This window comes from Apteryx mantelli, chromosome 9 (assembly GCF_036417845.1).
Source record: "Apteryx mantelli isolate bAptMan1 chromosome 9, bAptMan1.hap1, whole genome shotgun sequence".
Lineage (NCBI taxonomy): Eukaryota > Metazoa > Chordata > Aves > Apterygiformes > Apterygidae > Apteryx > Apteryx mantelli.
Window position 1 is genome coordinate 31857580 of NC_089986.1, and position 126551 is coordinate 31984130.

The window sequence follows — 126551 nt, forward strand, 5'->3', positions numbered from 1 at the left end:
CCAGGACTGAATGGCTGTGGTGGGAGAATGAGGATGAACCAGTCCTGGATTGGTGGGCATGCAGCAGATTGGGGGAGCATGACTGCAATCTGCCATACAGACTTTGGAGACATGAGCTGTCTCCTTGTTCTGTGTTTTGACAGGGGCATCCAGACCCAAGATGTGGGCTCTTACGTGCTACTACCATATGCATCAAGTGCTCAGGAACAGTGGGCCTTCCACATTGCAAACAAAAAGGATTTGCTGGGTAACCCTGGATGCTCCCATAGCTGCTGTACTTTAAGAGCATGACTAGAAAGTGTTGGCTTGCTCAAACACGTCTAGGCGAGCGCTGCCTTTCCTTTCAGGTTCTGCAACAAACTGCTGGTACTTTTCTTTGTGCAGCATCTGGAGACTTTCCAGAAGCTGAAGCAGGTATGGAAGGCATTTACCTGCATAGCTGAGCCTCCCGAGAATACTGAATTAGCTTGCTGTCTCCCTTGGGATATTTGGTGCTCTCCACTTGTAACAACATAGTGGGTTGGGATGGTGTTGCCACATTCACCATCTCCCTGGGTGCAGAACCAGAGGTGCTTCACACTGCTGGGTGAAATGGTTGTGAGCTCCTGGCCAGTTGCTCTCTGTGAAAGATGCTGACTTTTGGCCCATGCTTGGCCCTCTTTTCCTGAGGAGCTGAGCCTGAAGAGGGTATGGAATTAATTGGTGGGAAGGGGTCTAGGTGAGGGGCCTGCTCAAAGAGGAACCCTAGCTTTGTGGTTCATAGAGGAGCTCTTCTAAGGAAAAAAAAAAATCTTCTGACCAGAGGGGCTTTTTGCGATACCTTTTTTTATCCATCTGTTTTCAAATCACAAGTTCCCAGAGACTGGGAATAACCCACAGGCATTTTGTTGTTAAAAAATCTGAATTCTACAAATTCTTTTGAAACTCCCAACTTTCTCAGTTTCTTTGCAATCTCTGGGCTTCATCCTCCTTTAAAACCAGTGGAATGAGCAGCATTTCCCTGGCATAGTAATGCTGATGTAATGGGATGGTGAATCAGTGGTGATCTTTCTGTCTCAACCATGTTGTATTATTGTTATTGCCTGATGCTGAAGTTTTGCTATTTTAAGTCACAAAGCCCTGTACAATCTAGTCTAAATAAATGGCTAACTGGTGAGTAAATCTGTTGTATCTGATTTCAAATCTATGAACTAGTGAAAATTGTACTAATGCAAAACTATACTGGTTCACAAGACCCTGTTCCAAACAAACTGGATGCCATGTGGTAATCCAAGTTGTGTGTAACATTATGAAATGTATAAATAGCATTTGCCAGCCTTTGTCTGGGTGTGTCGGAGGGGCAGGGTGAATTATAATGCTTGCATTTGCCTTAGAAAGGTATCTGGCTTTGTGAGCTGAAAGCTAGTGATGGTTTTAGAGCTTGAATTTAGATTCAAGTTTGGTTTCTGCCACAGTACAGACACCAAAGCAAGTCAGCTTTGGCCATGTAGAAACCTTATGAGACCTTCAACCATACCCTGCCTTTTCCAGGTCTCTAAGTGACACCCATTGAACTGGGCTGACCTGTCCCTAAATGGTGGTCCCTGGTTTGCTGCTTGGCCACAGCATTCCTGCTGCTGGCCTGCAGAGAACTAGTTTGCTGCATTGTCCTGCTGTCCTCATATTTATAGCTGCCTGTTGCATTCAAACGAACCCACCAAGCAACTTAAAATTCACTTAATTCTGTTCTGTTTTTTTTCCAGGAAGGGGTTGATCTAGAGACACTATATAACTGCAGATTGACAGGCAGTGGCCACAGAGCCACCAACACAATGAGAAGTGGTTCCTCTAACAATCTCTCCAGGGAGATGTGGCCTACACTGGGAGCTCGTTTGAGTGCCTAGAGCTCGGTGGGGAACACACCAATACCTGGATTACAGGAGGCTTCTCACTGAGGGGCAGAGAACTGCTTGAATCCTGATGTCCCATTGCCTCTCGCCTGGAGTGCAGGGTGAATGAACTCCAGCGCTGGAGTTTGGAGTGAACACTGTGTCCACATTCTTCAGCTTGGGCCTGGAATGTCAGCTCCTGTCCTGACGCCAGGGGCTGCATTCCTCCGAGAAGCTGCTCCCAAAAATGCCAGCCCCAAACGGTTTTAGGGAGAAGACGAGAGGTGCCGCTTGTTCTCGGGGACAGGAGAAGACCTGCTAAGCCTGCAGGAAAAGTTTACTGTACTGGCATTTGTGTGCCAGGGCTGGGCAGGGAGTGCAGAGGGTTAGCATGTATGTGCTCGTGTGTGTTTACTAAACACTGCTCATGGCGAGAGGGAATGGCTGGAATTCCCCCCCCCCCCCCCGCTCCCTGCCAAACCCCAAGGACGTGCAGTTGGACCCAGGGAATTCTCTCATCCATCCTGTTGCTATGGCTGCATATTTTAGAAGAAAAAGTAAAAGACTTAAGCAGAAAAAAAAAAACAAATTAATTGGGAGGGAAGAAAAATAGCAGCAAAAAATGCAGAAGAGTAATGAGAAGGAATAGCAAGTCCAAGAAATGTATTAGATCATCCTTAGAAACTGGTATCTGAGGACTTCTCTCTAGCTCAGGCTATTCTAATATTTATTGTGTGTTATTTAAACCATGACTCCTGGCACCAGCTGAGGCTCAACTGCACTTTATGCTGTTCAGAAACAATATTAAAAGCTAGTCCTAGGCTCCAGGACTGTTTAAGGCATGTCGGATAGAAACCCACCCATGTTAGCTACAGAGGGCAGTCTGCTTCCACATAAACTGTAGGCATGATGGCAGCTGCCCTCATTTCAGATATTGCAGCCCAGGTTTTCAATATTAAAGAGGCTACTATGGGTATGTCTAGTAGGCATGATGTGATGAGGAACTGGAAAGCAGAGTAGTGTTGGGATATAAAATATGAGGAAGATAATATCCTCGGAGAGGCTGAGCAAGGACAGGCCAGTGGTTTGCTGTAGCATGCAAATATATCTAAACCAGGGCTGAACTGAGGGCAGTACTTAGGATGTACTCCTTTCAGTCATTGATCAAGCTAAGGCAAGATACAAACCTGTAGGAAAGCAGGTAGCCCTAGTTCTCTGCTCGTGAAGGGACTTGTTTATATCAGTGCACTGGGTATTTAACATTACTCCGTGGGCAGTTTTTACGAGCAGGTTTCGGCATGTGGATTGCAAAGCATTGCTCTCTGCACTTGGTGTCCGTGACTCTCAGGCAAAGAATTCCTTCCTCATGTAGAGGCAATGTAAGGCATCAGGAGCTCTGAAGTTCCCACTCAGACACCAAGAGTGAAGCCAAGATGATGCAAGTCTGGCTCATTTGCCCCTGTGGTATCCAATTTGGGATTGCATGGGAGTTAGAAGCTCACCAGAAAACAACTGGTTTTAAAACCCCTGCAATGTTATGGCACCCTTAAGTCTATCTATAGCTGCTGAGAGGAATCTGGATCTGAAGCAATGTTTATTTTCTCATGGGATTCTCCATCCTTGGTGTTAATTATAAGAGACAGGCATGGAACGCGCTAGCCATGGACTTTGCTTAGTACCAGAAGTGCTAAGGCCGGTTGATTACAATCCTATAACCCATGTGGGGCTGGATGACCACAGGAGTGTTTTTTCTAGAGATTAAATCAGAGAAAGGATGGCTTTCCCAGGCAGAGCAGAGGCTGTGCCCTGCTCAAGATCTAATTGCACAGGAAGACACCATAACACCACCCTGCCCCAGTGCAAGGGGCGAGGACAGACTCCACATGCCACGTACAGGGGATTCCCATGGGACAGCGGGATCCAAGTCAATGGGGAAGCAGTCCTCCTACATCTGCATTCAGCCTGTGTGACAAAGACACTGTTATGCAGCCCCAGTCAGCATGAAAGCGGTGGCCATCGCTCACTGCTCTTGTAAGCATCCCAGCAAGGGGAGCACTGGGGGTAGCAGTGAACGGAGCAATTGCGAGAGGCAGCTCAGGAGAGACCACACGTGGTTCGAGCGCAAGGCTGAGCAGAGAGCGCTGAAGAGCGTTTGCCGCTTGGTGAGGAACGGAGGAGGACGGAGCGAGGGCTCCCGAAGGCTGCCAAGGAGGGGAGCATGGCTGAGGCAAGAGACCAGGAAGGCCGCCTTCCCAGAGACACCGCAGGTGGCTGCTCGGCAGAGCCGCCGGCGTTACTGCGGGCTGGGGAGCAGGCGCCTGCAGCAGCCGTGCTGCAGCACCGGCGCCCTGGGGACGAAAGGCTGATGCTTTCCAGCCTTCCTAACGACATGTAGCGGGCCTGGACGGGAGCGAGAGCGGCCGGCCCGGGGAAGGGGGACAGGCCACGAGCGGCCACTGGCAGAGGAGGGGCCGCGCCGCCAGGCTGAGGGGCAGCTCCCAGGCCGCCGGCCCCCTGCCCCTGCTCCTCGGCGGCTCCCTGCGGGCACCGCCACCGGGGCTACCCGCGCCTCTGCCCCCCTGGCTCCCGCCGGCCCCCAAGGCCGCCGCCGAGGGCGCCCTCCCCGCCGCCAGCCGCCCGCCCCTGCGCGCCCCGTAGCGGCCCCGGCCCCGGCCCGGCCGCCGCCCAGCCTGGGCCTGCAGCGACACCTCCCGGCCCCGCAGCGCAGCGCCGCGCCGGCCAGGCCGCGCCAGGCCTGCCCGGGGCCTGCCCGGGGCCTGCCAGGTCCCTGGCCCCCGCGGCTCTACCCGGGCGGGCAGAGCCTGCGACTCCGCCGTGGCTCAGCCGCGACACCGCCGCGGGAAAGCTCCGGCCTCGCCGAACCCGCCCCAGTCCCTCTTGGCAGCTCAACCCTGAAGACGGCGGTGCCTCGCGTATGGCCAAGGTCCCCCTCTTCCTTACCGCCTCCCTCAATGTCAGCTATGGGATACAGCGCCCACTTTTTTCAGGAGATACAAGGACTCCGGCTGGCCGCTAGCCTGCGCCCGGGCACCACAGTCAGGCACAGCCGGTGGAAGGGCTGTCCCCGAGCGCTGGAGATGTCCTCCTCCAGCAGACCCATCACCTCGTGTGCTGGCACTGCATTCCTGCAGCAGGGCGGCTCGCACGCCCCTGTGGCTGGGAGCTATGAGAAGCAAAATTTAACTGCAATTAGGGGTCACCCTGGCCAGCCAAGGACAGGGACAGAAGACAAGAGAAGAAACCCAAGTTTAGCCTGTTTCACCCAGCAGGGCACCCCTCCTCTTCTTAGGCTTGTGCCCCTTGTGTCATTTGGTACTGTGGCTCTGTTTCAGAGAGCGACTGGTGGTACATGTTCTGCAAAACTACTGTCTCCCCAGAGGTCTGGAGGGGTCTGATGTCTTCAAATCACAGCTCACACTTGTAGATGATGAATGCAGCCTCCAGCCACGGGCTTGGTGGAGGACAGAGCAATAGGCCGTTGCTGAGGGTTAGCTCTGCAGGGCAAGAGCCCTTTACCCTTCTCATGCAATGCCTGCACAAGGCTCCTCTGCCGGCACAGCTCCTAGCTCACAGAGCATGGAGAAGCCTGTGTGTGGTTATCGCGTCCAAAAAAAGCCGCTGGATTCCGAAGACTCTGTCCCTGAGCCCTTAAAACACACACACACACATTTTCTGCTCATATATGGAACTGTGGATATGTTTTTCTCCTTGCTGCAAATATTAATTAAATGTCAGGAGGGTTCTTTAAAAATAGTATTTAGTCAACAATTTCACATGTCCTAGTGTGGCAATGATCATTTCCAGCTGAGGGTTTTTTGCATGATTCATTAAGAAGCATTTTTTTCATGTCTGGTTTCATTCTGAACACAATAATGCTTCTTTAATGCAGTCCTTGCTGTTCTCTGTGTATGCGTGAAAAAAAAAAAAATTTAAATTAAGGATAGGAAATCTTTTGCCCTCTCCAGGAGGGATTATTAACATGAGCTGTGAGATGCCAATATTAACAAAATAAATGCAGTTTTGAAACTGAACTGTAAACTTTCTATATGAATTTCACCCAATAAAAAAGGCCTGTAGATGGTATTCCAAGAACATTCTTTTGATTTTAGTGAAGTTCGAGAGAAGTTAAGTACCACACACATAGCAGAAAGTTAGGTCCCACCTGACCCTAACCCTAACCCCTAACCACAGAGGGAAACATAGAGAGATGTCTCAAGTAGGAAATGGGAGATCGAATTAATTTGTGTGAACTGTCACTGGATGCTGTGCCCAGTTCTGTCACCACCATTCAAAAAAAGAGACTGAATACATGGAAAATGTTGAGATAAGACCTGTGAAAATGATTCAAGGTTTGGTTTCTGCTTTACAGAGAAATGCCAAGGAAATGTACCTTATTTGGCTTATGCAAGAGAAATAGCTGATTACAATGATTGCAAAGCAAGACAGTTCCTGGTAGTCAGTGACTCTTTAAAGACAACAAATTCTGGTAAGGAGGGGAAACCAAAGCAAAATGTGTCAGGGTCAGAGGTAGCCTGGCTCTCTCCGGGCTTGGCCAAGCCCACAGCCACACGTCTATGCTCCCATCAGTAGCAAGATACAGCCCCTTTGGGTCCCCTTTCTCCTTTCTCCAATAAATCTCTACCTGATAACTGAAGGTAAGTGCTTGACAAGGAGGAGTGAAAATAGCCTCTGAAGACTAGAACAAGGGATGATTTTCACAACTGAAGTAAAATCCAGTCTTCCAGGAGACTGGAGACACAGAGCAGAAGAAACTCCTGTCATTTATGCATTGCAACAGGTAAGTGACTGGCTGCTAAAACACCTGGCCTAGAAGATGCCTTGCCTAGAACTTTAGCTGAGCTCTACATCAGTGAAGAAGTTTTAACTGACAGAAGAACGAGCTGGTGAAAATGTGTGAGGGTCCTGCAGACTTCTTCTCTGGTCTTGAAAGCTGTAATGCCAAGATGGGGCAGACCTGGCCCAAGCAAATGCCTACTTACATGATCCCTCTTCTCTGACACTGGGGCCTTAAGAGGCTCTTTTCAGTGCTGAAATCTTTGTGGGGACACTTAACATTTTAGATTTCATGAAAAACATGATTTTTGTGTGTGTGAAGGAAGGAGTTTTCATTGAATTCAATGGCTTGTGGTGAAAAATGAGCATTTCCAGAACTGGGGTATTTTTTCTTCTACATTTTCAGCACTTCTCTGCAAAAAAAAACAGAGGAAAGACAAATGTATTTAAAAGCCATTACTTAGTCAAAAAAAAAAAAAAAAAAGCCTATTCACTGCTGTTTTAGTGGTGCTAGGGTCCATACTACCAGACTTTGCCCCTTTTCCCATGTCCTCGTTCCTACCTTCTGACAGTGGAGGGCAGCACGCTAAAGTCGTAGTTGTCCTTGTGAAGTTGTGCAGCTTTGCAGGTAGGATCTTTAAAGGGCACAAAGAAGCCACTTTAGTGGTGATCCAGAGTGCCTCTTTTGTACATTTTGATTTTGTGCAGAAAAGCTGCAACCTATGAAAGGATCAAAGAAATTTCAACTCAAAAGCAGCTGAAAAAACACTTAGGGTCAGTCCCACAAAGGTACTTAGGTGCTTGTCAAAGTAACTGGGATGGTGTCCAGATTGGAGTGAGGTGTCTACTTTCCCTTCCTGAGGCATTCCCCAAACTCATGGAGGGTGGAGGCATGTATACAGCACTCCTTTTTCCCTTGGTATCCATCCACACTTGCAATTCTCTGTGCCACAGCCAGCAAGGAGTAGCCATGATAATGCTAAGCTCATCACAGAGAAGCTTGTAGAAGAAAAACTGTGCTCCCCAAAACTGCTCCAGGACATCCCATGTCACATAGTAGGCCTGCCTTTTCACTTCAGACAGACTTTTTCTGGGCCCTGGCACTAGCAATAGGGTACAGGACAGAACCAGTGCCGATGCTGCATGTTGTTGAGATGGGGGTAGAGGGGTCATGGAAGGGTAACTCTGTCCTGTAGCAGGCATTTCTTAGGATGTGTCAAATCTGTAAACAGGATGGATGCCCAGAGAAACCCACTGCACAGTGGTCTCCTATTCAGGTGTGGAGCCATGGTCTAGCACAGTTTGCTCACCCCTGCATTCAACAAGGTATGTATGTCCAACCAGCATCATCACAACCTTTTGACTGTATCCCAGTGAACCAGACTGAGGCAGCTTGGTTTTGTACAGCTGGGGCATCCTGTCCTGTACAAGCCAGGGCTCCATTTCTCCTACAGTGCCAATGGTGGCATGAGTAATTTTGGTTGAGTGGCTGAACCAGAAAAGGCAGCTGCAGTTCAGTTGGAGTCATCCTGACTTTTTGTGCGGAATTTTCAGCTAATTAAAAAAAAGAAAAAAGTTTTGTTTTCAGGAATCTTAGACAAGGGCGAAAATTTTGATACTGCTCTCACTCTTGCAAGGAGGCAAGAACGCTGCTGGAGTATTGAAGTTAGAACTGGAAGCAAGAGATCTTGTATCACAGGTGAGTGCCTTAGCTATGCCTTGTATTTCTGGACAAGTCCCCCTCCTGTAAAGTGTTAAGAGTGTGAACAGACAGGACTGGGAGAAATGACTGCCCCTAGCCAGAGAGGGGAGCTGAATCTTGTCACTGCATCTGAAGAGGTTAGGAAGTATCCCCATGGGCTCTGTGAATGTTTTGAAGTCCTGCTATGAATCTAGCAGAAAGCAAGGAAAGAAATTTTAGTATTTCTTCCCTTTCTTTTTCTTTTTTGTTCAAAACTGTTCCCCAATTTGATTTACAAATAACTCCAGAGAAATGGAAACTGTATTTGTGTTAATATTGCTATGTTCAGCCTCTAAACCAAGAAAGAAGAGCAAATACAAATCTAATATCAAATCCCCAGGACTTGGTAGTCATTTATGCTTCTCCAAAACATTAAGCTACTACTAAATCAGAATCATCCTTTTTTTACACTCAAATGTTGGGTGTACATGACTTAATGTGGTGTGAGTCACTGGAGAATCAGGCTTTTAATGAATGGTCTGGCAATGACTCTGAAAGCACCAAGGAACAGATCTATGGAAGGAAGCAAGACTGTCTTTCACAGTCTCTTTCTTGACCCTTACCTCATTTTAAAGATCAGAATCAACAAAAACACAGCAGCCCAGAAAGAACAGAATAGAGTCCAAAGCATTTTAATGAGGTGAAACATCCTGCTAAGTCTTTAGGTTTATTGGTATTGAGTATGTTCCAAGCCCAAAGAAAGGAACACAGAAAGAAGCCATTAAAATAGTTGGCTTATGGGATCTGCAATGTAAGCATGAATAAAATTAACTGTAGGCATGAGGAATAGATCTGACTGTACTTTTACCTACATAAGAGCTTATCAGCTACAGGAATTGGTTTTTCAGCAGTAAAATATCTTTGTTTTCAGTAAAAGGTGTCCAGCTGAGCGTAGGGTGTAACAGAATTGCCCAGTACTGGGAAGAGAAGCAGATACCTTCGTTGGCCATAATATAATAATGATTTGGATCCTGCATCCAGCTGGGGAATTCAACACTGGTAATCTCCTTGGTCCATGTGGGCAGGTTCTGGTAAAGTTTGAACACCCTCTGGTTCTGATCCAAAGGCCACTAGAAGGCATGGAGTTTCCTGTTGCCCACAAGGAGTTCATGAGCACCATCTAGCATTCCCCATAGTTTAGTACATTCAGTTACTGTAATAACTTAAGCACCTCCAAGTCTGCAGTATCTAACGATAGATGCCCAGCTTGCAGACTGGACCTGGAGCCCAGGTATCTCTCCAGTGCATGTGCACAAAACTCCCAACTACTCCTCCTGCTGCATAGCAATCCACACAGGAATTGCTTATCTAGAGTGTGCAGGAGAGTTTGGGGCATCTGAGCCTGAACTGCAGGCAAAAGATTTCATACATGCAGGATCCAGAGCCCCGAATGGAGCTAGTGGGAAGATCTGTTCATCCTCTGGGTGTAAGGAAGTGAGCAGGGCTTACTCTTTTCCAAACACATTGTTGACTGGTAAAGGTAACACTGCAAGAATTGTAATGCTACAGCACTTGGCCAGAAAATGGTAGATCAACATTAGGCCTCTGCAGCCTAAAGAAATTCAGACTTCATCCTTCAGTGACCTCACTGGGATCACAGAGATGTGGTGGGATAGCTCACATGCTGGAATGCTGCAATGGATGGATACAGGCTCTTTAGGAAGGACAGGCCAGGAAGGAGAGCAGGGGGAGTCACCCTTTATGGGAGGCGGCAGCAGGAATGTATGGAGCTCTTCCTGGGGGTGGGTGATGGGCTGACTGAGAGCTTATGGGTAAGGATGAAGGGGCTGACCAATATGGGTGACACTGTTGTGGGTGTTTGCTACAGGCCACCTGATCAGGAAGAAGTAGATGAGGCCTTCTAAAGCCAGCTAGAAGTAACCTCACATCCACAGGCCCGGGTCCTCATGGGGGACTTTAAGCACCCCAATATCTGCTGGAGGGACAACACAGCAGGGCACAAGCAATCCAGGAGGTTCCTGAAGAATATCAATGACAGCTTCCTGGCAGAGGTGACAGAGGAGCCAATGAGGAGAGGTGCTCTGCTGTACGTCATACTTATGAACAAGGAAGGGTTGGCTGGGGATGTGAGGGTTGGGGGCAGCCTTGGCTGCAGTGACCAGGAGATGGTGGAGTTGAGGATTCTGAGAGGCAGGAGCAGGGCTAAAAGCAGGATCATGACCCTGGACTTCAGTCTTCACTGGTAAGACTCACCCTCAGCCATCCCAGGCCCTGGAGACCAGGGAGAAAGTCTGGAGAAAGGAAGACTTGCCTTTGGTGGAGGAGGATTGGGTTAGGGATCACTTAAGCAAACTGGACACGCACAAGTTCATGGGCCCTAATGGGATGGAACCACAGTGCTGAGGGAGCTGGCTGATGCCATTGCAAGGCGACTCTCAATCATCATTAAAAGGTTGTGGAGATCAGGAGAGGTGGCTGAGTACTGGAAGAAAGCAAATGTCACTCCAGTCTTCAAAAAAGGCAAGGAGGAGAACCCAGGTCAGCCTATCCTCAAAGTGTGATGGAGCAGCTAATCCTGGAAAACACTTCTGGACACATAAAAGACAAGAAGGGGATGAGGAGTAATCAGCATGGATTCACCAAGGGGAAATCAAGCTTAACCAAACTAACATCTCCTGGGACAAGAGAGACAGGGTCGAAGGGCAGCGAGTGCAGCCAAGGGCCACACAGCTGAGGAAGGGCCTGGAGCCTCGGTCGCCTGAGGAGACCCTGAGGGAGCTGGGCCAGTTCAGGCTGGAGAAGAGCAGGCTCAGGGGCATCTTCTCCAGGTGTATAAATACGTGCTGGGGGCTGGGGGTTTGGAAGACAGAGCCAGACTCTTCCCAGCAGGGCCAGTGACAGCACAAGAGGCAAGGGGCACACGATGAAACACAGGCAATTCCTCTGAAGCATAAGGAAAACCCTTTTTACTCAGCGGCACTAGCACCACCATCTCAAGGTCCTTTTCTTTCCTGGGGCTCGCTGCGCTGCGCTGCGCTGCCCTGGAGTGCGCTGGCAAGGGCCGAGCTTTGGGCTTGCTCCTTTTGCACGCTGTGCTACCAGGGCCTGCGCCTGGGACGGCTGCGGGACCTCCGCCGGGATGGGCCCTGTGCTCCGCGCCTTTCCCCGGAGGAATCCCAGCTCTGCTGGAGTCGTCCCTGTTGACGGCGCTCAGTCGTCCCCGAGGGGGCCTGCTCGTCGCCTCGCCTGGGCGACCTGCTGCGGTGGCTCTCTCGGGCAGGGGAAGGCTCCGGGCGCCTGCTGCGCCGCCTTCTGCTGCTGCGCCTCCTTCGCTGCTCCTGCCGTGCTTGGCCCCGTGCCGGGGGCCAGGTGTGCGCTGCGGGGGCAGAGCTGGCCGACTCATGGGCAGAGCTCTCCGAGGTCTCCCCGCGAGAAGCTGTTGGCGCAGGAGCCCATGCAGCGCTGGCGTAGGAGGGCCCCGGAGCGTCCTCCCGCCCAGGGGCCTGGTGGCGCCACGACGGGGAGGCGTGCTGGTGCCAGCCTGGAGAAGCTGCTTCCCGTCTCCTGCTGCCGCCAGCGCTGCGCGACCTGTGCCGCAATCGGCCGCTGCCTGGGGGTCTTTCCCAAAGGCCAGCAGGAGCAGTGGCGTGAGCCCCGCTCCGTCGCCGCCTGCTCCTCCCTGCGGAGTCGTAGCCCCTCGCTACGTGCCGAAGGTGGCGGTGGCCATCCTGCTCGCGCCTTGGCGGGGACCTGCTTCGGGACCTCTCGGAGGTCGCAGCGTGGGCACTGTCGCTGCTGGAGGAGCTGCTGTGCTGGTGCGCTGACGAACGGTGCCGCCTCCTTGCCGCAGAGCTGGAACGAAATCTCCCTCCTCCACGGCCAGCGGAGGAGCTGCTGTGGCCAGTGTCACTGGTGGAGGAGCTGCTGTGCCGGTGTGCTGATGAATGGTGCCGCCTCCTTGCTGCAGAGCGGGAATGAAATCTCCCTCCTCCATGGCCAGCGGATGAGCTGCTGTGGGCACTGTTGCTGCTGGAGGAGCTGCTGTGCTGGTGCACTGATGAACGGTGCCGCCTCCTTGCCGCAGAGCGGGAACGAAATCTCCCTCCTCGAAGGTCAGCGGATGAGCTGCTGTGGCCACTGTCACTGGTGGAGGAGCTGCTGTGCTGGTGCACTGACGAACGGTGCCTCCTCCTTGCCGCAGAGCGGGAACGAAATCTCCCTCCTGCATGGCCAGCGGACGAGCTGCTGTGGGAGCGCCCCAGGCGGTACTCCTCAAAGTCGTTGTCAGCTCGCACCGTGTGCAGGATGGAGGTGAAAGGCCGCTGGCAGAGCGGGCACTCGGCTCTGGTGGCTGACCACTGCCGGATGCAGCCAAAGCAGAAGCGGTGCATGCAGAAGGCCACGTAGGCGGCGTTGTCCGCTGTGTCCAGGCAGATGGGGCACAGCAGGTCTTCAGAGGCATCCGGCGCTGTTGCCTGAGGCAGCCGACTCGTGCTGGCGCCCGGGGAAGAGACACCGTTGCCTCGAAAGTCTTCTGACGATGTCATGTTCTGCAAAGGAAAGAGACCTAGAGCTCGTGACCTGTCCTCGAGACGAAGGCAGGAGAAAGCAGCAAAGCTGTGGAAGGGGAGAGCCAAAGAGCTGCGCAGGCTTCTTGAGGGCTGCCATGAAGCAGCACAAGCCCCGTTTGCAAGGCAGCCTAAAGACCCCCCCCAGAAAGACCCCCCCACCAGCTCTGGCTTTCCCCAGCAACGCTTCCCCTCAAGCAGGGGAGGTCCCAGCAGAAGGTTGTCCCCACCCAGAGAGGGCAAGGAAGGCTGTGGCAAAGGGACCGGCTGGGCTACGGGCTATGGGCTACGGGCTACGGGCTACGGTGTGGGGGTGACATCTTCCCCCCCATCCTCACCCTGCAGTGTTGCATCGAGGCAGTGCCAAGCAGCGCCCGCACCCGCCACTGCCGGCCACGCTGCCTGCCTGCCTTGCAGCAGCACAACTCACCTGCACACGTCAGTCCCTCCGTGCACAACGGGGAACCCCCTGTGCACCTGCAGGGCTGCCCAAAGCGCCGGCACCCTCTGGGCGCCCCCGGCCGCAGCACAGCAGCCGCGCGGGGTCCACAGCCCCCGAGTCAGCCAGGCAGAGCTGCTGCTGGCCGCAGAGCAAAGCCCCAAACGCAAAGCCGTCGGTCGCCCTGCCGGGCCCTGGACGCCTCGCGTGCCGCCCAGCGGGGAGCTCGGGGCAAAGTGAGGGCATCCCGCCCGTGCGGCTGCCTCCAACAGTGATGTCACGGCAGTCACAGGAGCTCTCTGCTGCCGTCACAGGGCTCTCGGCGCCACACCCAGAAGGCCCCCAGCCTCCGGCAGCAGCCCTGGCCTTGCACAGTGCCGTGCAGAGCAGGCTTCAGCCCGCGCCTTTGCTTGGACTCCTTCTGCGTGGGGCCGTGGCTGCTTGCGACTGTGCCCGGCTTTGCCTCGGCTTGACTGGCAGTGGGGGGCTGGATGTTAGTGCAGAGCTCAGCCTTGCCGAGTTATTCCTCCTGCTCTCCTCTTTCGGCAGAGTTCAAGGTGAAGGTTGCCAACCCTCCGGGTGGCCAAATGTGGTCAGAGTTGTGCTGGTGAAGTGGACAGCTTTTTGTGCCAAAGAGTCCAGCACAACCTTCCCTCTCTTTCCTCCACCCGCCACCCTGGCACCCTAAAGATGCCTGTTCTGCATTGAGGAGTTGGGGTTTCCTGCTTGTTGTCAAAAAGCACAACTTAGCTAGTGTCTGCAGCTGTATTGGACACAAGAGGGGCAAAGCCAAAGCCTCCCTAGGCAAGGTCAGAAGTGGGCAGACGGGGAGGGCAGGGCAGATGTCAAGTGGCCTCCAGCAGCATTGCGTGGCGCAGGCTGCTGATGCGGGTGCCTGGCCCATGTCCTGGGAACGACGGGGCAGGGCAGGATGAAAGGGGCAGGGTGCTGGGGGGCCCCAAGCTGCCCGGCAGCACTTGGCCTCACCTCCAGAAGCTCACGGCTCCCTGGGCTGCTCCAGCAGTGACTGCGCTACGGAGACCTCTGGCACCACCTGTGTGTTTTCCTCCTGGCAGGTGCAACCCGTTTGGGGCATCCTGTGCCCGTGTCCCCCTCCAAGGCTGACACCAGCCTCGGCCTCCTGTGCATAGGAAGAGGCCTGGGGAAAAGGCAGAGGACTCTCCAGGAGGTCCTGCCAAGGTTTTCTTGTCCACGCTGCCTTTTCTCCCTCCTTCCAAGCATCCTTGGCCCAAGGCCTTTGTGGTGCCCTGCCCCAAGCCCCCTGGCACCCTCCCACCTCAGAGCCTTCTGTGCTGAAATGACTGTGTCGGTTGATGAGGCCAGAGCACTGTCTCTTGGTCCTGTCAACTTCTGCAAGGCTTTTGGCCCTTCTCCTCCACCATCCTCACAGGCAAGACAGGCAGGTGGATTGAAAGCTGCCTGAATGGCAGAGCTCAGAGGGTTGGCATCCGCGGCGCAAAGTCTAGCTGGAGGCATGTAGCTCACAGTGTACCCCGGGGTCACTCCTGGCTCCAGTGCTGTTCAACTCATTCCTCAGTGACCTGCCTGAAGGCACAGAGGGCACCCTCAGCAAGTCAGAGAAAGCTGGGAGGAACGGCTGATGCAGCAGAGGGCTGTGCTGCCATTCAGAGGGACCTCGCCAGGTTGGAGAAATGGGCAGAGAGGAACCTGCTGAAGTTCACTCAAGGGAAGTGCCGAGTCCTGCACCTAGGGAGGACTAACCCCATGCACCAGGACATGCTGGGCCCGACCTGCTGGAAAGCAGCTCTGCCGAGAAGGACCTGGGAGTCCTGGTGGACAACAAGTTGACCATGAGCCAGCAAGGTGCCCTTGTGGCAAAGGCGGCCAATGGCATCCTGGGCTGCATGAGGAAGAGCAGAGCCTTGCCAGCAGGTCGAGGGAGGTGATCTGCTCTCCTCAGCCCTGCTGAAGCCAGCCCTGGCGTACTGTGTCCAGTTTGGAGGTCCACAATACAAGACAGACAGGGAGCTAGTGGAGTGAGTGCAGCGAAGGGCTCCGAAGATGAGGAGGGGACTGGAGCATCTCTCCTGTGAGGAAGGGCTGCGAGAGCTGGGCCTCTTGAGCCTGGAGAAGCGAAGACTGATGGGGAGGAATCCTATCAATGCCGATAAGCATCTGAGGGGAGGGTGCAAAGAGGATGGCGGCAGACTCTTTTCAGTGGTGCCCAGTGATAGGATGAGAGGCAATGGGCACCAACCGAAACACAGGAAGTTGCATCTGAACAGAAGGAACAACTGTTCTCATGTGAGGGTGACAGAGCACTGCAACAGGTTGCCCAGAGTGGTTGTGGAGTCTCCATCCTTGGAGTTATTGCAAAGCCGTGTGGACAGGGTGCTGGGTAAGCTGTTCTAGGTGAGCGTGCTTGAGGAGGAAGGTTGCACTAGAGGATCTCCAGAGGTCCCTTCCAACCCCAACCATTCTGTGATTTGGTGATCCAATTGGAAATATTACTGGAATGCAAACATTTTAGTTTAAGAAAATTTCCTTTTTCTGGTAATTTTTAAAACTTCTTTTACTAAAGTTAAAATTTAATTTAGCATTTTGTTTAAACCATTTTTCACTTGCATCTTCTGCTTACACTACTTTCAGAGCTAAGAAGTGTTTCATTTCACTACAACAAAGGAGATTCTTTGATATACCAAAGATGGCTATGTTAATCTCAGCCAAGGAATTTCTCCCCATCATGACTGTAAAGTCTAATTCAAACTGTAAACTTGTCTGCTGTTCTGTTATATTATGAAATGCTAGCAGCAGCACTGCCTGCCAGCTGATATATTTTGAAAGAATGCAATAATAATCAAAAAAAATCAAGTGATGAAAACAACATTAAATCCCATTACGAAGTTTGAATCTCCAAACATTTCTCACCTTTTCCTAAAATCCTCTTCTGTGCACAATTTCAAATGTACTTATTTTTGCTACACTTTGGAGCAAAACCACATTTCAAGATGTCCACCTTTTGCCTGAAACACAAACCCTTTATTGTGATCCACTCTGTGAGTGAATCTTGTTATTCTTAATTGAAATCTGACCTGAATGCCCAGAGGCAGCACTGTAAGCATCTGCTCAGTCTCCCAGGCAAGAACATGGAACAGCTGCTTCCATCATCACCTTCCTACCTGCCTTCAGACCTGTTTGCTTTCCAGCTTCACTTGACTCCCCAAAGTGCAGTAACAGCTTTATTCTTAACAAAGTCATCACTAAGTAGATGCCTGCTTGACTGACCTTTTCAGCAGATGTGTCACTATGTTCATTTACAACCATTAAATCAGTTAATAGCTTTGACTTATTTGCTTCCTGCTGACCTGCCAGAAGAATTTCATAGCTACATAGGACACCATAACAGGAGGACATTGTGATATTTTAGTGTTCAGGAGGCTAATTGGCCACTGAGGGTTTTTAATCAGCAAGTCCTTCAGCCCATAACCATAACAATGGAAAGTGTTTAGGAAGTTCTGCTCTTATAATTGTTACAGTGAAAGAGGACTTACCCACACACCTCCCCACATCAAACATCACTTACTTAGCAGTGTGAGACATAGGGGGGAAAAAAAAACCAGAAAACTGAAAATGGAGCTGAAAATTACATGCAAGCTTTTACTTGGTGGATGTAGACCAGCCTGAGCAACACCAGTTACTGATGCACTCAGAGCACATAGCCAGTCTGTAAAAGAGCCTTGGATACCACAAGTTCCCCACAGACAATTTCCTCATCCTCTAAACCCAGAATCTGTGTGTGTGTATTTATTTTCAGTTCAGACATGGTCTAAAAAAGAAATTTCAGACACTAGGAATTTTCTAATGCACCTCACTAGAGGCTCGTGGGCAGACAGGCAACTTGCATGCCTAAAGTGATCAAAAATGAAACTGTGGTTCATCTTTCTGCTTAGATTTCATAAATTTCATTGTAAAAATTATCCCCAAAGCATTCACAAAACTAATGCACTAAATGAGCCTGAATTTGCACCAAGCTGTGTTTTAGAATAATTCAGATAATACAAAATCAGCCTGTTTCCACAACATTCTTATTTATTCTCTTAAAATAAAATGTCTTTTGACAGTAGCAATGACAAGCCATCATTCAGCCTGCTAAGAGTAAAAGACTGTTACTACGCTAATAGTGTATTAGTATATTAGTAATAGTATATTAGTAACACACAAGCGGTGTGTTGCTCAAAGATAAGTAGTGAAGTGTTCTTTCTTGCAGTTATGCTATTTTCCCAGGCAGAGTCATCAGAGCAGCAGCTTCATACAGGATTATACCCCTCACCTAGGTTTCAACAATGCACACCTTGAAATGCTTACCCGGTTACCAAGTGAAATTTTGATAGCCTTCTCTTGTGGGGTTACCAGGCAGCTTAAATGCTGAGATGTTGCCACAGCCACCTGAAAATAGCTGATGCAGAGCAGCCTCACCCATCACTTGTTATCCCCAGGATATCAGGCCGGATCAGCTTTGCCCTGGGGACGGTAGCTGCTGCTACATTCTGAAATCAAAGCCAATGGATTTGTTCACCACTTTGAGAGAAGCCAGTTTGGGTTGTCATCTTTTTGGTCATCCCTGCCTTTGACATTGCTAACATGGTGGAGGAGACAGAAGAATCTGTCTTGTAGCATCCGACTGGTTCTGTTTAGCCTGCCTTAAAATGCTGTGGCCCAGCAGTGTCCTTGGCATATCCTGGGTCTCTTACACACCTGTTAGCCGGCACAACAACCATTGCTAGAGCCTTGGTTTTGTTTTGTTTTGTTTTGTTTTTATTTGGGGGGTGGGGGGGAGAGACCTACAAGGAAAATAATGTAATATTCAGCAAAAAAGACTCATGCTAGATTATTTTACTGCATTTCTCTTTAGCAAGCATGTTACTTGCCTCCTGTAAGTCACTGGCTAATTTTAAAGAAGGATCACCAAAACCACACAAACCAAATGCAAAAAAACCCCCACATTCTTATGACACATATGCCAGCCTGCACACAGACACTTTCAGGCCCAAAGTCGTTGCTGATGTATCTTCTCTAATATACCCATGAAGGCTAGATAGCAAGATAAGTGCAGGTTGAATGCCTGCTGAGCCCTGTTACTGAAGTTATAATTAAAATTCTGTCTACTAAACTTGAAAGAATAATAGGTGGTGTTAGAGAGAAGTCAAATGAAGGTTTCTTAGATGTCAAGCAACATATCATTTTAAAAAGGTGAAAAATGTAATGCACAGGCCAGCTCAAATGCCAAAGATCTGTTGATTTTTTGAGTATTTTTGGCAGGATCAAGTTCATGGTCTTCTTTCAAAACCATTCCGGGTAAAAGCATATTGCAAGAGGATACACAAAGTCTCTTCACGGGAAGCTGCTAGAAATAGCTGTGAATTCACAACACTTATGGAAAAGTTTTGCTTGGCTAGGCAGGGGGATGCATCACTACTAATGCTCTGAGCATAACACTATCAGCACTCACCACTGTTATGTCCTGAGAGGCATGGAGGAGCTGGGGTTCATTTCTGGATGTAAAAAAAATTTGCAAAAGCAAATAGCTCACAATTAATGGCACTGATGAGAATTTGCTATCTTAGGGCTTCATGCAAGATATATATATTATAGGGATATTTACTGGGTGTTGGAAAATGGGAGAAATAGGACCTTGGTCACCATTGCTCCATCTCTAGACTATCTAACACACACTGCTGTGATAAAGGGTGGCTTTTCCCACCTCCTCTTTATGATTGTAAATGACTGTAGCATTCCCTATAATGGAGAATTGGTCCCTTCATGTAGACACCAGAATGAGGTCCCTCTGCCTCTTTCAACCAGTCTTCTGACATTTTTGTCTTCAAACAGTTTCTCTTCTTTATGATTATCCATTGACCTGAGCACTTGGATGTTTTCCAGCAAAACTGCACATTGTTACATGGCCCAAGGAGCCATGTATATGACCTCATGTGTGACCAGGATATGAGCCAGCCCAGATGGTTCACTTTTTCAGTTCTACATCTCACTAAAATGACAGCACTTTAGTTACACAGTGCCCTGGCTGGGTCCAGGTTTGGGACAGACTTAGAAGAAAACATATAGCATTGTGAAATACCAACATGAAATCTTGTGCTACATGGCCTTGAGTGTCTCTGATTTAGTTCCTGACCTAGCAGACATCTGCATACTTCTCTTGATTAGGGTAGTTCAGGCACAGGCCTCCAGAAAAAGTGTTGGCTAAGACACTTACGTTGTTCTATAATTTCATGGGTAGTGAAGTTAGATATCCCAGGCCCTGCACTATGAAGGTGGGGAGTCTAGAAGGAAGGAGACTTGGGCTTGACTGCAGGTGTGGTCTGCATTTTGTTGCTTGCAAAAAGACCTCTGCTAGCTATGCCATGCCACTGAAGTGCTGTGGACCTTTGACTTTGCTCACCGACAGTCATTAGAGATGGGCAAAAGTGATTTCAAATTAAGGAGACCTAGGAGAAATGTCGCAGCTGAGCCTGTGTGAACACTAGACTCTGTAAACTATTTAGTACTATACTTCTTCCCAGGTAACTTCTAAAGGGCTCTGTAATGCCAACAAGAACTCCTTTCCATGGCTGAGGACACATGCATATACTTCTGAGTAGGGATAAAATCCATTCATTTGCTCTGCTTTCCTACTGCCTTTTACTCTGGGAGGGTCCCATTTCTTTCTTTCAAGGAGCCAGGTGTCCTAGGGACTCCAGTTCAACTCTCTTGATTCGGGTGGAAGAAACTATGGGCTTATTACTTTTTCTGTGTTTCTTCCCACGTCTCTAAATTTGCCTTCCCTTTTCTCACAGCCCAAAGAGGAGAACTGAGGGTGAGGGAATGGACTACATGTCTAAACACATAAACAGGCAGATGGCTTCACTCAGATCAGCAGTCACCCATGGAATCTTCAAGGGTAGAGAAGAGCTGAAATTTCAGAGTTAAAAACATGCAGAAAAACTCCACAAACTCTTTCCCTCTGCCCCTCCCGTCATCAACCACAAGCAGAAGGCACAAGCTGGGAAGGCTGGTGTTCCCTGTTTCTATAATAGCAGAGAGTCAGCATTAAGGTAAAGAAAAAAAGCCTCAGGCTTCCAGCCTGCTCCCCTTTGCAACAGATACCTACCTCTTTTTTCCCCCTAATTGTGTATTTAGGTCCATATAGCTGCCCTTGAGAAGCAAGGGTAAACGGTCAGTCATTGCAAAATCTGCCATGTCAGGGTGGAATATAGAGAGAGAAGGAAATGTAGCACATAGCTGCAGAAGGAAATGTTGTATATGAGTTCCTGGAAATGTAGCATTTAATGGAAAAAACATCCTAGGAACATTAAGCTAACAAGCTAACTAAAAACTACTATGGCATTAAACAAGCAGAGGCTGGAAGAAAGCAGAGCATCTGAGTATTATTTCAGCTTGTGGTTGATAGGAGACATGCTATTCTTTTATTTGCCTTATAAGGGGACTGTTGCCTGCTGTGATATTGCTAAATATGAAATAAATTGCTTGGTTTTGGGGCTGTCTGTCTCACCTCTTCCCTCCTCTGGATACTTGTGAGATGCTGGCTGGGCTGTGTATCATCTGAGGATTCACCAACTCTGCTTCTCTGAAGCATTTTCATTGCCAAGAGATGCCAGGATTTTTGGCCATTCTATAAGTGCGGGTTGCACAGTGAGCCTTTAATTACATGCCGTTACATTTTGTTCTGCACTCAGACAATCAGAGATTAATGCTCAGGTGAGATTTAGTATAGGGAGAAGCCAAAAAATAAAAAACATTTTGATGACAAAACTGAGTGGAAATCCATGTGATCAGATTCTAGCATTATCACACTGCTATTGCTGTTCTAGCATTATTCCTGAAGGGACTGAGGCAGAACATAGAGGCTGGATTCAGCTGCCTAAACACATCTAGTGTTTAAGAAACTCTGGGGTATCCCGCAGGTTCCGACTGCTGCTCCAGAAAGTCCAGTGTCATATCTGCCAGCCTGATGCAACTGTTTCAGATACCTTCAGGCATCACAAATGGACACCTATGTTCAGGCAACTGGATTAGTGCCTAAATCCAAACCTGAAATTCCCCTTTCCAGAGCAGTTAGAGCTAAGCTTAGAAGACTTGCGGATGGTTAGGGACTATGAGGGAGGAGGTTAGGGCTTAGGGTTCAGGCATCAGGTGAGGTTTTTCTCTTTGTGGTTAGTGTGATTAGGGAAAGGTTTCGGGTGATGATTCAGTGCTCTGCTTACGGTTTAGGGTCAGTGTTTCAGGTATGGGCTAGATTTTTGGCACAGAGGGGTTGGGTTTGGGTAGGGATAAGGGCTAGAGTCTGGGCTAGCACTTTAAGGAAAGGGTTCAGGGCTAGGGATTAGCTTCAGGGACAGGGTAAGAGTTAGGGTAAAGGAGTAGAGATTTAGGCTTCAGCTAAGCAGTTTGGGTTTGGGGTTAGTGATTAGAGGTGGGGAATGAGGCAAGGCAGAGGGGTAGGGCTTAATGTTAGTTGTTAGACTTAGGGTACAGGCCTACCAGAAGTGCTCGCACAATCTCTGTCCCAGCCACATCATTGTTACCTGAAGTCCCCTTACCTCCCCAAAACATGTCATCTCTTCAGGCTCTGCAAACCCTTGAAGGTATCCAGTTTCCCTGGAGCCTCCTTTTCTGATCTAAAAGCTCACTAGAGCCTGTTCTCCTGCTCCTACGCAGGCATGCAACTGCCCCGGGTGGCTGGCCTCTCCACTCAGCTGCCTCAGACTGGGACCCAGAAACAAAGTGCAATGACATCCAAGTTCCCCATGGACTCAGTCCAACAGACAGGATCTAGAGCATGGCTAACAGTAATTCCTGCAGTACAGACATATCTACTATGTTTTGGAAAAATGTCGGCTGGAGAAAGCAGAAAAGGCAACCAAGGGAGGCACCTGAGACAGTGAGCTACCTCTTGGTAGAGGGATGCCAGATAGACTTTTCATGAGCTGGCAATGGATACTACCAGCCCCAGCTTGGTGGGAAACACTTCCCAACTTATAGGATGCCCAGTTTCATCTTGGGTCAAAGAGTTTGTATTCAGTACAGCTTTGTACAGATTTATGCCTGTTGGAGAAACAGTGCAGGCTGTCAGAACCAGCTTGCTCTGGGCGAGACTGTAAAACACTGTTTTATTCTAGCTCATCAAAGAGCTACTGCTGTTAAAACCAACTGCTGACCAACCCGGCACAAATATCCTGAGAATCACTCAATGGCAGCAGCCGGCCTAAGACCAGCTCAACAATGCTGCACCCCAGAAAGCTGTCTTCAGGGCGGCCTGGTGTTCTTGGGTTTCTGTCTCCCATTTATACTCAATGGCCTTTTGTTTGCTCTTCAGTGCAAATGAACCTTCAAAGCATGTCTCAGGGGTTTTTTTATTTCTCAACTGAAAAGAGGGACCTTGTGCTGTAGTTCAGGATATAACTCCTGAAGCAGCACCAGCTTGCACATGCAGAGATCCTCACTGAGTTCATTCCACTATGTGCCTTTCCCTTTTCTCTTAGAAAGTCAGCTGAACTGCAGTTATAGACCTACATGGTTGTGTTTTACATATGATTTATATAAGTTTTTCCCTGTGTTCTGCCAGCTTAAGTTGTTTTATGGTTTACTGGATTTTTTCAGAGTCCACACATGATATAGTAATGGAGTAATAGTAATTCTGTTTAGTTACAGGAGTCACGGTATCCCACCCTTCTTTATAAAAGCACACAGTTGGAGACTTTGCCTAGAAAGTTGAAAGTATCTATTTAAACTTCCATTTCAGGAAAGGGATTCAAATCCCCATTTTCACTAGGATAAAAGTTATAGCATATAAGAACAAGAAAAAGGAATGGACTGAATCATCCACTTTCACTGAATTCAACTCCCTGTACAGAAAAGCTTGTGAAACATCATTGTAGGATCACAGAATGGTTGAGGCTGGAGAGAGAGATGATCTGGTCCAAGCCCACCACCACTTAAGCAGGGTCCCCTAGAGCAGCTTACCCAGCACCCTGTCCAAATGGCTTTGCAATAGCTCCAATGATGGAGACACTGCGAGCCGTGGGAAAGAAAAGGACCTTGAGATGCTGGTGCTACTGCTGCTGAGTAAAATGCTGCGTATCACCCATCTGTGCCCAGTGCTGGGAACGCTTTGTCTGCAGTGGGTCGGAGCTGCGGTCAGCAGCGCGGCGGCAGTGAGGGCTGTGCCGCCGAGGGCTGGAGGCCCCGCATCTCCCCAGGGCCAGGCCGCACTGCGCCATGCAGTGCAGTGCCGGGGGGAGATGTTTGGCGGCTGTTACGCCAAGTGCTGGTCCACGACTGCTCTTGTGCCCTTCGACTCCTGTGGCGGGGGCAGCTGGGAAGGAGCTTTTAGCGCTTGTGCATGTCAAGGCAGAAATGTCCGGGCCTGGGGACGCCTGTGCCCGTCGCTGGGGCTCCCCGACCACCCGCAGCTCCCCAGGGCTTTGTTCTGGGGGCAACGCTGTGCTTGGTGCACAAGGGCGGCTCTGCTTGTTAGCGATCTCGGCGTGGCGCTCAGCGTGGGGCTGGGTGCCCTGCTGCTGCCTTTGGGGTGCTGCCAGGCAGGTTATTGCGGGGAGCTGCTGGGATCCTTGGCCCCTCCACGGCAGAGAGCCGGGTCGCCGCCAGCTTTTGTCACGTTGGAGTTGGCAGGGCTGGAGCCTGACCTGGGAGCTGGGGCGCCGGCAAGAGCCGTCTCAGTCCTGCCCCAGGTCTGCTCGCATTCACCCACAAATTGCTTTTTTCTCCAGCACAGGTGCCGCCGTGTGGTTGCAAGGAAGCGTTAGGAGCCCTCGGCGAGGAGCCCAGCCCTGCCAATGCGGGGAGCACGGGAGGCTGCAGGCGACGGGAGGAGCTGTGGGGTGAGTGCCCCAAAGCAGCGAGTGAGCAAAGCTGAAGCCCGAGGTGGCACTGGGGGGCCTGAGCACCCTGTTCGCAGGGCCTCGGTTGTGCCTGCGGTGTGCACAGCCAGGGGGTCCTGCAGCGGTGCCTTGCTGCCTTCTGGAGGCATGGTGGCTCTGGGAGCGACTGCAAAGCCCCACGACCGAGGTTGGAGGGGGGCTCTTTGTGGGGCCGTGCAATGGGTGCAGGGTGCTGCACTGCAGAGGCAGCAGCTGGTGCATGCTGCACCCCCAGGAAAGGCCCGCAGGCTCAAAGAAGCAGTGGTATCTCAATGAGAAAAAGCTGTCCACTTCACCAGCACAACTCTGACCACATTTGGCCACCCGGAGGGTTGGCAACCTTCGCCTTGAACTCTGCCGAAAGAGGAGAGCAGGAGGAATAACTCGGCAAGGCTGAGCTCTGCACTAACATCCAGCCCCCCACTGCCAGTCAAGCCGAGGCAAAGCCGGGCACAGTCGCAAGCAGCCACGGCCCCACGCAGAAGGAGTCCAAGCAAAGGCGCGGGCTGAAGCCTGCTCTGCACGGCACTGTGCAAGGCCAGGGCTGCTGCCGGAGGCTGGGGGCCTTCTGGGTGTGGCGCCGAGAGCCCTGTGACGGCAGCAGAGAGCTCCTGTGACTGCCGTGACATCACTGTTGGAGGCAGCCGCACGGGCGGGATGCCCTCACTTTGCCCCGAGCTCCCCGCTGGGCGGCACGCAAGGCGTCCAGGGCCCGGCAGGGCGACCGACGGCTTTGCGTTTGGGGCTTTGCTCTGCGGCCAGCAGCAGCTCTGCCTGGCTGACTCGGGGGCTGTGGACCCCGCGCGGCTGCTGTGCTGCGGCCGGGGGCGCCCAGAGGGTGCCGGCGCTTTGGGCAGCCCTGCAGGTGCACAGGGGGTTCCCCGTTGTGCACGGAGGGACTGACGTGTGCAGGTGAGTTGTGCTGCTGCAAGGCAGGCAGGCAGCGTGGCCGGCAGTGGCGGGTGCGGGCGCTGCTTGGCACTGCCTCGATGCAACACTGCAGGGTGAGGATGGGGGGGAAGATGTCACCCCCACACCGTAGCCCGTAGCCCGTAGCCCATAGCCCGTAGCCCAGCCGGTCCCTTTGCCACAGCCTTCCTTGCCCTCTCTGGGTGGGGACAACCTTCTGCTGGGACCTCCCCTGCTTGAGGGGAAGCGTTGCTGGGGAAAGCCAGAGCTGGTGGGGGGGTCTTTCTGGGGGGGGTCTTTAGGCTGCCTTGCAAACGGGGCTTGTGCTGCTTCATGGCAGCCCTCAAGAAGCCTGCGCAGCTCTTTGGCTCTCCCCTTCCACAGCTTTGCTGCTTTCTCCTGCCTTCGTCTCGAGGACAGGTCACGAGCTCTAGGTCTCTTTCCTTTGCAGAACATGACATCGTCAGAAGACTTTCGAGGCAACGGTGTCTCTTCCCCGGGCGCCAGCACGAGTCGGCTGCCTCAGGCAACAGCGCCGGATGCCTCTGAAGACCTGCTGTGCCCCATCTGCCTGGACACAGCGGACAACGCCGCCTACGTGGCCTTCTGCATGCACCGCTTCTGCTTTGGCTGCATCCGGCAGTGGTCAGCCACCAGAGCCGAGTGCCCGCTCTGCCAGCGGCCTTTCACCTCCATCCTGCACACGGTGCGAGCTGACAACGACTTTGAGGAGTACCGCCTGGGGCGCTCCCACAGCAGCTCGTCCGCTGGCCATGCAGGAGGGAGATTTCGTTCCCGCTCTGCGGCAAGGAGGAGGCACCGTTCGTCAGTGCACCAGCACAGCAGCTCCTCCACCAGTGACAGTGGCCACAGCAGCTCATCCGCTGACCTTCGAGGAGGGAGATTTCGTTCCCGCTCTGCGGCAAGGAGGCGGCACCGTTCATCAGTGCACCAGCACAGCAGCTCCTCCAGCAGCAACAGTGCCCACAGCAGCTCATCCGCTGGCCATGGAGGAGGGAGATTTCATTCCCGCTCTGCAGCAAGGAGGCGGCACCATTCATCAGCACACCGGCACAGCAGCTCCTCCACCAGTGACACTGGCCACAGCAGCTCCTCCGCTGGCCGTGGAGGAGGGAGATTTCGTTCCAGCTCTGCGGCAAGGAGGCGGCACCGTTCGTCAGCGCACCAGCACAGCAGCTCCTCCAGCAGCGACAGTGCCCACGCTGCGACCTCCGAGAGGTCCCGAAGCAGGTCCCCGCCAAGGCGCGAGCAGGATGGCCACCGCCACCTTCGGCACGTAGCGAGGGGCTACGACTCCGCAGGGAGGAGCAGGCGGCGACGGAGCGGGGCTCACGCCACTGCTCCTGCTGGCCTTTGGGAAAGACCCCCAGGCAGCGGCCGATTGCGGCACAGGTCGCGCAGCGCTGGCGGCAGCAGGAGACGGGAAGCAGCTTCTCCAGGCTGGCACCAGCACGCCTCCCCGTCGTGGCGCCACCAGGCCCCTGGGCGGGAGGACGCTCCGGGGCCCTCCTACGCCAGCGCTGCATGGGCTCCTGCGCCAACAGCTTCTCGCGGGGAGACCTCGGAGAGCTCTGCCCATGAGTCGGCCAGCTCTGCCCCCGCAGCGCACACCTGGCCCCCGGCACGGGGCCAAGCACGGCAGGAGCAGCGAAGGAGGCGCAGCAGCAGAAGGCGGCGCAGCAGGCGCCCGGAGCCTTCCCCTGCCCGAGAGAGCCACCGCAGCAGGTCGCCCAGGCGAGGCGACGAGCAGGCCCCCTCGGGGACGACTGAGCGCCGTCAACAGGGACGACTCCAGCAGAGCTGGGATTCCTCCGGGGAAAGGCGCGGAGCACAGGGCCCATCCCGGCGGAGGTCCCGCAGCCGTCCCAGGCGCAGGCCCTGGTAGCACAGCGTGCAAAAGGAGCAAGCCCAAAGCTCGGCCCTTGCCAGCGCACTCCAGGGCAGCGCAGCGCAGCGCAGCGAGCCCCAGGAAAGAAAAGGACCTTGAGATGGTGGTGCTAGTGCCGCTGAGTAAAAAGGGTTTTCCTTATGCTTCAGAGGAATTGCCTGTGTTTCATCGTGTGCCCCTTGCCTCTTGTGCTGTCACTGGCCCTGCTGGGAAGAGTCTGGCTCTGTCTTCCAAACCCCCAGCCCCCAGCACGTATTTATACACCTGGAGAAGATGCCCCTGAGCCTGCTCTTCTCCAGCCTGAACTGGCCCAGCTCCCTCAGGGTCTCCTCAGGCGACCGAGGCTCCAGGCCCTTCCTCAGCTGTGTGGCCCTTGGCTGCACTCGCTGCCCTTCGACCCTGTCTCTCTTGTCCCAGGAGATGTTAGTTTGGTTAAGCTTGATTTCCCCTTGGTGAATCCATGCTGATTACTCCTCATCCCCTTCTTGTCTTTTATGTGTCCAGAAGTGTTTTCCAGGATTAGCTGCTCCATCACACTTTGAGGATAGGCTGACCTGGGTTCTCCTCCTTGCCTTTTTTGAAGACTGGAGTGACATTTGCTTTCTTCCAGTACTCAGCCACCTCTCCTGATCTCCACAACCTTTTAATGATGATTGAGAGTCGCCTTGCAATGGCATCAGCCAGCTCCCTCAGCACTGTGGTTCCATCCCATTAGGGCCCATGAACTTGTGCGTGTCCAGTTTGCTTAAGTGATCCCTAACCCAATCCTCCTCCACCAAAGGCAAGTCTTCCTTTCTCCAGACTTTCTCCCTGGTCTCCAGGGCCTGGGATGGCTGAGGGTGAGTCTTACCAGTGAAGACTGAAGTCCAGGGTCATGATCCTGCTTTTAGCCCTGCTCCTGCCTCTCAGAATCCTCAACTCCACCATCTCCTGGTCACTGCAGCCAAGGCTGCCCCCAACCCTCACATCCCCAGCCAACCCTTCCTTGTTCATAAGTATGACGTACAGCAGAGCACCTCTCCTCATTGGCTCCTCTGTCACCTCTGCCAGGAAGCTGTCATTGATATTCTTCAGGAACCTCCTGGATTGCTTGTGCCCTGCTGTGTTGTCCCTCCAGCAGATATTGGGGTGCTTAAAGTCCCCCATGAGGACCCGGGCCTGTGGATGTGAGGTTACTTCTAGCTGGCTTTAGAAGGCCTCATCTACTTCTTCCTGATCAGGTGGCCTGTAGCAAACACCCACAACAGTGTCACCCATATTGGTCAGCCCCTTCATCCTTACCCATAAGCTCTCAGTCAGCCCATCACCCACCCCCAGGAAGAGCTCCATACATTCCTGCTGCCGCCTCCCATAAAGGGTGACTCCCCCTGCTCTCCTTCCTGGCCTGTCCTTCCTAAAGAGCCTGTATCCATCCATTGCAGCATTCCAGCATGTGAGCTATCCCACCACATCTCTGTGATCCCAGTGAGATCACAGCCCTGCAACTGCACATAGATCTCTAATTCCTCATGTTTATTCCCCATGCTGCCATGCATTAGTGTGCAGGCACTTCAGAGAGGCACCCAGGAAAAGCTTTATGGATAACCTAGGACAGCTTTATGGACATTGATTCAGTTTTCTGATCAGTATGAGCCTTTTCAAAATCTCTTTTTCTAGGAATGGTTGCTTTGGCAAAGTATTTTCAGTCACGTCTAGTAGACCATATAAATGGAGTGCAGCTCAACTGATTGCACTGAGCAGTGAGCATCAGTGGCAGCCTGGGTATCTTTCGGGCTCCGTGTTTGGCTGGAAAGATGGTAGACAGGACGTGTGGTTGAAAAGATAGTGGACTGAAGAGAAGACAGCAGAGAAGGACAATAGGGCTGTGTAGGAGTATGGGGCTAAAGGCGAGCATGATGCAATCTGGCAGACTGCCTTAGGAGCTTGTGAGGCTGCCTGGGGCATGTGTGGTATTTACACCCTTCCCACCCAGGTATCTATCCATGATTTCATCTTGATATATGGGGTGATGTAACCTGATGCTTGAATGTCTGTTAGCACTTGGGTAAATGTAGAGGTCTGTCAGGTATGGGCAATGCAGCCATCAGGTGATGCTGGAGACAAGCTGAGAAATGGTATTGCTGATGAAGCACAAAGGAAGCAGAAGCGCTTCCAAAAATTAAAGCAGCCTGGATGCAACAAGAACCATCCAGAAAGCATTGAACCAGAACCTTCTCAGAAAGGCCTGCAAAATCATCCAAAAGCAGACACCAGAAGGTCCTAATTTATCAACAACCACAGAAGTGGGCAGAGGAACATCCAGAAGCTTTTGACACCCGGTCAGGGGCCAGGACCGCACAGCAGTTAAGGGGGTCGGCTGAGAAGGCCTTGGCTCCCGCACACGACACACAGGCCACAGCCCTGCCGTGACGCAGGACCCCGGGCCCAGTAACGCCCTGAGCCAGGCTGCTGCCAGCATCTCCCGCAGCGAGGGCAGGCTGCTACCCTCGGGCGGCAGCTCCCCCTCCGGAGGGGCGGAAGCCCAGGCCCAGGTGGGGGCTGGGAGCCGCGGGCGGGGGCACCGGGCGAGCGGGGCCACGGCGTGGCTCTGAGGCGGCCGCTAACGGCAGCTACGGGGGGGGGGGGGGGGGCGGGGCGTGAGCGGCGGCGCGTGGGCGGGCTCTGCGCCTGCGCGCCGTCGTCGGCCGAGTGCCGCGTGGGGGAGGGGCGGGTGCCGCCGCCGCCGCCGCCGCCGCCGCCGCCTGCGGGCCGCGGGGGGCGGGTCCTGCCGCGGAGGAAGCGGCGCGAGCGCGGAGTCATGAGCGGCGGGGCGGGGACGGGGGGCCGCGGCGTGTGAGGGGTCGGCGGGGCGGGGGGGCCCCTCCCCGCGGAGCGATGGTGCCGGAGCGCCGGGGCGGGGGCCGAGAGCCTGGCGGGGGGCGGCGGCGGCGGGGCCGGCCCCCTTCACCGCCGGCGGAGGCGGGCGCCGGGCGGCGGCGGCCGCCGCGGCGGGTGCGGGCCCCGCATCGCCATCTCCTCCGTCTCCTGCCGCTGCTGCTCCTGCTGCCCGCCGGCGCCGCGGGCCAGGCCAGCCCCAGCTCCGGCCCGCACGCCGTGGGTCCCCCGCACTGGCCGCCGGCCGGGCCCGGGCCCAGCCTCAGCCTCTACCTGAGCGAGGAGGAGGTGCGGCGGCTGATCGGTGAGTGCGGGCCGGGGCCGCGCTAGGCCCCGGGCGCGGCGGAGGGCGGGGGGCCGGGACCGTGCCGCAGCCGGCGGCGGGGGTCGCTGTGCCGGGGGCCCGGCGCGGGGCAGTCAGCGCCGCGGCGCCTGGGGGCGGGGGCCCGGGAGCGGGGCGGTCTGTGAGCGTGGCCTGGCGCTGGGCGTCCGGGGGCCCGAGAGGGGATGGGGCGGCCGAGGCGCCCGGGTGAGGGGGGGGTCTGGGGCGCTGGGGTGGCGTTGGGGTTCCGGGGGCCTGAGAGGGCACAGGGGGGCTCTGCGGGACTGGGGTGGGAGGTTTTGGGGACTGAGTCAGCGATGGCGTGCCTGGGGGCCCGGGAGAGAGCGGGGTGTCTGTGGGAGTGGGACGGAGGTGGGTGGGCCCGGGAGAGAGCGGGGTGTCTGTGGGAGTGGGACGGAGGTGGGTGGGCCTGGGGGTCCAGGAGAGAATGGGGGTTGCTATGTAGTACCACGGTTGGGGGACCCAGGAGGTCTTGGGGAAGGCATGGGGGAAATGGAGGAGTCTGAAGGCCCAGAAGGGAATCTCTGTGCTAGGTCATCTATATGTGCATGGGGTTTTAGGTGGAGAAAAGTGTCTTTTTTTTTTTTCCCTGCCCTGATGGTGAGTAGTTCCCCAGGTTCAAGTGACTGGGAATGTTATGCTGCAGGAGCAGGGTAAGCCCTAGAAGAGATGAGTTCAGGCCCGTGATTTAATTAACGAGGGAAATGACATTCAGAGGGCAGAGAGAAGACCTGGCAATAATTGGGAGTGTGTGTGAAAGGAATCTTAATTTCCAGGCAGGCTGATAATTACCGCACAAGTATTCAGCGACAGTTCTGTGCAGTCCGCCACCTGGCCCAGCACAGAGGATTCTCATAGTCGTTTTGCTCTTGGAGAGTCTCTGGTTTAAACAAAGATTTGTTTTCTCTAAACACAATTCTAAGCCAGCCAAGGTTTAGAGTTGATTGCTAGAGTCTCAAAACAAATACGTGGTATCCCCAGTGATTTGGTTTCTAGTAAGTGTCCTCCTATATCTGTGTAAGCTGAAAACGAAATCTTCTAACAGTGCAAGACTTTATTTGCATCAAATGGACAAAATAAAAACGTGTCCAGGTAATTTGAACTCTGTAAGCATATAGCTGACTGAAGTCAGGGGACCCAGAGCGTGAATAATGCTGTAAATGTTTTCTCCCTTATGGCTTGCGCTGGCGATTAGCATTCTAATGTCATCATTTTTACATTGCATGTACTTACTGCCAGATGCTCTGTTACAAATACAGGATTAAAAAAAAATCCAGCTTGCTGTTTAGCTGGGTTTCTAAACAAGTAATTAATCTTGGAAATACTGAATGTAAGGCTTGAGTTCTCCCAAGTCTGGTGACTGAAATGAGTATGAGTTGAACTTGCTCAGACTTTCATGGTTCACTAGCATAATTATTAATCATTCAGTAGAATCCGAGGAAGACAAGCTCTTTTGCTTTGTTCTGTTGTCATTTTTGTTTTTAAGTTAAATTGCATCTCATAATCTCCCTTAAGGGTGGTATTGCTAATGAGGCTAAAGTTGCTTACTACTCAAGATGTCCATAGCTGTCTTATTTCACATGAAGTACATGACTCTCGGTGATCTGTTCTGTTTCTGTGTCGTCAAATGCTTGGATAAATTAGAGTCTAATCTGAAGATAAAAAACATTTCTCTTAGCGGTATTCAGATCACCAGAAATCTGTTAAAGTAAACTAAATTTTCAGGTTCTATATGTTGTTGATGCAAGCAGATTTTCATTTTAAGAATACTCCTTTACACATACTAGCTGTTGTATGTAATATGTAGTCTAATGAGCCATATATAGACATAGACAAATCAAATCTGGGGTACCTGGATATATTCCTTTTGCAGAAGAAAGTCAGAAGGACCAGATATGTTTGTTCCAGTTCTTCACACTTTTGAAAACAAAGCAAACAACTATTTTAAATGTTCAGTTTTGTCATATCATAACTGTGTTTACGCAAAATTAAGTTTGTAGTTTAAGAATTTGTATCAGCTTGCATGAACTTCCACAGTTTTCTTCATTTTCTGTAACTTCTTTGAGGAAAACAATGATTAGTGAATGCTAGAATAGCCATTCACAGTAGATAGGAAAATGACATTGCTTGTGTAAGTGAACTGTTAGGTTCAATGAAACTGCCAATATAAACATGAAAGCTAGTTTGTTTTACCTTTTGTTTCTGAACAAAATCTGTCTCTGCTACTGTCTTGCTGTGGATGAACAGAACTTTAAGGTTTTCTGAAGAGTTAATAAACCCAAATATTACATGGAATTGCTGTAGCCTTTGGTGTGGCTTCATGTCTTCAATATTACCCCTATTCGGTTTTGGATTGCAAATTTAATATGGGACAAATATAAGCACATGATCCCATGTCTGTTGAACTGGCCATAGAACCTGATATGGTGCATATTACCAGCTTCCATGCAAAGTTAGAGCAACCACATGATCTGGTTTAAGGTCTGGTGGAACATACCCATTCATGATGTTTTTCACCAGTTCAGTGATTTGCATTGCAATGCTTCTCATCTGCTCAAAAATAGAATTCAATGTCTTATGGAACCATGAACCGTGTTTTATTTTTAGATCATGGCCCTCGTAAATGGAGGGTAAAGAAATAAAGTGACTTGCCTAAGATTATTTGTGGCAGTTCTTTCTGTGGAGTAGAGGAAGGATTGATAGTATGGCTTATAGGGAAAACTGCCTGTTACTTTCCTATATGCTTACAAGCTTGCCAGATTTCCACTGTTAGGCTACTTGATTCTAACCATGTGTCTGTCTTAGAATGAATTGTTTTGAAATCTCCAAAACTTTACTGAAAAGAGGACTAGAGAACATTGGCTTGCCCCGCTGTGTGAGATTGATTTTTATTTTGAAAAGCTGTAGCATTCTCATGGTCTAAAAGAAGGGCAATATATGGCAGACAGATGGTCTTTATGTCAGAAATATCTCTTGCCGTTCCCATGGAAAATGTTCACAGTCATCCAAACTATAAGTCTTTGGAAAAAATTGTGGTTTTCACATACTTGGATATGTCAAATTCCATTCCCACCAGGCAGAATTCAGAAGTAAATGAGATGAAGGTAGAAGGAGAGATTAAGTTTGTCAAGGGGGCTTGGTTGAGAAAACTTCAGATATGGGAGCAGGGGCCAGAGGTGTTTTGGAGAAAATAGGGACAAGAGAGAGCAAGGATGTGGAGTGGGGGAAGAGGAGGAGGAGAAGCATTGTTCACTGGAGAAGGATGCCCAGAGCACCTTTTGAGGAATATCTGTGAACTCTCTCAGCACTATGGTCCATAGCCTTTTAAAGTCAGCTCATATGGACAAGGACAGTCATCCTTTTGTCAGTAGTATGGGTCTTGCATAAAATTGAAGAAAGTTACTGCTGACATATGTGGATATAAGTGACTGTAGGATGGGTTTTATGTTTTATCAGTTTACTCCTAAAAAAAAATATGTAGGAAATTAACCTCAGCGTATGTGCATTCATAGTGGAGGGTTTTTTTACAAAGTGGAGTATTCAAGGTAGGAAGTGTCATTACTCTTACAAAGTGGCCAACTGTGTATATGCATGATAACACCATGTGATCATACCATGATGTTAAATTAGTGAGGATTTATTCAATAGAGAGGCTGGCTGTACTTTATTTAGTGACTTTTATTCAAACTTTCATCTGAAATCAGAATGTAGTGTTTGTGTAATATTGGAATGCTTCATCAGTCTGCTTTTCGCAGTATTCTATGAGATAAAGGCACATGTATCCCTGTTTTTCAGGTAATGAGTCAAGATTTAGAGAATAAGGTCAAAAATATCCACTAATACTAAGTGTCTGGTTTGAACTGTGGAGGATTTGATCTGATCTTTTTAAAGTGTATAGCATTATTTAGCACTTAATGTGTCCAATGTAAATGTCTCTTAGACTTTAGTTTCAGCTGCAAGTTCCTGGCAATTCTGCAAATTGGACTTCCAGAAGACCTCAAGTTGTAAAGTCAGAATATGAGAAACAAAAAATTAATAGCCATCTGTGGAAAATTTGCTTTAAGCTGTTTGTCTGGTGTTGCAGGTAGTTCTTTCACAGCATTCATGAGATAGCGTTCAATTCTTCATGGCAGCAGCAAGGTACTTAAACTGTGAGGATATTCTTTCTGTGCTGAGAGTCTTTTAGTTTTGTAGACTACATACCTTTCGGCTGTGAAACTGGTCTTTTGGATAGTCTTCTTCATTACACAGCTCTGATCCTGTTAGAGATAAGTCTTATTTAGCACTCTGGCTAGACCTAAGTCCGGTGGGGAGAAAATACCCTGTGATCGGGTAATTAAAGACTATTATAATGCATACGCACAATGGGGCTGAAGTAAGACTGCGAGAGCAGTCTTAAACAGTCTAACCCATGCAGTGTTTGCTTTGAGTGTGCCATCTTAGTGTTTTTTGGCCTGCTTCCTTCTGAGTAATTATTTTGAATGCAGTCTTCTGTTAATTTTATACTTGCTCTTGCTTAATTACAGAGTTAAATTAAATTAATTAGAACTTCTGTGACTTTTTCCCCATGTTTTAGAATTTCATTTGAAACCAGAGTGCAGCTTACAAAAATGAGTTTTCAGTTTGCATTAGTTTACAAAACTAATGCAAAATCTGTTACCATGGCGATTTTTTTTATCATACCACTGTTTCTAGTTAGCTGTGTTTTTTGGCAGACTTGCGCAAATAGCATATTATGTGACCACTGTTGAAGATAGGGGATGGTGTCATCTAGCATGGCTATTTTATTCTTAAAGTATTTTCAGACAAAAATATACTATACTAGTTTTATGAAGCATTAGTATTAAAATGCCAAACCTGGAGTTGACTAAGCAGTAGAAACTGTAATTTATGTCTGATGGATTTATTCCTTTGGTTTCTAATCTGTACTGAAATTTACTTTCAAGCTGCATGTTGTTACTTTTTTGGAATCAGGAACGTTTTAGCATGATGCATGGTCTGTGAGAGCACCGTACAATGAGAAGTTGTAGGCCAAATGTAAGTTTTTGATTTTCAAACTGAGGCTCCACATTTACTAGTTATTACAACAGTGATTGAGTGGCATCTTAATTTTATAATGCTGCTATTTTGGGAAGCTAGCAGCAGGAATTCGTGTAGTAAATGCTTTATGGTGCTTGCACTACTTTTACGGTAATTGTAAATCCTCTGGATCCTTTGTCCATTGTCTTGTTAGTTGTCCCTTTTGCAAAAGAGTCCTGAAAATCGGTGCGCTGTGGTGTGCTAGATGGTCAAATTACTGAAAGTTGAAAGTGTCTGTTTCTCGTGATTTTTGGAATGTTTCAGAGCCTTGTTAAAAGCCTAATTACACATCTTTCACAGCATCCGAGCCTAAAGCGCCATTGGCTGGCTGGTTCTGTGCTTATAAATGAGTTTTGTTAGTTGCATCTAAGACTTAATTTCCCCATGAGATCAGCAAATTACTCAGCTTGTATACGATAACTATTTAGGATATACACCAAAGAGGTGGTCTTGTTGCTAGTCTGTGAAAGAGGCCTCTGCTGAAGCAGAGGATGTTTGAGTACCCTAAGGTCTTGAAGCAGCAAGTGCCTGGGTGACCTCTAGTTCAGAATCAGATTCTGATGTGTAGATGTTCTTAAATCTTTATTTCCTAGCTTTTAAGTGCTTGTCTGAATAACAGTAGTTTGCTTGTACATTATATGCCAAAAAACCAACCCCTAAATATTGTATTGTTTTGGTCCATGCACTTACTTTTGCAGAAGCACAAGATGTCACATGCTAATGCCCCACTTTGTCGTTCAAAAGAAACTTAAAATCAAAAATCACTGTAGGTACACACTGCTAGAGGAAAAGCAAGCTTCTAAACTCTTAATCTTGACAGGTGCTGTGTGCTGTAACAAAACTGAGTTGTTGATGATGGCCTAAAAATAGTATGATACAGTCCACTTAGTTGGATACACTATTTTTAGGATAATTATTTTGTTACATCTCCCAGGAAAGTCCTTCAGTGTAATGATAATAAATGACTGCTGCTTATTAGACAGATTTTTTTCTTTTAGTGTTGTGGGAGAATTTCACACTTTTGAAAAATAAAAGGGCTTTTAAAAGATGCATGCAATAGCATCTGGTATCTTGCAAGCTGCAACAGGTTGTGACAAGTTACTTGCATCATGGAGTTGAGCAATCTGTTTTCATTTTGGAACCTTTCAGAGAGCTTGGATGCTTTTCTGTCCGATTTACCATATTACCACAGTTAATATTGTTTTGAGGTTTATGAGAACAAGCTGGATTTGGAGTTCCTTTGCCTTTTTCCATTTTATTGCCTCACTCTTAATTTACAAAGTTCAAATATCGTGTGTATAGATGTTTCCTCAGAGATGTGTATAGTCATATAAACCCGCTGCCATATTTGTAATGTTTACAAACCAACAGAAGAATATGCTTTTAAAAGTTTGGAATAGTCTGTGGAGCAATATCGGAAATGTTGCCAGTGGAGGCAACTTTTAACTTGAGTTAGGATTCCTTTGGAAGAACTTATTGTGTGTGACTTCTATTAAGAGGGCTGATGAGATGAGGGAAGAGTAAGAAATACATAAGTTCTTATCAGTACTGATCTACTCAGTATTACTGAAATGGATGGTTAATTTCTGAGGCCTAATTTATGATACTGGCTTGTGTGTTGGAATTTAAAAGTGCTAGAAGTTCAGTCTGAGTCTTTCCTAGTAAAAGTAATTTGGTTTTGCATATTGACCATTTAGGAACGACTGCATGGGCACCAAAAGGCTTAGCTTCCTCGTGCGTTTTCTTGCCTGAACTCTGCCCTTGGAGGAAAAAATCGTCAGTTCTTTAGAGGCCAAGGTCTGTCTAGTGATAAATGTTTGTGGTTCTTGTAACATTGATGTGTCAGGGACTTGGAAAAAACCTGGCCGCTGAGACTGAAGCCTAGTCTGATGAGGGGGGGAAAAAAAAACACCCTTGCTCCTTAGTTCCCAAAGCTACATTCCTTATAGCTGTGATTTTTACACCTGTGTTCTGTTTGGCAAGATCTTTTTTATTATCATTAGTTGTTTGTCTCAGAACACATGCTCCCTTTTTCCCGCTGGTTCATGGGCAGAATGGGAACAGGAGGGAGGAAATGGAGGCAAAGGACTCCCTGCGTACATGAGAAAAGCCTTCTCTTTACTTGCAGTAGCAGCCAGCAAGAATGTCTCATGATACAGTGACCTAAAACCACTTCTAGACAACAGCTAGGTAGTGGGAAATACAAGAGGTAAGAACCTTGTTTACAGCAGTGAAAAATCCCTGGGTAGCATTTTCCTGGGAATGAGAACTGTGGAGACAGCTATACTGTGCCCATTGATATATGGGTGCTTTACAAGATCAAGTTTTCTTAGGAAGTCCTGTGTGGGTTTTTTCCCCTCTTCCTCCTTTCTTCTACTGATGGGAATTATGTTTTGATTCTGGAAAAGCTGAATTAATGAGATATTCCAAATGCATCTTGGTTCATAGTTGTTCTAAGCTGTAGCAAAACAGGATTGCTTGACAAGTGATTCATAACTAAAACTATCCAGACTGAAATATCACCGAGTTGCTTATCTTCTTGCAGTGGAAGGGCCTTTTGTTTGTAACTTGGTGTGTATATATAGGATTAAAATTGTACTTCAGAGCTCAATTGGGAAAGTAGGGAGTGAATGAAAGATGAAGTGCATTTAATCAGTTATGCTCGATGAATTCATTCCTTCCCCCCCCCCCCCCCCCAATGGTAGCAGCACCAGCAGATCCCATGTAAGAAAGAATGCTAACACTCTTTGAAAATTTCCTGTGGGTAGCACAAAGGGTGAGATGGTAGAGGCTTCAGATGCATTATTTCTCTCCCATCTCTGCTTTTGTCCTTCTTTCATGCGGATAACTCGCACATTTGCACTGACTGCTTTGGAAATCTGTGAGCAGAAGCAACAGCATGAAACTAATGTGATGCTTTAGAATTTGTCTGCCAGTTACTGAATATTGAATAGCCATAATTAAATTAACCAGTATATTGATTTCACTATGCTGCTTGGAAAAGATAAGAGCAATAACGTGAGCACTGGAATTGCTGTTAGGCTTGAAAAGATGCAGCTGTTCAGAATGCATAATGGCAGAAGCACAAAGCGTGAAGTTGAGCAGGCTGATAAGCTAAAAACTGTTACCCTCTGAAAACTATTGCGGCCTATAAGAAGTTAGTTTATGGCCTTGCCACAGAGCTTAGTTTTCTTTGCAAGTAAAGAGTTTGCCATAGACGTAGCAAATAGACCTGTAATAATTTAGGTGGAATTTAGTATTGTTTTAAACAATTCATGTCATTGTGATTGCAAGTCTTCTGAAGGGTCTTAACGTATGTGAATGTTACTTAACATATGTGAATGCATTATCACATTAGCAGTCCTATAGGTCACAGTCAGAAGCATGAATTTTGAGGCTATGAGGAAGAGGTTTAATGCATTGAGAGTGTTTTGTTTTGGTTTTTTACTTCTTTTCAGTACTTATTACTGAACTAGTTATCCCTGTGACCACAGAGAGGGACACTGTTCTGAAGGTGACTTATACTGTTGTACCTTATTGTCTGTCTTACTGAGATAACGGAATCCACACACGTGTGGATTCCCATACTGGGAAGAATTGAAGTGGCACTACTTGTCTGGGTAGGTAACACCAAAACATTGCAAATACACACTATTCATGAGTCTAACTTCTGACGTATCTTGCTTAGACTTTTTTTCGGTTGGAAAGATTACTGCAATTCAATTCAAAAGCTTTTGTTTTACTAGTAAGCCTTTCATCTGAAGTTATTTTATTTCAAAATGTATACTACTGGATAGTTGCAGTTCCTGTGGGTTGAACCTTTCTTTTCAGTTGAAATAAAAGTAAACATTGAGAAAACAAAAAGGAGTGATTTAGATACACGGAACTTCATTTATGCTACAATAATTATATCTCAGACATGCCATTACCGAGAAATTATTTTTTTCATAAATATACTTAACTGTACTTTGTATGCTAAGAACAAAGTTGTGTATAATTTCAATATATAAAGTGGCCTTTAATGAGTAAATCAAACAGGAATATCTGTATTGTTTTTCATTAACAGTTTCTGGAAAATTAACTTCAGGGGCTGACCGTCTGAGGGCAGAGTTAGGCAGCTCAAGCTAGAAAGTAGTTGTTGCCCAGCACAGTGCTTTGCAAGCAGACTTCTTCTGGAGAGGAGCTCCTTAGCTTGTGTCTTGCATGTCACTCTGATATATAGGGCAACAAGAAATTTGAGGCTTGGATTGATGTTGTAATCTAGAGGCAGAAAAGTAGGGAGCAGTTCTCTTCTGCCAGCTGATGGCAGTATTTGCAGTCACTTTTTGTACGGAAGCTTCTGAGGAAAATGCGGTGGTGGCTTGGTGGCAGTGGCTCCCCTAGTGCCCTTTCTGTTGCCTCCAGCCACGTGTGTGCACCATGATACTGTTTTTTCTCTTGCCTTCAAATATCTCAGTACCTTGTCTATCTTTAATATCTTTCCTTTGGAGTCAGCCATTCAGGTAGCTTGCATACGCCGTTCTGACTGTTAATAGCAAAGTGACTGCTGATTTTTGTCAGGAGTTATGTTTTTTATATCTATCTATCTCTATAGAGAGAGAGAGGGAGATTTAGACTGGCAAATTTCCCTTAGAAGGTGTTCTCAGGAGCAGAATTTTTCTTGTATTCTACTCTGATGCAAGAGATGGATTTTTTTTTCTCCCCCAACAGAGTGTCTTCTAAAGATTTCCTCAGCTGTTTTGATATTCTATTTATGAGAAATTTTTTTTTTTTTTTCCCCCCTTGTAAGTGCAACAGGGAAGAATAGGTAGGTAGGCTGTTGAAATGGGATTGTTGCTGTTGTTCAGGGGCAAATAAAACAGTAAGCAGTTAGGACCTAGGGAAAACTAATCCCTTCTTTTTAGTATGGATTTAGATAAATACTTGTCAAGCTTAATATGCTTTCACTTTAACAAGTGTTGTCAGCATTCCCCTTGGGGAAGCTTTCTGCAGAAGGGAAGAGGTCTGCTCTGTGACTTTCACAAATGCCTTTCAGTGAGGAAAAATCCTGTTTGCTGGTTGTGTTAAGCTCTCTATTAAACAGCATCAACAAGGTGCCTTGTAATAATCCTTCAGTGAAGATTCATGAGAATTTAATGAGAACTCCTAACTGGGAGTTTTTCTCCTGTTTGCTAGGTGCTGGGAAGTTAGATTCCCTGCTAGGAAGTACTAGTTGACTTTCAAGGATGCAGGCATTGTCTTGAAGTTATGTTGAGTATTTCCTTAAATTGAGTGCCTTGCGTATCCTATTCCATATCCAGCTCATGGAAAACTTACCTTCTCTCTCTCTCTCTCTCTCTCTATATATATATATATATAGTCCTTTTATAGTTTTCTAATTTTATTATTTAATAATTAGACACAATCTGTATGCTCTCAGTGACTACTTGGACAGAGCTAGGTGAGTTTACAAAGTACCCAAGCTATTCAAAATAAGGCATCAGCCTCTGTTGGGAGAGGTTTTCTGTGTAGATGAGAGTGTATCTAACTTTGGAACCTCATCAAATCACTGTGTGTTCCATTAGTAATTTAGTTTTAGACCAGTTCCACCAAAAGTTTGCATGTTTCAGTATGTCTTTCTGAGGGGTCAAGCAGTGATTTTATTTCTGGTCTGTTTTCCATGCATCTGATAGCGTTTTTTGAAGTTAAAAATCTGTCTATGGTACTGGATTACAAAACACTGCTTTCTAGCAAAATGCAAGGTAAACATTAAAAAAACATGTTGAAGAGCTCTTGGGTGAGATACAGATACACATAAGGCAATAAAGAACTTCAAGCAGAGGTAGGGAATTTTTTTGGAAATTGGTGCTTTTTGGTTTTTGTTTTCTTTTTTTCTTAGGTGTCAGATTAGCAAAAGACCAGTTGAATACTCAGGAAAGGAAACCTTCCTTTTCTAAGCAAAAGATAGAAAGTGTGTTAATGAGTATGGATGGATGGATTTTTATTTTATTTTTTTACTTAGAGTATTGTCATGTCCTGTAGCAATAAGTTTCATGGTTGGTTCACTTATTTGTGCCTGTTGGTCGTTCGAGCTCGTCACTAAACAATTTCCCTTGTAGTTCTCGAGCACTTGTGCCATGATGGTGAAAAGCTGTTTCTTCATCTTCTCCATGTTACTTAAAATGTGCTTTTTTTTTTTTTTTCTGTGGTATTTTTCCTCATTCATCTTTTCCGGAGAGTCCTGGTTTGTTAGCTGGTAAAAACAAGTATTTCAGCCCTAATTCCTGACTGACAGCTGTAACTGGCAGCTCATACTGTTGTGGAAAACTTGAGCAGAAGTGCAGTAGAAGGTTAATAATCTGTTACCTTTTTTTTTATTAAACAAAAGTTTGCTTTCATTGTTTGGTATATTGATATCTACAAATAACATGCAAGAATCTTTTATATATTTTTTCAGATGCTTAATATTACATTCCTAATAGTGTTGCTTACTGTTTGCTAAATGAGATTGGTTCACATGCAGCATATATTTGATTTCCTTGTTTTGTTTAACTCCCAGCCGTGTTTTCAGCCTTGTGTAACCTTATTGTTGAACTGAACTAATTAAATACATTCAAATTAAGAAAACTTGGACTGGGAAGGTATTCTCTCTACCCTGCAAAAAAAGTTTTTGCCTTCAAGAGATGATTTTAATCCTCCAGCAGTGTTTTCTTGTGTATAGCTTAATGTATTACTATCAGAAGTGTTACAATGCATATTTGCAGAATCTGTTGTAAAGAAACTTATAGAAGTCACTGGCAAAGTTTAGGATTTAAATTCAGCATTTCAGATTTTTGGTGTATCTTCAAAGAGAGGAAAAAGAAGAGCGGGGTGGGGGGGAAGTATATGATAACTTTCTTTAACAAAATACATTTATTTTCCTGCGCGACCTCACACTTCTTTGTGTTTGAGATGTTGCACAGACGTGGGAAATGGATGATGGCGAAGGGATGTTCAAGGCTGAGGTTCTTATTCTTTTTCATGTGGATGTTTGTCCTGGAATGAAGGGTCTCTGGTTTGGCCAGATGAGCTACTCGGGAGTTGGGGCGTCATTCTCTGGAGCATGTATAGAATGAATAGAATATTTAGAAGACTTAGAGAATAAATAGAATAATGAGATAAAGCTAATAATTTGTATAACTAACTTTTTTCAATTCATGTCATTCAGAGTGATATCCACGTTGCCCATCTCTAAGATCTCTAGCACAGACTCTCTGTGAGGCATTATCTAAAGAAACCTTTGAAAGACTGTTGGAGGAGCGAGGTTTCATGGGAATGGGCATGATTTATTTCAATGGCTGTGACTTAAGAGCGAGAATGGCTTACTTTGTGATGGCTGTAGTAGTTTGACATCCCCCTACAGAGATTTCTCAGCTGTTTATGAAGTAACCACTACAAATTACAGACAGTGTATCAACAAAATCGGCACTGATTTCCATCACTTCCGTAGCACAGACAGTAAGCTCCAAGAGGGCTGCAAAGACAGCTGGGAGAGCCCAATTATACAAGCTGTTGTTACTAAATTGCTTTTTTCTGAAATACTACTTACTGCAGTATGAATACTAGCCATAGTCTAATAGCAATCTCCTCTAACTTTCCCATTTCTCATTCATTTTAAGTCTCTCATATTCGAGACAGAATGTTCCCAAATTATGTTGTAATGATTTGAACTCTGTTACCTGGAGTTTTGTCTAAAATATTCTTAAGAAGAATGTGTTACTACTGGCGTATGTTGTAGGATAGATTTGCTTCTTAAGAATAAAATCTTATTTTTATCATGCTAATCGAGGTTTTTTTCTGTGTTTTTTTTTATTATTTTAAAAAAAGAGTTGAAGCTAGACAGCATTTACACAGGGGCACTTGAAAAGTAGTGTTTTGTTAGGCTGCTAGAGTGACATGATCCAGTTTTGTCATGAACACAAGGGCAGCCCAGCATCTTTTGCGTTTTAGAAGGAAAACCAGCCTCTCCCCTTCTTGTCTGAGCTTCTTCAGAATGTTTTGTGATGTTAAATAGGGCAGCCAAATGACCGACTTTCTCTGTGCTTAAATATATCTTTTTTGTGTTTAACTTAAATTTATTCTTTCAAGTTTGTGCCTAAGGATGAGCATACAAGGATAGAGAAGTCAATAATGAGATGTAGGGTTGCCTGGGTAAAAGTGTGGGGGTTTTGCCTTGAAATAAAGGAAAGCATTGGTTGTCTTGTTTTCATGTGAGTTGGTTTAGATTAGTCAAGTGCAAGTAATGAGAAATTAGATCCTTTAGCCTTGTGCATTCTCTGCATATGGACTTATTTAAGGAGACTTGCTAAAGCAAAACTACAGTCTTAAGTTTTAAAATTGGTTATCATTGATCTCTAATTACTGTTTAAACCAACAGAAACATTCTGCAAACCTTCTTTTCCTCCTCTGCAGTTTGTGTCACTTAAAAAGGAGTACCAAAAAATTGTTAGGTATTCCTCCTTAAGTATTTCCACCTTTTTAAGTTTTACTGCCTTGCCTAGAAAATGATTATTGAAGAACTTCCTACGTTCCCTAGCTCTTTGTAATGCTTAATCCATTTATTTCTTCTGGAGCCATCTGTTTTCTTGTTTCATCATTTCATATATGACATTAATCATTACATACTAATTTGGATCTGTTCCATGAGGTTCTGAGTGCTCCATTTGCCCTGCTTAAAATGCAAGATGGGGGAAGTTTTCAGCACCTTAAGAGGAACCTGATGCCTTGCAGTACTACATTTTTCAAATGATATCAGTCAATATCCTTTAATATAGCATTATCAGCTTACTAAGCATTCTTCTTGAAATCTGAAATACTTGGAAAACTAGTCTTGATTCTGTCTCCTATTCCCAGCAACCTGCTTCACTTAGATCGATTACATTTTATGCTGATACTAAATTCTGAGATGTGCACGTTTTAAGAAACATTTGTGATTGTAGGCTTAGATTGTGTATTGACTGCGACTTGCTTAATTTGATACCATCTTTAGAAGGCACATCCACATGGTTTGAAAAAGCCTAGACTATCTGCATAAGGAAGCAGTACTATTTTAGTATAAGCTTGCTTTAAGCTGGTGCTGCTGCAGTCCTGCCCTCCATATTGAGTGCTCCTTAGCATCCTCACTATTTCAGAGAGTTAAACTGACGGAGAAATATCACCTACTTTTTTTTTATATGCTGGCTTTTTGCCACCTCAGCTCCCTGAACTTTGGCTGATGAAGGTTTAGATAAGTAAGGTTGCAAGGGGGGTGTAAGTATGCGTGTTTGAGGGGGGGAAAAAGCTGAAATGGAACCAAAGGAATGCTGAATTAATTAGACTTAAACTGTCATGGTAATGGAGCCTGAAGTGCTTTCTGCAAACTCCTAAACCATTTTTAATGTCTGTTCCCGAGGGAGTTAATGATATCGTGTACTCCATCTGGAAATCTAAGTAGCGAGGCTGGCACAATTTCATTGTATATGAAAGTGTATGTGGATACAAAGAAAAAAGATCTAATTAAATAGGAATAGTTCACAGCTAACACTAAATAAAAATAACTGAAGCTACTTGACTGAGGCTGACTATTCTCCTCTTGATCAGAATTTGCAGAAAGAGCGGCATTCGATTTAATCTGCAGAATGTGTTTGTAATGGTATCCTCATTTGCTGTTTCAAGCAGCCCAAGTTTGTTGTTGGAGTCTGGTGGCCTGTGCCGCAGTTTTCCCCATTGCAATCCCAGAGAGAATTCTAGCCTGAACAACACATGTGGAGCTGAGAAAAGTATTCATTATACTAGCAAAAATGTATTTTCTGTCTATTAGAAGTCTATTAGAGCCCTTTACACACGCTCTACTGCAGGGCTGCTCTAGCAATTTCTGTGAGTTTGGGGAAATTTCCTCTTCCTTCAAGAGGAAGAATCACAGACCAGAAAAAGCTCGCCCATATAGCAAGTGAAGTGATGACAGCCTGGATCAAGAATACGCGGTTCAAGTGACTGACAAGCAAAACGCCTTTCTGCCTGGCTGCCTGCCCAGAGAACAAGAAAGTTGCTTTTTTATTAGTGGCGGGTCAATTCCAATTCTTGACATGTTGTGCTGGCCTGATCGAGATAAATGATATAGACAAGGCACTTTGGGAATTTAGGCTTTTGGGGGGATGGGAAGGTTTAAAAAAAAAAAAAAAATTAGGGATGGATGGATGGTCCGGAAGCAAAACTATACTGTGGAGGATTGAAGATAGGACAGTTAGAACCTGGTCACAGGTTCTTAGTTTTGCATTGCAAATTGAATTTTGTTTGTAGTCTGTTGCTGGAAAAGACTTGTTATAGGGGAAATGTTTTAATTGACGTTATACTAAGAAAAAAAAATGAGTGGCTATCTTCAAGTACCATACAGCAGTGAAACATAGAAATTTTCCAAGTATGTATCTAGGAGGTTCCATGGTTTCAGAAAGCATTTGTCCAAATTCACTAGATTTTTCTTCTGTGAGAGCTGTTCAAAGATACCACCTTTTAATTTAGGAAGTTCCTGATCCACAGTCACGGGAAGCAAGGAGGAATGTATAGTGAAATGTCACTATATACTTGTCTTGGTTTTGTATTCTTCCATTGGCCCCTTTTAGAGACAGGATGCTAAGCCAGACAGACTTTTCTTTTTTTATGAGTTAAGAGCTATGTTACAAAACTACTTGGATTATTTTTATATGCCAGTCTCTTAACTGGAGCGTAACTTTTTTGAAGCAATAAAACTTGAAATTGATTCTCATGCTGCTCTTGCATAATGCTGTTTGAGTTCATATAATTAACATCGCCTGTTCGTGTCTAGCTTTTTATTGCAGTACAGGCATTAAAACATTAGTGGTTTTATACAATCACGTCACTAAGTGTTGTAGCATGCTGCCTCCATTGAAGCTGAAAGATGTCATTGATCATCTTTTAGGGTCATTTGGTTTTGTACACTTTTAGATATTTTTGCAAATAGAGGTTTTTATACTTGGAAGCTTTGCCAGGATAGCCTTTTATGTGGCCTTCGTAAAGAGCAATTTTTATAATGGTCTATTTTACTGCCGTACGCACATTTTTTTATTTTATTTACTTTTTTTAAACCAGTTTCTCTGCAAAGATTATATTATGTCAGGGATTATCCCATTGAAAACTCTCTGGTGATACAAGTTCTGAAACAGTGTTTCCTTGAACCTCTAATCGTTGATGAGAGCATTTATCAGCAAGAGGAGTTTGGCTCTTCCGAAAGCAATTTCACTGTCCCAAAGATGAATTTTGATTTTTTTTTTTCACCCCTTTATTCTTTTGTCTTAATTTTTTGGAATAAATGGCACTTACTGGGTTTGATAAGAATATTTTGATAAGTTTATGCCCGTAAGTTTTCCCCATCTTGTTGTTCAGATCTAATTGCAGGTGTCTGGTAGTTGTAAGCTCTTCCACACGCTCCTCCTGCATTTAAATCTGGTGAGGGTTTCTTATTTTCACGTGCATACACATCTATATAATCTGGACAAATTGTTTCAGAATCTTTCTTTTTATGTGAATTCAAAGTTTTATCTTGGTTCAAGCTACGTGTGTGTGTGTGTGTGTATTTTCCTCTCTCCTCTGTTGGTGGGTGTGCTTTTGCTTGACACTTGCCATTAAGCCTTGAGCAGAAAAATGGGCAAACTGAAGAAGGTTTAACTTTTTTAACACTTACAGAATCACCTATATCTTTGTCTGTTCAGGATCTGGTTTGAGAGCACTTCTCTCTGGGATTACTCTGTTCTGTTGATCTATTTCATGTATCTAGTCTCCAGGGTCCCCCCTGCCCCGTACCTGTGATCATATACTGTTGGGTTTTGATTAAGTTTCTGGATACTAATGAGGCAGCGGGGAATGAAAGTGGTTAATGGCAACAAAATTGAAGGGAATCTCTTGGCTGTATTTCAGTGTCCTATGAAAATAAGGTGAGTTAAACATTGTTCTGGATTAAGAGAGCAGTTATCGCTTTGCCCTGATCTGTGCCCAATTTTTGCACTAAGTAGGAGGAATTATTTCTCTCAAGTTAGTTCTCTTCCCTTTCTTCAAATGCCACTTGTCTACACAATTCTAGTCATTACCTCTGTGGGTTTTTTTCTTTTTTTCCTTCTAAAAAAGCATTTCATGCTTCCCTAAATTCTTGAAATAACTTCAGGATGCCTTAAATGCTGTCTTTCTAGAATCATAGACTCTCCGGTTTTCTTAACTTTCTAGCCATAATAAAAATAGCTCCGTTATTTATGTTCCCAATTGTACTGTGAATGTTTTAGTTGGACTCTGTCCCCTCTGCACAGCTCATACTTGGAGCATGCACCTGTGTCTGATTTGCCTAGTTATTCTCTTAGGATGTCAATAAATTGCTGAGCCTGGATTTGCCTGGGAGGAATGGAGGAAAATGCTGTAGATAAGACACAATGGTATTGATTATAAAGGCAGTATGGTTTTGTACTGAGATGGAGCTGGCATTAATTTTACAGCTGCAGGGGATGGGGTTAACTTGCACCAATGGCAAGCTGTAGGGTCCTACCCTGTGTTCAGGGTGATCTGGAAATATGCGAAGCAAAAGATAAAGGGATTTTCAGTATTCTTGATATTGGAGCATGCATCTTGTTTAGGAAAATGCGCTTTGGTGTTCTTTAGTAAATAGTTTCCTGGGTCTCTCAATCTTCTAGGTTTTTTATAAAGTTCACAAAGCAAATGGTAGATGTTAAATATTAGTGCTGTTTGGTGTACAAATGTCACTCCTCTGATTACACACTTTGTCTTCTGATCTAATTATGTTGAAGTTAATTTCATAGTGCTTATGTTTCTTGGCCTAGTTAGTTAGGAGAGTGCTCAAGAAATGAGCTATTACAGGAAGAATTACCTGCAATTAAAGAATCGATAACCCAAAGCAATATATTTTGTGTACCCAATTGCAAATAAGAAAAAAAATTGGACCCTTGATTCCCAGGAGAAGACAGGGGGCCATTCATGAGAGTCTGTAATCAATTTTTGGGGGAGTTGTATGAAAAAATGTTATCTTTCCTTCCATGACATTCCAACCTTTGTCAGTTTATTGGGCTGTAGCATCTCTCTGAAATTGCTGCTTTATAAGAATTGGAAGCACTCTTGTGCTGAATTCTGACATAAACACTGTTCTCCAAACCTGCTGTTGAGTTTTTGGGCTTTAGGAAGTATGTGCTTAATCATTCAAAAAAAAAAAAAAAAAGTGGAGGTAATGGTAGTGAGAGTTGTTAGTTATAGCATGTGTTACTGTTAGTTCTGCTTTTCCCTGTCTTACTTTTTTTTTTCTTCCTGCTCTCATTATAGGTCTTGATGCAGAGTTGTATTATGTGAGGAATGATGTTGTTAATCATTATGCGTTGTCCTTCAATCTCTTAATTCCCAGCGAGACCAACAATCTTCACTTCAGCTGGCATGCTAAATCCAAGGTAAGCAGACGTCATTTCTGTTCTGTGTTTGAGTATTTGGTATGTGATTTGTAAATTCCCCCTGTTGTAATTGAATGGCTCTTTTTTTCCAAAAATTATCATATGCTAAGTGCAAAATAATTATTATCCCAGGTTCTTTATTTTTTATTTATATGATCTGAGGCAGTAACTTAAGATATTGTATATCCAAACTGTCTTTTGCTTGTTGCAGAAAGGTTAAGCACTTCTTTTGAAGTATTTTACACCTATTGCTTCAGAACAAAGAAATATATAAGTTTCCTGGTTATGGAATATCTTTTGGTGGTGAATTGAACACACAGAAGAGGCAGCCATGTACTGGAGTCTCTGGAAACATAACCAAATGTAGAGTAGTTGTGTTCTGGAGATTCTTGAAACACATGTTTGGAGGAGAGAAGAATCTATAAAACTATGGTATAGGGTGTTATTACTGAGTCCTGGTTGAAGGGACTCCTATTTCAGTTAGTCACCATTGCTGGAGCATGCAGCAACAGCTGTCATAAAGGTTGCATATACTTTTACATTTTGAAGGACTTTTGGTTACTTAATTTCATCTAGAAGAGTAAGTTTTTATCTGTTTAGTCTCTGCCAAGGGTTTGGTCTTTATTTCTAAAACTGGAGCAATGGTTATTCTTCTCTTTTTGAGTAAGACCGCAATAGAAAGCGGTAATATTTAACAGCTTATAAGTGAAATGTCTGAAGATACCTTCTGCTAGTGTTCTTCCTTCTCAGTTGTTGACTTATGTGAATTTTGGCCTGCAAAGGTGCTGCGTACAATGCAAGCCAACCCTTTTACTGGATATTGTAGTCTAACTTCTCAAGCAGTAGATAGTGTACTCTGAAGGTCAGTCACTTACCATTTGTATACGATCTTTTAAGGAACCTCATCACTGTTACGACTTGAGCTATGAGCTACGTTTGTCTTCTATCCTGCTCTGAGTTTCCTAAGGCCTGTGGCTGAATTTTTAATAGGAATTTTTGAGCTTCTGTAGCCTCAGTTCAATTACTGTGATTGCATCATTGTTTATCTTCAGTCAGAATAATGCTGCCAAATGCTTATCTTGGGGGGCTAGCATAGTGCAGTTTATAGTGGCTCAGAAACTGGATGGCATTTCTACTCTTGACATCTTGCCTGAAAGATTACTTAGCAATAACTTGATAATATAAGTGCATCTTATTATATTTTAGAAAGGAGAAGAAAAAAAAAAAAAAAAGAGGAGGGGACAGACAATGAAACCAAATTCATCCACCTGAACATGGAGTGGTAGGATAAGTTTGCAGGCAGGGGCTCACGGCTCAGTTACGGTAGGTTCTGTTCTGCCTGTGGGAACGAGGACTTGCAGGATCAGCTTCTTCAAGTGGAAACAAAATCTCCACATAGTCAAATAAGATGGTTTTAAGTGATTTTGGCCCTGTACTTTATACCTGGAAACTGACTAGATGAGTGGGAATTTTCCTAACTCCTATAGCTTTAGTGAGTAGGCTTTTGAACAAGTAAGAGTAAAAGCATCAGTGAATGAGGTCTTTTTTAAAGGAGCACTTTAATTTCTGGCCTAAATTTCCAAGAGTGATTTTTAAGAATGGCTTCTTTTTTGTGTTTCTTAGTTTGAACTGTCACAGAAGTCTGATGTTCAGACTTCATACAAGAAATTTTAGTTTGGGCATCTAAAATCCCTAGCGTTCTCTGAAAATAAAATACGAAATTTTTAGTTGGAAGAAAAAGTTATCCAGAAGTACATAGCACTTCTTTTTACTACTGGAGAGTGTGTGGTTTGTGTGTGTGTGTTTGTTTGTTTTCCCCACTTGCTTTTAATCTTCCAACTATTGTTGCAGGTTGAATATAAACTGGGATTTCAGGTAGATAATCCCATGGCTATGGATATGCCCCAGGCCAACATTTCATTACAAGGAGAGGTCCCTCGCATGCTCTCAGGTAACCAAACGGATTTCCACCTCCTGCCTCCCCTCCTTTGAAATGTACAGCTAGTACTGATACTTATAATGCTTTCTGGTACTCGGTAATAACTCTGTTTTTTCCGATGTGCGTAATGTTGCATAAGAACATAATCTTAATTAAACATCCTATATTTATAGGTCTTCTGCCACAGTTTACAACATTGCTAAAAGGGAATTATAAATTGAGACTAGTAGTCTGCTTGAGAGTAAATATTTTTTCCCATGTTTGGTGGAGGATACGGATTTCCCTAGTGAGGAGGCATGGCATTTTTTCAATATAGGAACAAGGTTCCTATTCCATTTCAACAATAATAATTAACAATTGCATGTATTTTAAAATCTATACCCTCTAATTTCTCTAGCCTATAGAGATGTAATTTCAAGAAGTGTAGGAGTTGTTAAGACATTGAAGTGTTTAATGGTAAGTTTAAAACTGGGAAAACTATTTTGAATATGTACTAGCTCCTCCATAGATTTTTATACTAGAAACAAATGTATTTGTTATAGAAACAAGTGTATTTATTTCAGGATATGTGCAAATATTCATCATTCCTTGCTCATTCAACTATGACTTCTTGCTGCCTGTTTCCTTGTGAGTTTGATCCACAGGTGGAAATGAAATACTTGTTTTCTTTTTGTATTACTCTTTTGTGCAGGCAGACAGTAGGGAATTAGGCTTGTTCTGTCTGCTCTGCTGACATCAGTAATACTGATATAAAAGCTAGAGAATAAATTCTGTCATATTAGTTTAAGTTTTTGATTACAGACAGATTTGCAGAGACCAAAAGCTTCAAACTTAACTGCTGTGAAAAAGGCTAACCTTCATAGCGTTTTGAAAAAGCAATGAGGAAAAGTAGAATTCTCTTTTCCTGCGATAAGAGGAACCAGCCTGGGCTTCTCTTGTGAGAGTACTTTAACCCCCATGCTAACAGATGGCTAATGGTTGTCTACCCACAAATATGACTTGTTTTAGAAATCCGTAAACTCCAGTATGGTTCTCTTAAACTTATTTGAAATCTATAACCTTTAATTCCTTAATAGTTGTCTGAAATTACAAGGACGGAAGACTAAAATAGCAGTTCTTAATAGGAAGTTCTTTAAAAAAATCCATTAAAAGCATCATACAGAAAGAACCCCTATCACTTGAAGGGTTTTTTTTTTTTTTTTTTTTAAACCAGAATGTCTGAAATGTACTCAAATTTAATTGTTGTCTGTTTGCAGTGTTTCGTGTTGAACTCTCCTGTGCTGGCAGACTTGACTCTGAGGTCACAATATTAATGCAGCTCAACTTGACAATAAACTCATCAAAAAACATCACAGTCTTGAATTTCAAACGAAGGAAAATGTGCTACAAAAGTAAGGCATTAAGTTTCAAAAATTCAACAACTGTTAGTGTTACAGCAGGATAGAAAAAGGGAGTGGGAAGATATATGACAAAGGACATGAGTGATAATCCATCAGAATAAATGATGAAAAGTAGAGGAAGAAACTGGGTAACATTTTGCCTTTCAGAGAAAAGTGGGGACTTTCTTTCTTAACCAAAAGAGTGGACAAATTCCCTAAATATGCCCAGAATATGTGAAGCAAAGGAGGGAGGAGGGCAGGAAAGAAAAGGGTTAGTGATGATGTTAGCATGTTGATGTATTTTGTAGATTAAGGCTTTTTCACATATATAACAAAAAACCTGTTTTCTCTGTTGAGCTTGGAAGGAAGAAACTCAAACCTACAGTGCTCTAAATATTTGGATTGTTCTAAGACTTAACAACTAAATCTACTTAGTTTATAAATTGAAGTAAACTCAAAATGGATCATTTAATAAATACAAGCAGGTGTTCATTTTTCAGACTTTGAGTACAAAGGATGGTAGGTAATGCAGACTTCAAAAATCCCAGACTGACTTTTGCGTGTTCTGACTTAGAATTTGAATCTGCAAGCCCGGTTTGTTTTTAGATTGTTACTTTCTCCTATTGCCATTTCCTAGAAATATCTTCATAGACATTGAAAGAAAATTATTTTAGAGAATCACAAGAACTGTACCCTTCTTAAAATTGGCTGCAATATCCTATTCTCAGGTGATGTTGTTCGGTTTGCTTAGAGCTTTTGGGGACACTAATACAGTTATCAAAGGGGAGCCTGTCTCTTCTTTTGGCTATGAATGTTCAAGGATGAACTTGTTGAAAATGTGGACTTTTTAGCACATAATATTATGATACTTGTGCTCCTTGCATTGATGTTATGGGAAAATAATTCTTAATTCAAAGTTCATCTCTCCTTCTAGTGAAAATAGAGGTCTTGCTGATAAAGCATATTTTGAAGAACAGCCATTTTTACCTTTAATTCATGTCATCTTAGGTACTTTTTCAACCATCCTAAGTGGGGGAAGTCTGTACTGCTTATGCATTCATAGCTTGCTGAACTGCTGAATGAGCAGAGAAAGTTTCTATAGGCACTTATATAGTAATTGGGCTGTGTGAGGCAGAGCCACTTCCTAAATTATGTAAAAATAATTCTTACTAAGATTGTGTTTCTGTGGGTTCATAAAAACCTCAATTACTTTTTTAAGTTGTGTATGGAGTGGTATAGAGCATCTTGGGATTCCCACTTGAATTTAGCACATGAATTAAAAATATGCAGGAACTTGTTAGTGGTTTTGCTCACAGTATACCTAAGAGTTTCTGCTAAGGTCTAAAAAAGACAAAAAGCAAAGTTCATGTGTGTTTTATTTCCTTCCCTCGATTACTTTTTCCACAAGTTTGAGGCTGAACTGGCTTACTGAGGGGTCAGAGGATTATCAGATTCTGTGAGTTTTATACTCACACCCCATACACACATTTATACACACACCCCATACTCTGCACCTCCTCTTTCTACTGTCTGCTCCTTTGGGGTATTATGGATAAACCAAAGGGGGTTGGAGGTAGGTAGATTCTGTGGGTTCAAGTGTGACCTCAGTGGACTCTGCTGGCTTTGATAGTCTGAAGGAGTGCTTATGCATCAGTAGTGAAATGTATCTGATCCATGTGTCTTAAAGCTTTAAGTGTTATTTTTAAAGTGGTTAGATTTTTAAAATAGAAATCTAGAAATAACTGTACTCCTTGAGTCAACTTGCCTATTTGGAAAAGTGGGTTTGTGTTTTGAGAAATGAAGCAGTTGATTGCCTGGTAAGGACTACAGTCATAAATGTGTACCAAGCTTAATGGTTTTCCCTCATCTATTTAGAACTTGAACCAGAAGTGAAATCTCCAACATCTGACAAGAACAGCAGCAAGGCTATCTGTAAGTAATTTTGAGTTTGCCATTTAGTTCAGTTTTAAACAAATGAGAAACTTGCAGCATTCCCTATGAAAATGTTCCCCAGGTAGTCTGTACTAAACATAGTGTTTTAGCAGGGTTATTTATTAATCATTTTAATGAAGTATATACTGATGGGGGGGGTAGTTCCTAATCTTGTAACAACTTTTTTATCATATCTTGGTGGCACTGGTTTCCATACATAACTTTGATCTATTTTCTTGACTTTAGGACCTGTTGGGTTTGCTGTTTTAACTTGTCTGTATTGAATGAATGGAATGAGGTGGTTTCTTTTTCTTTCATTCCTCTTCTAGCTGAAAATATTCCTGTCAGTGCGTTCAGCTTCTGTGGCGCTCAGAATGTAAACTTTTTGCTAAAATGCCTTTGGAAAGCCATGGAGAGCATTGCTTGGTTTTTCTCTTCACCACCTGCTTCTGTTCCAGGGCAACTGTCCTCTCTACAGTACATGATTTTAAGTAGGGGGTGGCTAGGGCTGCTCTGTCATCCTTGCCAAAAAAAAGCAGGAAAAGCTAAATCCTGCCTCCTGCTGTCTCAAATCCCTCTGGCCTGTGCAGCTGCTTAGTACAAGCTGAAGGTCAGCACAACAGACAGTCCCCACACTCAAGGTGCAAAGGCAGAATTTTGCCCTAAAATTCAGTACAGCTGAGATTCTTTTGAGAAAGAGGATTAACTGTCCTGTGCCACTGGTGTATTAAGATGTGGGTCTGGGATCCATAATCTACCCAACCTACTCTAAAACCAGAAGCAGAAGCTAAAATTATGTGCTATGGAACATTCATTCAGTGAGTAAGCACCACTGGGATGCTGCATCTAGGTATTAATCCTATTTTTATTTCCTATATTGATATATGTTCTGCTGTCCCATTGACATCTGCTTTTCTAGCCCCACTTAGCAAGTCAGTGGCTCTAATGTCGTTTGCTACGTTTGGGGCTCGGCTGAGTAGGAAGCCTGGTTTGTCTGTGCTGCTAGTAACTGTTTTCAGTGTGGGAACGGTATGAGCAGTACTGTTGTGTCTCAAGGCAAGAGCATTCACCTCGGTGGGAGCTATGGAGGAGAATCGAGGGGTTGTGTGGGACTACAGGGTGTCTCTGACACTGTAAGACCATTTTAGGAGGCTCCTGGCTAGCTTTTTTCGTTCAGTAGGAACTTCCTTCTGTCCCAGTAAATAAATGGAGGCATTGAGTGGCTTGCAGTCCCTGCCCTGCTTTGCTGCAGCAGGAACCACGATGTTTTCCCTGCTAGGGTGGCTTCAGCTCCCTGCTGCCACCTGGGTACCAATGACCTTGGTGCTGGGAGCGGGGGGGAAGGAAGGACACTGGGAGCAGCAGCACTGCCCTCCTGTCATGTCAGCCTGCTTGAAATGATGGAATATAGTTTGCTGCTTTTTTGAGAAAGGCTCAGTAACTTTTCACTTTCTATTTCAGTTGATCCTGTAAATGCAGCTCCCACCACTTCTACCCGTGTGTTTTATATCAGTGTAGGGGTGTGCTGTGCTGTTATATTCCTGGTGGCAATAATATTAGCTGTCTTGCATCTACACAGTATGAAAAGGATAGAGCTGGATGACAGGTATGTATTCAAGCTTTTCAAATGCATTACTTTTGATATGCTTATCCAGGTTTGTTGGAGTTCTGGAGACCTCTGTAGTGGCTTGCAATTTTGCTCTTGGTGTCAAATTGTATCGATCACTAGGTGTGTTGAGCTGGTAAGTGCTATGCTTCAGAGAGGCAGCGGTTGCAGGCTGATTATGAGGTGGGAGGGTTGTGGCTATTGGGATTTTGCAAGAATAGTTATCTGGAGGGGACACAGTGGGAAATCTAGATAGAGATAGATCCACAGGGATTGTCAGGACTGAAGGAAAGCTTAATAGATATCTGAGCACACTGAAATCTGTTTTCTACTGACTTCTACAGGAGCCTGAGTTCTAGCTTTCTGTATTTTGATTGATTTACCAGTGTTCACTTTGGCCTTAGGTTGAAGTCTAAGGATTACAGTTGTTTGGTTACAAAGCTGAAAAAGTGGCTTTTTTCTGAAAGTATTTTCAATCCAAATAAACCAAATTGGCATAGGCAAGAGAGAAGAACTTGTAATATGAAACCAAGGGCAATACAGTCAGCACAAGTCCTTTCCTTTCTTTTTTTTTCTTACCAATCTTGAGTGGGGTTAAACAGGAGGGAGAGAGGCTGAAAAGCCGTGATCTCAGGCTCCGTTGAAGGCTGTGTGAACAAGCTGCATCAGATGCAACTGTTTGCAAGCAATGAGTTTTGAAATGGGATACTTGAGAAAGCAGTCAGACATAGGTCGTCATTCCTGTTGAAAGCATATCTTGAACTGCTTCTGTTCCTGCCTGCAGTCTTTCAGGGTAGCTTTTCCCTTACCTCAGATGGCTTTCTGAGCCTGTGGTGCCATGGGGACTGTTTGCATAGAGAGTACTAGAGTTTGTTTCTCCTCACTATCCATTCATCTGTTTCTTTCTGTTTTTCTTTCTGCCCTTTACTCCTCTCATGTCCCCAGACCACTTGTTTTTTTTGGGGGGGGGAGAGTGTGGATGATGTAAGTAGCAACAGTGTCTGAAAACCATTTTTTGGTTCTTGATCTAACCAAATGACTTGTTTGTTTTTTCTTAGTTCCTTTTTGTGCCTTATTTTTCTACTGACAGTATTTAATCAACACAAAGCTTTAAAGTATGTGCAACTTGCTTTTATTCATAAAGGGAAAGCATTATGTTTAGAGTATGTCAGTACAGAGTCTCTCAAAAACTTGGATGACTGCCTCAGTCTAGCAGTGTTTTCAAGTTTCTTCTTTCACTCCATCGTACTTAACTTTTTTCCTCAAAAGTTGGGAAAACATACTGGAAACAGAACAAAGTCTGTGAAACAAATATGAGGGAGTCATTCACTCTCAAAGTACAGAAGTGCTAAGCTTTTTAAATTGCCTGAAATATAGTTTGCCATGTGAGAGAAGGACTTAAAGATGTCATCCTTCTGAAGTCTAGTCTGGAAAATGTGTTTAATTTTGATATGCTAACTTTGAATTTTTGAATTTAAACAGTCATGTTCATGTCCATTTTTGTTTTAAAACAGCATTAGTGACAGCAGTAGCTCACAAGGTTTATCCCAGCCTTCCACACAGACAACACAGTACTTGAGAGCTGACACGCCAAACAATGCAACACCAGTAACCAGTAAGTGTTAATCTGTTTACAGACCCATGCAACAGACCATCTTGGATGCACCTGGGATATTGGTGGTTGAACTCACACTGATTTTAATATTGAGGAAAACAGAAGAGCATGAATAACCTCCTGGCTCTTATCAGTTTGCCTGTTCTGAGTTAATGTGGTGTGTGGGGTTTTTTCCATCCATCTCGCAGTCAGGATTGAGGCCTCTATGTGTACTGGCGCCCAGGAGTCATCACATGAGTACAATCCTGTTTTATCCAACGAGACTTTCTCCCTGTACCTAGATCAGTCTAACGGAAGGACTTCACCAATATCTGTGGAGCATCTGTTTTGTTAACACTGGGAAGAAGCTGCCTTATGCAGTACCAAACAGAGGAAGGTGTAGAGTTGGAAGAGATAATAGCAAGTGGAAGGATCCATATAGCCCGAGGATCAGTTGCCATGACCAAAACAAGTGTGGTCATCAGTGCATATTACTGATGTTTATTCCTTCCACTTTATTGCTCCAAGCAACAGAGGAAATAAAAGGAAAAAGGCTTTACAAGGGTGCTAGAGAAAAAACAGCAGTGTAGTAAAAGAAAGGGTGAAGGGGCAATGGTTTGTATACTGTGTAATGGACTGATCTGGTAACTGATACTAGCTGTACTATAAAGTAGAAAGTTATGTTTTGTGTTAATTCTGTAATTACTAAAGGTATTTTAAAATCTGCGGAGTATTTACTTCTCAAATTGTTTTGTCCTCTATAGTAGAAGGATATTCCATGCAGTATAAATCTGGTGAAGGAAGTGGTTAGAGTGTAGGGAAGCCGGAGGGTATGGGGTGAAAATACCTTCTTACATGCAGGATTTGAAATTAAGTAGGAGGATTTGATGCAGCACTTGGTGTGCAGTTCTCTGGCTGCTTAATCTCATCTAAAGTTGGACTGACCACAAGATTTTTACCTTTTCCCTTGTGCTGGCACTAATGCAGCTAGGTTGCAAGCCAATTCAGGGAGCTGAACCAGTCAAAAACTGTTTTATTTTGTAAAGCAATTGATTTCTGCTTGACTTGGCTCTCTGAACTGGCTTGTTGCATAGCTGTACAAGCACTGATATTGGTGCCAAGAGGGATGTGGGTCTACATGACTGAGCATTGGAAGAAGGCAGGACTGTATTACCCCAAACTTAAATTGGCTTAAGCGACAGTTGGAAAACCTGCTTTAAAAGATCTAAAGAGAGGTGGGGGTTTATGTTAAAAAGTGAGAAAAATGCGAGAGTCTGACCTCTTAGTGAAGCCAGGCAGGAGGAATGAACTGTCTTTCTGTTAATCTCAAATCGCTCTTTCTCAAAAGAGTGGGTATTGCCAAACTGAACTTTTGACAGAGTTTGGAGAAGACCTTAGAATACAACTAGTTCTCTAACTGTTCCCCCCACCCACCACACCCTTTTTATTTTTTACATCTGATCCCCGTGCTGCTGATGTCGTATCAACTTCAAGTTTTTAGGTTGGCCCACAAAGTGACACCGTTTGGTTAACCTGAGTATGACCACTGGAAACTCATTAATGAACCTCTTGCAAGATCGGCGAGGAACACTTGCCATGAAGGTGGCTTACAGTGCAAACTCATACTGATTATTGAAGTACAGCAAATACCAAACTTATCAGGGTGAGGAGGGTTTAATGGTATCTGTTTGATTGCTGTGTTCATCAGTTTTGTTTCAGAATGACCTTTAGGTGTTGTGTGACAGCTGCAGTAAAATGGGAGACAGTGAAAATGAATGTAAAAATAAAAACACAAACAGGAAGAATGTTCTTAGGCCTTTTGTGGTCCTAGTAACCTTGTTTTCAGTAACATTTAAAATTGTTGATCAAAGTGATTCTCAAGGTTTTCCTCTAATAATTGTGGTCTTAGTACAAAAGTATTCAGGTCTTTCTGAAGAATATATTAGTATTTCCAGATGTGTCTTGTGCCCAGAGGAGGGCACTGATAGTTTTCATTTTTATGTTCTTCCCACAGTGCATGGGGAAAGCATTTTCTTCATTCCATGAAGTCTTGAGACAGTCACTGACCATGATCTTTATTTCCTTGATGTCAGTGAACTGCAGGGTTGTGTTAACCAGCTTCAGTATGTAATACGGAATCTTATTTACCTTGTGTTGATAATGAGACTTGATTGCATGACATTATATAAAATTCCCTGTGTAATTTTTTTTCAGATTATTACATTCATGTGGTTTCTCTCCGTTTTTGTTGTTTAATATTGTACATGCTCTTTTTAAGTACACATTGCTTGTATGTTTTTACACCTGTAGGTGGTGCTGAGGGGAAACAATGTGCTTGTAGTTGCATAATAAGGGTATTTATATTGGTTTGTTTGGCTCTGCTGGCTCCTCAGGTTATCCTACGTTACGAATAGAGAAGAATGATCTTAAAAGTGTCACTCTAATGGAAGCAAAAGCTAAAGTGAAGGACATAGCCATCTCCAGAGAGAGGATAACTCTAAAGGATGTACTCCAAGAAGGTATTTACAGGACTCTGACACTTGTTGACTACAACGTAGTGTATTTACAACATGGTGTAGCTATCTTTTTATAGCTAAATTTTGTGAAAATTAATCATAGAAGATAATTCTGATCTTTGCAAGATCTAGGTGGAAGGAATGAATGATGAACGGTGTTTATATTTGGGGGATAGAAGAGGAGCAATTTTCAGAGTTCATTAGAACAGGGGAAGTGACTGATTGTGAAAAGTAAATATTTCAGCTTGTCCGTCTTGATAATCTGGTCCTTTAAAGAAGTGAAAGCAAGTGTTAGATGGCTAAAGAATGAGATGATCAGTTGTGACTGTAAGTAGCAACTAACTCATTTTCCTAAATTACTGTGGGAAGGCTTCACTTAAAACAAACAAAAAAACCCCTTCAGTCATTTAAACTCATGCAGCGTTCATTTAGCAGCTTCTAATTTGGAACTTTAATCAACAGATGCAAATTTAACAGCTCTGATGTGAAAAACTTAGGGATTACTTGATTCTTTGTTTGAAGTTTATTTTGGAAGTGTTCACATGCAGTTTTATTTGGTTCTTGCTGATGTTGACTTTTCGCAGTAGACTTAAATGTTTGTTTCATGTCAGTAATCTTTACAACTGCAGCTTATCTCTTAAGCTGATGTCCCCTGAGCTTGATCAGAATTCAAACTTTTGAGAGCTAGAGATCTGAGCTATTAAGCAGTCCTCATCCTTTGCCGGCAGAATTGCTAATTGCTTTGATTTGTTATCTGAAAAATAAGAGGAGAATGCTAGAACTCCCCATTTAATGTAAGCATTTAAATCTTTAAGCAGGTGCCTCTTTCTGAGCTGTGATGTTGGTTCTACAGAAAGCTTCCTTCACATGTAGGATATGTTTTGTGTTCCTTCATGCTGTTTTTTGCCTGTAGCCTTAATGTTCGGAGTTATCTGATGACTAGAAGCAGATTCATAACCTCAGTTTGTGCCACAGCTATGCTTCTGATCCTTACCGCAGAGTGATAGGGATACCTTATTCTGTTGGCTGTGGATTAAACAGCTGCTGAATGCAATCCGGACCCAATTAATAGTGGGATCTTCTTTCTTGTCCTGCAGCTTGCATTTGAGATTTCTGTCAGGAAATCAGTTTAGAGTCTATTAAAACCTTCAAAAGTTGATCAAAGGACTAGAAGTCAGATCCTGATCGAAAATCACCTTTTTAATTTTGGGGATTATAGCAAAGCTGGTTCTCTGTGATCTAAGAATAAAAGTGCTTCAGAGCTGAAGAAGTGAATAACAAATGCTTGAATAAAATTTTCAAGAATTCCCAAGTGCTGCCTATGGAACTTAAAGATATCTTGCAAATCTTAGCCAGAGATTCATTGGAAGCTTCAAGTATCGTCAATAATTTAACGTATTTTAACCCCTTAATAATTATTTGAGATTGTGGTTCTGCCATGGTTTAATCAGTTGGAAATTGTAAAGCTCAGGGACTGAGTGTGTGCAAGGGAAGAAGAAAATGCAGGCCCGGTCTCCTTTATGTTCACATGTCCTGAATTTGTTTCTCTTGTTGGTGACAGGAAGACTTAGCCACCCGCTCTTCAAATATGGTTGTGCGTACTGCTGAACTTAAGCAGCACATGATTTTGAACCTGCATTGAACTTGTATTTTATTAGATGTAAGGCAAAATGTAGGTGTCTAGAAAAAAAAATAAATGAATAAAAGCTGTTTCTAATGAAACTGTTACACTTCAGTAAATAGAACAGGTGTTAACAGTAGGTCGACCTTTTACCATTTTCTGGTGAAGCAGACAAATGGCTCAGGTGTTCAATCTGGAATGCAAATAGCATAATTTGCAAGAAGCCCACAGGAGCACGAGGCAGAAGTCTAGAGGGCAGGCGCAGAATGCTGTCTGTAAGTATTCTAGCATACTAATGATAGACTCGCATCTTAGCAGAACTGTCTTTCAGTGTACCATTAAAAAAGATAAAATAAAACCGTGGACCATAGAGGCATGCTGTGTTAGAGTCATACTGTAATTAGATACTGCATTACATGAAAATTATTTTCTAGCCATAATTGCTTTTGCACGCTTCCTCTGTTCTCTTTAATTCCAGCATTTAAAAATAAATAACGTCTTGTAAGGAAACATGTCATGGTATCAAGCTATCTTCCTTTTATTGGCTTTTCCAAATTGCTGAATGTTAGAAATGTGTATTTAAAGCACTTTAGTTGTGGTGTTTTCAAGAACCAAGATAGGAAGGTTTTCTTTAACAGTAAAATAATAAATACTGTGTATTATGATTGCCTGCAGTTACCTTAGTTAAACTGCCTTTTGATCGGATTAGAATTTCAAGATCTCTATTTCGAAAACTTGACTTACAATTCCATGGCAGATGATAGAAACATCTCATTGTCTCTGTTAAGTGTTTAGGAACTAAAGGAGAACCACACTTTATGCTAGAAGATGTACAGCCAGACTAAGACAAACCCCATCAAAGATTGCTCAACCTAATCAGATGAGGCAAATCAGTGGGAAAGAAAGGGATATAACATAAGAATAGACTGCCTGAAGATGATGCACACTGGTCCCATGATATTTGGTACTGTTTTGTCACTTAAGCACTTTCAGTGAGGTTTTCTTTTGAGAGGAGAAGAGATTATTAAAGAAGGGTGATCTAGCTGGAAACTAGTTTTTCTGTTTTAATAAAAGCACAACACAGTGGCATTGCCGTCCTCAGATCTATAAAAAAAGTTAAATCTGAGTGTTAGTGCTGAAATTGTTTTCATTCCAGATGTTCAGTGTTGCTTTTCTTCTAGCAGTAACTTTGTTAACATTTGTGTATGAAAAATTTTGAAAGCAGACTGAACAAACTCCCAGCTAAGGTGAAACATTTGAATAATTCAGGCTGTTCCATGGGGAGGGATGTTTGCTGAATCTAGTATTTCCTTGTGAACATTTCCAAAAAAAAAAAAAAAAAACATGTCTTGGTGAGAAATGTTTTGATTGGAGAATTTCTGACTAACTCTATGAGGAAAAAGAAGAGGGTTGGAGGGGTTTAGTGCAGGCGGTTGATGAGGGCTGTGAACTGTCGTCAGTATTGATATTTAACTGGATTGTGTTACTGTTGTTGATTCACTTTGCCTGTTTGTGCTTATTTTCTCTTTTTCCTGAAGCAAGTTATCTAAACCTTGTGCATTCACTACATGAAGTTCTGAATTCACCTTCTGCCGGAGAAGTGATTGGTTTTGTTATTGTAGTAGTTTTGCTGATTTAATAGGGTATTTGGGACTTCTCGTTTTATCTTTATTCCTAACTTTCTGCTGTGGCTATTAAGAAAACATTACCCTAAAACGTATTCTGATTAGATACTAAATTCTGTTAGCTTTATCAATGTATTATAACTACATAATACTAAGTAATTGTATGTTCTCTTCATAGGCACATTTGGGCGCATTTTCCATGGAATTCTAATAGAGGAAAAAGACCCCAGTAAAGAGAAACAAGTTTTTGTCAAAACTGTCAAAGGTATGATTACATAAAGGAGTGGGGTTTTTATTCTTATTATTTTATTTTTTTCCATTTAGTGGTTTGTACTGTGGTGCATGCTGAGAAATCTGCCTTTAACCTTCCCCCATCCCCCAACAAACAAAAAAACCCAAATGGTTACTGCTTAAAAAGCAAAAGCAATTTAGATGCTGTGATCAGTCAGAGAGAGTAGAAATCCTGTATGGAAGAAAAACCTGCATATTCTCCACCACTGCCTTAAACTACTGCATCTTGAATACTTTTGCCTATCAAGTCTTCTAAGTAAAATCTTTTTTTTTTTTTTCCCCTGACATATTCTATCCATTTATAGCCTTTTTTCCACAAATTGCTGAAAAGTTGCACCTGGAAGGCTTCGCAGCATCTTTTATAAACATGCATGGCTGTACAAAAGAATAGGGCTTAGTTTCTGCCATCATTTAAATGAATTATCTTCTAAACTGAATTTATACAAATCTTAACGTACTTTTTTTGTTTTTTGAAGAAATAAATTCTCAGAGTGATTTAAATCAGAATAGGTAGATCTTAAGAAATAAGGAATAAGGTAAGTGTTGATGAAAACTGTTACATGTATCCTACAGATTGTATCCAGAATCCATCCTCTGCAATCATCATTATAAATGTTCTCCAGTAGCTTATTTTTGTGTTACAACAGCCCTATTAAACTCTTTGTACAGTGGTTACTTAATTGGTTATTTTTGTAATTGGTGTATTATTTTAAAATTTCTTTAATTCTCTTTTCAAAGAGAAAAAGAGAGAGAGATTTAGGCTTCTGTAAGAATTTTACATTTTTTGCCTGGCTAGTAACTTTACAATGATAAGAATTTAAAAGAGAAAGGGGGAGCTTAGTGAAGCTACTAGTTGAATTGAATCTTTCTGCTATCCATTCTGTGGCATTTTTTTCAGAAAGAAAATATTTTGCTTAGAATAAGCAACCATCTACTATTGTTGGTATGGTTCTCAAGCAATTGGATGTATGCACATAATAAGAAAACGGTATAGTAGGAAAGTCACTTGGAAAAAGCTTCATGTTCACTTCAAGTAGAGGAATTTTTTCTTTTTTAATAACCTGATTTAGAATAACAGTAGCTGTAAAAGGAGTCCCTACTTCTTGAAACTGTCACAGAGTAATCTGAAGTGGCAGCTGGAGATTTTCTGTCGCATTCCTTAGCTGTACCCTTGTTCTTGAAATAGGCTTGGCAGGATGCTGTGCTTTGGCAATGGAGACAGGTCAATACTGGATGCCATGCCTGCTGCTCTAACAAGATACCCTGAACTTGAGATGATCCAACTTGTCTGTGCTCTGAGCCAGGTACCAGTTGTGAGTCATCAACAAAGGCATATGTACATACATATGCATGCAGATAAGCAAAGTCATGTAAAATTAGCCCCCTTTCTTGCTTAACAAGTAGCAGGGTAGTAAGAGTGAAGTGCTGCTTTGTGGACAGCAATGAGTGCAGGAGCAGCTCTCGGGTGAGACCAGATTGAGGTTAACCTATGGGTAATTCTGTCTCAGCGTTAAGTGACTCTTGACTTGTGCTCTAGGACAACTTCTCGTATTTCTGCTAATGAGATTTGCAGAGGGCTGAGCAGAGCAGTGAAGATTTGCTGCTATCACTTCTCCTCTCCTCGCCCAGCCCTTTTGAAGATTTTGGAGGCTACCGTTTAGCATGATGGTGGTAGCCAGAATTATGACTACTGAAGATATTTGGCATAACAAAACTAACGGGGTGTGTGGGGGGGTGTGTGTTTTCTTTTTTTAAACAAGGCAAGTATTTTCTTGTAGTGAATTTAGCAAGAAGCAAAAGAGCATCCTTAATCAAAAAATTGTACTGCTTTCCAGTACCCCAGGCACTTTTCCTGAGTTCTGCTCTTTTCTGTTTGCCTATCCCTGCCAAACGATTCTGGTTGTCACCTTGCTTTTATTTGATATGGTTTCAAAAGACTTGTTCCATATCACATAAGCGTGGTGCTCATCTGTGAATGACAAGTCCTCTAATTCAGGGCATCATTCACCATAGCCCATGATCACCTTTTCTGTCTCATATAGTTCTCCTCCTCCCTGAATTAGAGACACAAAAGACACCACTTTTATGAGCAACAAAGTCGTCGTGTGCTAGGACAGTTTGACATCTATACAGCACAGTTAACTCTGTATAGCATAGGATTAATTGATAAGACAACATCTGTAAGAACACAGTTTAGCTGCCTTCCATCACCACTTGCCTAATTACTTCACTAAAATGGGCATTCCAATCTACTCTTCAAGCCGTGCGTCTCCCTTGAAATAGCTTGCATCTTTGGCACAGTACACATCCTGGTTTCTCTTGTCCCTTCACCTTGCAATGAAACATTGATAAACTGGAGCATAGTCTTAAGGGAATTGGGGTATTCCCTTTAGTCTTTAGAGATTTTTCTCAGCTTTAAAAAGACCTGTATGGATAAACAGTTTATAATAGATTCTGTTGATACTATTCTGTGAAATAATACTTGTTTGGGCACCAAAAAGCTGCTAGGAGGAAAAACTCTAAAGATACCTCTTTCCTCTTACAGCACTTCATTTGCAGTGCCAATATTAAGGAGCCTCCTCCTTGTCCTGGCTGTAATAGCTGCATGCGTAGCTGTGTCATGTAATAAATTGGGAATTTGGTCTGCTTGGGAAAAAAACATGCAAAAATTTTCTTAACCAGAATTTTTCCTTGATCTTGTTCATCCTGTGGCCACACACACAGTGCTGTTTTGGGACAAACGAAGGAGTAGGGCAAGACCACAAAATGGGTATAGGTATGAGAGCTATTAAACTGATTTAAGCATCTGTATTGCTGAACACAAAAGAAGAGCCGGAGGGTTATGAGAAAGAAAAAGGAAGAAGATTATAGGTATTGTATCTAAGTTATCCCAACAAAAAGAACAGGTTGCTACCCTGCATGTGGGGGGAACGTCTTTTTCAGAACTTCTGAAAAATGTGAACTGGAACTATTTCAGCATGTGCTGTCAGGAAGAAAGTACAAAGAGTATATACTTAATAATCTTGGGAGGAAAGACACCTCTTCTGACCTGGATTAGAGCTTGAGAAACCTGAACTATTGTATTGGCTGTTCTGACATTAGAGTAGCTGCTGCTTTAAATCTGGAATTCCCAGTAGAAGAAAACCCTTGAAAGAGGAGGAAATCTGGACAGGGCTAATAAGATCACTAGAAAACTGGAATATGAATATGAAAACTAGAATTTTGTATTCTTAGAGAAAATAATCAATGAGAGCTTCCAGTCAAGTTTGAAGACTTTGTAAGCATGGCTAGACAGTATTACAATATCCTCCGTTGGAAACAACTCTCTACTCCTGAGACTGATGCAGCTTTGTCTTCCCATTTTGACACTGGTTTCTTTGACATTGGCAGCAAGGAAGAATTGAAGTTGCATCATTGACATATCTTACTGTTTACAGAGGAACAATAGAAACAGTTTAAGAGTCTAATTGATAGAAAAGCCTTTAATCTGTGGAAACTTTGGCTAGATGTGACCTTTGTCTGCTATGTCACTGGACATAACCCTTCACCTCTGATACAAACAGCAGTGTATGAGCATACAGGTGGTTTTGTTGACTAGATGTTACTGTTTCAAGCTAAGTTGGTCATAACAATTTTGCATTATGCAGCTTGGTAAAGCTAGTGAGTTAAGTGATCATCTGCTGGAAAGTCAAGAAACATACTGGTCTAAAACAAGCAGTATAGGTAAGGCTAGAAGTATTCTCTGAGCTGTAGGCAGTTCCTTTATATTAGCTTTTGGGAGAAGACCTCCGATATACTAGGGGATGTGTCAAAGAAGGAAAAGCTTTTAGGCTAGGTAATGCTGTGAATATCACAGCAGATTAATAGGATTTCCAAGTTCCGCTACTGTATCTGGGCTCTCCTTATGTGCTTATCATAATGGACCTTTTCTTTCTCGTGTCCCTTTCTCAGTTGTTAATGTATTACAAGATCTGTAACTTTTCAAGGTGGGTTACTTCCTAATAATTTGGATAGAGGAAAATGCGCTGTCAGTTTATTCATTTCACATTCAGGAGAACATGAATGCTGTGGCTGATATGCTCATCAGACAATAGTTACATCTGTGAGCATTTCCTGCTCTGAGAGGAAATGTGTTTGCAGCTTTGTCAGTTTGCCTGTCTTTCCTATCTCTCCCTGGGGTTAGGATTCTTTTGCCAGCAGGATCAAAAAGTAAAGATACTAGGCTGATTATAGCAATACCTGTGGCTGCCTTTCCCGCTTCCTCGTTTCCTGATGTTTTTCAGCATTCTGGTGAGGTGTTAAGCGTTATTGTAAACCAGAAGAGTGCTAACTGAAATCAAGAAGCTTTGATTTTTCTGAACTTAATACTTGTTTTTCCATCTGAAGCGACCTGTTGTTAAGGGAATCAGTAATGTACAAAAACTGAGAAAGTCTGAGCCTGCTTAACTTTGTCCTAAAAGAGACCTCTAAGTGAACGAGGCCAATCAGAGAAGTGTCCGAAATAGTTTCCAGGAATGTGTTGTATTCCCTGCTTTCTCAAGCTGGGATTGAGCCAGTAGGTCAGACTTTCAAAGGCCAGTTTGACATTCATGAAGCAACATCAGTGCAAGAGACAAATAGATTTGAGCTTGCTTGTTCAGCATTATTTGAATAGTTTCTTGTACATCACAGAATTTGTCCCTGAGAACTGGACTCTTCAGTGTCTAGGGTCTTTCATTGGAACTATTTGTTAAGTCATTGTATGATTTTCCACAGATAAAGTGGCTTTTTGTTACATAGTTGGTAAGCTGATATGACTGCAAAGCTGGAAACACTTCTCTTGACATCTCAACGCCTTCTTTTTATAAAGATATGGTCTGAAGGTGGAATCCATTTGTGATTGCTAGAAGTTCACTCCAGATCCTTAGACTGCAAGAGGTTGTTTTTTTTCATCTAGCTGTGGCGCACTCCAAAGATGAGTTGCAACGGGCCCTGGATAGTGACAAAACTTCCCATGCGTATGTTCATTAAATATCTTAATTCATAATTACAAATGTCTTTTTTTTGTGCTGTACTGTCTAAGAGAATGCATCTGAATGCCTGAATCTTCAATATGTGGAATGTTCTGTGACTGGTATCTAAACCAGGAAAGTTTAAAACAAACAAAACAAAACAGGGTATCAGTTGGCAAAATTAGAGGTAGCTTTCTGGAGACTCTAGTAGTCTTCTGAGTACAAAGATCATATGCCCTGGGCAAAAAATGTCACTTGTTCCTACCTTTTCTAGATTCTTCATGTTGGTCATCCAGTTGTTCTTTCCTAGTTACAGGTAACAGTTTCACTGAGTAATAATATGCTAGTAATCATCATGAAAGTTTTAGCTTTTTTCATGTTCAGACTTCTATATGGATAGTTCTTCTTCATTCTTTCTTTAAATAGACACTCAAGAAGATTAATGTTAAAGATCTGTGTCTCTCTACCACTAAGAACAAGAACACATATTCATACCGTATTTGGAAACTGCCTTTCTTGGAATATTGGAATCTGCAGATCAACACAACCTGAATAGGTTGTTTGTGAGAAAGATGAGAGATTTAGTTGGCGCTTGGCTTGTTCATTGTGCTTCTCACTCTGCAGCAGGATTGTTTTGTGTGGTTGTAATGCTTGATTTTCCTTTCTGATAGGAAGTTTCCAACCATTCTAAATTTTGTGAAGTGTCTCGGTTGCCATGATTCTCAGAGATAGAATTGAGTCTCTTGCCAGTGATTGATCTTTATAACTGCATGAAGCAACTTTTTTTTTTTTAATCTTTAGACCTTGTTACCTGAGAAAAGGAAGAACACACACAATTTTCTATTTTGATTTACAGGAACATATTGTTTAGTGGTGCTTTTCCTGCAAAGGAGAAATTCTTTGCAGAACAAATGGAATTGTAATATTCCAGGAACATACGCAGTGAATTTTAATTTTGGAGAGCCCTGACTCATGTAGCGCGTACTGGCCAAGGTACATTTTTTATTAGAAACAGCCAGTAGTGCTGTTCAAGATAATCTGACTGCTTCCATTTCATTTTCTAACCACTTAAAATAATTTTTCTTATGTGCAAGAGTGTTTGAAAACAATCCACCCATGGAAAAACACTGGAAACCAAGTCATAGCGTGAATGAAGGTTAACTCTTAAGATTCCTCATTTTACTAGTGCTGAAAAATCTTTAGGTTTTGTAAATGTCGTCATAGGTCACTAAAACACTCTTTTTCAGCAACCTTGGCAACCTCCAAAGTTGTGGTTTATTTATTCATTGTGAATCTAGTTAAGAGTAGATGTTCAAAGTGCGCCCACACATACAAACTCAATCATGATATTGTAATAGAAGGCTTGCAGAAGGACCTTACTCTGAATTTACTTGGTATATCTCAGGACTGCAGTTGGCTTCAGAATATATGTAGTATACAAGACTTCTAGTATGAGTCAAAACAGGGCTGCAGTGCAAATTTGTGCTGTGTTATAGATGTGAGGAAGCCCTGCAGATGTGAAGTCTCAAAGAGATTCTTCATTGCCCTGTTTCTGGCAGAGGAAAAATGTTTCCTTCCAATAGCTGAGTCATTTTGATGAGCCATTGCAATGGATATTCTGTATCAGAAGATGTCCTGTGAGGTCCTTTCTGTGTAGTCATCAAGAGAGTGTATATTTAGCCACTTACTGAAAATGATAGCCATACTAGTTCCAATCACTGCTCTTAAAGAGCTGCAGGATCAGCCAGAAGCATCTGAACTAGCAGGAATCTTCCCTTAAGGGAAGGGAGATGTGCTTATTTCAGTTGTCTGGGGCAGATACACTTGCACCTTGCACTCCCTGCTTTATTGAAGTGATCACAGATGACTAAGGCAGTAAAGTATCTTGCATCAAACTCCTGCCGTTAGTATGGTTACTATCAAGATTGATCTTAAGAGTTTTGTTATCTCAGGTGCTGAGGAGACTTGGAGGAGGAGTTCTTATCATGAATCAAAACTGGACTGACTGGCTGACAGGTCATATGTAAAAACAAGCCTGACTTAACTGAGCATGACTTACAGACCTTTAACTGCCTTCATTTGTGTGATGTCTGGTCTGTATTATTTATGATCTAGCTGAAAGTAAGTTGGTGACCCTTTAGGTGGTCTTGAGTACATGTAGGAAGTGTAGGAGAGAAGATCCAGAGAACTCTAGACCATGCAAATTGGTGGAAAGCAAGAAGCAGAGTTAGATGAGTTAAGTGTGTATAAAAATCTTGTGTTAACAAAGTTTGAAGGGTTTCTTATTTGTATTAGGGATACAGTACTGTGGAACCTTGAGTGTACACAGCTTTTTCCCAAGGTACTGTTCTTAAATTGCATTGAGTTTATCATTATGGGCAGTCCATTGTTAAAAGCACTGCCCTAACTAAAGATATTTTCAAGTTTGTGCCTTATATGCTTTAAATATTCATACCAATGCACTCCTGAAGTAAATTAAAAAGTGTTTAACCTCCCAAAATCTGAGTACAGGATTCTGCTTCTTTTGAAGAAAGTTCATGACAAAAACTTCAAATAAGAAATGCTTCTAGTCTCATTTAAGTTTTCTTAAGTTTCTTTGTAGAAGGATTCCTGAATTTAAAGAATTAGAGAAAAAGAGCAAATTTCTGAAAATTAGTTTAAAAATGCACTGTATTTGTCGTATAACCATGGTTCACTGAGAGACTTTAAATAGTACAATATATAGAAAAACATTCAAGTAGCAGTGCTCAGAGGATGATGTCCAAAGTCCATTATATGGTATTTGCACTTGTTTATATAAAGACTTGCTATTCCATATGCTTCTGCAGGAAAAAAGTTTTACTGTTTCATTTCAAGTACACTTTCATTTTCATACAGTTAAGACCATTACTTGTATTTCAGTTTTGTTAGCTGTTGCCCTTATCAGGCAGTTGATAGATGTTGCGACATTAAATCAGTTATGCCTCTTGCCCAGTTTCACCTTGCATTTATTTTTACTTTCAGCTTTATTTTAAGTTGAATGAATTACTGAGCAAAGAACCTTTGGACTGTGGCCGTTTTCCTCTGCTGCTTGGATTCTAGTATTGTTATCATGTAGGGATATAGCACTATCCCCAAACTGTATTTCTTTCTCTGCCCTTTTCTAAGGCTTAGTTTTGTATGTATGTTTACAATGTAATAAAAACAGAACATTTTATTTTATCAGTGTTATGTTGAATCACTTCCAGAAAGTATCAGATTCAATCTGGAGAGATCAACAGCAGTCTTTATAGAGGAAAAAATTTGGCTTTGCCTTTTTGAAACTCTGAATTGCCTTGCTTTAGAAGATAATTTTGATTGTGTGGTTGCAGTATGGAAACAAAGATTTCAATAAAAATAGCCTTGATTTTAAGATTGGAGCAGAAATCTTGCTCTATTGAGATTTTAACGAGAATAAACATGATGATTTATCTTGTAACCTGGTTACCTTATTGTATGCCTTAACATACAGACATTTTTGAATTCTGCAGGATGCACAGCTGCTTTGTAAATTGGATAGACATTGATGTTTGCAAGTATAGCCATTACATGAATGCCTCTGTAGCTATCTAGACTTGCACATGCAATAGAGCACCCAAAAAGGAGTATAGTCTTTTCTTCACTTCAGTGGTAGGCTGAAAGTGATCTGGTGTGCTGGTGGCTTCCACAGTAACTTGTCACTGTCTAACTGCTATGCTCTCTTGAGGCTTTAAAGTGTGAATACTTTTGTGCGTGTACTTCCTCTTGCTTCTGGAAAAAGCAGATCAGCTCATGACTGTGTTTATTCATTTTCATTTAATTCATAGCTTATAACTTGCTTAAGCTGTTCATCCTTCTATTGAAGGAAAGTTCTAAAAATGTCTGCTAACAGCATTAGAAATGTCATGTTTGAGAGACTTGGATTCAAGATATTTTTGAGCCTTGAACTTCTTCCAAAACCAAAGACTTGCATAAAAGGGTTAAAGCAGTATTCAGGTGTGTATCCTCTTTGCACTGGGATTGACTTCTACTTTGTAATAGGTAGAAGTGGGAGCAATTACAAAGAATGTGTTGATGCTGGGAGTGTTTGTAACCTGAAACTGAAAATCTAGCATAGTTCTGGTGCTAGGGTTGGGGCTTAAATAGCCTAGCCTTGTTTCATATCGAAACAGTCTGTGATCATTGTGTGTGCCCATGTGCTTTTCTCCCTCTGATAACTTGAGCTTGTGGACTTTGTCACAGTGTGGCAAACCCACAAGTTTCAAAGATGAAAGTAATACAAGCCTTGTGAAAACAGGCAGCCACGTAGAAAATGGATTATGTAAGTGTTTTGATGATGGGGAAAACTTGCTGCGCAAGCTTGCATTATGAGACAAAAGGAAGTTCACACAGGAACAAGATGTTACAAATGGTCCAAAGGTGAGAACAGGTTCAGGTAAAACATCATCTTTGTAAATATTGCTGTCATGAGACTTCTTCATAGAAAGCCTTGAGACTTCCTAGCTATAGTGTTTGCAGAGATACTCATGTTAAGAATTCTAAAAGGAATTGCTGTGTGTTACTGCCCATAGTAGGCTCTCAAATGGCTTATTTGAATTTTGAAACTTGTGGCAGTCTTGTTTATAATAATATTCTGCTTTTTCTGTCTGAAGTAATTTATTTCAATGACCGTGCTACAATCTGAAGTTTTGGTTATAATGCTGTGTTTTGCGATTTGACCTAAAGTGTTGTTCTTGAAAGCTGTCCAGGTAATCAGGTAACCCACTGCAATATCCAGGAAATTGCTGCTTTTCATCTCTGGTAGATAATTTGAGGTGTAGAGGAATAGTGACTCTTCTTGTTATACTACCATCTAGTGAATATAGAGCATGATGTTCTGCAATTGTTAAAGCCCAGTCTCTTATGAAGCAAACTGCTGCAGAGTTAGTGTCGTTGCAAAACTCCTCTTAAACTTGACAGCGGTGTTTCATGTGAGTGTCATGATGATTAATATGGCTGATGAACAACGATAAATGAAGATTTAAAATACAGTTTTGCACATAGACCTCTAGAAGTATGTAAAAATCAAATGGGTGCTCTTTCTCCCTGTGAACGCTTTGCCAGGAAAGCGTCTCAGTGCATATAACAGCTTGCCAGAGTTGTGCGGCAATATTGCGAGATTAGCCTCTTGTATAAAGATGGTAGTGCCAGGAGCCCCACTGTGTGAGGCTATATACAAATGAAATATTGTGAGATAGTTGCAGCCATAACAAGCTAGGATTTCTAGATGCTTTGATGTTGCTCTGTCCCATAGGGTTGCCTTTCACAGTCAGGGCCTTGGCACAGAAAGCATGAAACTAGTGCTTTAAAAGCATCTTGTTAATTCTGGAATATGTTTGCATCTATCTCTAATAGCTTATAGTCTTGTTTTTCAGCACCTTCTGAAAGTTGGGCATTTCTGGTCCTAATTGGACTTTCAGAATTACTATTGGCTCTTAAATCTTTGTCTTAACTCTTGATGTCTCTTCTAATCTCTGCTATTCAGTTATTCATCTGTTGATGTATGGCCTTGTGTAAATAGATTGTGCTTTTTCAGGGCTAAGAAGCACTGACATGGCCATACCTTAGCTCGTGATCATGGTGCTGTAACTTAGTGGCGTCTTGAGTACTGATATTTTTAATTAGCAAACAGCATTAATATCTCAAAAGCAAGTTAGCTTTTCTGGGCTTTGAAGAGCCTCATTGCCTTGCCCTGGAGTGTTTGACTTGACTTGGGGATGCTTCCTCATGCATAAATCTAATACATGGGAAACTGTGGTCTTTTGTGCTGTGACTTTACTTTACTATTCTAATTTAAGAAGTTTCTGCCCCTGTGGGAGGTTATTTCTCCCCCTTTGCCCTGATGTACTGCTTCAGTAACACGTGTGGCTATGCTCAAATCACTTCACAGATCTGGTACAGAAAATACAAGCCTCAAAAGTCTATAGTCTTTCTTTTGTGTTTGACTAGCTCATTCCACAGGTCTAATTCTGTGTGGTTACACAAAGAATTTTGTAAGTAAAATACTAATATGAGTGTGTGGTTACATATAATGCTTAAGTGCAGAATTACATTTTGGCCCAGGCAGGAAACAAATATCTATAGGATTCACCTTTATATATCTTGGTAAGTGTCTTACCAGACTAGAACTGCTGGGTCAGGACTGTCACCTGCTCTGCTCTGGGACTGTACATTTGTGTTGTCAAAAGCCACATGTGCTGTGGAACTTACAGAATGCTCATGTGGGTTTTCAGTGCAAGATGGTCAGGTTGATTGCATGTGAACACCCACTACAGTTAAATGTTTCACTACCAAAATCACCTTTGTCTTAATCTCTGCAGACCTGTCTGTTAGATGCTCAGAAGTCTTTATTATCTCTTAAATCTGATCTTTTTTTTTTTTAGAGTTTAATTAATGCACTCTTAAATCTTTGCCATGTAACTAAAGAAAATAGCTATGAAATGAAATATTAATTGCAGTGGGGGCTGTTGCAATAACATGATTTGGGGTTTTTTTGTTTTTTTTTTTTCCTTTTGACTAGAATCACTTAAACTTTCAAAGTGATTTATACTCTATTTTGAATTTTAGCTAGTACAAAACTACAATAATTGAGTTATGTGGTTCTTCTAAATTGGCACTGGTATAAGCTAGAGGAGGACTAGCCTTCTACTGCTATTGTTTTGTTCTGAATGTGTTGAATTTGTTGGTGTGTTTTAAGGGTTGTTTTTTTTTCTATGCAGAAAACAAGGAAATAATACTGATAGGAAAACACAATGTGGATACTGGAACTGTTTCACAAGATAAGATTTAGATTTCCGTATATACTTGAGTAGGAGTCAATCATCCTTTGGGTGCTCAGCCACTAAAACATAATCTCTGAGCTGAAAGAAAACAATGAAACATAACAATGGTCTACTGAAAAACAAACTGTGTGATGGAGGGGGAAAGACATTGACAGAAGACTGTACTGTCTACCAATATTACCATGAGAAGATGGATAGTTTTGTTGTCTGAACCAGAGTAACTTGTTCTGTAGATTTTAAACCAGTTTTAAATAATCTCTGATTCAGAGCTTTCGATTATTGCAAGATGGGTCTTATAATTAAAAGCAAACCAGTTAACTGAGCACAGGACCAAAGAGTATATAAGCAAGTATAAGCCAGTTGATATAACCAAATGGATCAACTTTAAAACTTAAACCTAGTAATGTCTTTCCTCCCTTCATCATAGTCTGAGTTGTTCTGGGCTCCGCAGTACAAGAGACACATGGCACTACTGGAGCAAGTCCAGCGAAGGGCTACAAAGATGATTATGGGACTGGGACATCTCTCTTATGAGGAAAGACTGAGAGAGCTGGGCCTGTTTAGCCTGAAGAAGAGAAGACTGAGGGGGGATCTTATCAATGTATACAAATATCTTAAGGGAGGTTGTCAAGAGGATGGGGCCAGACTCTTTTCAGTGGTGCCCAGCGACAGGACGCGAGGCAACGGGCACAAACTGGAACACAATCTGAACATGAGGAAAAACTTCTTCACTGTGAGGGTGACAGAGCACTGGAACAGCTTGCCCAGAGAAGTTGTGGAGTCTCTATTTCTGGAGATATTCAAAACCCACCTGTACAATGTGCTCTAGGTGACCCTGCTTGAGCAGGGGGGTTGGACTAGATGATCTCCTGAGGTCCCTTCCAACCTCAACCATTCTGTAATTCTGTGAGATGAAAAGGCTGTTTTTTTGGGTGCTAGTGCTAATGCATCTAAAGTTGAAGCTTTGTAACTAGTAGCCTGTCAGTTCCTGTAATTTTTTTTTGTAATGTGCTTTTTCACCTTCAATTCTTCCTGCCCTTTATAACCATTGTATGGTTCTGACATTCATGCCTATATAACTTCATCTTAATGTGATATCTTGGATTTCTTTATTTGTTCACACACCTTTGAAACCCATCTCCTTTGTATCAGATGTGCCACTTACAAAACACTTGAGTGCTACTGCCACACAGTAGGACCTTCTTTTTCTCATTCCTTTATGTATTGGGGTTCAAACTCCAGACATTTAAGTAATGTTTAGGTGAGACCTCCTGCATTGCAGGAACGTCTTCAAACCCCTTCTTCCTCTCTCCAGCAGATTTATTATCAAATATAAGGAAATGCACAGTTTTGATGCATCCCATAATGCAAAGCAGACATAATTGTTACTAATCTAATGGTACCTCCGTAGTTGGGCTTTATCCAGAGTGTCATGTTTCAGGATCTGGTGGTCTTAGCCTTTCTAACCTGTGCAGAGTCTAGACAGTGATGCTCGTTAGGGGTTTCTAAGCATATTCTGGATTTGGTTCCTCTGGCTGGGACCTGTATCTTAATTACAGCATCATTTTTCCCATCTCCTGCTTTCCTTTGCAGCTGTATGCTTTTGGGAAGGCATGCCTCCTTTTTATTTCCTCCTGAGCCGAGATGGTAAAATAGCCTCTGAAGCAGAGTAACTTTTGCCTTGGTGTATCATTCCTTTCCCTGGCTTAGAGAAATCTTAATCCAGCTGATGTTTCCTGACTCGTAGGTCCTTGAGTTATGTGTTTTCTCTCTTAATGAACCCTTCTTAGACAGGAGCTGTGTTGTGCCTGAAACTGCTTCCACTTCAACAGATTGACTAACCTGGAAAGCTAAAGGATGTGAATTTGTGTATTATAGTTAGAAACGATCTAATAGCTTGCTATTGCCAAGAGGGGGAGGTCATGCTCTCTCTCCAGGCCTCATGCTTTCATTCCCTACCTTGTGCATATCTGCACTGACTACACTCACTGTTCTAATTCGGCAAAAAGATGTGTGGGTTTTTTTTTATTTTTTTGTGGGGGTAGGGGGGAGGGAAGAGTTGAACTGGGAAAGGGTCCAGTGGGTTGTCAGAGCTGGTAAAAGAAAGAGATGGCAAGACCACCAAGAAAGAAAAAGAGCAGGTAAGTTCTCTATTTGCTCTCCCTTTCCTTCTCCCCACTATCCCTTCCTGGGCAGTAAAATGTTGGTTCGTGTAATATGTAAATTCATCCTAATGCAGCAAGGAAAAACAATCAGTTTATTTGGGCTCTTTGCTGTACGAGCTTGTTGCCTAGACGCATGAACACTAGTCCTAGCATGAAGGAAGGACAGAAGCATGCGCCCAGGTATGAAGAGGGTGGGACTGTGACAGTACTGATTTATATCAGTTTAAGCTATTATAGATATAGACTGACAAAGGTACCTCAGCATTGGGGCTACAAAAAAAAATGTGATAAAGCAACTTTCATAACTCTTTACCATGGCCAGATTTTTTTTTTTTGAAAGGTGGGGAGGAAACCACAAACATATTTAAGGTTACCAAAAGTCAAATATTTCAAGCAGACAGTAATACGTGAATGAATCTAGAAATAAATGGTTTCCATTAATGTGAAAGTAAACTGCAGAAGCTTATAGTTGTGATTCATCAGCTAATTGATGTGTTCTCTGCACTTCTGTGGTTTTGGGAAATGTGAGGCATGTATCCCTCTTCCAGGAGCACCCAGCTTGTGTGCAGGATGTGACCCATGCTGCCTAGGGCAGGCAGTTTGTGGCTGCCCAGAAGTTGTCAGGAAGTGTCAGAAATACAGTCTGTCAGCATCTGGAGTGTGTGTTTTTGTTTTTGTTTTTCTTCTTCACCTTCACCCCATGTGTTTAAACAGAAAGATGCCTCAGAGCTTGGCTGACTCATTTGGTTTTTTAAAATTCATTTTAGAAAAGTAGGCAAGTAAGTTCTGTTTGTGTTCAAATGACCTAAACTGACTTGCAAATCTGGACCAGATTTAAATTAATATGTTGGTTTGTTTCCAGAGTTATATCTACAGTTCCTTTAATTTTTTTTATTAGATCAAGCCTCAGAGGTACAGGTGACAATGATGCTGACTGAAAGCTGTAAACTCAGAGGACTTCATCACAGGTGAGCAATAAGCAGTGTTTATAAGCAAAACTGTATCTGTGTGAGCTTCAAATACTGGTATTTAAAGCTTCTACAAAGGGGGGAAATGATTTTTCAGAATTCAGAAAATTTTTTTGAGTTTTTTTTATAAGCCATAAATAGCTGAAAAGATTTTTAAAATGCCCTTTTTTGTGTCACTTTAAAACAAAATACTTGCTAGATATGCTTCCTTCTACAAGAGTGCTTATGGTTTGTTGGTATGGTTTGTTTTTTTTAATAGCTGCACAGTCAGTAAAATTGATTGGTATCAGTATGTGAAAAAATGGGGGAAGTATAGTTTGGTCTTTCAGGTCTAGCAGTACAATATGGGTGGATATTCTTTTTCTGTGTTTACTCTTAATTCTCAGTTATTGCAGAAGAAGGTGCTGCAGGCGCTTGTTAGCTTACGTTGGTTCTGGTGCTGGCTAGTTGTTAAATGTGGTGGGTTCTTACTGATGATGAGCAGAGTAAGCTTATATGCAGGCTGACTATCTGTTTAGCCAGTTCACCAGTCTGTCTTGTATTGCACATAACGTAACATAGAGTACTATGATTAGGTACTGTCCTACACAGAGACAAGGAAATCCTTTCTAGGACTCAGCACTCATGTACTGTCCTTGTGTGGTATCATAACATCTCTGATAGGATTTATTCCTAAAGAATTACTTGCATGATTTCTGGGGTGATGGCTTAAGTTTTTAAATCAATGCGCCAAACTGCTCGAATTAATGGCAGTTTGGCAGCTTGAATTAAGGGCTGAAAATGGCCTTAAAGATTTTAATTACTAGCAAGGATGCAGATAAAAAGAAACCCGTACTGCTTTTCAAGTCCCTGGACTGGTAATTAATCTTCTTTTTACTAGTAATGTGAAGGAGATGAAAATAGCTCAGACAGAAGTAATGAGTTCTACAGAGCATGTTAAAGTTGTTTTTCTAAGAATTATTATACTTAAGACCCTGTCTAAAAGACAGGATTGCTCTTTTTATGAGAACATGGAACTTCAGTGTTCCATTTTAAAAATCACTGGAACTCATCGAAAACTTGCTAATGTGCTTTCAGTAGAAGACAGTTTCTTAAAAATTAAAATGTTTCAGGAGAAAATTGAAGCTATTTGTAGTTTGATACAAGTTCATGCAAGTTTATGTTTTGATACCACTGGAAGATGTTTATAAACAGTGCAGTATGGGAGTTATCCGGCCCATGAAGAGGAATGAAACATCTGTATTAAAACTCCTATGAGATACTTCTGCATTTAAGGTGCAATTTAATATTAAGCTGGCTCAAAACTAAATATTTTTGTACTGGCATTTTCAATGGAACAAAATAAAGCATCTTTTGTTGTTGTTTGCCTTTTTTTTCTTCTTCTTCAAGACTGCTCTGTAATGGAACAAGATATTTTATATTTACAGTTGCATTTAAAGAGTGACATTATTCACAAAATTTTATTCCATCTCTTTTGGACCAAGTGAAAAATTTGGGGGTTTCTTCCTAATGGGAAAAGATCCAAATGTCTGCTTTTTTATTTATAGACTTCATATATACATATTAAAAACTTCAGTTATGTGGAGACCTTGTGTTCTGCATCTCCTAATGCAAGATTAATGCTTTTCTCTTCAGTATTGAGTCATTTTTAGTTAGTGTGTTTAGGGATCAAGAAGATTTTTGTCAGATTTCAACTTTATAAAACTGGGAATCTTTGTCCCTGTCTTCCAGGAATCTGCTACCTATTACTCATGTCTGTATAGAAGAGGGAGAGAAACCAATGGTGCTGCTGCCATACATGAATTGGGGGAACCTTAAACTTTTCTTGCGACAGTGCAAGTTGGTGGAGGCCAACAATCCTCAGGTAAACTCAAGAAATCTAACTTCCTGACCACTCAGATTTAACGCGGAAGACTTAGTTTCTCATTTATGTATGCAACTTAAAAGAAATAGCTGCAGTGTTCAGCTTTCCTGTCTCAACAATGAAACAACTGGCAAGCAGGTTTCCTAGCAAGTATTTATCTTGATTCATACATGCTCTTAGCTGCATGTATGACAACTATTGAGAGGCCATGAGGTTGATTTAAACTCTGATCAGGGTAGTAGCTGATGCATCAATATGTTTAAAAAAAAATAGAGGAAATAATATATGATCATGGATTTAAGTTACAATACATAGGGGAGAACTGTGTTTGGACAAATTTAAATTCACCTTGATTTCTTTATACTTAATAGATTATCCCTTAATGTACCGCTGTTCTTAGTTAAATTGTTTTATATTAAGCAGAAGACACTTTAGTAATAAATTTCTAAGGTGTTGCTGTATATTTTCATAGGCAAAATAGTTGAATTCATTTAGCTTTAGAGACTGAAGGGAGTGTTCTCCCCAGATTTTCCTGCTGGGGTGCTCTATAGAGTTTGTAACTGTTCACTGTTTTCAGTGAAAGCTGCTGCATCTATTTCATGAGAAGTGGGAAGGAAAAAACATTAGGTGACCACATTCTTCTAAAAATGCCTTGACAGCTCTAACTGCAAAGTCAATATAAAAACAGGAAAAAAGGAAATCTGAATAACAGTATTTACACATGGATGTATCTGTACAGTATAACTATCCTTCTTATGATTGCCTTGTCTTTTCTTCAGCTTCACCTTGATTTGGCTTTTGTCTTTAGGCTAAAGCAAACACAAAGTGAAATCTGGCTTGCTGAGGTCAGCATCTGTCCCTGTTAGGTACCCGATTTCAAGCTACCAGTGACTGCCTACCTCCTTGTTAATTTACAGGGCCGATAAACTGCTAGGTTCTTTCAACTTTGATTACCTCTTCTGCTGCTTAATCTTAGTTATAAATCTCTGTGCAATGCACTCTCTTCTCCAAGAATTTAAACAGGAAAGGCGTTTGTAATCTGTATTACGTCAAACAGGAGTTGCTACCGATTTTCCAAATAAAATCTATATAAGATACTATGTCAATCGTAAAATGTTATTACCCTGATTACTTTTTAATAACAAGCTATGACTGTACTTCCTTAACTATCAAAAAATGAGACATTTCACGACTTGATTTATTCTAAGATGGAGCCTTTCTACAAATATGCAGAGCAAATTTCTTGGTCTTCTGAAATAAAATCTGTTTCTTCTCCTTATTAACAATCTGTTAACAAACCAGCATATTATTGTTCTAATTCAGTGTTTGGTTTATTTTACTCCGAGACTTGCAACTTCAGTATGTCCCCTTACATATTGGAATTTCTGGAGCACTGTAGAATTTGAAAAGTGCAGTATAGATATCTACAAGGATTTGAGATATATGTAACACATGTGCACGCACAGATATGTATGTATGGATGAATGACTGTTGAATTGTAAAAGCAGATGGAGCAACAGCCTTTGATACTAGTTTTCAGCTATAATCAATGAAAATATGGGCTGCTTTTTGTGCTCTAACTGAAAATGTATTGGTTTTCAGAGAAACAGGAAGTGAAAAGTGTGGTAAGAAGGTAAAATTTCCGATTTTTGCCTACGTTCACCACTAATCAAACGAAAAGCTGTCTAGCAGTGAGGAAGGTGTAAGTTGGAAATGTTCAGCCTCCTCCTGCAGTATTGCGATGACTGTTCTTCTGTGCTCTTGTAGGCAATTTCCCAGCAGGATCTTGTACATATGGCTATTCAGATTGCCTGTGGAATGAGTTATTTGGCCAGACGGGAAGTCATTCACAAAGACCTGGCTGCTAGAAACTGTGTGTAAGTACTAAATGGGGTAGGGTCATCGGGCAGAAAGCATTCCTTTGCTAGCTAGGGCTAAGATGGACTTCCTCTAATTGACCCAATCTCTACTTCAAGACATGCTACTGTTTTTGGTTTGTTGTTTTGGTTTTCCTTTTCTTCCAAAAAAGTAGTAGTCTTGTCATTAGAGTTGTTTTCCTGTACATGGAGGTGAACCAGTATGCTTGGTTTTTAAGAAAGCAGAACACAGAACATTTTTGAAGACCCATTTGACTTACATGACTCCTTAAGCTTTAATGGAAACTTGGAATATCTTCTGCAATTTACCAGTGGATAGATTTTTATATGAAATTATTATTTTCCAGTTTTTTTTCTTATCAAAGCCATTAGGCATTTTTATCTAGTAAATTTCTTAGTTATCAAATGATGGGTAGATATGCATGCACTACTTAAATGGTAGGAATGCCAAAGTAGGTTTTGAGACCATCTTTTGAACAGAATGTACCCTCAAAATATATAGAGGTTGTTTTATGAATTTGGTGGGGTTTTTTATAAACCAAATCATTCAGAGCTTGCCAACTGTGCTCTTGCTCCACCTGGGTTAATACCTAACAAGGAGAAATATAGAAAATACAGGGTTCAGTCTATACATACCTAAGCACCTGAAAATACCAAAAGGGAAGGTTAGTCCATGAGCTTCATCTTATGAGATCTACAAGTAATTGCAGAATTCAAGTACCACAGTAACTTTTCAGAATTCAAAACAATTTCTTGAAGCCTGCAAATCATGTTCCTAACTTGAGGAGAAAGACTTTTCCTTCCCCTTTTGCACCTTTATTCTCTTCTCTCCTTCCCCCAAAATAAAAAGTGAAGACATGCACTGATCTATTAATGAACTAGCAATGAAAGGAAAGTAGAAAAATGCAGTCTGCTGCAAAGGACATTGACAGGAGCTGGTCTTGTACCCCAGAGTTCTATCAGTCAATGAAATACTTTTTAATGAAGTAACTGAACTACTTATAATTATACGGTCTTAACCTGAAATTCGGTATTAGAGGTGATTTTTGATTTATAATGATCTCTGCTTTACCATAAATTTCATTTGTGAAGCAATACATTGTCATAGGACGACTGATTCATATCGTTCATTCTTCCGGTTACAATGCTTATCTTCCTGCAATAAATTAAAATGCCTCATGGTCTACTCACTTTGCTTTATTCTTACATCTGTTGTTTTGTGAAATCCTTATTGATAAACTAGGTTCTGTCTCAAAGTAGCTTTCTCTTTCATCTCTTTCAGCTTTTTGCCACCTTCTTGATTGTTTATTTTTTTCCATACATGTATTTGCCAACATCTTTTTCAGTGTATCCTTGGAAACATTGCTGGGATCCGCGGGCATTTGTCCCTCCAGTATCTTCAACAAACAGCTGTTGAACCACCATGTTGTACCTCCTTTTGATTTGGGGATTTACTTTGGTTGCTCTCCCACAATCCTTGAAGTTGTTGAAAGCCCAATTTCTATCTTTGCACTTTTTGTGGACTTTGCTTACAGTCTACCAGTGTGCACTTCTAGTGTGTGGTCTGCCTTAGAACCATGCTTCTGGTGTCTGTTAGAGACCTCTGAATGTCTGTTTCAGCAATTAATAGTAAACTGTAGGTCAGGTCCTGCTCCTGAAACTTGGACCAACTTCTCTGCCTAGCCCCTCAGTTGTCTTGGGGATCACCATTCCTGCAACTCCTGTCCCTCATGCCTCTTTTTACAAAATCACTTAGTTCTCTCGGATGCAATTTTTGGCCCAGTTCAGGTGTCCCAATAAGAGCCAGTAATGCAAGATGTTGCATCCAAAGGGGGTAAGAAAAAGGGCTGAGAGACACTTGAGTGTTCACGCTTGTTCTGATATATTTATTTAACTACAGCACCAATCATATATGCACCACTAGCATTGAATACCGTTGACGCAGCAAACATTGAGACAGAGGAAGCAGTGAAATCTGCACTGAAGCCATCCTTTGTGCTTTTGAACATGCACCTTTGAGCCAGTCTAGCAGAATCTTTCCTAGCTATGGGGTTGCATAAGGAAGCTGAGTCTGATAGCGTTCCTTAGGATACTCTTTTCTTAATTCCCATTTGCTTCCTTTCTGCTTAATATGTTGGAGAAGTTGTACCACAGGAGACAAAGATCATAAGTAGCGCTTCAGGGAAACAACTATGTGGCAAGCTCTCATTTTAGTACAGTGAATTAATTACCTCATGCTCTTCATGTGCGATGGGTCAGAAGTTCTGACAGCTTGACTCTACCCTTCTGGGCTTCAAAGTTCAGCCTCTTTTTGAGCTGCTATACATGTGATCGTGAGTGCTGGCAACAAAAATCATGATTCACAGAGTACCTGGCGCTTTCTTCTCCAAAGGAAATTCAGACATGAGTTAAGTATCTACTGATTAGTTCACCCTTTCAAGAATTCTTGGGTTAGCCATAGATTTTAGATAGAAGTAGGTTACCGGTTGCCAAGGTTTTTTGAAGTACTTTGTGTACCCCTTTGCTTCCCAGGTGTGTTCCTGGCAATACCTCTGTGAGGTGACAGGCTGAGAGAAGTTGGTATGAAGTGTATCAGGCCTATGTATATGTGTGCCAGCTTCAGGTAGGCAGCCAGGATTGCAGTAGACTTTGCAGATTTGTTAAGGGGAAAATACTTCCAGTCTCAAATGCCTGCGGTACAGTCAGGCCCAGCTAGAATGGAAAGTTACCCTTTGTATTGTATTTGTTTGTAGACCTTTAGGAACTTCTCTGAATTTCATTTGCTTCTCTTAAAAGAGTGACCAGATAAGGAAATATCCTACTCTATAAATTTTGAGGGCAATGGACAGAATTGAAAGTGAGTAGGAATGGGATAAATAAGAAGGTCTATGAGATAAGGAAGCAGAAAACACAAATCAAGCATTTCTTTTGAAATTTTCCTCATCACAATAAAGAAATACTTGACAAAGTCAAAAGACAGCAAACAGTGGTGTGTTTATACAAATATATATATTTTTGTATATTTTTGTCACAAGGTGTTAAAGCCAACATCTTAACCATATTCTGGAGTCAGATGTTTGGGAACACTGAATTTTGTTAGTTGTTTTATTTATTTAAAAGAGCATAGACTAACATTCCAGAGAAATTAAACAAAAAGTTGGCAAGTTTAATCTGTAAATACCTGCTAAGGGCTTTTGTGCTTTTTGAGGTATCTTTTGTCAATTGAAAGTAAGTTTCACTTAGCTAGTATCCTATATATGACAGCAATCAAAATGAATTTCTTTTGTTGAGGCAGTATTTGTGTGAACAAATGATACCTTATTAGAGCAAATGATGTTTGATTAAAGACAAGCTTTCAGGCCACAAATGATAGAAGTTGCTTTAATAAGATATCACTAGCTCTTTAGATCATCATTGCTACAGGAGTGCTATAGCTAAATATTTGTTTAATGGATTGAAAAGGGGATCTCCAAGGGAACATGAATAATTTAAGGGAGTTGTTTGTTTGCTTTAACTGTACTTTTCTGCACTTGTAAATGTTTAATTTTACTTAACCTAAGACTTCTGATTTTTCTAGTGCTTGTCTGTTAACACAGAATAAATACCTTCTTAGATAATATTCAATAACCACAGAATAAGCATGCCTTGATCTAGAAGAATGCTAACACTTTGAAATGTTGATAGTGTGATTAGCATTCCCCAATAAAGTCCTGAGTATGAAACTTAAGGTGGAACATAAACATTTTCTCAAACTGTAATGCCAAGTTTGCTAAATACTTCCTGTTCTTTTAAATTAGCATTGATGATGCACTTCAGGTTAAGATTACAGACAATGCGCTATCGCGAGACCTATTTCCTATGGATTACCATTGCCTGGGCGATAATGAAAACAGACCAGTTCGATGGATGGCTCTTGAAAGCCTGGTTAACAATGAATTTTCCAGTGCTAGTGATGTGGTAAGTTTTTCTTATTTACTTTTTGTAAAGGTATCTTGTTGTTTGTTTGTTTTTTTTCTTCCCTCTTAAAACCTTTTTTCAGCAATTTGAGAATAATGGCATTGAATAGAATGGTGAATTGAATGAATGGTGAATTGCATAGAATGGTGACTTGTACAGAAAAGCAGCTGTACGCCTGCTTTCAATGCTTGCTGCCACTCTTGTGATAGATGGCTTAAATGTCAAGCAGGTACTGGTTCTTGAACATTTCCTCCTTGAATGAATGATTCTTGAACACTTCCTCCAATCTCCCATAGGAGAATGGCTTTGAATTTGGGATAAACAGATGAAATTGTCAGTGTTACTCTTGTACTGGGCAGCCCCAAACTGGACACAGTATTTCAGATGCAATCTCACAAGTAGGGAAAAGAGAGGAAGAATCACTTCCCTTGACCTGCTGACTATACTCATACTAATACAGCCCAGAATTCAGCTGGCTTTCTTTATTGCAAGGGCACACTGCTGATGCATGTTCAACTTGTCCACCAGGACCCCCAGGTCATTTTCTGCAAAGCTGCTTTCTAACCAGTCAGCCCTGGCCTGCCCTGTTGCATGGGATTATTCCATCCCAGATGCAGGATTTTGCATTTGCTTTTGTTGAACTTTGAGGTTCCTGTTAGCCCATTTCTTCAGCTTCTTGAGGTCCTTCTGAAGAAGCTAAGTCCTCCAGCCTATCAACCACTCTGCCCAATTTGGTATCATACACAAAATTCCTGAGTGCACTTTGTCAGGTTGTTAATAAAGACATTAAACAGTATTCCAGAGCGATGCCACTAGTAACCAGCTGCTAGTTGGACTACTACTGCTGATCACACCAATTTGAGTCCGGCGGTCCAGCCAATTTACTGTCAACATCTCACCAGCTTGGCTATAAGGTTTCTATGGAAGACGATGTCAAGGGCTTTGCTAAAGTCAAGCTGAACATCCATTCCCCTCCCTGTGTCCACTGAGACCATTTTCTCATTGAAGAAGGTAGTCAGGTTAGTCGGGCACGATTTGCCCTGGATAAAGTCCATACTGGCTGTTCCCAGTCACCTTATACTTTGTGTGCATGGAAATGGCTTGCAGGATAATTTGCTCCATAATATAATCAGTAGCTGATGTTAGACCGCCTGGCCTGTAGTTCCCTGAATCCTCTTCCTTGAATCGAGTGCTTTTTTTCCCAGTTGTCAGGAGCCTCCTCCAGTTGCTGTGACCTTTCAAAGATGATAGAGAGCAGCACTGCAATGACTTTGGCCTGCTCCCTCCGCACTCTTGAATGCATCCGGTCTGTTCAAATAGACTTGTGTGTGTCCAGTTGGCTTAAGTGTACCCACAGCAGAGAATAACAGAGTTAGGGTGGTGCCTCAGTCCCACACACTCTGCTAGTAAGTCAGGGACCTCACAAGCCAGAGGGCAAACCTTCCCAGTAAAAGCAGAGACCAAGAAGGCATTGGGTACCTCAGCCTCTTCCATATCCCTGGTTATTAGCTCCACTGCCCTGTTGAACCTTAGGCCTATGTTTTCCTTAGCCTTGGTGATGAACTTAGAGAAGCCCTTTACATTTCTTGATAGGTTTTAACTCTTCTGAGCTTTGGTTTTCTGAACTCCATCCCTATACACTTAGGCAGTATCAATATATTCCTCTCAGGTAGCCATCTCCTGCTTCCCACCTTCTGTTTCCTTACTTTTTAGTGTCTGAGCTTAGTCAAAACATCAATGCTGGCCTTCTACCATGCTTGCTGGACTTCCTGCACATTAGAATGGACTGGTTTTGTGCTTTTAGGAGGTTGTCCTTGAAGATAAACCTGCAGGAATTTGAGCACTAATTAATGATGAAGTACTTGTCCATATGAACTGTTTTCCTGCTGTGGGGGTGTTTTCTTTTGTAATGATGTTTGCCTTAAGGTGACTACATCCAGAGATTGTAACTTCATAAAATGTAATTGTTTAGAAAACTTCTGAAAAATTCTAGTTGTGTTTGTACATCTCTTGCTTGAATGAAGTTGTCTGGTTTTTTTTCCTCATTGCCATGGTTTCTGTACTAATGTACAGGCTGAGGGGGTGAGGAAGGAAGGTGTCAACTCTGCTAAGGAATACTTCTGCACTTATTGGAAAAGTAGGGTTTTTGTCGTAACAAACTTGAAGACAGAACAGTAAATAAAAGTTAGTTATAACAGCACATTTTATAATACTATACTATTATAATACAATTATATGTATTATAATACAATATACTACTAGTATATTGATTTCTTATCTTTTTAAATCTGGAATATGAAAGTATTCACTGTTTGTGAAGATTGGACATGGAAATAAGAGCTTATATAACACTGACAGTGAAATGTAGAATTTTAGTAGGATGAAGGCACCTCAGTTTCATGTGTGAGTCACCATATATTCCAGACAACTTTAACATGCAACTGTATGTCTTAGAGTAGACGCTAAACATTCAGCTTCAAATATAATGCACTATGGAAAAAATTGTGTACCATCACTGCTCATCACTTGGACATGGTACTTACTGGTCTAAATTCTGCTGTTGGACATCTTGCATGGGAGTTAAATTTCCCCTGTCTTCAAAGACTCGTTTTATCAAACTGAAAACGAGCAGCATGGGTTACTGCATTTCCTGGCATTGATGGAATTAGACCCTTGTTCTCAGGAATATGAATTACAGTTATGAAGGTGCCTTCTAGGCTGAAGGCTGTCCAATAAGTGAATCGGAGCAGAAGGTAAGCAAGTTTCAAGATGCATGTAGATTCTGTGCTCTTTATCTTTACTTGTTGCTGTCAGACAAAAAAAAAAAAAGCTGGAATGCAAAACTTCTGTTTTGCATTATATAGGGATAATTGCAATTCAGTTTCTAATAAGCAATTCATATTCTTAACTTTTTTATGCATAGCTATTTGAGTTTTATAACATGCAAAAATGAACAGTTTTTCTGGGCACAGAAAGCATTATCCACCCTAAATATAATTATGTTTAGCTGGAGACTCTTTGTAAATATGTAGGAATATGTTTTTGTCTGCTCATTCAGAACAAATCTAATTATCACTTGCATGTAACTTGTAATCAGTGATGAAATCTGTTACAAACATTTTAGCTACTGTCTGTTAAAATGCAATTAGCCTGTGTTCTAGCCTTGCTTTTTGGATGCATTTCCGTAGTGTCTTTTTGCTGGCTCGAGAGACTTCTAATGTGTTCCTCCACTGCCAACAGTTATGTTAGTCAGCTGAAACATGGAAAAACAAAACATAATTCCTGCTGAATTTTCATTCTGCTCCCCTCCCACATAGATATGAAGCTCTGTTCATTTTTGTCATTTACATGCAGTTGCTTATGGAATTAAAAATAACTACGTTCTTAAAGTAGCTTTGCTTGAATTGCCTTTTATTCTGGTGCTCTAGGTGCAATACTGCCTGTCTCATTTATCTAAACTGGCAAAAATAAAAAGGATGTCCTCCTGTGCCTTTCCACACTACTAACAGATGGCTGTTCAGAAGGGGGCTTAATCTGTGCCCCTGCCTTTCTTTAGCTCTGAGCTTCTCATCAGTGCCCAATGGCAACATCCCTTAGTAGACCACCCCTTCCCCAAATAAGCCTCTCGTTGATAAATCCAATCCTTGCACAGAAGGCAGCACTGCCAATTTTTAATATACCATGATGGTTGCAGCACTTGTAATTTAAGCTGTGAGTCATCACCATGCACTATCAGCATCATCTGTTTTGTCACTTTGGACTCTTGATAAAAGCTAGTAAATCATTTTACTTACACTGTGCTTGTGCTTGAAGTGATAGTTTGATCTTCATCTTTTTAAGCTTCTCCTAGCAGGGATGTCAGCTGAACAATGTGTTGAACGCTCATCCAGCTGTCAGGTTTACTTAGATTAAATCTTTGTTTTTCTTGGGAGTCCTCCTTCTGAGTGTATTAGTACAGATAACTTGATTTAGAAGAATGATGGTTTGATACAGTCTGCTCCTCTGAACCTTCAAATTTCTTGGACCTTTCTTGAAGAATTTGAAGAATTCTTGAGGAATAATGTTTTGAAGAGTTATAATATTATAAGTGTTAATTTTTTTAAAAAAAAATTGGTGTTTCTTAGATCTGTTAAGCGTTTAGAAATGTCAGACTGGAAAAATAGAGTAAATATGTTTTTTAGCACTTAAAATCTTAGTGCACTAAGTTTCCTATTTTAGTTCATCTTAACATCTGTTCTGTGTTTCTTAACTGCCCCTATTCAACATGGCAATACTTTTACTTGAACTTGGATATATGCTGCATTTATGTGAAACTTTCTCACTCTGAATATAGAACTGTTTTGTTTTGAGTGCTCGTGACTAATTTTGTACAATGTCTGAAGGAGCTCTCAGTCTGGTGTGTGCTGTTAACATGGTGCTGCACACGATTTCTTTTTAGTGGGCCTTTGGAGTAACACTGTGGGAGCTGATGACTTTAGGACAGACTCCATATGTCGATATTGATCCCTTTGAGATGGCTGCTTATCTAAAGGATGGATACAGAATCGCTCAGCCAATCAACTGCCCTGATGAACTGTAAGTGTGTGTTTACCAAGGGAGGGAAAAATGTCTATTTTGTAACCGGCTTATTAAGCCAACCTTGTCAGTGAGAGAGCCAGCTGGGTCTGCCTTCCCCCTGCCAGTTTGTTTTGCCTTTACACTGACCCTAAATGAGTATGTGTGTGGCTTCACAGTGACCTGCATTAAGGAACTCACGCAAGCTAAAATTAAATGTTTTTTGGTGGTGTTGAGTTTCACTTAATCCTCACCCAGCTCTTCTCCTTATTCTGAGACTTGGGTGAGATGGGGATAATCAGCAGGATGGGAGGAAGGAAGGAGGCAAAGGGGCTTTTTTGTTTGTTTTTTTAATCCAGCTTATTTTTTTGTGGAACTATAGAGTAAGAAGCCACTAGGCTTTATAGGTAGAAGGAATTTCAGTTGTCTTAAGACTAAAGGAAGAAATATTGTGTGAAATGGAATTCAAATAGCAACATTTGAGGTACATATTCAGAATCTTAAGAGATACGGGAGAATGTAAGAGCACAGGCACTGCCTTCTACCTCACATGTTCTTCCAGTTGCCCTTTCTTTAAACCTACCACAGAAGCACTTTAAACTATGCTTTGAAAATACTTCCATTTCTGTTGAATTATGTATTGCATCCTCCTGGATTATTTTTGACAGGTTGTATCCTAAATCAAACCAGCACCTCCAGTCATAGCACATTTATTGATCCTTCTAGCTGTCTGTCTTCTGAAAGAGTTGTTCAGCCTAGCATGTCAGAAGATAGAGTTTTCTATCTCTCTCTCTCTCTCTCTCTCTCTCTCTCTCTCTCTCTCTCGTCAGCAGGTTTTCTAGTGGCAAATGTTTCTCACTTTTAGGTTTGGGGCTGTGGTTGCCTAGTGTATGTTCTTATGTCTTCCACATATCTTTGTCCTGCAGGTTTGCTGTGATGGCCTGCTGTTGGGCCCTAGATCCTGAAGAAAGACCCAAGTTTCAGCAGCTGGTGCAATGTCTAACTGAATTTCATGCAGCATTGGGAGCCTACGTCTGAAACTCCAGAAAAGATTGAATTCAGTAATTAGGAGAAGAGATGGCATACATTTCCAGTTCCATGCATCACTTGGACTTGCACACGTGATGTGTATAAAGCAACACCAAAGGGAGAAAGCACTTCTTCCGAAACACTGTGCCTTAGAATGCTTTAGTAGCCTGAAGTTTTTTTAAGACCTCTTGATGTTGAATATTTTCTAGATATCACTTTTGCTAAGTTAAATCAAGACCTTTTTATTTGCCAGCAGGTTTTTTAAAGTATAGTGATAGTGAATCTGAACACATGATTTGGATGGACTTTGCACTGTTACAGCAGACATGGGGGGTTTGGGGGTTTTTTGTTTTTTTTTGTTTGTTTGTTTTGAAGGGTATACGGAGCTGGTAGGAAAATGAGGATAGGGGAGATTAATGCAAAAAACATATTGCAGAAAACTCCCTGCTTTTTAAAAATGTTGAAACTGAATCTTTATGACCAGCTCTAGTGTTTTTTCTTGTATGTATCTGGAATAGCTTTTTAGTATCAACTTTTTCTATTTTGAGACAACAGCACATTGTGGTTGGATCCACAAGCGGCATTTTTTTTTTTCCTCTCATTCATGAATGGTTTTTTGAAGAGCTGGTCTTCAAGATGCAATATCCTCTTTTTAAAGCAGTAAGAGATTATGTAAAAGTGATTCCAGTTTACCTCATACAGAGAGTGGTAAAGGTGGGGAAAAAATGTTGCCCTTCCTTGTAGATAAAAGGCTGATGTGATTTAAGATGGTTCTATGTGCTAAATAGAGGCCTTCAGAGAAGCGCCGAAGCAGCCCTTATGTGGGAGTCTTTCACCGCAGACTTCTGGATTGCAGTTTCTCTTTTTGAAAAGGTACTGGTTGTTTTTATGGGCTTTTATAGCCTGAAATGGGCTTAAATATATAAATATATATTTGTAAAGACACCTGGCAGAGTAAAGAATGTTTTTCTATTTACACCTAATGTGAAAGCTTGGTCCCTCACCTTGACCTGTGTATTGAATGTGCAGGTTGTTTGTTGTTGTTGGGGTGGAGTTGGCATGAAGACAAGAAGGATTGCTTCCATCCCTGCATAACTAGTCTCTGAGACTTAATATATTGTCCTGCTACCTTCTTTATCACAAATTTCCATTCCACCCCAAGTTTCCATTCCACCCCAAGTTATTTTGAGTTTAACATTAACTAACAGGAATGAACAAGGGATTTCAGGAAAATGGATGGAAGTCCATTGATTCAGTCTCAGATTATCTGAGAATTCTTACCTTAGCATAGAAATAACAGATAACTTTCAGTTCTCCACATGTACTGTAGATTGCATCCTGTACTGTAGATTGCATCCTCTACAGAGCTTGTAGGCACCATGAGACAGGTTGCACCTTAGCACAATGTGAAATGTAAGGATTTGCCTTTTGTTTCCACCCCATCTTTAGAATATAGCACCTGTAACCTAGAGCGTCTGGGCAACCGCATGCCTGGGAGCATTGCCCCCACAGGCTCCTTAGAGACCACTGCTTTTTAGAAGACTTTGGTCTGCAAGTAAAAGTGATTGGATCTGGCTGTTTTGTGCAGATGAACTAGTGCAGCTTTTGCTCTTCTCATAGTTCTGAAAGCTATACCTTGTTGAAGAAAATCCTTTCTCATTAGTATCACACAAGGCAGGATTCTGTGCAACCTGTTCTGTGCCCTCAGTCTCCCAGGCATTGCCGAGCTAAAATGCAGTGTCCCTCAAAATACAGGACCTTTCTTATCCCTACATAGGTGTCACTTATCTGTGGCTACAGAAGCAAGTCTTGCTTTATTTTGGAATGAAATTGTCCTGCTAATTAATATCATAGCTCAAGTTTGGGCACGTTATGATGGTCTGTGTTTGCTTGAGCAAACTGAACCAGCTTTCATTTGGCTTGCTTTGGAGCTATTCAGTTTGATAATAACAGTAAGTTTTTTGATTGTGTGGACTTTTGTGGTCTTTTTCCTTTCTGACACAGAAAAATCCAATGTTGATACTTGTTTATGATGACTTGGTTGTTAAAACTCTCAGTGGCAGAATTATTCCTCTCCAAATCGGTTTTATGATGAGATCCACAGAGGCCATAGCTGTAAGATTTACTTGAGATTAGAAAACAGCTCAGAATGAAAATGGTATTCGTATAGTATGTATTTTGCAGGGCAGTATATGCTTCACTGAGCACACTGTGGTAGTGACACACGTGTGTGGGTGTGTGCATGCACACACCCACACACGTGCACTGTAGATCTTAAAAGATCTGTTCATGTCTGATAGGTATCTGAAGTGGCAGTTACGTATCTAATGACTGTGGTCTTAAACTGGATTATGGACATACTGAACTTCCAGCTGAATCTTCCCTGCCCATAGGAATGGTAAACTACATCAGCTTCCCCTTCGATGATAGCCTCTTTCTTTCTTACTGTAAGATGAGCACACATGTAAGTAGAGATAGACGGGCAGTTTAATGTGTGATTAAGTTATATTAAACTACAGGTATGGATACAATTATCAGTTTTGGAAACTACTCTCATTTAAACATGATTCCCCTAGAGGGGTTAAAGTCAAGAGCTGCATTTTATTGATAGCAAAGCTACCTTGAGTAGGTGCCTGCAGGCATTTATTGTGCCTAAGATTGCAAATAGCTTTCTTTCATGCTGGCATTTTTCTTCACTGCCATGTGTGATATGTCACTTAACTCCATGGCCTTTTAGGAAAGATCTGAGGAGCAAGTCACTTGAGTAGAAAGTTGAAAATGCAGACTTTTTGGAAGGAGAATGTTGACAGTAATTTCTACCCTTAAAGTAAATGGAAGAGTCTCAGTGATGAAGTTTGGATTGATTAATACCTGTTACATGAACACAAATATGCACCCTTCAATCAAGATCCTGTGCCGTACCATGTTTCTTTCTGGACAGGCATCAAGAGCATGCTGATGGTTGAATATTCAGGCTTAGAAGCTACAGTGGCAGACTAGGACGGAAACATATTTTGTGGTGACAGGAAGAAGGTGAAAAAAAGAGTGGCTGATTTGGCCATACTGAACATATCAAATAGGCACATGTGAATAAAGGTTGGTGAGAGACTGAATTTGAAAAGGAGGCAAAAGGTCTGGCAGAGAGGTAGAACCTGTGGACTTAAAGTGTAGAAAAGATGTGCTTTGTATGTGGGAGAGCCCACAGATAAGAGCTAATGAAGAAACTAACAAAGCCCTATTCAAATTCCTGGGGAAAGCGGCAGGGTGAGAGTGGAGCAGTCATCTGTTCCCACCCCTCTGGAGCACAATAGCTGTTTGCTGTGGACTTTATAGGGCTTTTTTTTGTGTGTTTGTGTGTGTGATTAGAGATTGCTGCAAGAACCGTTTCAGTAGGAATGCTGATGTTGAAACTATATAGGAGGTGTTATGGAAAGGACTTGGGAAGCAGCTGTCAGTAGCTCGCTCTGAGCTTAGAGGTAAAGATGAGCAAACTATGGAATGAAACTGGGTTTTGGAAGTGGGGGGAGCCATACTGCTCCTGTATTAAGAGAAAGCCAAAAAAGAGGCTTAGGAAAGCAGTAAGGGAAATGGCATGGTGACCCTTGAGAGAGCTAGATGAAGCATGCAGTAGGTAAGTCAAGGAGCTAAAGGAACAAAAAGTTGTGATTACATGAAGGGGAAGGAAATGGGGAAGGTTGTGACTCCCAGTTTTTGTGGGGCATGGTGAGAAGGTGCCAAGAGAAAAAGTAGACAAGAAGTAGTTTAAGGGGGTGGTGAGTATCAAGCTGGGTGGCTTAGCTGAGAAGATGACAGAAATGCAGGGTGTCATGGGATTCCCTCCAGAGACAGAGGTCAGGATTGATTGTGAGAACTTCTGATGGAGGAGGGTCAAGATGAAGGAGGGGGTCAAATCATGGGGGGACAACAAAAACTTGAAAGAGAAGGCTGAGAGCAGATAATCCATCAACAGTGATGGACTGAGAGCTGTGGAGGTGCTTAATAATGGATATGAGTGGGACCTGGCAAATAATGCTGAAAGAATGGCTACAGTGTGCTCCATCGGCAGTTTTTCCATGTAACTCAAATCAGAGAGGCCTAGGAGGATAAAGGCACTCCTCTTGGTTGTCTTGGCCAGACTTCACATTCATGTCTCCCACCACAAGCGTTTCTAGGGTCCTGGAGAACTGTGAGGCATGGCAAAAGAATAGAAGGAGGAGATGGATGTGAAGATGATGCCACTTGCCTCTGCTAGACGAGACCTTGTTTTATTGAAATTTATTTTATTTTTACTGGAGTTTGGAATTCTAAGAACTGGCACTCCCAAAAGTCTGTTAATTTGACAGCCTTTATGCTAGGATTTGTGAACAGGTTTTCAACTATTTGCTTTGAGAAGGTACACCTTTTGGTATGCTCTAAACTACGTGCACAGAAAGAGCTCAAGTCAGGTGGTGCTTTTCAGCAGAAAGTGGAAATATTGTCTAGACTGGAATCTGTGTAAGGGTGTATTAGTCTTGAGCAGTTCTGTGGTAGCTGATGGATATGAATCATTCTGAAGAAAAATAGTATTTTCTTTAATAATTAAAAAAAAGTGGCATGACATGCGTGCATCAACTTTATATTGTGTGAATATGTTCTTCACAGATGAGTATGCATGCGCAGTCAGGGCCATATGTAAATTTGGCCTGAATTCAATCCCAAAGTAAGACTTGGTCCCAGCTCTGAAATGCATACTTTTGAAAGTAGGTAAATACACAGGCAAAATGAGACATGGTGTTTGTCCTTATTCTGTTCCCATTCAAATGCAAGTGTTAAAATTTTCACTTGACATGACTGAAAGTGAAGATGTGTAAAGGGTGTTCATGCAAGTCTTCCCTTAAGGGCTCTGGGAACTGGACCTTTGTGTTTTGTAGCTAAACGTATTAGCGTGTAAGCCCATTTTTTTCAGTGTTGTACATGACTTGTACCACAAATGATCTGTGACCTAAGGTTTATGCCAGTTGTGCTTTAACTCAGCTTAAGAAATCTTTGTCTGTCAGGTGAACTTATCTCAGGGGTGATGGATTAGTATTCCAGGATGCAGGCTGAGTCCGGTTGTAGCCTTTGATTTCAACACAAGAGGTTGTTCCTATTATGGTGAGAATCCAGTGAAAGAAATAGAAGAAATCTGATATACAGAAGAAAAAGGGCAGCCTCCCACCGGATAGCAGTATGCTGAGAACTCATGTGAGTGAGATTTAACCCAAGTAGTGTACCTCAGCTGCAGACTGCCTGATAAGGAGGGATCTGGGAGCTGAAATCTGCAGCGATTCTTTTGAGGGAGTGAGACTTTCATGCCCTTGCACATTCAGTTATTTATAAAAAGATAAGGACATTCCTGCAGTCTTTTGTATGTGCCACGTGGTGATGCTCCTGGTACTCTGCTGCTTTCTCCCTGATAATGACATAGAGAATGTATCTTGTCTGTGGAGTTCATGCTTGCAAATATCAGAATGAAATGGAGTTGCAGGGAGAATATACTTTGGGGGTGGGGGAACGTGCTTTACTTCTGATGTCTCATCTTGCTGCTGTGTGTAGCTTCATTCCTATGAGGAGTGGACCTTGCCTATCATGGCCTCTAACTACATCTTGCCTTTGAGCAATGTCTTATGTCTAATGCTGCTGTGCATTTGCTAAGTGTTGCGTATTGACACAAAGAGGCTCCTGTTAGTATACAGTAGCTCTGTATCGCATGGCAAGGTTTGATTTGTGAGATTCAGTGGTGTGTGGGGCTGGGGGGGGAGGGGTGGTTATTGGCCAGATTGTTATGGCATATACTAGGCTTAGGACTCGGGAAAGCTTGGTGCGTGTTCTTATATGCTGGCTAATGTTGGTGTCATTGAACCCTACCAGAACTGCATCAGCTGAATGCTCCTTTGATTGATCTGTCTCAAGTTTACTTGAGCCATCTATTCTTATGCTTCCCTTAGTTGGAAAGGGCAATAGCATTAGTTGTCCCCATTTGCTTTCAAGGTACAGGCTCTATTCCTAGTTGCAGAAGTAGGACAGTGTGGCTCAGTGACTCTAGGACTAAGCTCTCATTCCAGGCTCCTGTATTGTAACTACAGGCTTCCCTGGCTTCTGACTCTCTGGATAACATATCCCTTTTCAGGGTTGCATGAAACAGTCTGACGTGTCAGGTTTATGAAAGGTTCAGAACAAAACATTTTCCACTGAGAAACCCAAGAAATATGCAAAGTTAAACAAAATACGTACCCATGTGTATTTCGTATTCAGCTATCTGCTTCTGTGCATTCCTAGGGTGGGAGAGGCTGGATGTATCAAATAATCCAGTCTTCTCCCCTCCCTTTCTCTTACTCCCCTCCTGCCGCCGCCTGTTCAACTCAGACATCTCATCTGTGTTCTCGTTTTTCACTTTGTTTCCTCCTGCTCAAACAAGCTGCACTTTTGTTTCTCTTTTTCTTTAGTCAGCTGTGGATAACCTCTCCAGGCCTGTTCTGTTGTCTCCTGTGCCTGAGTTTGTGGCTTAACAAAGGGGAGAAACTCTCCAGGTTCCAAGAATTCTTCCTGTGTTTTACATTCATGTGGAACCAAAAGAGTTTGCACGTAACTAGAAACCCTAGTGTTGCCTGCAAGCAATCTCCAAATCCTAGAACTCGAACTTCTTACTGAGATGAGATTTAATCTTGCTGAAACTCTAATTTGTTAGAGAGGCACCTCTATGGTGCAGTTCATTTCATCCTATAGGCGGCGCTTAAAATGGGTCAAACAAAGCTCTAACTATTTCTTCCTCTTGGCCATAAAAAGTGAGTAGTTCAGATGCAGAGGTCTGTGCTTATTCATGCCTAAAGTTAGCTTTAGACTGTTTTCCCCACTTGTAAAATGGAGATAAGACAGTTGCCTTTGTTATCAGGTTCTTGAGATATGCTGATTAAAAGCATGAGACGATGCTGGATGTGTATATGTGTGTACAATTGCTCATACTTTTAGGGTGTTTCCATCAGGGATTAATCAGGTCCCTGTAGCAGCCAGCCTGCAAAATGGCTATGCTGAGGAGCCCCCAAAGTGATTTCCTAGATGAAATTCCCATTGGAAGCTCAGTACTGTTTGACACACCTAGTCCTGAGAAGAACATACCTTCTGCCTGGACAGATGGTTGGTAAGATTTTTCTATCACAGACCTCACTTGAGTTAAGCTGTCTTGGGCTCAGCCCCCTCTCACAACCTCCACCTCAGGATAGCAGTTGGGGAGGAGTCATCAGGGCTGTTTATCTGCCCTTTGCTACCCTAAAAGGAAGGAACAATGGCAGGGGTTTATTTGGTGGCTCCCTACCAACTTGTCAGATATTTGCCTGATTGAAGTCTGCTGCCTGCAGAGATGTGCCCTATATTCCGTCCCTTCCTCTAGCAGAAGAGATTGCTTCTGATAAATTCCTTCTTGCTTGCAGAAGCAAGAAGGGCTCCCCTTCATCCTTCAGATGCTCTCTTCAGCCTTTGCTCCTTGCGGTGGAAGCCCCCTTATGCCTCTCTGACCCCTTGGCACACAGGTCAGGAGCTCCCTCTGTAGTTCTCAGTCTGTTGGATCAGAAGCATTGTATAACGCAGCTTGTATGAGAGACCTGAAGCTCTGAGTCCTGTAGTTTACAGATTATCTCATGGAGCTGTCCAACAGCTTCAAAAACTTACTTAAAATGCTTTTTTTTGAAGCAAGTTCTGTGCAGGTCCTGGGCTTGTTTGCTCAACAAAGGCTGATCACTCTTCGAGACTGAGGTGTAGGGGTTAAAGTTAGAGACAGTGACTGCAATATGGTCGTGATGCTTCCATCTTCTGGAATAAACTCAGAAAAGATTGGAAGCCAAAGCACCAGGTACTGACTACCTTTCTGTTGGAGGCTTGGATGAAAGCAAGCAGGAATCCCTCTTGACCTACTTGAGAGCTGATACCCTGTGTGGAATGCAAATCGAGTGTTGTAGTTAACATGCAAGAATTCTGTCTTTTAAACTTAACTGGTCCTAGCTGTCCTGCTTAGGGCTGGTCAACCATCTTCCCAGTCCCTGTGTGCCCCACATCTCTGTCCAGGCAGCCTCCATCTAATGCTTGCATTGCTGCAAGCAGAAAGGCTTCTTTGCCAGGCTCACTGTCAGGTGCTGTGGGATTGTACCTCTTCTGGCCCTTTCCTTGGAAATATGCTCTTAAGCTTTTCCTTCCCTGGTCCAAAGCAGGACTTGTCCTTTCCAACTTGGAAACAGCAGCTGACTTTTTCTGTTTTGCCTTCTGTAGTAGGGAGCGAGTTGGGATAACGTAGCAGATGAAAGGGTCTTCCTACTGCTTATTACTGTTAGGAATCTGACCTTTGTGCACTTCAGCAGAGTGAAGTGACTGTATAAAAATACTGATACTTGGCTGACATGGTATGTCATAAAAGTGTTTATGGGCACTTGTTTTTTGTTGTTGTTGTTTTTTGGGGGTTTTGTTTGTTTTTCCCCAAGCCTCTTAAAACCCACATCCCTACCATTTGTTTTCTGCTGAGCTGGGGATTTCCTAGCTTAAACAAGAATTGTATCCCAGTTGACACAAAAGTACTACGTTAAGCCCAACCAGGCAATGCTGTCTCTTGCAAGAACCCAGGAAATGTATCCAGACTGTTGTATTTGTCATCTTTCATTTTTGCAGTTGGTTTTGTGGGTTCTCCATGTATATAAAATAGAACTTTCTTGTTCCCTGTGTTACTGGAGTTGTCTGCTATTACACTGTGTTTACAGATATCGCTGGCACTTTTTGATAGCTGCACACTACACTATACCCTGAGAAGGCTCTTATAAGAATACAGCCTCTGATAAAAGGTGAGCAGTGCTTGTGCAAACCACCGAGGGGAGTTTTGGTGCAGCAAGGGGATGGGAATTTCTATTTGTTATACCCCTAAAGTAGGATGCTCCCAAATGGGAACTCATGAGCTTGGCTAGCACAAGGAGCACAAATTTGAGTGTTATGTCACAGCGTGTGAGCTTAAAATGCAGCTGTTGTAAAACGTGTATTACTGTTAATTAAAAGCTTCTGTATAGAGCTCAGTGCTAATGAGTTGACTGACGTGAGCAGCCAGCTGGGTGGAGGATCTGGCCAAGAGAGTCTTAGCCACAGTCCGAAACAGAAAAGCACAAAGGGAAGGCACTTTCTCCAGCAAGAAAAGTGTCAGCCTGGGGGAGCCAGCAGAGGAAAGAGGAGTTTGACTGCACATGGTTGTGAAGGGAAGCCCAAGCACTTCGGTTGGGCGTAGAAGCAAACAAACTAAAGCAAGAAGCTTTTCCTAAAGCTAAAGCAGGCAGGAGGCCACTGAGTGGTCAGTGGGTGACCCTTGTACAGCAGTCCATGTATGTATGGTTACTTGCAGGCAGCTCATGGTCTGAGGGAAAAAGCTTTGTCTGTAGGGAAGCAGACTGTCCCACAGAGATGGCCTTCCCCTAAGTCAAAATGGAACTGAGCTGGTGACATTTTAAAATAAAACTGTCCTCCAGCTTTCCTTTCTGAGCTAAGGGGTGGGACAAACCAACAGGTAGGGGATGTTCAGGATGATTCATCCTCTAGGAGGAAAAAATTAAAAAAAATTCTTTGTCCTCAACAATGAAGATAGGACAGCAGTTGGCAATGCTTCCCTAGGGAATGCTGAAGAACAGTCTGAATAAATAGTGTTTGATTTAAACATTGCTTGAAAGAACAGGGAAATGAATTGACTAAACATGTTTTTACACAAACATTAAAGTCTTAGGAGTAAGCTAGGAGTAGGGGAGATAGCAAGTCTGGCTTTAGATGAAAATATTGATATGATGGCCATATGAGAAATATGATACAAGCAGCGTACTTAGTGGGATATTCGAATAACAGGACTATTGACCTGACAGGAGACTTCAATTACTCCTTTCTATGTTGGATAAATGTTGTGTCAGAGCACGGTTTGGAGACTCCATTTTTGATGCCATAAACAACTGTTTTCATGGAGCAGCTGGACAGGAATCGCTGCCATGCTCCTCCCACTCCCGCAAAAAAACAAAACAAAACAAAAACCCTTGCTCCTGTACAATGCACAGGACCAGCCTAAAAAATTGTGGAAGAGCTGCTCTGTACAGTGACAAACTGTTTTGATTCAGTGTGCAATAAAAAAAAAAAATCAACTAAAACATTTAATTTTGAAAGGGAGAAGTGCATAAAAACAAAAGCATTTAAAAAAAAAAAAGTAAAAAAGATAAGATGCTCTCATGTGCTGCTTGCAGGACTTTGGTCCAGGCTACTACTGAAGTCTGTCCGGTGCTTTGGGCAATGCCAGGCCCTTTGGTTTGAATGCTGGCCTGATATTCCCAGAGGGCTAGAATGAAAGCTTTAAATGCCCTGTTTAAGCTTGCCAGAGACTTGTGTCCGTAGATAAAAGCACATTGAAGATGTTTTCTGAAGAGCGGTTCATGCTGCCATGTGAGTATTGCTTTTGGAGTGTCATGAGACACTTTGAGTAGTGTTGTGCCTTGACATTCAGGCCGTGGCAGTGTTTGTGTAAAGCAAGCGTGCAAGCAGAGAGCACTGAGCAGCAGCAAAATGCTTTGCTCCAGAGTATGAGCGTCTGCAGCCAGGAAGCCCAGACTCTTTGCAGAGGCAAGACTGCTTTTGCCTGGGAGGAGAATGCAATGCAGCCCTGGTGAACAGCAGGCTTTTTTCCCCACTTTATGAAAAAAGTTTATTTTGGCTGTGCAGTTTGTTGTGCTCAGACTGGTGCTGTTTGCTTTATAAGGCTGAAGGGAAGATTTCAGACAGGTTAAGTAGTGTCATTTTTACTTTCACTTGTGTTAAAACTCTGCTTCGTTTTGAAGAGGATTTTGAAAAGGAACGGAGCATTGGCAACCGACAGCCATGCCATTCCCTGTGTTGCAATATCCGAAAAAGCACCGATCAGGAAGAAAAAGGTTGATGTATAAAATGAGAGTGTGGAGCAGATGGTTCACCCTCACTTTTCAGAATGCTGCTGGGCCTGGAGAAAAAGAAATGTGACTCTGAGGCCGCATATATGAAGGATTTATAGGAGCAGGAAGGAGTGGGATAACAAAGCATTCTGGACTGTAGGGCCGAAGTCCAAGGGGTAACACAGAACAGCGCTACCTTGGCAAAGTGTATCAGCAGTAAAGCATTACCTACCCTACTCAGGGAGGGGAAGAGTTGAAAATCCCCTAGGCCTGCTATATGCAAAAGGCAAGAGGAGAAAGCAGCTGACCTATATGATTCAGAGACCTAGGCCTAATTTCCTGCTCTCCTCCATGCTTCTTGTGTCACATTAGATGTTTCATTCAAACATTTTAGACCTTGATTTCCCTTACAGAAAGTGCTGATCTATGTCACAGGGCAGGCACAGGCACTGTGCAAAGAAAAATAAATAAAAAACTGGTTGTTACTTCTAGCTTCTAATCAGGTACAATTATCAATTAATTCCCAGTGCATGGGAAATAGTCATGGTAAAAAGGAGTTACTGACAGCTCCTTTGGGACTAACAGAGCAGGGGGAAGCCTGCACTCTATCGCCAAATGGTCCTTCCATGTTGTAGGGTACCATCACAACTTAACTGCTGAATTTTTTATCTGAGTTTGTCCTCTCCATTGACAGGATGATGCTGGCAGCTGAATTACAGGTTCAGTCAGTCTGAAAACACCATTTGTGGCATGTATGATTGTGGTAACATTTACTTGAAAGAAGAATCTCTGTCACAAAGGCAATTTTGGTGTCAATATGTCAGGCAGAAATCGTAACCACTTGTAGTTATTATTCTTAGGCAACAAATTAAACTTAAGACTACTTCAGGTCAGTCTCTTTTTTTTTTTCCTTCTCAGATGTTATTTTAAATTAGGATACCTCAATAATATCTGTGGAGGCTATTACTAGCTTTGTTTTGGCAGAGTTGATGTTGGGATATAACAAAGAATGTAGGTTCTTGGAAAACAGATGTGAATTCCAATTCTGCTCAAAAGTTGGAGAAACAGTGTTATGTCAGAGCCAATTTTGAGTTTCTGAAGAGAATTCTTGTGCCTCGGGCAATATTTAGTGATGTGTGCTTAACTTTTCAAGTTTTCTGTACTTATGTAGCTTGGGATAATTTTGGCTATTATCCAATCTCTTTATATGGTGCCAACTTTGTAGAACATCTGGCCATGCTCACAATTTGAATTTTGGCTTTTTGGTTGCATCTCCACAGACTTAGCCAAAAAGGACTCTTCAAGTAAGAGTACTCGGGAGCTACTTGAATACTTCTTCCTATAAACAAGAGGACTTCACTGTGTCAGAACAAACTGCCCTTTGCAGATTTATTGTCACATATCTTTAGAAGTTTGATACTTGTTTAGGCTGGAATCATCTCTGTAGCTAACTCTTCCATCTAGTTGTATTAGTGGCCCCTCAGTGCATTTCATGCACCCTCAGAAGAAAGAAGATGCTCGGTGATGTATCTTCTGAAGGGACATCAGTCTGTGGGAACTTGGATTTCAATTCAGAGACGGTGCTGGTGGGGCTGCTGTTTTCTGTCCTCCCAGTGATATTCAGCTCACCTCTTCAGATACTTTGACTCTTTCCATGGGATGTCTTCCTTTCATTGTTTGGCTTCCATGCCCCAGTACAGGCTGGGGGCCAACCAGCTGGAGAGCAGTTTTGCAGAGAAGGACCTGGAGGTCCTGGTGGACATGGGCCACCATGTCCACAACTTAGTTGAATGTGGGCCAGCAATGCACCATTGTGGCAAAGGCCAGCAGTGTCCAAGACTGTATTAGGAAGAGTGTTGCCAGTAGGTCAAGGGAGGTAATCCTCCCCCTCTACTCAGCCCTGCTGAGGCCACACCTGGAGTACTGTATCCAGTTCTGGGCTCCTCAATACAAGACAGACATGATTTTACTGGAGCAAGTCCAGCAAAGGGTCACAAAGATGATTAAGTGACAGGAGCATTTCTCATCTGAGGAAAGGCTGAGAAAGCTGGGACTGTTGAGCCTGGAGAAGAGAAGGCTCGGGGTGGGAGGGGGGAGGGAAATCTTTTCAATGTTCATAAATATCTGATGGGAGGGTGTAAAGAGGATGGGGCCAGACACTTTTCAGTGGTGCCCTGTGACAGGATGAGAGACAATGGGCACAAAATGAAACACAGGAAATTCCATTTGAACACAAGCAAACAATTCTTTCCTGTGAGGGTGGTTGAACACTGGAACAGGCTGCCCTGAGAGGCTGTGGAGCCTCCATCCTTGAAGAAATTCAAAATCCGACTGGATGTGGTTCTGGGCAGCCTGGTCTAGGTGACCCTGCTTGAGCAGGTGGGTTGAACCAGATGATCTCCAGAGATCCCTTCCAACCCCAGCTATCCTGCTATTCTATGATTCTGTCACTTTAGTAAACAACTCATACAACCCTACCAAAATATGTGGGGAATCTTGCAGAAAATTGAGCTAGTTCTTCTGGGAAAGCTCCATAGTGAAAATGCATCTTCCTGCTCTGACCTATTACCCTCTTGATGTTTGCTGTCTTAGTTTGACTAATTTTAAAGTTAAAGCTTTTCTCCTGCTCTTTGTATTAGCTTAATTTACTTAATACAATCCCATTCCCTTGTTCATTAAAAATTACTGTCCAACTTAAAGATATCAGAATGGATGTACTGGGTCAGACAAAGAGGCTTTGTCTTGTCTCCAACACTGGTTACAGAAGGTATGTAGAGAGGAGGAAGAATAGGGCAAACCTGTACAATGCATCCTCTTGAGTACTCTTCCAGCTTTTTTCAGCTTGGATAATTTTTCCAAGCCAAATGATACTTCTGCCTACTAAGACATGGATTTATCTTCCATGCACTTGTCCAGTCTTCTCTTGAAAACATGGGTATTTGGCATCTCCCACATCCTGCAGCAAGGAGCTTTTGCAGCCTATTGAGTGAAGAACCAGCTCCTTTTTGTTTTGTTCTGAAATTGTGTTTTCCTTGCCTCATTTTATGCCCTTGGGCATTTGATGCGGAGGAGGCTGTGGACATTCAGTCCCCCCTTGATGTTGAAGATTCTGTATATCCTCCTGCAAGTCAGCCTGTTTGCAGGGGCCTCGAGGGCAGAAATGAACACACAGTTCCAGGTGTGGGTAAATCGGGTTTGCCTGGCGATATAATGAAATTTTCTATCTGTTTTTCTGATCCTTTCTACATACCACCGAACACTTCAGGTCACTGCTTAGCAGGAAATCAAGTTTTCATGGAGCATTATAAGTACACTAAATCTATACCACTTCAGTGGTAAATTAAAATGCTGTTTCTAATAGCTTGTTGCATAGCTGCATTAGTATTTCTCTTTTTCTTGTGTAACATTCTTGTAATGAGGAGTAAATTAATGTAGATTTCATCACGAACAATTACCTGTACTGGAAGCTTAAGTATGACTCCCAAACTAGTAAAAAACACTTCTTAAAAATAATAATAAAAGAAGAGCTTAATGACTTTAGTCGTGCATACAAAGCTAAGCTTTGTTACAAGAAGGGACTTGTGGATATCATCTTTGAGTCTTTATAGAAATCCATAACTCTTTCAAAGCGTCTTTGTTCCTTTGGGTAGTAAGAGCCATTCTGGGTGTGTTTCTCTAATCATAAAATCTGGGAGCTTTATAAGAAGAAAAAAAAAAAAGCTAATTAAAACTTTTTTTGCATGTATTCCTATGAGGTGCTTTCTAATATGGTACCAGATTTCATAGCTGGCTACAAAATAGGGAAACTAATCAAACACCCCTGAATACTGTCCTAATCTAGTGACCACTACCTAAGCAGAAATCTTTTACTATTTTCCCAACCTTAAATCTCTACTTGAATTGGACTACAACAGTTTGAACCCTGGCATTAAGCTTTTAGTGGATAATATCTCATTTCTCAGCATCTCTGCTCAATAGTGTAGCTGTGCAAAATCCCAGTGGAGAAATTTGGAGCCATAGGAAGGAGATAGGAGTGGGGAGAACCCATTAAACTGTCTTCCCTCCCACAAATATATTTCCTCTTTGCAAGTTGTTGATGAGATTGTGTAGTCACAGGAAGCTTGTAAGCTGCCATTTCTTTTCACCTTGCTCCTGTGTCTTGGCAAAGCTCATCTGATAACTGGTCTGAGGCTTGTGTTTGCAGGATGTTTGTATGACAGGAGCTTCTGTGGTGGGTTCTCTGAAACTTGGTGGTGGTGTGGAGCACCTCCCTTCTTGTCCTGTACCCATTGCAGGCCCCAGGCTCCCCTGCTGTGGTGGCATTGGTGCCACATGTTTCCTGGCTCTCCTGTCCTGTTCCTGGCTTTTTATGTGGTCAGGTGACTCCAGGGACTGAGGCTGTGAGACTAGCCCAAATCTGACAAACATTGCTGCCAGACTGGTGTGAGCACTGCAAATAGCATAAAGGAAAATATGAATGCCGACTTGATGCTTTTTAGCATTTTTTTTGTCTTTTCTCAAATCTGCTTTCTTAAAAAGCCTGAGGTCTGGGGTCCTGTGCTTATGTGAAAATATCATCAAGGAATTAAAGCAATTTTCTAGCCCTGAAGAATCAAAAACTAGAGAGCAAATAAGAACGCGAAGTGTGTGGCGGGGGGGAACAACTCCCCTCTCTGGGTGGAGTCAAGCATGCCTTAAGGCTGCATGAAGCTGATGTGAGCTCTTCCATGAGCAGGAACCGCAAGTGAACCCCAGGGAAGGGGCATCCCTCAGGGCTTCCCTGGTGAAAGCCAGGCCTTGGCAGTGTATGCCATGGAGCGTGGCCCAGGCCTGCTTGGTATCGGGGAGCCTGAGAGCTTGTCCTGTGGAAAGGGCCTGCCTCTTCCAGTGCCCAGCACATTCCTGAGCAGCCCCTGCAGGGAAAGCAAGCATTGGGAAGGAAAACTTCTTTACTTTTACCCTGGCATAAAAAGCCTTTAATTCATTTTCTCCATGTGGGAAAAGAAAAGGATTATCCCCCTCCTTTTTGAGGAAAAAGGATTTTCAATCAGGCATGGAGTAAATACCGGTAACACGTAAATCCCTCAGCAGTGCCCAAATCGCTTAGACAACACTAGCACAGGAAATCAGGAAATTATTACTGCTTGGTGTTCAACTGAAAAAATACTGTAATCTTTTGAAACCATTTGGTGGAGGAAGTGGTTTGAAGTGTTGATTAATTGCTTAGACTCTTTTTGTCTTGAACAATTTAATTTCCCAACCTCAATTTTTCATTCTTTCCCTATCTTCCTGCTGCCTTAGACAAGAAACTTGCTTGGGTCGCTTTCTTTGTTCAGCTAGCCTGTGTTGGCCCTTCGCTCATTGCAGCAACCCTTCAGCTTCTCGAGGATCAGTAAGATGCCATGCAAAAGCCACAGAAGGAGCATCTGTGTAAGCATCTCCTTGTCTTCTGCTGAAGATGCTGTCCTGGGGATTGCTTCTCTTGGGACTCTCTGCTTGCAGGGTTTCTGCTCTCCAAATTGGCCTGGAGCTGGGTTTTTTTTGTTTGGTTGGTTGGTTTTTTAGCTCTTCCTTGTGGAAAATCCCCGCTTAGGGGATGGGGCAGTTAAATGGTGTTTTCTGTGTACAGGAGACAGGAGCCCTGCAGTGGGGTTGGTGCTCAGCCCCTACGGCACCCCGATGAGGAGTTCGGCTGCACGTGCTGCTGAGTCTCCAGAGCTGCTGTGCCACTGCTGGAGGAAAGGACTGAGCTGTGTGGACATTGCAGGAGCGGGATACCCTGCAGCGACTCCTCCTAGAGTGCCATTGCCCTGCCTTGCAGGGCAGTGAATGCAACCCCTAAGCTAGGGATGAAGGGCTTGGAACTGGTGGCCTGAAGGGTTTGTAGATCAAAGTTGCACAAGCTGTGGGAACAGAACACAAAGCCCTTGCCTAGCTGCTCTGCCTGGGACTATGGGCAGGGGAAGCTCTGCCTGGCTCTGCCTGCCTCCAAATAAGGGGTTAATAGGCTGGAGGGCCCCTGGCCCCCTCCCCTCCTTGAAAGCACATCACCTAGCAAGGTGCACAGTGAGGAGCTGTGCACTGCTCCAGGACATGAATCCATTGCCTCCCTTCCCCCCCCCCCCAAGTTCTTCTAGGCTAGTGGGAGGTTGTGCAAAATGATGGCTTTATTCCCTGACCCTGTGAATCCCCTCCAGGGGCCTGCTGGGTTGGGTCCAGCCTTGGGCATCCCACCCACCCCTGGGCTTTGCTTTATCAGGGATCTTCACGGAGAGTTACTTTGCAACTGAGCCAGGCCAAGTTGACAACTGAGACATAAATGCTTTTTGCTTATGTGTGGGGACTTTATTTTTTTTTCTGAAGAGAAGAGATCCACAATTTTCAAGTTGTAAATCAACCCTTTGGCTGCACTCCAGGAAAGGAGGCAGGGGAGGGTCACAGGCCTGGGCAGAGGTTGCTGATATCTGCTTTCATTGGCTTGCTTGTAGTGTTTCAGGACAGAGATTGTTTCTCTGCCTAGGGGCCAAGCCTGGTGATCGCTTCCCACATGGCCCCCTTCCTACCTGGCTCGGGAAAGCAGGAGCATTGCTGCAGGACTGCTGCTAGGTGCAGGGTGGCCAGCCATGCAAACGCCTCCCATTGCCTGTGCCCCTGTGTTATTTATAGATTCTCATGGCCATGGGCTCTGAGTGCTTTGCAGGCAGCCAGGGTAGTCTGTGTGTAGCGCCTTGGCCAAGCAGGGTAATAGTGTGACCTTTTAATCAGAGAAAGGGGCTATGGCATGAAGCTAGCTGTGGCCGTGCAGCCATGTGCCAGACTGTGCCTGGTGCCTCAGATGATTTGTTGACTGGCTGTTGGTTTTGCTTTTGAACAAATTCTCATCTGACTTGTGCACCGTTGGGCTGTGCAGGGCGCTTCTGATGCTCTAGCCCGAAGCAGCTTCTATGGGATCTATCCTGGTCCCACTGCTGAGGGGTTAGTGCCTGCAAAGGGGATGTGATCTAGCTTGAGGTCTTTGAAACGTGGAGTTTTCCCCTTCCAGTTTCTGCCTGGTTTTACTCAGCGCCGGGTGAAATGCTAAGCGGCTGTTCCTTTGGGTGGCACGCGCCAGCCTGCTGTAGCCTGGCAGACTCCAGCCTTGTGGAGACACATGGTGCCTTGTTGCATTGCTTGTTTAAACAATAGCAGATGGCTAATGCGGTTGGTAAAGGAAACATTAGCAATACTTAGAAGTCAGCCTAAAGAAAATAAATGGATGGAAGCTGTAACGTTTACAGTAAGGCATCCAGAAACAAAACAACTTGCGAATCTAAAACGTGGGCAGGTCCTGGAGAGAAGTCAAAGCATCTGGCACATGTCCAGTGACCCACAGGGCACAGTTTCCCTGCACCCTGGAGTGTTTCTGTGAAGATGATGCTACATGCTCTGACCAAACAAAGCAAAAACTACGTGGCAGCATCTGACATAACAGCCAGCCAGAGGAAGATGTTGGGGTAAGAGGAGTTAGAGGCTGAAGGCACCTAATTTCTATGCTCTGAGCACTGTTGCAACCAGGAAGAGCAGTTTGTTTCATATTATGCCCTCTCTGCTTTCCTCCAGCAGAAATATTAGTTAGAGCCTCCAGCCTTCCCACAGAGACAAGCAGCACTGCCTGGAATGCTTAGGTTTGCTCCCTAGATATCCTACAGGTTTCTAGCCTAGCATCAGGTAACTCATCCCTATACCGCTTTCAGTGTCTACGGTTACCACAGCAGAGCTGGCATCAGGATCTGAGCGGCAAAGACACGACAGCCTCTGCATTAGATCCTCTGGATGGAGGTTCTGGACAATCTTGTAGGTTTCGGGCTGCCACAGACAGTAGAGCACTGGGCACTGGCCACTACCCTGCAAACACACTTGGAGAAACCCTGTCATCCTTTGTGAGAAAAAAGGGGAATGTGAAGATGGGAAGGTCTTCATGGAGACAACATGGTAATTCCACTCGGCTTGTGAGGGACGGACAGGATCCCTGCTCTGCAGTGAGTGGGGAAAACACTATTCAGAGGCCTACAAGCATTTGTTCTGGCTGTGAGGCTTCCTTGCAGTGGAGGGATCTCTCCGTCTGTCATGGGAGGGACATGGAAAGTCAGAGCTGGGCTTGCAAGTGCTGGCAGATGTCAGTCACATCACAAACATAGGATAAGGTGACCTCTCCAGTGTGTCAGAGCAGCATGATATTTTGGAGCTATGTAGCAACATGAGACACAGAGTCTACATCCAGTACCTGAACGTCATGTTCTTGTGGTTTCCTTGTGTGAATGCTGCTGGAGATGGAGCTCACGTCAACAGGATGGTTTCAATTTGTATTCAAAGATAAGGCTGAGTGACAGAAAATCCCTGCAATTAGATTGTTTGGTGAGTATTTATTTATTTGCTGACTAAGTCTAGTGTGAGCTCACCAGCATTGACCTATTGCTGTGCATGTGAGGTTTTTATGGTTGTACAGAGGACGTTGGTCTATTTCACAACTGCTGCTTGAATTAAAACAAACTGTATTCCTTCCTCTTCCTCTCTTCCTTCCCTTGGTCCAGTATGTCCTACTTGCCTGCACCATTTAGTAGAAATGCTGATTTTAGCCAAAAATCTGTGGTAACACTGACCTTGCCTAAGCTTTTTCTTTGGAAGCCGTGCCCTTGCTATAGAGGAAGGGATACTCAAGGAAGGCCTGGGTTTTGCTGGTGGCTCAGATGTGGTGGTGGTGTATGTATCAACAAGGGCTGAAATAGGTCCGTTTCCTGGGGTCAGCAGGAAAACTTCAGCCTAAAAGATAGAGGAAAACTTAAAGGATCACAAAACATTTGTAGATCTACTTACAAAAGGTATGAGGCTAATGAACCCTGTGGAGAACAGACAAGGGAAGCACAGAGTCAGAACTGAGAGAATTGGGGTACGTTCAAACAGCACAGAGCATAGTCACATGCTGAAGATCTCTTGAGCTAATGGGCCCTCTGCAGCCCATTGCTGCCTGTTTATCTCATTTTTGTTTCTTTTCTTTCCATTGCATAATGCTTGTCATGGCATTATGGACTTGCAGGATGTGGGGTGTAGGACTGGGGCTCCAGTCCTAGCTCCAAAAATGAAACGGCATCACTCAATTATGAACCTTCTTCATGCTGTAGCTGGGGGAGCTGATGCTGGACCACTGTGAGCATTTTTTCTACTGGCCTGCTGCTGAAAGCAGGCTCACAGGGCTGCGAAGGAATGTCCTGAGTTTCTCTATCAGGTAACAGAGCAAAGCAGGGCAAAGTTAACTTTTCACGTGGCAGAGGATGTGCGGAGTGCTCAGGAGCAGCCAACAACCTGATCTCAGTGACATGGTATTCGGGTTTCAGTGAGAGTCTGCCATCTGTCTGTATCCCACCCCTGAAGCCGGTGGCACGGAGATGGAGCCTCATGTTTACCAAAGCGTGAGACAAGGTTGCTATATCAAGACAGGTTATCTGGTACCTCCCTGTATCACCACTGTACAGGGCAGAATCTCTGTCCAGGAACTGCGTGGGCACAGGAAGTCCTCTTGGGCTGCAGCGTCAGTTACAGTGTCAGTTATGGAACATGGTCTCCCAAGTGCTGGAGGATATTGTGAGGACCTGAAGCCCAGACAGAAGGGCAGATCTTGGCACTGGCTGGTGGTCCTGTGAGCACAGTGGGTCCTGCTTGCAGCTGTGCCCTGGTGATGCATTTGCATGTTCACTGCACCTACCTCCTTTCTTCTGCAGCATGGGTCTTTTTACAGCCCGGTCCTTGTCTCTGTGCTCATGGATGGCAGAAAGACCTGCAGCTCTTAGAGGGCATGTTCAAAGGTGCCTGCTGAGCTTTGTTCCTTTGAAAATCTAGCCCTGAGATTGTAGTGGCAGCTGCTTTTCTTCCCTGTACTAGAAGTGCTGTGGCCTGCAGGCCTGAATGTCCCATGTCTCTGTTGCTGGTGCATATCTGTCATTGGAATCCTACTTATGGCCCCGTTAAGTTTTCTCACACCTTATGGCCAATTCTGGCCGCCGCATGTCTTGCCATGCCACAGTCAGAGGTATTCTTGTTGTGTATCTCATTGATGGTCATCTTAACTGGTGGACTAATGCCACTGAAAATGAGCATGGTGCTCTGTTCACCATCTCCACCACTTCTGTGGCTGGAGGAGGAGCTGGCAGCTACAGATGTGTTGGCAACTTCACTCTCCTGCTGTTGGGGCCCCCCAGCTTTGGTGGGTTTTGGTGGCCCTAAGTATGTTTCTGCAGAGCATATTGCCTGGTTGTTGAATCACAAAGTTGTCCTTCCCTATTGCCATCCCACCTCAAAGGGAGATCTGACTAACCTAATGGAGAAGATAGCTCTGATGCACTAACATCAGTGGAACTGAGCCCCTCTGATTGTCCCTATGCAAGAGAAGCAGTGCAGCACCAAAGAGGAAGAAAAAAAATAGGGTTGAATACAAATGCTTCAATTTGATTATATCACCAACCACAGCAGGCAATTCCTGGCATAGTTTGGAAATATTGATCAAAGCTCCTTTTGCAGGGGGGATGGGGACAGACACAATGAGGGGAGAAGAGCTGGCAGCAGTTTGCTTGCTGCCTGGCTGCCCTTAAGAAAAGGCAGCTGTGCACCTGGCTTTTTGCATGTACATGCAGAATACTGTGAGGTCCTTTACGTGAGGATGACATAAGCAATTTGACCTATTCATGAACAGTCTGATGTGCCTAGGGCACAGCAGAGCTCCTTGTAAGGACACCTGTGTGTTAGTCACTCCAACACCATCTGTAGTGAACACTTAAACTTGCAAACCATGATACCTGTTGAGGAATCTGTGAGGATGGATCGCAGAGAGTAAATATATTGTTTTCTGTTCTTGGTGGTGGTGGTGATGTGAAGCATTTAATATCTTAATATTTAAGATATGGACAGATATTCTAGGTAGGCAGGCAAGATGTGGCTGATATCTGGACTTTGGGTCACTTGTCCCATCTGGCGCTCTAGTTCTTGGTTAGATTTTTCTCCTTGAGAGTTTACCTTCAGGATAGCCTCTCCTAATGCTAATTGTGCTAGATTCCCTAGCTGGACCAATTAGCTACAAATAGAATGATGACTTCAAGAGTTTTCCTTTGAAAGTGTCTTTAGGGAGAACAAATGGGAAGAACTTGAACAGGCCATCTGCTCCCCTCCCATACGGCTGTGCTGAGCCAGGCCCTGCAATAAGGTTGGATGAAAGTCAAGATGTGCCAGGACGAGGGCAGTGCAGTGAGGAACCATGTGAGGAGACAGGAGCCAGAGCAGGATTGAGGGGCAAGCCTCTCCTGTGGCAGGCTAAACATGAGGGACCACAGGGTTTGTTAGTTCCAGGTAACTGGAAGGCAACTAGAGGTTCACATTTATTTTCCTACAGGTTTGTGTCTGTGGTTATTACCACAGTCTGGCAGGGACAGTCCAAGAGGGTCCAAAGGAGATATGGAGTCACAACATGTGTGAGAAGATCCAGGAAAGCAGGAACTAGTTCTGCTGCTCTGATGATCTTCTGACTGGCTGCATGGGAGAAAAAGAGAGCTTTTCGCTGCCGCACTAGGCAATTTAAGCCCTGCAGAACTCCCAAGGTAGTGGATAAGCATAAAACTTGGCTTTGCACAGTACTGAAAGCATCATTGACTTCTCTCCTTTTTGCGGGTAGAAAGCATGGCTTGCGGTGTGGTGTAGGAGATGTAGGCCCCATTCTCAGCTCCATCCCAGGTAGGACGTGTTGGTGGCTAGGCTTGGCTCAACTCATGAGTGCACAAGAAGGTGCACTGCATTGGGAAGAGGCCTGTTAAATCCTATTGGGCCAGGGACCAGTCTTGGGGAGTAAAATTAAATGGAGCCCCTGGAAAACTGCTGTTCCCTCCCAGCCTGCTTTGCTAAGGGCCCTGACTGCTGTCCTAGGACTGTCTCCTGCCCCCGGCACCTCTGCCTTGTGCTGTCAGGGGACCTCCTGAAACCTACCCCAGCTAGGCTGTGCTATAGGGCAGGGACTGTAGCAAATATGGCCAGGTTGGACTGGGACTGATTTTCTCATATCTATCCTGATCCCTGGAGCCAGGGAAGTCCAGAGAGCAAGCTTGGGAGAAGAGCTGAGCCATTTACTGATACCCATAGCACAGCTGAGCTGACTTGTGGAGAGCTGTGGGCCAACAGCTGATGGCTCCTGCCAGCTATGTGCCCTATTAAACCCCAGGGTGTGAGTACGCTGCAGTATTCAGCTGAAGGTCTGTGAGCTAGGCCCTTCCTTCAAGGACACAGTCATTGCCTTTCCTTGCTTCTTGGGGCAGAAGTCTCCGTGGCTCAGGTGGGGATATTGCTGCAGCTCCACCCTGCTCCATTTCCCATGGGAGAGGTGCCATGGGGCAGCCCTGACTCCCCAAGAGTACAGCCTGGGCCTCCATTTGAATAACTGTGGTTTCCTGCTGATGCCCAGAGGTCTGGGGATTTGGTTCCCAAGCCTGGTGCATCAGGGAGGAGGCAGAACCTGGATATGACTGTCCTGCAACCTCCTGGGAGGTTTGTCAGTATGGGAAAGGAGCCATGGCTGAGTCTTCCTGGGCTCCTTGGGGCTCAGAGATGCCCCATGTGATTTCTGGAACCAGGCAGGAAAGAGGCAGGACTCAGCACCTGCATTGTTCCATTTCATGGTTTTCAGGGAACTGTGCCCCTGGTATGCTGTGCTCATGTTAGCTGAGGATTTTGTGTCCAGTCTGTGATGTTTTTCTCTTCTGGTTGAGCCGGGTGATGTCCTCATGTGTCTGGTGACACACAGCTTGTCAGTAGGTCCACTGGAGGAGAAACAGGCATATCTCCTATGCCACAGGGATATTAAGCAGAAAGATCTTTCCAGTATGTAGGGCACAAACTTAGCAGGATTTGCAATTCATGTTGGAACTGTCAAATCCTTGTATGTTATATCTTTGGGCATTGTAGATCATATTTCTTCTCTAACCTCAGGTGCCCTCCTGGGTTTGCCTATTCGGTTAGGACTTAGAGTTATGAGAAACACTAGTGTTCTGCTCTCTAGTTTGGGTTCAGCTTCCTTTATTGGGTTATTCCTGCCACCAGGAAGAGCAAAAAGACCAAACAGAATCCCCTCTGTCCCAGCAATGGAGGATTCCCAGTTCCTCGCTTCCTTGCCTCCTGGCCAGCATGTGGGGAGGTCTGTCACAGCTCAGGCCAAACACAGCCTGGGAGCTGATTGCTCCAAGCTGCCTTTGCTCCGTGTTATGGTGAGGAGAGGAGTTAGTGTAGCTTGAGCTGTGTTCCCTCTATGTTTGTGACCTTGCTCCCTTTGCTTTGAAAAAAGACGGGTGTGTAGCTGCTCTGCCAGCCAGTGGGGCACTGTGTGGCAAGGAGCACAAAGGCAGGCCAGCATCAGCAGGAACAGAGGATTGTTAGCTTGTGAGGCAGGACCATGAGATGGTCAAGCACAAAGACTAGGACCAGGTTCCTGCTTTGTCCCATCCCATCTCCGAGGCTCTATGTGCTCCCCAAGCTGATGCCATGCCAGCCTGGCCCTTGCCCATGCTTTCCCTGATCCCCAAACTCTTGCTGCCAATTGGCACCCTGTGTCCTGCAGACTTCTCCTGCCATGTTTATAATTCTCTGCTGCAAAAGCCCTGGTTCAAATCCCAGGGGATGAACCCATTGAAAGCTGGGTGGAGTCAGGCCTTTGCTTGGGCTGAGCCGCACCTCTGCAAGAGGTAGCATGTCATTGCGTTGCTCTCTGTCCCTGTGCTGGGCAGAACAGGGAGGGATCATGCCCCAGGCCTGTTCCTGGCATTGTACATCTCTTGGCATGTGGACCCAGCTTTACATGGGCCCAAGCCATGAGCAACTGGATCCAGAGATCTGCCTCTCCTCCTTCCATCCTTTTGGGGGAAAGAGATGTCCTTGCTGAGCAGGGTCTGCTTGTTCCACATGGAGGGGGAGTGCATGTAGGGGACCTTGGATCCCTTTTGGCTGTCTGGGCATGACTTGGCCTCTGCAGAGGGTCAGGTTAGGTCTTGTGTCCAGGTGCATGCAGCCAGGTTGATGCAATGCGTCTGTTCCTGTTTGGTGGGGAATGTTGCTCACCTGCCTGGGGAGGCACACGCGCTCTCATGGCTTTGTGCAGCCTGCCAAGTCTTAATCTCCATTGTTTGACAGCTGGCTCTCTGCTGACGTCAATCCCATAGCTCAGGGGGCTTTTCAGGGAGGAATGGGCAAGTCTCCGCATACGCGTGCTTGCAGGCTTACCAGAAAAACATAGCACTGAAACCACAGAGGGAGTGGGGCGGGGGAGAAGAAGAAAGAAAGAGGGGAGTGCAGCACAGAGCGAGAGCTGCTTGTTTGGAGGCTGAGAAGCTGTTCCAAGGGCTGCTGCTCCCTTGCAGCAAGGCCCAGCCCCAGGAGCTGCTGGCTGATTCACGCCTGAACCTACCTTGTCAAGCAGCATCCATGACATGAAGAAAAACACCACCTTACACCTTCAGCTTGCTGGTAAGCTCTGCTCAGCTCCCCTCTCCTGCCCTCGCAGAACTGGCCTACCAAACTCCTTCCCACTGTACCCCCCTTGCTGGGGAGGGGTCAGTAAGCATCTTATTACCTTTCTGGTCCCTCTCCTGGTCTCCTCCTCAGAGCCAGTCAGCTGAGATCACTGATGTGATGAGGAGCTGGACACTGTCTGTCTACTGCCAGGTAACTGCTGCTCTCCTCTCATGCTCATCTCAAACCTTGCCTAGGGTAGAGGTGTGGTATTGTCTCTTCCTTTATTATATTTCATTAAAGAAACTGTTCAGTCCTGTGTGGATTGTGACAGCTTTGGATATCATTGTCCTGTCTCAAGATTGCTTTTAGTGCTAGCCAACATATGCCCAGCTACATTGTTTTTTCAGGAGAATAAGCTGCGGCCTATTACGAGAGCAACACTTCCCTTCCCTCCTTGTAGACTGACCCTTCCTCCACCCATTAGAGGATGTAAAGAGTGATCCACCTTGTGCTTACTGCTCCATTCAAAGCTGAGCATCATTTGTTGCTGTGTGCAGGTGTGGTCCAGGTCCGGCTCTGATGTGCCCATCTTGCAAATTATCACTGTTTGGATTTAGAACCTGGGAAGGGCTCTTTGAAGAGTCTTGGCATGGAGAACGCTGCTTCCCAGTTTGGACAGTTGGCTCTTCTGCTTCCATTTGTGACCTTAACAGCACATCCTGATGGCAATTGTTCTCCCGGGCTGGAAATCCTGTCTGCTCTTTTCCCGTAGGGCTTACACTCCCAAGCGTCTTGAAGTCTTTGGACAATCCAGTTAACCTTTCCCGCAAGAGAAATGACTCTCACCCTTCTGCTGCAGCCAGGCAGGATCTATTCCTACCCTCAGCCGGAAGGACACCTCTCTGACATGATCTGTTCCACTCTCTGGCTTTTTCTTCTCAGCATGACTAGCATTAATGTCTTTAAATATTTTTAGTCAAAAAAAGCAAACTGGAGAATGAGGAGACAAAGGAGGAGGAAGCCAGGAATGTGCTTGTGATGTGCCCTTTACCATAAGTAGCTCCAAAGGGATTTTTTTTTTTTTTTCCCCTGACCTAGAAAGAAACCTTGCTGAAACTATCCTGAAACTCAGTCTGGGTCATACCTGTGAGGTGGAAACCCTTAAGGCCGTTTCAGGTCTCTGTATAGAGCAAGTCCAAGGCCAGAAGGGTCAAAGGCCTCTGAGGATCAAAGTAGCAGATTTACAAACTAAGTTTTTCTTCTTTTCTTTTACCCCTTCCACCCCTAGACAGTAAACTGACATCAGTGTGGAAGAACATAAGTAGCCGTTGGAGCAAATTACTTAATGTCCTGATTTAAGTTGCTTTTTCATTATGTTTGCACCTCTGGCATCTGTCTCTGTTCTTTCCTGACTACATATTTTTGAGGCCTTGGAAACTGAAAATTGGATGATAGCCACCAGGCAAGACTTTTAGTAAAGCATTTGAATTTTCAGATCTCTGGTGAAGTACATTCATTACTTTTTGCTTTAGAGGAGGGAAATATCAGAGGTGACCCTGCGCGAGCATTGCTGGAGAAAGCTGGATTCCTCAGTGTGGTTAGTCAAATGCTATGATTCAGCCCTCCCACAACAAATGATGTTTTCAGGAGTGTGCCTTGAATTTCTGTTGCTTGAAGTTCTAATCTGGAGGGTACATTTGGGCCATGTAACTCAGATTTTTCTTCATGGACATAAAGGCTACATTTGATCACCAAAAAATAAAAAATAAAATTTTGATCACTTGATTCCAGGATCAGAGACTTTAAGAAAAATAGCACCAAAATTTTTAGGCTTAAGAAAGACAGCACAAGGCCACAGCATCTTCTTGTGTGTTGTCTTATCTTCTTGCCTTCCATCTGCAGAACTTTGTTCACCTGCATGGGTTCACACATTTCATGTTCTCTGTCCACAAACAAGCAACAGGGTGATGTCTACTGGCATACTTTCTCACTGTGGGTACGTGAGGCAGCTTAGCCCAGTGGAGCACAGTTGTGTGCTGGGTATCCCTGTGCAACTGCGAGATGAACAGATGTTCATGGAGAACCCGTTTTCAAACTCTGGTACAGACACTACCTTGTACCTACACTATCTTGTGAAAAACTTATTGGAAGCTGATCATGCACCTCTGGCACTATGTTGGCCTATGAATATCAGCAAGACAAGATTTAAGAAGAGAGAAGATGTTTTGTTAATTACTAAAAGATGTTGCTTCCTTCTACAAAACTGATCTCACTGCACTAATGGCAACAGTGCTGCTAGGTGCTGTGATTTTGTCCAAGACTTATACAAAATGCAGTTCGCTGAAGGGCAAAGTCTTGGGAGCCCTGTGACTGTGGAAAATTGAGTAATTGTGTTTAAAAGACACAGCTAGCCTCATAACAGAGGAGTGAAGTGTGAGAATGTGATCACAGAGATGGATTCAAAAACACACAGGCAAGGGACAATTCAGTGATCAGTCATTTTTCAACCCTTTTTCTGGATTTCAGGACGATCCTCATGACATTTGCATGCTTGGCCTTAGCAAGTCAATGGCAGCTAACTTCTCTTTTCCTGTCCGCAGCCTTGTGGGAGAATCCAGTTACCCATGGGGAAATTGTCAGATCAGCCCAAGTCCTCCTGTCTGTTGCACCTTGTCTCCCACTCCTTTCCGAGGTGCTCCTCTTCACAAACAACCAGGGGCCACAGTGCTCTATCTCAGTCTCTCCCTAGCTCTAATTCTGCTCAGCTTCTCTGGTTTAGTGATTGCCCTTGGATTTGTTCACTCTTCTGTTAACTTGTCCATTCGCCCTCTCAAATCCCTATAAGCTCCGCGAAGTTTTTAGCCCAGGTACTTGCATGTCCAGGAGCCTGGGATGATGAGCAGGGTGCTTTTGGAAGAGGAACTGAAGATGGAAGTTGTCTCATAACAGTGCTGATGGGTGAAACCTTTGGGGAGCCTAGAGTGAAAAAGCTGGTTTCTAAAACCAGAGCAGTTTGTCCTTCTGTCCTGTTAAGAAATGGGATCTGGGGTTTGGATCTTCTTTTTGGCTTGTCATTTTGAAATGGCCCTGAACATTACAGGGGCTGAATTTCTTCTGGTACGGCCAGGTTTGCAGTGGCTGAGGGGATTCTTCTCCAAAATGCCCACCAGCCTGGGATGAGGCTGACTCTGCATCTCTCCCAGAAGGGCTGCCAATCTTGGCTTGAAGATCACATGGGAGAGAATCCACCCTCCCTTTGGTGGTTACAATGGTTAATCACCTTCACCATTAAATATTGGGGCCTTACTGGAGTTTGGCTTTCTTTCCCAATTGTGATGGCAGACGCTGTCTGTCTGGTGAGCCAGGGACTGGTGATCTTGAGATCTTCAAAGCCCCCTTTGAAACAATGGCTAACAAAAACTCTTCCAGATGCCAGCAGCTTTGCTCATGAAAGAACTCTTGTTGCTTTGCTTGCCCCAGGAGCTAGGGAGTGTCTGGTGGAGAGTGGGTGGGTGGCTGGGATTCTGTGAGCTGGTATGGAGGGTGCTTGCTAGTGTAGACAAGCAGCCTGGCCCTTCAATGCATAGTGGTTGGCCAAGACCCTCCTGCCTTGGAAGAGGCCTCCTTAGGGGGTCTTCAAGTCACTGATTTGCAATGCAGGTGGTGAGGGAAGCCAGTGGAGGGGGACCTGCAAGTGAGGCTCCAATTTGCAAGGCTTTGGAGAAATGCTGTGCTGAGCACGCAGGGAGGAGTTGGTTGGTGTTTATAAAGTCAGTCCTTTTTAGGAAAGTTTGTTTGTCCACGTCCTAACAGCTAAGGTTTGCTAGGGTATGGTAGAAAAATGATGTTCTGCTCCCTCACCCACTAACAAATGCCAGCTTTTGGGTGCTGAGCACAAGTAAAGGGTATGGGCCTGTGTTCCAGGCACATGGGGGCTGCAGCCTCCCCTTCCTGCTGTGAAACCCCATGTGCCAATGGCTAGTCCACCCTGCTGGCCAGCAGGCCTGGCACGCAGGGCTGCAACCCACAGGTAAGTGGGTACCGGTTCAGAAAACAGGGTTCCCCACAACATGGTCCTACCAGTCTTGCTTGAGGACTGCTTACAGCCCAAGGGAGGGCAGAGGCGATGGCCAGAGCCTGGGAGTACGTTTAGCTTGGCTTGCACCCTCAAGTGCTCCCTTTCCTTTTGAGGATAAGGCAGCCAGCCCAGAGAAGGGACCAATATCCTTTGACTGCCAGATGCAAACTGGTCTTTTTTGTAACAATGTTACAAACATCATTATTTTTATTTTCATCCACTTTTGACAGGGCTATGTAAGAAAAGGGAAACTATTTCCATCTGCCAGAAAGTCACTTCGAACCGTTTGTGATCTCCCCTTCCTCAAGCTTTTTATTCTTCCTCTTAAAAAGTTAAGTCAAAAGCTTGTCTTTTTCCTTTTTCCTTTTTTTTTTTTTTTGTCTTCTGATAAAAGCCATGTTTGAATGAAAAACATGTTTGCCCAGTTTCAGCAATGAGGCAGCAGGCCTCCATAGACAGTGAGGACAGTCCTGGCAGGTCAGCTTAGCCTGAGGCTGGTAGTTTGCTGTGTGGTTTCTGCGCTCTGGCAATGACATGATTTAGGTTCAAGGGCACGAGTTGCCTCTGAGGATACCCAACTCCCCTGCATTTCTCCCCGGTTCTTGGCCTCGTACTGGAGGAGGAGGCCATGTCATCCATCAGAAACAGTTTTTCTGACACAGGGAAAGCGGAGGCAGAATTGAAACTTTGTAACAACTTAAACCTGAGTGCGTGGTCCTAAGCCAACGTGGAGATCTTGCAGAAGCACATCTAGCAGTTGATAACCACAAACATCAACAAGCCAGGCAGTTGAAATACCTAGGAGCAGTAATTAGGGAGAGCAATCTAAGAAAGAAAGGAGGGAACGTGCAGAGCTGGAATGTCTACTCCTTCCCTCTGCAGACAAGTTTTTCTTTTTTGCTCCAAGCAACAGTTGAGAAAGACGAGGCTTTGCACATGCATGGCTGTCATAAAGCCTCTGGGTTTTGCGTGAGAGCTGGGAACTAAGAGAGAAAGAAACAAAGGGAAAGCAGTTAAAGCATTTTTCTGGTCTTTATGACCAAGTAAGGATGAATTGGGTCTGGGGTGTGATGAGGAGGGACTGGCCATGAGGACAGTGAGATGGGATGTGGGCAGTCTTGGAGAATTGGTGCAGTTGGATGCCTTTGGAGAAGATCTTGGAGGAGGGCTGTCTGGTAACTGCTATGCAGGAGAGCCGCTAGTGCTGGCCATCCTGCTGGAGCACAGGAGGAGGGATTGAACGATCCCATGGGCTCCCTTCCAGGCCTGTTTCCTGTGACACCATGGTCCTACACTCATGGTACCTGAGCAGGCATACTCCTGTGCTGCCTGGGCTCCCATCTCTCCTTTTGAGGGTGATGGGAGGACACCAGGCAACATGGATGACTCTAGGGTGGGAGAACTGGGGTGCAAAGTGCTCGCTGGGGACTGGAAACCAGAGGTGTCTGAGGGGTGGGGATCTTTGGATTCCTTCCATAAAAAATTAATATTTTCTGTGGAAAGTAGATTGTGAAAAATGTGGGGTTTGTGGGGAACTTGGTGCCTCCTCCCGTCACAGGGAAGCAGTCCCTGAGCTCAGCACTGGTTTCTAAAGCCAAGCACCATCTCCACCCACCTCTCTCACACTTCTGTGGCTAATTAAGCACACACAGATAAAACTAACTGATCCTTGTGGTGTCTCTTGTTCTGGGTAGCTACAGTAGCAGAGGATGAACTGGTTTAGGTTAGAATGAGCTTCAGTGTTCAAGATTCAATATTTTGCCCATTCAGTGCTCATTAGAAGCAGAAGAAGTTGTTTGGAATCTTTTTTATTAGATTTGCTTTTTTTAAAAAAAGCAAATATCCACACCTGTGGAGGATGGTGGCAAAGCAACTGCCCATAATGGTCCCTCTTTCCAGCATACACGCGCCTGGCTGTGATTTGTTTCACTCCTTGCAATCATGGAGATAGGGAAGTCCCTGGTTCCTGGAGCTCTCCAGCAGTTTAGTTCTGAGAAATGGCCTTCCCTGTAAACTGAGATCATCCTATAAAACTTACTAATTTGGTCACAAATGACTCTATCACAGTTTGTTGTTTGTGCGTCTGTATGGCTTTGGAATTGTTGGGTTTTTTTAAACAGAAAATGTCTTTTGGGAGGAAACAATTTATTTTGCAGAACGCCCCATTGCCCCCAAATGGAGCAGCTTTCAGGAAAAACAATAGGTGGAGAAGAAACAAGAATGGTGGAAAAATGCTGCATCTTGATTTAACACTTTTCCTACTAGGATCTAATAACCTCTTTTGCTTTGCACTGGCCTGTCTGTCCCCTAATGCTCATATGTCAGGAATTGCAGCACCTCAGCAAATTGACAATGAGGTCCTGGGGCGAGGAGACATTGCTCCACAAGAGGCTGTGCCCTTTGCTCTCTCCAGCCCTCAAGTTTTATCATGACTGCCCAACCCCCACTATCCCACTATGTAGTTCCTAAGCCCATGAAGCAGGGAAAGGAGGGAGTTCACTAACAAGAGAAAAAAAATCAAGATTCAGCTTGGTTAAACAGAGTATTATTTGCCAACCTGATCTCTGCAAACAGACAGTGCATAAAAAGCCTTGATGAGAACCTCTAGCACCAAAGTCTGTTTTTGTAAAAAGCACTTTCTTTCCACTCTTTAGTAGTCTATTGCAGGGTGGTCCTTTTGGAGTACAAATATTTTGAGCAAGGTAAATTATATTTAATTAGTTTTTGTTAAAGTACTGCCAACTTACCCCTTTATTAGCTGCATGGAAACTCACTTAGCTTCTGAAAAGGCTTGAAAACAATAAAGCAGGGCAAATATCCTATTCACATCATGCTTGTTTCCATCCTGTACAGAACCAGGGACCACCAGACTCCCTGGGATATGCCGTGACTTTCTAACCTTGGCAAGACAGGCTGGAGTGAGTTTAAAATAATCTCAGTGATGTGTTTTCACTAGTTTGTGCTTCCAAAAATACTGGGATTGCTTCCAATCTCTCACTTCCCAGTGGAGGAGGTGCCTGGCCCCAGCTCTTTGGGAGGAAACAGAGGATGTTTTCACATCACCCAGGTTTCCATGACAAGAGACTCATGGCTATCACACCTCAGGAGGCAGATGCGAGCCAGGAATGAGTCGCAAGTCCAGAGCAGCAGTGGGGGAGGCTACGGCTCCTCCCTCACTAACAGCGCAGAGGCCTTTCTTATCACATCCCTGTAAGTCTTCCTGGCCCCTACCTGTTCATTAAGTAGAAGAAAGATTAGGAGGTGATTTGTCTGCAGTCTGTGAGTGCCAGCACAAAGATAACAGCCCAATATTAACAGGTTTTCTGCTCCAGGAGGCAAAGCTGTTCCAAGAAGCTGAAATTCAGTAAAGCCCAAGCCATAAATGAAATTAAATGAACATTTCAAACAGTGGTGTATGATTGCCCAGCACATGAAGCTTAATCAAAAACATAGTGACATCTCTGTTGCTGCATCTTTACATCAGGAGTGAATGCCTTTGTGCGTCCCCTGCAAATTCTCTGGCCTGCATAACACTGGTACTGGTTTAGACCAGCCAGCTCGGATACAGGCATGATCAGGCCAGACCAGGTCCAGAATCAAGTTTCTGGCTGGGGCCACTATCAGCTAACATCAGGTAGCAGGTCTAGGAAGTTTTGGAGCCCTGTGGCATGTAGACATGGGAGATATCCACCACATTAACCCCCATCATGCTCGCAGACCCAGATGTCCTTTTGGACTTTGAAAGCAATCAAATGTCCCACTGTGAGAAAAAGCAGGTTTAGCCTCTGATACCTGCGTTAGGCTAGTTGCACTGTCCAGCCAGCATGAACATGACTGTTTGTAGATCCTCGGTCCTCACTTGCTCTGCTCCTGGGCTTCTATTTCCTGCCCTCTCCTCTGCCTCTGTGGCATTTGTTTCCAAATTATTTGGGATCCTATTGGTCTCCTTAAGATCTGTCTTTTCTGTCTCATTTCTGTAATTTTCCATACTGTTGGAGCCTAGCACATTCCCATTTAATTAGGAAATTAAACTGGGGGGAAGAACTATGACTCTTCAGACCTGCTTTTACCTAGGTTATGCTTGGTTTCAAGTATCTCTTCTGCAATTACTGACTTCCATCCTAAGTGCTGAATCCTTACCAAAGAGCACCCTTCTCACAAGTGTTTATTGTGCACAGGTATTGGAGGAAAAAACTGCCCAGACACATGCCTGCAGGTGTGTTAACCACCTGGCAGCATATAGCTTTCTCTTTGTCTGGTCTGGGTCCACTCCCTGTCAGATTTAAGGGGAAAATCCGCAGTAATACAAACAGAAGAAACCATACCATCATTCCATTCAGATTTCCCCGAATCTTCTTGATAAGGGGCATACACCTTCTGTTTGAGCTCTCCAGGTGTCCTGTTTACCTTCCTCATTGGAGTCCCCATGCCACAGGAGAACTTGGGAGACTTTTCAGCATCACTTGCCTTGAGAAAATGGGAATGACTCAGGGAAGGCTAGAAGTAAGTCACTGCCTGGGCACTTTGCTGCAGCCTGGAAGATGCCAGCACCACAGATAAGGCTTCCTGGGAGAGTGGTTATGAAAGAGGGCAAGAAACATCTGAGTCTCAGCATGATGTCAGTGTAGAGCAATCCACTGCAATGTGCTCTAGTTCTTTTTTCTCCCTCTGTCCCTTCTGAAAACATATTTCTAGTTTCATCCTTGTCATGAGAAGATGCTGCTTCTGTAAATGTTAGTCTCATCAAATATTTGGAAAGGTACTGTTTTTCCTGTTCATCACTGCAGAGGGAAGTGTCAGCATGGGGAACCCATCAGAAATACTTTTTGCCTGCACTATGTTCCTGGCGAGTATGACAGGAGCAGGAGAGGGGCTGGATTTGTCAGGGTACATCATTGTGCAAGGTTGACTTGGCCCTTCTTGGTAAACAACAGGATGGCCCTGTGAATGAGAAACTGCATGTAATAGGACCTTATCATGTATAAATATGGAGTGAATTAAATCAAACCACACATAAGTCTCCAAGACTTATGTCTACACTGTTTCCATGCAATGCCAAGCAGGTCTTGCAAGATCAAATTCATGACCAATGCACATTATCCTGGGCATTCCCCAATCTGTTTGCAGCAATCCCTGGGAAGTGCAGCTGCACTAAGCCCTCCTTTATAGGTATCTTCAGGATATTCCAAAGATGGTCAGGACAGCCCATGCTCCAGTGTGAGCCCAGCCCAGCAACACATGCCAAACCAGGGATTCCCTTCCCTCCAGGAGAGCCTTGCCATGCCCAGATGCACCCAGAGAGGAGTGTGCAGTGCAGGTTTCTGGAAGAGAACAACCCACAGAAGTGCAGGTGGAAGAAGTGCAGCCTCCAGCTTTAGCTGCTGGTGCCCAGGAGATGC

At 43.9% G+C, this 126551-nt stretch overlaps 1 protein-coding gene across 1 annotated transcript; it reads left to right on the forward strand.

Annotated features, from left to right (window-relative positions):
• The first annotated feature begins 30021 nt into the window (after positions 1-30021).
• Positions 30022-92596, forward strand: RYK (receptor like tyrosine kinase). The gene is made up of 15 exons (XM_067302126.1): positions 30022-30325; positions 48773-48894; positions 50746-50845; positions 52090-52224; positions 54088-54144; positions 55606-55750; positions 57265-57365; positions 59729-59863; positions 63285-63371; positions 78270-78339; positions 80071-80203; positions 81971-82080; positions 85878-86037; positions 90476-90612; positions 91518-92596. The coding sequence occupies exons 1-15, from the start codon at positions 30022-30024 to the stop codon at positions 91627-91629; spliced, it is 1908 nt and encodes a 635-aa protein (XP_067158227.1). The 3' UTR covers positions 91630-92596.
• The last annotated feature ends 33955 nt before the right edge of the window (positions 92597-126551 follow it).

Coding starts and splice junctions, on each gene's coding strand:
- RYK (XM_067302126.1), top strand. CDS start 30,022: ATGGTGCCGGAGCGCCGGGGCGGGGGCCGAGAGCCTGGCGGGGGGCGG. Junction 54,145..55,605: donor GAACAGCAGCAAGGCTATCT/GTAAGTAATTTT, acceptor TTTCTATTTCAG/TTGATCCTGTAAATGCAGCT. Junction 55,751..57,264: donor AGGATAGAGCTGGATGACAG/GTATGTATTCAA, acceptor GTTTTAAAACAG/CATTAGTGACAGCAGTAGCT.